This window comes from Cnephaeus nilssonii (genome assembly GCF_951640355.1).
Source record: "Cnephaeus nilssonii genome assembly, chromosome: 23".
In the NCBI taxonomy this organism is placed as follows: domain Eukaryota; kingdom Metazoa; phylum Chordata; class Mammalia; order Chiroptera; family Vespertilionidae; genus Cnephaeus; species Cnephaeus nilssonii.
In genome coordinates this window covers 7,801,914-7,930,677 of record NC_137094.1, presented here as the reverse complement: position 1 = coordinate 7,930,677, position 128,764 = coordinate 7,801,914, and the positions used below count along the sequence as shown (strand labels likewise).

At 45.1% G+C, this 128,764-nt stretch overlaps 2 protein-coding genes across 4 annotated transcripts; both read left to right on the top strand.

Annotated features, from left to right (window-relative positions):
- Positions 1-11,134: 11,134 nt before the first annotated feature.
- Positions 11,135-67,992, top strand: WDR64 (WD repeat domain 64; the record flags this gene model as incomplete). Its single annotated transcript, XM_079763579.1, has 28 exons — positions 11,135-11,279; positions 16,183-16,313; positions 16,899-17,001; positions 17,475-17,578; positions 17,836-17,865; positions 19,876-19,986; positions 20,978-21,192; positions 23,370-23,504; positions 26,408-26,487; positions 28,393-28,532; positions 32,072-32,198; positions 34,901-35,049; positions 38,757-38,880; positions 41,562-41,737; positions 43,196-43,372; positions 43,812-43,942; positions 48,088-48,189; positions 49,543-49,612; positions 51,513-51,549; positions 52,168-52,307; positions 53,760-53,865; positions 55,742-55,800; positions 57,696-57,805; positions 61,334-61,522; positions 63,336-63,441; positions 63,944-64,024; positions 65,134-65,247; positions 67,263-67,992. The coding sequence occupies 28 exons, from the start codon at positions 11,135-11,137 to the stop codon at positions 67,344-67,346; spliced, it is 3,276 nt and encodes a 1,091-aa protein (XP_079619705.1). The 3' UTR covers positions 67,347-67,992.
- Positions 67,993-71,158: 3,166 nt separating this feature from the next.
- On the top strand, positions 71,159-106,400 carry EXO1 (exonuclease 1). 3 transcript variants are annotated; one of them, XM_079763546.1, is made up of 15 exons: positions 71,159-71,240; positions 71,698-72,133; positions 73,275-73,448; positions 75,283-75,402; positions 78,872-78,995; positions 81,049-81,186; positions 82,046-82,258; positions 83,935-84,122; positions 85,058-85,154; positions 87,267-87,492; positions 91,907-92,153; positions 92,750-93,767; positions 97,117-97,218; positions 100,301-100,494; positions 104,689-106,400. In XM_079763546.1, the coding sequence occupies exons 3-15, from the start codon at positions 73,288-73,290 to the stop codon at positions 104,828-104,830; spliced, it is 2,970 nt and encodes a 989-aa protein (XP_079619672.1). In that variant the 5' UTR covers positions 71,159-71,240; positions 71,698-72,133; positions 73,275-73,287; the 3' UTR covers positions 104,831-106,400. The 3 variants fall into 3 exon arrangements, with proteins under 3 accessions (XP_079619672.1, XP_079619674.1, XP_079619673.1); XM_079763547.1 differs by lacking the exon at positions 71,159-71,240 and adding an exon at positions 71,369-71,574; XM_079763548.1 differs by lacking the exon at positions 97,117-97,218.
- Positions 106,401-128,764: the final 22,364 nt, after the last annotated feature.

Sequence of the window (128,764 nt, the reverse complement as noted above, 5' to 3'; positions counted from 1 at the left end):
AGCTGGAAGTTAGGCAGAGGATGAAATCAAGTTACATCAGAGTATACCCACCAAAACTTTGAACATTGGGCTGCTTCTATAGTTCTCTATTTAAAGATGATAGCAGTTGTATGAAGAAAGGAAGATCAAAAACCATAACGTTTCTCCATAGATGAAGAAAACGACTTAAAAAAATTTAATATCAAACCTTATGAAGAACACTTGACTTTAAAAATATTATTTATATGGTGTCTTTTATATACTAGAGGCCCAGTGCACGAATTCATGCACCTGTGGGGTCCCTTGGCCTGGCCTGTGGGATCAGGACAAAACCAGCTCTCCAACATCCCCCTAAGGGTCCTGGATTGCAAGAGGGCGCAGGCCAGGCTGAGAGACCCCACTGGTGCACGATCGGGGCCGGGGAGAGATGCGGGAGGTTGGCCAGCCAGAGAGGGAGTGTGGGAGGGCTTCAGGGTGTGTCCAGCCCCCCTAGCTCAGTCCCAATCTGCCGGACCCCTGCAGCAAGCTAACCTACAGGTCAGAGTGTCTGCCCCCCTGGTGGTCAGTGTGTGTCATAGCGAGCAGTTGAGTGGCCTTAGCATATCATTAGCATATTATGCTTTGATTGGTTAAGCAAATGACCAGACACTTAACATATTAGGCTTTTATTATATAGAACACAATAAAATCCAGATACATTTAAACCAAAGACACCTTTTGTCCTCAACGAATTTCAAGCTTCCCAATTAGATAATTGGGAGTTTAAGTGTAAACTGATTTGTGATAAAATGAGAAAACAAATGGCCTATTTTTAAAAATATTAGTGGGCCTCAGTAAACAATTTATCTTTCAGATCTTAACATTAAACATAAGAGGGCTGAGAAAAAAAGTTAACACTTTTTTGCCCTAGCCGGTTTGGCTCAGTGGATAAGCCACGGCCTGCGGACTGAAGGGTCCCAGGTTCAATTCCAGCCAAGGGCACAGGTCTGAGTCGTGGGCTCAATCCCCAGTAGGGGGCGTGCAGGAGGCAGCCGATCAATGATTCTCTCTCATCATTGATGTTTCTCTCTATCCCTCTCTCTTCCTCTCTAAAATCAATAAAAATATATTTTTTAAAAAGTTAACACTTTTCTTAAACTGGTCATTCTTTCTAACCTATGGTTCTGAGGGGAAAAAAAAAGGTTCATACCCAGTTTTTTCTTACATACTATACTTTTATCAGGCTGGAAGGTGTTACAGACTGAATGTGTCTCCCCCAAATTTGTATGTTGAAACCCTCACCCCCAATGCGATGGTGTTTGAAGAGAACGGCTTTGGGAAGTCACTGGGTCTTAGCCCTGGTGATGGGTGGCTTGAGAGCTTGTGTTCTCTCTGCCACGAAGACAGCAAGACCTTGGCAAAGCAGGAAGAGGGCCCTCGGCAAGAACCGAACCAGCCGGCACCGTGATCTCCGACTTCCCAGCCTCCAGAAGAGCGGGAAATAAACGTCTGTTGTCTACCCCATCCCGTTTAGCAATGACCACAGCGGCCGTGCAACGGCATAGGAAGGGAGAAGAAATGGGAGTCGCCCCTACAACGGGAGCTGGGACCTGGGAAAACCCCCTGCTGGGTCCACAATCGGACCCTGCGACAGCCCCCACCCGAACCTGCAGCTTCACTTACCTGCGGTCACCGGGCATCCGGAAATATTCAATGGAAAATCACGGCAAGAACCCATGTGCCCGGCCAACTGCGCGCTGGTCCGGGGCCGTGATGAAGTCTCGCGAGATGAAATCTCGCGTGGTGAAGTCTCGCGTGGTGAAGTCTCGCGAGGTCCTCCCCTGCACACGCTCCTGCCCGTGAGTCACGTCGTGGCCGCACCGTGGGCAGGTGGACCGTGGCGGGGGCTCAGCGCTGTGGCCGGTCACCCTTGTTCCAGGCCCTGGTGGCCCCACGGGCAGGAGCCGGGATGCCGCGAATTGGGGTGCGCCCGAGAGAAGCCGGGAAATGCCGCTGGTGTGTGACCAGGTGAGTGAGGGCGGTCAGACACTGTGAGACCGAGAGCGGGCCCAGCCCCGTGTCAATCCAGTGCTTTGTCATATTGTTCTGTACGTTATTGTTCATCCCTCACTGCGCCCGATCCAGAAGCCAGCACGGTGCGCACGTGCAGGGGAAAGCCTGGTGCCTTCCGGTGTTCACCAGCCCGGGAGCTCGCCACACCGTGCTTTTGGGTTTTTGTAGGGGAGTCACCCCATAGGCGTGATTAAGTCATCCACTGAAGTCACTCTTCCAGCCCTTATCTCCCCTGAAGGTTGGGGATGGGGCTCAAAGGTCCAGCCCTCTCTCCCTTGCTGGGTTCCCCTGGCCACCTGCCCCCATCCTTCCTGGCTCTTTGCAAAAGTCACCCCCTTCACACCGCAAAAGGAACAGAGACATCCAAGTTTAATACCTGCATGTGGGGAATTCACGGAGGCATGAAAACTACCCCCACACACACAGGCACCGTTCGCTGTGCATGTCGGACATTTGGACAAAGAAGAACGGGGCCTTAGATTTCAGAGGTGAGAATGGGGGGTTTCCACGATTGAGGAAGAGCTGCACGCACGTGGCGGGAACATCCCCGCTGGGCAACTGGGAAGCAGAGGGACCTGGGGTGTCTGGCTAACAGGCACCCGCCTGAACCCTGCTCTACTTCCTCAGCTTAGGCGAGAGTGACATCCTCAGTCTCCCTGAAGCAGGTCTTTCTTGGGCAGGAAAGGGGGGAAGAGTCCAAAGTTCTGAGTCTTTTGTTTCTTAACAAGCAGCTGAAAATCAGTATCCCCAAAAGCAGCTCCAAGGTGGCCAAACTTTGGTTCCCTTCCGTTGCATTCCAGTGTTATAACTTAATCACGTGAGAATGAAACAGTCCCAATTCTTGCTTCATCAGGGTCCCCCAATGGCAATTAATAAATCCACGTAGGGAGCCCAAACCGCCGCCAGCTGTCTCCTGCAGGACTGTCCCAAGGTCCCTTGGTCCACGTTGACCCCTAGGCATAAGCATCCCACTTCTCCTAAAATCCATTTTCCTCTCTCTGGGTAGCTTCTCTCTTCCCAGTATCTGCTCATCGGTCCCTACCACTGGGGGATCGTCTAGGACCGTGGTCGGCAAACTGCGGCTCGCGAGCCACATGCGGCTCTTTGGCCCTTTGAGTGTGGCTCTTCCACAAAATACCACGGCCTGGGCGAGTCTATTTTGAAGAAGTGGCGTTAGAAGAAGTTTAAGTTTAAAAAATTGGCTCTCAAAAGAAATTTCAATCGTTGTGCTGTTGATATTGGGCTCTGGTGACTGATGCGTTTGCTGACACTGGTCTGGGTCCTAGACTCTAGGAAAATGCTTCTTAGGCACGAATAGTAACTCCAGTACGTTTCTGAATTGTTTCACTCGAGGCTGACATTTTCCTCCTCCTCATTTCTGTTGAAGAGCTGCACAAAATGAAAGGCTTTGATGGGCAGAAGCAGTGAGAAAGGAAGCTTACGGCGGAGAGTTGGGGGAGCAGGGGTCTCTAGGGGGGACCTCCCCATGTGCGGACGAGGAGATTCCAGGCTGACCACCTACCTTTGCATTCCTGGGAGGGACCGCAGCTGCAGTTAGTTCAGGTCGTAGGTGTTCGGTCTCAGTTGGTGACATGTGCTTAGCATATGCGACTCCATGTGTGGCCTGCTTTCTCTTTTTTCACCCTGCCCATAGGTACAGTTCTGTTCTTTGGAACCACTAAGTCCTTAAATGAGTGATTTTGTTTTTCTGGAATAAGTTTCATTCCATCCTACCAATCCTCCTATATAATAAAAGGCTAATATGCAAATTGTCCCCTTTGACCTGAGGTTCGTCCAGGGGGCGGGGCCAGCCAACCTCCTGCAGCCCCTACCCCCAGCCTGCCCTTATATTTTAAAGAGAAATTACACATCAACCCTCATCACTAAACCCTGTAAAAGGCAAGGAGTGAACTCCTTCTGAACAGTATACATAATAAAACCAAATTTGTCAAATTCATATATAAATTCCCAATAAAACACATTCTTTCCTTTTTGTTAAACACCACTCCCATCCTCCAGTTTTAAATACTACCTCTTTTGCTCAAAAAATGGCAAGCAGGAAGATGAGGTTTCCACAGCGATTTATTGTTAATCATTTTAACATTTTAACGTTTTCATGAGGACTGTTCATATATTGAGACATCCTCAAACACTGTCGCCAGAATGCCTGTTGCTTTTCTTTAAATAACACTGATGGACCAGGGGGAGCAATTTCCCTTCCTGATGAAGCCTGTGCGTGTCGGTGGCACCTCCGATGAAAGCCCGTTGACAAATATTCTTGGCACCTGTCGGGTAAACAGAAGACCACGTGTCACCCAGTGTCAGCAGCAGACAGCACTGCCCGTAATAATGATGGATGCTCACATCTGGGCACTGTTATGGACCGGGCACGACACTAAGGAAGCTCTTTCCCAAATGACCTATTTCAATCTTTCCACGCCGAGTTATAGTTGTTAGCCTTAGTTTGGAAGGAAATGAGACACAGGTACTTGTCCAAGATCATAATCAGTAAATGACAGGGCTGGGATTTAAATTTAGGACCATCTGACTCTCCAAGCCCTTCCTCCTAATCACTGTGCCACATAAAAGTCTCTATTACTAATGTTTAACTTCCTTTTTTAAAAAAATATATTCTTATTGATTTCAGAAAGAGGAAGGGAGAAGAGAGAGATAGAAACATCAATAATGAGAGAGAATCACCAATCGGCTGCCTCCTGCATGCCCCCCACTAGGGATCAAGCCCGCAACCCAGGCATGTGCCCTTGACTGGAATTGAACCTGGGACCCTTCAGTCTGCAGGCCAATGCTCTTATCCACTGAGCCAAACGAGCCAGGGCCTAATGTTTAACTTTCACACAGTTGTTTACTAAAGGGGAAGAGTATGAAAATTTCTTCCATGCACATAAGAAGGAAAGTGGCAACATTGGATATTTTTTTGATAAAGCATATTATGAAAAAAATCCACAAATTTCAAGAATCTGCCTAACTGGTATTGCTCAGTGGCTGAGCGTTGACCTATGAACGAGGAGGTCACGGTTCGATTCCCAGTCAGGGCACATGTCGGGGTTGTAGGCTCAATCCCCAGTGTGGGGTGTGCAGGAGGCAGCCCAGCAATGATTCTCTCTCGTCATTGATGTTTCTATCTCCCTCTCTCTCTCCCTGTCTCTCTGAAATAAATTTTTAAAAATATTTTTTAAAAAAGAATCTAAGCACATGGAGCACTAAAGCACACCTGTTGAAACAGTCTGTACTGTCCAGTCAAACACACACACACACACACACACACATAAATACACGATCTTGAAAGATAAAAATAAAATGAATTAACTCCCCTCTTTCCTATTCTATAAATCTGGTTCCCAGATCTGCCATTTCATATATATATATATATATATATATATATATATATATATATATATATATATATATTTTATTGATTTTTTACAGAGAGGAAGGGAGAGGGACAGAGAGTTAGAAACATCGAAGAGAGAGAAACATCGATCAGCTGCCTCCTGCACACCCCCTACTGGGGATGTGCCCGCCACCAAGGTACATGCCCTTGACCAGAATCGAACCTGGGACCCTTCAGTCCGCAGGCCGACGCTCTATCCACTGAACCACACCGGCTAGGGCTGCCATTTCTTTATCAATGTAGATTTTCAGAGAATGTCCGGGTCCTGTTTCCTAACACAAGGGTAAACCTCCCCCCACTCCAGGTCAGCACCCACTTTTTTGGGGGGGGGCGGGGGGGACCACAGAGGACAGACTCACGTTCTCTTGCCAGTCAGCTTGGCAAGCGCGTCCTGAAACTGGCCAGGAGGCGGCGGGTGGGCGTGCCGCTGCCGCACTGGCAGTAGAGGGCGAGCGCCAGGAGCTCCGGCTGAACTGCCCAGCCCAGCCCAGCCGGGTGGCTCAGTGGTTGAACATTGACCTATGAGCCAGGAGGCCACGTTGGATTCCCAGTCAGGGCACATGCCTGGGTTGCAGCTCCATCCCCAGGGTGGGGCGTGCAGGAGGCAGCCGATCAATGGTTCTCATCATTGACGTTTCTCTCTCTCTCCCTTCCGCTCTGAAATCAATAAAAATATATTTTTGGAAAAAAAGAGCAGGGGGCCCCAGAACTCCAGGGGCACCAGCTCCTCGGTGCCCGAGGCCGAGCTGGCCTCCCCGAAATTCTCCCGCCACTGTGGTTCCCCGAGAACATGGCTCTGCGAGCAGAGAGCTCAGCAGAGGCAGGCGCTCCGCGTTCAGGGTCCCAACAGCTCCCGCCGCCCGCCAGGCCATTGTGTCCGCCGTACCACCTCTTCCGCCCGGCGCGCCCTGAGGCCACGCCCCCTGGTCCTCGTAGCCACGCCCCTTCCTGACGGGGGGGTTCCCGCTTCCCAGCGCACCCTCTAGGCCGCGCCCCCCAGTGCGTCCTCTTGGCTCCGCGGTGACTGCCCAGGCGTTGCCCTCCAGCAGCGATGGAGCGGTAGGTGCTATAGCTAGAGCAGCACGCGTTTTCCACTCCGCCTTTTCCCCAGCAGCAATGGAAATACAGTGCCAGTCAATATAGGTGTGGGCGTGATCACCCCGCAAGGGAAGCACCTGGGTCTCCCCATCGTCAGTCCCCAAGGAGGCCCGACAGGAGGACCACAGTCCTGGGCCCTGGTGGCTAGCAGGTGTTTGTGGCAGGGCAATGGCAGCGCCCTCCAGGAGGGCATTCAATGACTGGCTTCAGTGAACCCCTGTTCCAAATTCCCTGGAAAGAGAATCTAATCTTCAAGCAACACTGAGCTCTGCACGCTGGTGCGTGGAGCGATAGGTGAGCAGTGAGCTCTGCCCTCAAAACCTTGATTTTAATCTTTCCAACTTGGGTTTGTCATCTATGAGAATATCGAACACACCCACCTCTTTTAAAAACTCATTTAATTTTATGTTTTAGATGTAGGCAACCATTAAACAAGTTCTGTACATGTAAAGTCCACTGTGTTTTCAACATAGTGTCTAGTCTACAATAAATTCTCAATAAATATTAATTGAATGAATGAATAAAGGACTATATTTTTTCCTAAAATATTCATTCATTCATTCTTTGGTGCTGAGTTCCTGCCCTCATAATGCTAAGTTCTGATGATGTTGGGAGAGCAGATGAAATCATTAATTTGTTCATGGTGTCACGAATAATGGCACAGGGTACCTGTACTGGGGTGGGCCTGCACTTGGCATGTTGGAGGAAAAACAAAGAAACCAATGTGGCTGGAGTGGAATGAGAATTAAAAAGTGAGGGCGGAGAGGTGGATGACTAGTGATTGGCCGCACATGCAGGGCCTTGGCCATTTTAATGAAAGGACTTGGGCCCGTCTGGCGTGGCTCAGTAGTTGAGCATCAACCTATGAACCAGGAGGTCACGGTTCATTTCAGGCCAGGGCTTTGGCTTTTACTCTATGAGAGTAAAGACCAGGCAACCGCCATGCAAGAGTAATAGTAGCAGTGAACAAAAAGGGGAATAAGATGTTTGGGGCAAATGTGTAAGAATTTGATATTATCATTTTCACAAGACTGTTAAGGATATATATTATACTTGACCGAAATAAGCAATCCTATATAATTAAAGGCTAATATGTAAATCTACTGAATGGCAGAACCATCGGTCACTATGACACACACTGACCACCAGGGGCCAGACACTCAATGCAGGGGGAGCACCGCTCAGCCAGAAGCCCTGAGCGGCCACGGCCATGGATAGCTGCCAGCGCAGCAGTGGTGGTGGTGGGAGCCTCTCCTGCCTCCATCGCAGCACTAAGGATGTCCGACTGCTGGACTGTGAGAGGGCACAGGGTGGGCTGAAGGCCCCCGCCCTCCCCCCGAGTGTATGAGTTTTGTGCACCGGGCCTCTAGAGTTAATATAAATATTATTGCAATAATGATATGTTTTATTATCAGAATTACATAATGATAGGACGATGGCAAAATTACAACCTAAAAAGCAAGTGCAGACATACAGACCAATGGAATAGAATAAGAACAGACATATAGACCAAAGGAATAGAATAAAGATAGAATTCCTCAGACCTAGCCAGTTTGGCTCAGTGGATAGAATGTCATTTAGTGGACTGAAGAGTCCTGGGTTCGATTCTGGTCAAGGGCATGTACCTCTGTTCCAGGCTTTATTCTGTGTCCCAGACAGGGTGCATTCGGGAGGTAACCTATCGATGTATCTCTCTCACATTGATGTTTCTCTCTCTCTGTCTCTCTCCCTTCCTTCCACTCTCTCTAAAAAAATCAACGGAAAAATATCCTCAGATGAGGATTAACAACAACAAAAGATAGAAGCCTTCACATATATGGTCAGTTGGTTTTCAATAGGATGTCAAGACCATTCAATGGGGAGAGGACAATCTTTTCAACAAATAGTGCCAGGAGGTCACCGGTTCAAATCCTAGTCAGGGCACACACCCAGGTTGCAGGCTTGATCCCTGGCAGGGGGCGTGCAGGAGGCAGCCAATCGATGTTTCTATCTCTTTCCCCCTCCTTTCCTCTCTCTCTAAAAATCAATAAAAACATTAAGAAAATAAAAAGATGCCTTCTGCTCTTGTGTCATGTTTTTAATCCTGAAAATGCCTGCATGAGTATTATCCCAGATTCCTCCCAGAACCGGGTCAGTTAGCATCCTGCGCATGGAAAGTCCTGCCCCCGCTCTGTGCCCCGTCACATGCATCACCTAAGAACCCTCATTTCAACCCAAAGAAGTTCTTCCTTGACCTCTTTATCCCAAGAACTGGAGTTGGCCGTGGTGCACTCAGAAGCAGAAAATGCAGAGCTACCTATTCTAAGAGGATTTCTACCAGACGGTCGGTCCCTGGGCCATGTCACCGACCAGCTGAGACCTAACCACAGGCTTACATCACGGCCTTTCCCGCCGACTTCCACACACGGCTCGCTCAAGACCCGTAGAAGCTGAGGCCATCGTAGCTCAGGGAAACTACTGCACCGGTTTTTTTTCCTAGCAGGGTTAATACTACTTCCTTCCCTTACACAGCTAGGCATGTGTTTGCTTCAGAATTTTTATACCAGTCACCTTCCATAATCATGTATATGTAAAAAGTAATTAATAAAATATTTGACTGAAAAAAAAAAATAGAAGCAAAGCTGTGTCAAATAGTGCTAATAAGGCACATAAAATGAAAAGGAAAAATTATATTTGTAAAGGATACTAGAATCATGGGGACAGCTTTATGAACTAATACATTAATGTTTACATAATGTGCATAATTCTATTGAGACTGCGTACAGTCATGAGAATATGTGACCTGGGCCTAGAAGGCGGTATTCAGAAGAATGGTAGAAATATTGGTGATCACTTTTACTGTTCTGTAAGTTTGTGGTTATATTTTTGCAAATGAGAAAATAGTACAAATACATCCTGTTGTTCTGGAAGTAGCCTAATAGCTATGAATTGTGCCAACATCCACTTTCAAGATGTTCCCAAAAGCCAGTGCCATAATATACATGCATGCCTACCCTCTCCACATCCCTTCCTCCCACTCTCTCTTTAATCCATTGTACCACTCAGATTGCTTTTGTCAAGGTCAACATAATCCACATCCCAGTGCTTAACTTTCGATCCTCATTTTATGTACCTTATTAGCATTATTTCGCACAGCTTACCACTCCTTTGTATTTGAATGCTTATCTGTAAATATGGCAGTGTGTAGCTCTAATATAGACTATCACATAAATAGCAACATAACAAATTATAATACATCTGAAATAATAAACAGTAATTTCTTAATATCATCAAACATCTAGTTGGTGTTCCAATTTGCAATTGTCTCAAACGTGTTGCAATTATTTTTCAGTTTGGTTGAGTCAGGATCTAAATAAAGTTTACACACAATGATTGGTTAGTGCGTCTTGGAAGTTCTTTTAAATCTGTCCCAACTCCTCCTTTTTTCTTCTTATGCACTTTCTTTCTTTGTTTTTTAAATATATTTTTATTGATTTCAGAGAGAATGAGAGAGGGAGAGAGAGAGAGAAACATCAACAATGAAAGAGAATCATTGATCGGCTGCCTCCTGCATGCCCCCTACTGGGGATCGAGCCCACAACCCAGGCATGTGCCCTGACCGGGAATTGAACCATGACCTCCTGGTTCATAGGTCAACACTTAACCACTGAGTCACGCTGGCCGGGCACCTTGCAGATGTTTTTAAAGATGGACTCCATCTATGTCACCTAGACCATAGGATTTTAACTAATTGTTGATAAAAATATTAGATAACTTCTCCTTCCCATAAAGGGTTGAAGATTGAAAAATTTGATTCAACAGCAACTGGAGTAAACAATATTGGAGTATTGGAGATTGTGAAGAGAGGAAAGAAGATACGAAGAAAATCCTCTTCTCATTCAATGAATAATCCCTTGAAGAACTTACTTCTCATTCAGAAGCTCACCCTTCCCCATTCCTGGCTCACTTTGCTATTTTCACTAAAGGACAATGCCTAAAGGAGGCATATTTCTTCTTTCTGACCGCTAAACATATCTCCATTTGTGATAGAAATGGCAGGTGCTGAAATACATTTTCATTTTTAGAAGTTCATGCTTTCCTATCCAGGGCAACCGCAAGAATGAAAGTGAATGTTACTCTCCAAGGTGCCCTGAGGAAGAAGGCAAAGGATTGAGAGCGGATACAGGAGGGAGAAAGTCATGCCAGTTTCCTTTTTTGGTCTTGACCTATTCTTCCCTCTCTGGAACTGTAGACACACACGCGCGCGCACACAGTCAATTTGTGGGAAAATAAATCTCAGCCTCCTCCTTATACAGAGAGATTATGATGCAGTGGGTGCCCTAGGAAGGACCCTGGTCACATTGTGAGGTCAGATCTCCCTGAAATGTTGGCCCACGTGCCGTGCATTAGGCCTCAGTCAGGTTCCTCCCTGCCAACACCCTGGTGAAGGCTCAGATTCCTCCTACCCACAGAATGGGATTGTAAGATCAAAGGAATGAGTCCTAGAGCAACTGAGACAGCAGGAAGGCAACGTAACAACGGGGAGGTTATCCAACTTGGCAAATTTGCATTCTTTTTTTTTCTGTACAGAAATAAAAGCTTCCCTGAGTCCCAATGGATCCTGGGAAGGAAAAGCGTCTCAGCACTGCACTTCAGGTGGTCAGTTTCAAGGTAGCCCTACGGGGGTTCGAAAACCTGGTTGAACGTACAGCGGCCCAGAAAAAAGATGAAAGAGCGGGCATGTTTACCCAAAAAGAAGGTAAGATCGGTGATTCCAGGGCGGTCCAGTTGAGCCTGTTGATTGGAACTGGGAAATGTTTTAAGCCACCGGAGAGAAGCAACACAGCTTAATAGCAAAGACACCAAACCGGGGGCCTGACTCCTTGTTCTGTCTCAGTCCTGAGAGCTAAGTGATCTTGGGGAAGTTTTGTTTTGTGTTTTGGTGTGTGTGTGTTTTTTTTTTCACTTGTCTGAACCTGAATTTTCTCAAGAATAAAATTAGGGGGGTGGATTAAATGACATCTAAGGGTTCTTCTACTGGATCTACCATGGATGGCTCACTGGTTGATCTGGGACTCAGTAGTACATGTGAGCTATCCTGCTGTCTCTTTTTAAAGTTTTTAACTTTATTTACTGAAAGAGAGAGAGAGAGAGAGAGAGAGAGAGAGAGAGAGAGAGAGATCAATTTGTTGTTCCACTGATTGGTGCATTCATTGGTTGCTTCTTATATGTGCCCTAACCAGAGATTCTTGGCATAGTGGGACAACATTCTAACCAACTGAGTGACCTGGCCAGGGCCTGCCCTGCCATCTCTTTACTTAAGGGAGTCATGACACCATACAGAGTTTCTGTCTGGGCCTCCCTGAGTCTCTAGGCTGGAATGATTTTGAGCATGCCAAGTCAGGGAATATGGTGGGCAGCCATCTGCCAGGACTATTCGCAGCAGAAATAAAAGAACTGAAAGTGTGCCCTCATGGTCAGGGGTCCAGGGCAGTGGTGTGGTGTGCAGCCTCAGGCACAGAGGAACCAGAGGAGGGTAAGGCTTGGCGGCAGAGTACAAGAGTAGCAGGAGAAATCCATCTACTGCAAGCAGAGGGGCAGGGTCCACAAAACGGCTGAGGGCTCTCAGCATGGCCAGCCTCTTAATGTGCCAGGCTGTTCAGTCACACATGAGTGAAGAGCCCAGCCAGCCTGGCTCAGTGTTTGAGCATCAACCTATGAACCTGGAGGTCATGGTTCGATTCCCAGTCAAGGGCACATGCCTGGGTTGTGGGCTCGATCCCCAGTGTGGGGCGTGCAGGAGGCAGCCGATCAATGATTCTCTCTCATCATTGATGTTTCCATCTCTCTCTTTCTCTCCCTTCCTCTCTGAAATAAATAAAAATGTATTTTTAAAAAACATATTAAAAATATAAATGAGTGAAGATGGTAATTTCAAGTGTTCAAATCCAAATTGATATTATTTGAATAGTTTTCAAAAATGTATGTCACTTTAATAAATATAATTTAATTGATTCTGGTGAAAATTCTAATAGGCAAATCTTACTATCAGTGCTATTATCCCAATGTTATTTATTTGAAAATGAGAGGTACAGAAATTCATCTGCCCAAGTCAATCAACTTCCAAGTGTTAGAGCTAAGACTCAGAGTTAGATGATGGTGAGCTTGGCTAGGCTTTCTAAACAAAGCTTTCCTTTTCCATTTACCTCTCTCTGGAATTGATTTTTCAAACCCTTACCACTTTTCCAGAATCCTCTACGGGATATCAGTTCCTCTCAGCCAAGGTTCCAGCATCATAAGAGAAAACAAGACCAAAAGACAAGAATTCTCACAAACACTCTTTCCTCCCAAAGCACCCCTGGTCCTTTCTGCCATCCCCGCTCCCCTCCAAGGCTGTCACTTTGCTGCAACATCAAAATCTCCCTTTTCACGGGCTTTGTCCTCTCAGACCAAGCATATACCCAGCCAGCCCGACCTTGACTTTCTCTTCCCTGTAAACTACCACTGTATGTCTTCGCTTCTCCACCACATTTCTCCACAGCATCGCCACCTAATTTTCAATCTACCCAAGTCCGGCTTTCCTCCAGAGTTTGCTGAAATTGAAAATGCTCTTACCGAGGTACTTGATCACCTGCTGTGGCTGCCAAGTTCAAGACACTGTTTTCATTTTCCAGCTTCCTGGCCATTTCACTGCATTAACAGTTAGCTGCTCCCATAAATGTTCTCCTGTGTCTCTCATCATACCACTCTCTTATTTTTCCTCTCCCTCGTTCCTCCTTTGCCTCTCTTTTCTTGAATTTTGCCTGTCTTCTCTCTTGGTCTTAAGCACAGACACCATCTACCTAGTCTCCTAAGCCAGGTATCTTGGTAAAATCTTGGATTATTTCATGGTACCTCACTTGGGGTTATTACAACAGCCTCTTAATATAATAGTCTCCTTTCCAAGAGTTATTTTCTTCCTAAATATTTCTTTTTTTAAATATATTTGTATTGATTTCAGAGAGGAGAGAGAGATAGAAACATCAATGATAAGAGAGAATCATGGATTGGCTGCCTCCTGCACACCCCACACTGGGGATCAAGCCTGCAACCTGGGCATGTGTCCAGACCAGGAATCAAACCATGACCTCCTGGTTCATAGGTCGATGCTCAACCACTGAGTCACGCCATCTGGGCACCTTCCTCTATATTTCTGTTGAGAAAAAAAAAATAGAATGGCCACAATTTTGGCTTATTAGCTCACCTCTAGAATCCATATACATTAAGTTGGCATCCAGGGTTACTCAGTGATGCCTCAACCTACCGTTCCAGCCTCAGTTCCTGGAACTTCCCTTCATGCACCTTCTGTCCTAACATAAACTTCTCAGCATCTCCAAGCATGTTCTTCTCTCACCGACTATGACTTGGCGCCTGCCATTGCCCCCAGTGTCATTCTTCCCTTTTCGTACCAGTAAACTCTTACTCCTCTTTCAAGACCTAAATCAAATGTCCTCTCCTTTTAAAACTTACGAACTTTCCCCAAGCAAAGCCATCTTTAGTGCTCAGTGCACTGGATTGCCATCTAGAGGAATCTGCCTGATGCACTTGAACTACTGAGGTTGCCCTCTGTGTGTGGGTCCCGCCCCGTCCCCCTCATCATTGAACCTGGAGTGCATTGAAGACTTTGTAACCCAGGGCTAGGCCAGAGCAAGCTAACCTTGTTTTCATGTAAAAGCTTGCAATCACAAAGCCGTATTGAAAAATCTCTTTCCTTTGTAGTATCAGTGTGTGTGTGTGTGTGTGTGTGTGTGTGTGTGTGTACTACTGAGGTTGCCCTCTGTGTGTGGGTCCCGCCCCGTCCCCCTCATCATTGAACCTGGAGTGCATTGAAGACTTTGTAACCCAGGGCTAGGCCAGAGCAAGCTAACCTTGTTTTCATGTAAAAGCTTGCAATCACAAAGCCGTATTGAAAAATCTCTTTCCTTTGTAGTATCAGTGTGTGTGTGTGTGTGTGTGTGTGTGTGTGTGTGTACTACTGAGGTTGCCCTCTGTGTGTGGGTCCCGCCCCGTCCCCCTCATCATTGAACCTGGAGTGCATTGAAGACTTTGTAACCCAGGGCTAGGCCAGAGCAAGCTAACCTTGTTTTCATGTAAAAGCTTGCAATCACAAAGCCGTATTGAAAAATCTCTTTCCTTTGTAGTATCAGTGTGTGTGTGTGTGTGTGTGTGTGTGTGTGTGTGTGTGTGTGTGTACATATACCCATATATTCCTTTATAGCAGGCGTCCTCAAACTACGGCCCGCGGGCCACATGCGGGTGTTTTTGCCATTTTGTTTTTTTTACTTTAAAATAAGATATGTGCAGTGTGCATAGGAATTTGTTCATAGTTTTTTTTTAAACTATAGTCCAGCCCTCCAACGGTCTGAGGGACAGTGAACTGACCCCCTGTTTAAAAAGTTTGAGGACCCCTGCTTTATAGTTTATGTATACATAGTATATGTATATACACCTAAGAGAGAGAATATTATATATATATATGTTTTATACAGATATTATAGTAGATCGTATATATTTTATAAAGTATAAATTTGATAAAGACTAAGTACTACTAGACAAACTAATACTAGACAAACTACCTTCTATGACAGAGGTACTGACCTGCAGATTGAGAAGGGAGAAATGTAATCTTGACTTTCATCAGACTGCTAATTCTGCCATACATTCACTTTTTGTTGGTTTGTTTGTTAATCCTAGCCCAAGGATTTTTTCCATTGACTTTTTAGATAGAGTGGAAGGGAGGGAGAGAGACAGAGAGAAACATCAATGTGAGAGAGATACATCAATTGGTTGCCTTCTGCATGCACCTGGACCAGGGCCGGGGATTGAGCCTGCAACCGAGGTACGTGCCTTTGACCCTTGACTGGAATCGAACCCAGGACCCTTCAGTCCATGGGCCAATGCTCTATCCACTGAGCCAAACCAACTTGGGCCACATTTTTGGTTATTTCTTTGTTTAAATACATTTTTATTGATTTCAGAGAGGAAAGGAGAGGGAAAGAGAGATAGAAGCATCAGTGATGGGAGAGAATCATTGATCGGCTGCCTCCTGCAGGCCCCATACTGGAGATCAAGCCCACAACCCAGGCATGTGCCCTGACCAGGAATGAACTGTGACAATAAGAAAACTGTGACTCATTTCTGATCTTTGTATTCATGAACCAAACTCCTAAAATAGTTGCAACATAAGCTACGGAGGAGGTACTAGACACCAAAGTAATACTTTCTTCTGACTACGTCATCTTTTGCCACGTCCCTAGTTCTATTTCCAATGGAAAGAAAACCTTTAAAGTGCAGAAGAGCCCTAGCTGGTTTGGCTCAGTAAACAGAGCGTTGGCCTGAGAAGTCCCGGGTTCGGTTCTGGTCAAGGGCACATGCCCGGATTTCGGGCTTGATCAATGATACTCTCTCATCAATGATATTTCTATCTCTCTCTCTCCCTTTCCCTTCCTCTCTGAAGTCAATAAAAAATTTTTTTTAATTTAAAAAAATACATAAAGTGCAAAAGAATCGAGCTTTTGTAGGGTGGAATAACGGAGCAGATTAGCACGTAGAAGAGGCCGCCGCCACAGGCAGTGCAGCTCTTGGAATCTGATGCCGTGTGTTTGCCCCTTGTCCCCACGCAGAGGTGATTAACTATGAGAAGTTCTTTGCGGCGGTCCAGGACCTCTTCGGTCTGGAGGTGAAGAATCAAGACGTGAAATGCTTCTACAGGAAACTCTGCAACAACCCCGATGCGCCCACGGACTGGTGTGAGGTAGCCACTCTTCCTGTTTCCAGTATGAAATGCATGTAGTATTTTTCTTTCTTCTTTACAAGAAATAATTAAATCCAAGTGCCAGCTCCCAATAGAACTACCAGTCTGAGCAGGGACACCAGCCTGGTCCACCCATCAGTAATCAGTAAGGGAAATCAGGGATTGCTTAAGGATCATGCACCATCACCCACGGTGTGTAGAACGTATTAAACTGCCTTCTCTTCCTTTGGGACCTTCTAACAATTTACAAAGCAAGGTGTTGACCTTTTTTAGAAAATATATTTTTATTGATTTCAGAGAGGAAGGGAGAGAGAGAAACATCAATGATGAGACAGAATCATTGATCAGCTGCCTCCTGCACGCCCTACACTGGGGATCGAGCCCACAACACGGGCATGTGCCCTGACCGGGAATCGAACTGTGACCTCCTGGTTCCTAGGTCGATTCTCAACCACTGAGCCACAGCGGCTGGGCAAGCTGTTGAGCATTAAACCAAGACTTTAAATCTGACCAGCGTCCAATCTGTTACTTCGCAGTGAGTTCTGAAATAGTGTTCATGTTGACATGTGTCGTTTGGGATTTTAGATCTTTGGATATTACTCCTCTGAAGAAGATCCTCTGACTTCCCATATGGATGAAGAAAATTTGGTTTTCCTTGTGTCTAGAAAACAGCGAGTCGTAATTACAGGTGACAGTATGACTTTCCCTTCCAAATGAATATGGGTGTTACTACTTCCTCAAAAACAAACATTAGAATATGACATTTCCATAGAACCCCTTTTCATTTTATTTTCTTTATAAGTGACAGTTCCACGTGCAATATCAGAAGAAACTATACCTGCAGTTGAGTTTGAAATTTTGTCATTGCTCTAAAGGACCCAATGGTGGGCCCTCTCACCCTAAACCCCTCCCAGCATCCTTCCCGCACCCCACAGCACTGTGTGTGCAGCTGTTCTTGTGCCGCACGTACATGTGTGTGTTAGACACAGAAAGAGGGAGACTCATTCACATACCCAAGCACCCGTGTTCACCTTCTTGGGGGCAGTACTTCCTCTGCTGAGAATGAGTTGGTTGCTTCCTTTTCTTTTTTTAACAAACCTAACAAGTGACTTTTAGGGTCTTGACTGCTGGGAGTTGAACTGAATATTGTGCTGTTGACAGGGAGTCGGAGACGGGATGTGATTAAGTGCATGGTCAAGATCCCCCAGTTGGATTTACTAATAGCAGCTTCTCAGAGAGGATTGATAACAGTCTTTAACAACCAGGTAATTTAAATCTTGGACTCCCCCCACCCTAGGAACGTGTAAGACCCTGAGAGCAGTCCCCGGGCTTAAAGACAACACACAGAACAGAGCGATTCCACAGAGCTGGACCCTTCGGAGGGAGGAGAGGCAGGGAGGACAGTGGTGGGGAGGAAGTGGCAAGCAGGTTGAACCGAGGGGCGAGCGGGCTGTTTCAGTCGGCATTCTCGCCTTAACTGTAGCGCCAACTGGGCTTCCGTGTTCTCTCCCTTTGTTGACAGATGCGAGTGCAGAACAGCACCACGGTCACAGTAAGTGCGTTTTACAAATTCCTGATACGTCACAGGTGGGCCTGGGAGGATGGTGCCTCCATCATAATCATGAGCTGAGTAACATGCTCGGAGAAAGAGATGTTTTCATAGACTGTGCGTTCAGGTGTGTGGACGACAGCTGAACCTTGGGCAACAGCAAAGGGCACCCAGGTCCCGCTCTGTGGAGTTAAATGGATCGCAGAGAATTGATTGGAAACTGATCACTCCTGGAAGCTTCCATTTAAAGCTTCACCCACTACTCCGGAATGTAAACAATGGACACAACCCACACTGTGAGAAACAGCCAATAGAAGTCATGTTAAAACATTGTTTTTAAAACTTGAAAACAGCATAAACATTCGAGTGCAGTGTTGGAATTTCTTTAATCCGTATTGCTAATTGGAAAGCAACCCAGCGGCCGGTGTAAAGCTAGAGCAGTTTGCTCCCGGCATCCCAGCATGACTTATGGGAGATGGGGGATGCTTGGCTCACCCCCTGCTTGCTGGCACCCAGTGCACTGAACTACAAAGGAGGTGCCAGGCCATGGGAGAGGGGGAGAGTCTAGTTTCTCTCCAGACCTCTACGCCTTTGTTTTTCTCTCTCTCTCTCTTTTTTAAAATATATTTTTACTAGTGACCTAGTGCATGAAATTCGTGCACATTAAAAGGGGATTAATTAGAGGAAATAATTTAATGTTGCTATTTGCCCTTTCTCTATAATAGAAGTGTCAGAGATGAAAGAAAATTAGTAAAATGTATATGAAAACCTTCCTCCTGTCAGAGTCTGGGTCTCACCACAGGACCAAGAGAGTCAAGTCCCCACCCACCCACATGTACCTCAAAATCACGTGAGACCCAGACCTGCCCCCCCCCCCGCCACCCGATTGGGCTAGATCCAGACCCGGCCAGTCCCACCCTTGTCAAGTCCTGCCAGGCAGGGGGCGTAGCCTCAGGTCCCCTGGCTGGGTGCCAGGATGGGGGGCGTGGCCTGAGGTCCCCCAGTCCAGACTGGGGCGGGGGGCATGCCTTGAGGTCCTCCATCAAGCCCTGCCAGGTGGGTGACACAGCCTGAGATCCCCTGTCAAGCCCCACTGGGTGGGAGGCATGGCCTGAGGTCCCCCATCAAGCCCCGCCAGGCGGGGAGGCACAGCCTCAGGTCCCCTGGCCCAGCACCAGGAGGGGGGCGCAGCCTCAGGTCCCCCATCAAGCCCCGCTAGGTGGGGGCGTGGCCTAAGTTCCCCTGTCAAGCCCAGCCAGGCAGGGGGGTGCAGCCTCAGGTCCCCTGGCCCGGTGCTGGGGCGGGGTGTATGGCCTGAGGTCCCCTGTCAAGCCCCATGGGGGCAGGGGAGGGCGTAGCCTCAGGTCCCTGCTGATTGCTTGTTAAGGCTCCTTATGGGAACTTGGCCTCAGATGTGGGTACAACCATCTTTGTGACAGAGTGATGGTCAATTAGCGTATTCCCTCTTTATTAGATAGGATTGAATTCAGAGAGGAAGGAAGAGGAGAGAAAGAGAGAGATAGAAACATCAATGATGAGAGAGAATCATTGATCGGCTCTCTACTGCACGCTCCACAGTGACCTCCTAGTTCATAGTTGATGCTCAACCACTGAGCCACACTGATTGGGCAATAAGCATATATTTTTTAAAAAATTTTAAGCATGGCTGCAGGGCCAGAGGCCTGGATTAAGCGGGTCTCGATGTGTGTCCCTGTTCTTGCCTACATGGCCAGGGCACACAGATGACTGCTCTGCCAGCCGCTATGTGCTTCCAGAGCTGTGCGGGCCCTAGCTCCACTGTTCCCCACGGCTGCTGCTCAGAAACTCTAGAAGGTGAGAGAGGAGGAGATGACACCCCTCCTCACGACATCCCAGAGGAGACATTGGGAGGCTCCTCTGCAAATAAGGGGGCAAAACAGGGCTTTTCATGTAACTAACCTATTTGTCAGTAACCATCACATTGACAGGACGAAACACAGCATACACCCCCTCCAATGCCGTGCTTTCCATCAGGATACCTCCTGGATCACAGGCTGTGACTACCTCTCTCAGCTGAAGCGAATTGTTGCCACCACGGAAAGGACCATCATTGTCTGGGATTATAAAGCTCAAGGGAGCAGCCAGGTACCGAATCAAGAGAAATACTCAAAGAAATGAGATTGTCTTTTTCATGCTGGGAGGATATGGGCACCACCTTTGTCTATGGAAGATCAGTTTCCTTATATGTAAAATGAGGGGATTTAACTCAATAATCGATTTCAGCATTAACATTACTATTAATATTTTCCACTTAGTGTGTATTTAAGGTTGGGGGTATTGAGTTTTGTTATTAATTATGTTTGTTGTTTTTAAAATATTTTTTATAGATTTTAGAGGGAGGAAGGGAGAGGGAGAGATAGCAACATCAATGATGAGAGAGAAGCATTGATCGGCTGCCTCCTGCACACCCCCCAATTGGGGATGGAGCCCGCAACCCAGGCATGTGCCCTTGACCAGAATCGAATCTGGGATCCTTGAGTCCACAGACTGAGGCTCTATCCACTGAGCAAAACTGGCTAGGGCCAGAAGTAAAACTTTTATCAAACAATACAAACAGCCCTAACTGGTTTGGCTCAGTGGATAGAGCGTCAGCCTGTGGACTGGAGGGTCCCAGGTTCAATTCCAGTCAAGGGCATGTACCTTGGTTTCGGGCATATCACCAGTAGGGGATGTGCGGGAGACAGCTGATTGATGTTTCTCTCTCATCGATGTTTCTAACTCTCTATCCCTCTCCCTTCCTCTCTGTAAAAAATCAATAAAATATATATTTTTAAAAAACAATACAGACAGCCGAGCTGGTGTGGCTCAGTGGTTGAGCATTGACCTATGAACCAGGAGTTCACGGTTCGATTCCTGGTCAGGGCACATGCCTGGGCTGTGGGCTTGATTCCCAGTAGGGGGCGTGCAGGACGCAGCTGATCAATGACTCTCATCATTGATGTTTCTCTCACCCTCTCCCTTCCTCTCTGAAATCAATAAAAATAAATATTTAAAACAAGAGGGACAGTATTTAAATTCAATATTTAGATATTTGGAGTGATGTAATAACTTAGGAAAAGTGCTCTTGTGTTCCCAGGAAAACTACTTCGTCATAAAGCCGATGGACCACTGCCTCCTGTGCGTGTGTGTGGTGCCCCTGTCCGACCAGCTCTGCCGAGATGACATCCTGCTGGGGGACGATGGCGGCTTTGTGAACAAATTCACCGTGAATACGGAAGACTTTGGGTTAAAGCAGACAAAGACCAAAAAAAAATTACAAAATCAGGTCTTAGACTCCAAGGACTTCAAAAGGTCAGTGTATCACACGGGTGGTCCAATTGTTTCAATATAGACATTGTTCAAGTACTTATGTAGTTAAGCCCTAACTCGCTTGGCTCAATGGATAGAGCATCCGCCTTCGGACCAAAGGGTCCTAGGTTCAATTCTGACCAAGGGCACGTACCTTGGTTGCAGGCTCCTCCCTGACCCTGGCACTGGCTGGGACTTGTGTAGGAGGCAACCAATCAATGTGTTTCTCTCACATTGACGTTTCTCTCTGTCTTTCCCTCTCTCTTCCACTCTCCCTAAATAAATAAATAAATAAATGGAAAAATATCCTCGGATGAGGGTTAACAAACAAAAACAATAAGAACAAAAGTATTTACGTAGTCAAAAGGATGTGTCAGACCACAGGGTAAAGATCTGAAACATCAAACTGAACAAGGAATGCCTCGTACCTCGAGGGACTTCCTGTACTAAGGGAAGACAGACAGAAAAGTAGCCACTGAAATTCCTGTGTGTTATTGGCAATTAAAATCTATAGGCATCTAAATAAATTAAAGAGCTAAATAAAAAGTAGCCACTGAAATTCCTGAGTGTTATTGGCAATTAAAATCTATAGGCATCTAAATAAATTAAAGAGCTAAATAAAAATTAAATTATGGAATGCTATAAAAGATCTGTGTAACTATTTACTAGCATTTGAATATGGAAGAAGGTTCTAAACAAGAGCAATGGTTATAAAATTCAAAGAAAAAGTTTGATAGATTTGACTTTACACAGAATAAAACCTGTGGGCCTCAAGAGATAACCTATGTAAAGTAAATAAACTGGAATAAATATGTATAACAAATATGACAGACAATAGGTTAATACTCTTTCTTAGGTCTTAGAATTCAATTTAAAAAATAATTCTCCCAGAGAAAAAATGGGCAAAGGTCATGAACAGGTAATTCACACACATGCACACACGGTACAAATAGTCAAGACACATTTCCCAGTGCTCAGCAGGCAAAAATGCTACCGACAATTATCTCCAACTGATGAGGTCCTGAGTGACTTTCATTGTCTTCTTCAGAACTGTAGTGTCTCTGAAGATTTCACAATAAGGCATATATTTCTCTTATTAGCAGAAAAACACATTTTGTACTAAATGTGTCCTCTCTCTTCATCAAAGAAATCCCACTTCAAATTAGATATAATTTCTCTCTTATAAAATTGGAAAAGGTTACACATGAGGAAGATTCTGTGAGATGGGCACACTCCCCCACTACTGGTGCTAGTGGCTCTGAGCTGGATCCCTTTGTGGAAAACACTTGGGCAGAGGCATCAAGCGCCTTCTTTCATAAACATTTATGCATTGGGACCTGGGGTCCCCATGTGTTAAAATATCTACCTATCACAGTGTTACTTCTTTTAAATATATTTATGTTTTTATTGATTTCAAAGAGAGAAAGGGAGAGGGAGAGAGAAACATCAGTGATGAGAGAGAATCAGCAATCAGCTGCCTCCTGCATGCCTTCTACTGGGGATCAATGCACAACCTGGGCATGTCCCCTGACCTGGAATTTAACCGTGACCTCCTGGTTCACTGCTGAGCCATGCTGGCTGGGCACAATGTTCTTTCGTTTTGTTTTGTTTTTAATATGGAACGCTTCACAAATTTGCATGTCATCCTTGCGCAGGGACCATGCTAATCTCTTTATCGTTCCAATTTTAGTATATGTGCTGCTGAAGCGAGCACCACAGTGTCATTTCTAATAGTAAAAAAATCCAGTATCTAACAATAGGGGTAATATTGATTTAAACATCAATAGCCATTGGAAAATATGAAAATGAATAGACTCATATAAGATATAAAACAATATGAAACACAGCTCTTCATTTAGATGACCAGAATTTTTTCAGTAAAGAATATAGTATCAATATTGGACTGAAATTCTTCTATATTATTTTTTAAATTCTGAATTTATAGCTCAAATGTGATGATAATCTTTTATTTCCCATTGTAAATGATTTAGGTTATGAAATTTTAATTAAATAATTGAAAGTGGTATAATGCATAGGGCCGTATTATATATGCAGGCTTTACTCCAGTTCAGAATTGCAATTTGATTAAAGTCAAGTTGAAATGACAAATAGACACTCAACATGATGTGTTTGTGTGTCTAACATAATCCCTCCCTTTTTTTTCTCCTTTCAATTCCCAGTGTTAAAAGGAAGCTACATAATGACTGGGTTATGAAAATTAGATTTATTACAACCCTAAATTGCTTTGGATCCTGCTCCTTAGACAGTGTTCATTCGTTAGTTTTGGAATCCTTGAAGCGACTTGAGGATAATGCGTAAGTACAATAGTTTATGTACATGAATATTCTGTAACTTTCAGGCTTTTTTTTTTTTTCAAATGATAAGAGGAAGTTTATTTAGAGACTTACAGAGATAGAAAGAAGTGAGCCAGTTGGGCTGCGTGGGCTCAGGAAACAAGCAACAGAGGCAGAAGAAGGGCCCTGGAGCTTAGGAGGGAGGAAGGTAAAGGTAATGCCCTGGAGGGAAAAAGAGGGTGAAGGGAAGGGCTTGAGTGTGCTCACCTCAGGCTTTTTATAATTGACTAGAGGCCCAATGCATGAAGATTCATGCACCAGTGGGGTCCCTTGGCCGACCTGCGGGGATCGGCTGAAACCAGGGGGATGTAGTAGTGCGCGAAGCAGCAGGTGGCCAGAGAGGAGCCCAAGCCAGGGCCGGGCGCCACGCCGCTCTTGCTCATCCTGGCCCTGCTGCGCCTGCCACTGCCGCCGCTCGGTAGGCTCACTGTCACTCCACTGTGGTCTCCATGCACCTGACGTAGGGCAATACCCTCGCACCCATGACTGAGAAGTGGCTGCAGGCTCGTCCAGATGTCCAGATGCTGGTCCCAATCCTGGATGGGAGAAGGGCGCACAAGGAGAGTGTCCACGGGAGAGGCTTGCACCCCCGCAGCTGCGCTCGCCAACCTTGAGCCTGGCATCTGGCACCTGCTGGTCAGCTGAGTGGTGCCCCACTGTGGAAGCGCACTGACCACCAGGGGGCAGCTCCTGCGTTGAGTGTCTGCCCCCGGTTGGTCAATGCACATCATAGCTACTGGTTGAACAGTTGAACTATCAAAAGGTCACTTAGGCTTTTATATATACAGATAAGCCCATGGCAGCCTTGGAGCTATCAAATTGGTTGTTAGAAAAATCAACATTAATTATTCCATTTGTTTGACAAGATTCGATTTTCAGGAGGAAATTGAAATTATTTGTGCCAATGATGGCTCCTCCTGGCAACAGTTTGGCTCATTTGTTGTTTGTTGCTATAATCGATTGGAATAAATCAAGACAGGTATATCTATAACTGTATTTTCCTTGTGATTCCTTTTTTTAATATTTGCTCTTAAAGTTCTGTACGTAGCCAATGTTAATTCTCACTTTCCATGCAGTTCTTGGAAATTCATGTACACACACATTCTAATGTTATATATATTTTTAATTTATGTAATAGTACTGAGGAGAATTTAAATGCCTACTGTCCATAGTTTTCCATAGATTTGGTGCTTGGTGGTTGTAAACACTGAGATTTTCTAGAAGGTGCGTTGTTGTTTTCCCCAACTAGCCAGCACTTTCCGTTTTGCTCTGAAAAGCACCCATTTTGCAATGGTCAGGGCGTCAGTCAACTGGCTGGGCTTTTCATTGGCTTCCCTGGGCCCCTCTCCTTCTAAATCTGGAAGCAAAGGAGCGTTCTCAAGTGCTACAGTGTCATCATGCTTTCCGGAAGCTCACTGCCACTGGAGTGTCCGGCACCCCAGTAGGAGGAGAGTGGGGTCCACTCCATCCCCAGGTGCAACATATTCCCGCTCCTGTAACTTCCTGTAATGAGTCTTGAGCTGAGCCAGATGCAACCACGTTTATCCCAGTCCGTAATGGGCCAGCTGTTAAATGGGAGTTAGCACGGCTCCCAGAAAAGCTGAAAACAAATTCCTCTCAAAAAAATTTCCATTTCAAAAATGAGTATTGATTCTGTTTATCATTTTGTGTGATGATTTCACGAAGTTTTGTATCAGCAAAATGAGCAGTTACTATTAATTATGTCACGGAAAGCATGTTGGCCTGTTGTAAGACATATGCTGAAACTTTCACCCTTCCATAGCTTGACAACTTCCCAAAATTGTGCAAATAACTACCAGGCAGTTATTTTTTTAAAATATATTTTTATTGATTTCAGAGAGGAAGGGAGAGGGAGAGAGAGAGATAGAAATATCAATGATGAGAGAGAATCATTAAACAGCTGCCTCCTGCACGCCCTCCACTGGATATCGAGCCCGCAACCTGAGCATGTGCCCTTGGCTGGATTTGAACCCAGGACCCTGCATTCTGCAGGCCGATGCTCCATCCACTGAGCCAAACTGGCTAAGGCTAGGCGGTTATTTTTTTTTATCAATTACCCAATTCAGAGGCAGATTATTAATTGGAAAGTATGCAATGCCCTTCGGTAGGGTTGCTGTGAAGCCAGACAGAGCTGGCTTCGGTCCTAGTGCTCGTTAGCTGTGTGTGACCTTTACTATTAGCTCTTCTTCAATCTTTCCATCTTTAAGTGGAATACCTACCTTACAATCTAATAAAAGTTACCTAAGTTACCCGGCTGCAGTGGCTCAGTGATTGAGCATCGACCTATGAACCAGGAGATCACGGTTGGATTCCCGGTCAGGGCATATGCCCAGTTTCGATCTCAATCCCCAGTGTGGGGCGTGCAGGAGGCAGCTGGTCAATGATTCTTTCTCATCATTGATGTTTCTATCACTCTCTATTTCTCTCTGAAGTAAATTAATATGTGTGTGTGTGTGTGTGTGTGTGTGTGTGTGTGTGTGTGTGTTGCCTAACGTCTGGCACAATGGACATGCCCCACACTGGGGATTGAACCCAAAACCCAGGCATGTGCCCTGACTGGGAATCAAACCGTGACCTCCTGGTTCATAGGTTGATACTTAACCACTGAGCCATGCCCGCTGGGATGGAAATTTTTTTTTCAGTAGAAACAATACAAAGTGTTGTGTGAATTATGGAGTAAATAAATCTCTGTGTCAGTGAGGATTTAATAATTACAGTATTTTCTATGGGTAAATGGATCTATAACCAACTGAGAAATAAGCCCTATCGAACATAATCTTCTTAAATTAGAATTAGCTTCATTCAGGAAAACCCAAGTTTGACATCAGATTTGTGTTTCCCAGGCCTGTCAGAGAGTTTTCCATGCCAAGAGGAGCGAACACTTTCTGCTACTGTATAAAAGCCAATGTCATCGTCACCGGAGGTGAGAGAACGGTCCGGGTTGCACAGAGATTTTCTATGTTGCAAACTGTGCTCTCCTTCATGAACAGTCATAGAATTTTCATAAAGCTGTATCATTTCACTGTTGGAAAACCTTTAGAGAATTTAAACATGTACATAAAGTCAAAACTGTCTGCCTTTTGTTGGTTTGTTTTTGTTAATCCTCACCCAAGGATATTTTCCCATTGATTTTTTTAGAGAGAATGGAAAAGAGGGGGAGAGACAGAGAGAGAGAAACATGGATGTGAGAGATACACATGAACTGGTTGCCTCCCATACTCATCCTGACCAGGGCCAGGGATCGAGCCTCCAACCGAGGTACAGGCTGGATCGAACCCAGGACCCTTCAATCCATGGGCCAACACTCTAGCCACTGAGACATACTGGCCAGGGCTCTTTTTTTTGTTGTTGTTTTTTGGTGGCTTCTGGGTTCTTAGTTAACTCAGACCTTCCTTAGCCCAACAATATGTGAAACAAATTCCTCTGTCTTTCAATATTATTTTTTATTGTTTCATTTTACATTTTAACTTTAGTTCTTTAATGTATCTAGAACTTATTTCAATGTGTGAGAGCATGTGTTTTTAGCCTGGGACCCAGGTGTGGGTTTTCGGGAGTCCTGTAGCCCCTGAAGCTGAGTACACTTGTGTGTCTAGGTACATTTTTCCGGAGAGAAAGTTCAGAATTTTATCAAATCGTCAAAAGGGGTCCATGACCAAAAAGTCAAGAGTGGTGGTTCAGAGATAACAGAGAAGAAGGCCATGGTTATAGCCTTTAAAAATGCCAGCATCTAAGGGCTAAGTAGGAAGAAGATGGGAAACCAGGTTATCTGCTGAGAGTAAGGGCCAGGATGATGCTATACGAAGCTGGGAAAGGTGGAGGACGGATGGGACTATTCTTTGGGCCTCAGATTGCTCATCTGTGATGCTGGGGTCCTAATGTAATACAAAGGCTTTAAGCCTGGGCTCTGGAGTCCAATTGTTTAAGAATAAATCCTGGCTCCCTTACTAGCAAATTGTATGGCCTTAGTCAGGTTATTTAACTTCTTTAAGTTTCAATCTCATCTGTAAGGTGAAGTTGATAACAGTACCTACTCATAAGGTTTGGCTCAGTGGTTGAACATTGACCTATGAACCAGGAGGTCATGGTTCTTCGATTTCCAGTCAGGGTAGGGTACATGCCTGGGTTGCAGACTTGATCCCCAGTGTGGGGCATGCAGGAGGCAGCTGATCAATGATTCTCTCTCATCATTGATGTTTCTCTGTCTCTCTTCCTCTCCCTTCCTCTCTGAAATCGATACATTTTTTATTTTTATTTTTTTGTTAATCCTCAACTGAGGATTTTTTTCCCATTGATTTTTAGGGAGAGTAGAAGAGAGGGGGAAAGACAGAGAGAAATATCATTCGATGTGAGAGAAACACATTGATTGGTTGCCTCCTGCACATGCCCCGACCAGGGCTCCATCCAGGGAGGAGCCTGCAAGCAAGGTACATGCCCTTTACTGGAATTGAACCCAGGACCCTTTGGTCCACAGGCCGACGCTCTATCCACTGATCCAAACTGGCTAGGGCAAAAAAAAATTATATATATATATATATATATATATATATATACACACACACACACACACACACACACACACACACACATACATATATATATACATATATATAATTTTTTATATAAATTACATATATAAATTATATATATAAATTATATATATATGTATATATATATATATATATAATTTTTTTTTAACTGAACTCATAGAAACAGAGAGTCGGAAGGTGGTTACCAGGGGCTGGGGGTGGAGAAAATGGGGAGACACAGACTTTACACCGTGACCCCCTGTGCCCCTGAGAAAATGAGCAACCATTCCACATGTTTCCAGGAGATGACAAGGTGCTCCGGCTGTGGCACCCCAACATCAGCACCAAGCCCGTGGGGAAGCTCGTGGGGCACATGTTCAGTATCACCGAGATCGTCACCAACGAGAAGGACCAGCTCGTCATCAGCCTTTCCTCGGCCAAGGTAACAAACGGAAAACACCGACACGAAAGAAGCTTTTTTCCCCCACTTTAACATCAACTATTGGGCAATCTAGAATCCAGACAGTTTTTGCCTAAAATAGCTGACAGTCACTGTGGAGAAGGGACTGATGAGCCGCTCGCGGTTCTGTCTGGGCTGATGACAGCACCAGGAAGGGCGTGTTTACAGAGTAAAAGGATCCAGCTGTGGGGAGAGAGCCAGTGTTGTCCTCCACAGCGAGCACAAGACGCCCTCCCGTTACGGACATCATCTTCATTGGGTGCAGGAAAAGCTAGGATTTCTGTTGTTGCTGCTGTTCTCAAACAGTGTTTTGTTTTGTTTCTGTTTTATTAACCATCACCCAAGGACATTTTTCCACTGATTTTTAGGGAGAGTAGAAGAGAGAGAGAAACATTGATGTGAGAGAAACACATCGATTGGTCGCCTCCTGCACAAGCCCTGACCAGGGGCCAGGCCAGGGAGGAGCCTGCAACCAAAGTTCGTGCCCTTGACCGGAATCAAACCCAGGACCCTTTGGTCTGCAGACTGACGCTCTACCCACTGAGCCAAACCAGGTAGGGCTCAAACCGTGTTTTAAATGTTCTAACCAATGTGGTAAAATAAGAAAAACCAGCTATAAATATTCTAAATGAGGAGACTAAATTACTATATTTGTAAGTAATGGGATTGCTTGAAAATCTTAATAAAATCAGCTTAAAATTTTAAAATAAGCTTAATAAGGTGACTGGTTGTAATAGCAATTTCTAAAAATAAATTTATATGTAAGAGCAGTAACCAGTTGGAAAAAAATGTTCAAACGGATAGCATTTACAAGAGCAAAAAATTAGTAAATACCTAAAAACCTTAACAAGCAATATTCACCATGAGTAGAAGATAACTGTGAAATTTTTCTGAGGTACTTTTATTTAAGAACATCAACAGAGAGACATTCTATGTTACTGCATAAGAATATTGTACTCTAAGATAGTGTCCAGCAAATTAAGCTACATATTTAATGCCAATCAGGATTATTTAAGCATCAGTTTTCCAAGTTTAAAGTTAATGCAAAAATAATAGTAAGTAAAAATCCCAAAACTTTGGAGAATATCCTTATAAGATGACACTTTCCCTGTCAGATGCTCATTAAAACATATTGTAAAGCCACAATCAATCACACAGAGTAGTAGTCAGTATAGGAACTGTTAGTTAGACACACCTATGAGACAGATAGAAAATGCAAGAATTAGTTAATGTATGTATGGGAATTTTGTGTATGATAAAAGTAGCATTTCACATCTATGAGTAAAGGATGGTTTTGAAAGTTCATTAAATTTTGGGAAAACAGATTAGTCATATAAGGAAAATATGAATTAGGTCATCACTTCATACTAAACAGAAAAATACATTCCATGTGGATTAAAGATTTTAAATGTGGACTACAAAACCATAGAAATTCTAAAATTTTCCATAAGAAAATATAGGTGGCCCAGCTGGTGTGGCTCAGTGCTTGAGCATCGACCTATGAACCAGTAGGTTGAGGTTTGATTCCCAGTAAGGGCACATGCCCGGGTTGTGGGCTCAATCCCCAGTGTAGGGCATGTAGGAGGCAGCCAATCAAAGATTCTCTCTCATCATAGACTTCTCTCTCTCTCTCTCTCTCTCTCTCTCTCTCTCTCTCTCTCTCTCTCTCTCTCTTTCTCTCCTTCCCTCCCACTTCCTTCCTCTCTGAAATCAATGAAAAAAATATATTTTTTTAATATAATTATGCTATAGAAAAATCACAGGTTTCAAAGCATATTGACATCAACTCAATAAGGTGGAGAATGTTGGTGTTTTTGAATCCATTTCAGAAACAAGGAAACTGAGGCTCAGGGAAGTTCAGAGACAAGGAAACTGAGGCTAGAACTGAAATCCTAATCTTCTCTTGCCTCAACCTTTGCTGTTTCCACCAACCACAGTTCAGAAAGTGTACACCTAAAGTCAAAACACTGCCAACCGTGAATGTGTCTCAGCCAAGCAATAGGATTAGAAATAATTTGAATAGAGACCAATTTCTTCACACTCCTTGATTCCACTCTTAGATTCTTCCCCTACTTGCCTCTCATTCTGAACCTAAATTCATACATAGTCCATGATACCTGTTTACTCAATAATACAAACAGCTGATAAGATTCGATGTTCTAGCTATTCACTTAAAGTGTTTACTAGAACAAAGGAAGTACAAGCTCTGAGTAATACTGGCCTACAGGGAGTATAGTCCAAGCTCCTTCCCAAGTCACATGACTCAGTCACATGACTCAGACATCCTTATGTATTTACAAGGACCAGCTTATATCCATAATAGTGAAGCTTTTAACTCAATTAACTACATTATGTATCTCAAATAAGAAGTTAGTACCTTTGTGAACAGAGTGTTTATGAAAGCTTTTATAAGTAGTTTTATAAAATGATCACTTACTCAACAAAGATTCTAAATTTAATAGTTTAGTAATAACTATTATAATTTAAAAATATTTAAGGCTGATGCATGCTAGGAGATGTAATCCTTGATGAAATCACACTTATTTCTGAAATTCAACCACACTGTAAATTGCTAAAAGAAAAAATAGAAGATGGAGAAGACGAAAACTGTTATTCTGAAGGTTATAACTGAAGGCTGACTTAATTCTTTCTAGTCTCTTTTGTCAATCCAAGATGTATTTGAGAAGTTAGTTCTCTTTCCTTCCTCAAAGGAGAGCTCCAGTGACCTATTTCCCCATGTTTTTACTATATTTACACCATCCCTAAAAACTGCTTTCACCTTAGCTGGTTTGGCTCAGTGAATAGAGTGTTGGCCTGTGGACTGAAGGTCCTGGATTCGATTCTGGTCAAGGGCACATACCTTGGTTGCAGGCTCCCAACCCTGGTTGGGGCATGCAGAAGGCAGTTAATCCATGTGTCTCTCTCACATCAGTGTTTCTCTCTGCCTCTCCCTTTCCCTTCCACTCTCTCTAAAACTCAATGGAAAAAAATACCTTTTGGTGATGATTGGAAAAAAAAAAAAAAGAGGACTGCTTTCTGTAATTCTTACATGCCTGGGCAGGAGAAAGGGTAGGGTCTTAAAACCCTCATTTAGTACGATGTTCCCATCTTCTTAAGTAATGAAAGAGAAATTTGAAACACTCCACCTAAAATATGTCTTCCCTCTATTCTTTAATCCATGCTATAAAGAAAAACGTGGCTTCTATTGCACTGTAAGTCATACTCGGTATTTTATTATTTCTCCAAATTCTCACAGAATAATAGATACTATGTTTTCCCTCCTCTTCTGTAATGATGGAAAAATCCAGTTCCTTTAAGCAAACTATTTCCCCCGGATATGAATGAACACTAATTGAACCAACAGACAGATTAGAGTTGAGCAAATATGTACTCATCCAGTAAGTCAGACTGTGCAGCTAGTTCTTAGGAGCATCTTGCAGACTCTGAAAATGCTTCACGTGAACAGCTGTGCATGGGGAAGGCCAAGGGTCACAGTGGTGAGCTGTGGTTCTCCTCCCCAGGTGTTCAGGGTGTGGGACATACAGACTCTGTCACTGTTGCAAGTCTTCCACGACAGCCAGGGAGGACCCGGAGACATGCAGATCTATTCCATGATCTACGACGCCAACCACGGCATGCTCATTGCAGGTAAGTGTCCCGATTAATGCAAACAGAGCTCGTATTCTGACGTCTAACCTTCTTTAACTAGGGCCTGGGTACAAACTAGAAGAAAAACAAAACTAGAAGGGGAATTTATAAACCTTTATTCATCACAGTGGGTATTTAATTCAATTTTATTCCTTCCTGCATTTCCATGGCTGGGTGGATAAAATGTGTAACTGTCCTGCATGGCTGGTGTGGCTCAGTGGTTGAGCATTGACCCATGAACCAAGAGGTCACCGGTTCGATTCCCAGTCAGGGCACATGCCCAGGTTGTGAGCTCAATCCCCAGTAGGGGGTGTGCAAGAGGCAGCCAATCAGTGTTTCTTTCTCATGGATGTTTATATCTACCCCTTTCTCTTCCTCTCTCTAAAACTCAATAAAAAAATATTTTTAAAAAATGTGTAACTGACCCTAGCCGGTTTGGCTCCGAGGATAGAGCGTCAGCCTGCGGACTGAAGGGTCCCAGGTTCGATTCCGGTCAAGGGCATGTACCTTGGTTGCAGGTACATTCCCAGTAGGTGTGCAGGAGGCAGCTGATCGATGTTTCTCTCTCATTGATGTTTCTAACTCTATTCCTCTCCCTTCCTCTCTGTAAAATATATTTTAAAAAATGTGTAACTGTCCTGAAAATACCTAGAAAGATGTGACAGCATGGGTTAAGCAGAAAACGTGGGATGTATAACCTGTTGCTAAGACAAGGTCAGTTCAGCTCTGCTTTGACTCTTGGGAACAGGAATATGGTCCATTTTATTTATTTATGGATTTATAGTTAAAGGAAGCATTTTTATTTTTATTATTCCTTTTTTAAATCCTCAACCCGAGAAATTTTTTTTAATTGATTTTTAGAGAGTGTGGAAGGGAGAAGGAGAGACAGAGAGAGAAACATCGATGTGAGAGAGACAGATCGATTGGCTGCCTCCCAGATCAAGCCAGCAACCGAGGCACATGCCCTTGATCGGAATCGAACCTGGGACTCTTCAGTCTGAGGGCCAATGCTCTATCCACTGAGCCAAACCGGCTAGGGCAGGAATATGGTCCGTTTTAGAGCAGATGCACCACTTTCTTCCAGCATTTTGGCCCTGGGCATTCTGATAATGAGACAGTAGTTACACGGTAATAAGGGTGCTGTCCCTCCTTCCTACCTGCCTTTGCTTCTAGACAAAGAACAGTGGAGAGAGAGAAGAGGCCCAAGTGACAGGCCCAGAGCTGATGCCAACCGATTCGGTGCCTTCTTTTCTTGTTGCCTCTTCGAAACACATGCTTACTAAAGAGGCACTCACAGCTGAGCACTGTTCACGCGCATACCCTCAGGCTTTGGGAGAAACATGAACCATATTAACAATACAGCTTCCTTCTGGAACACCAACCCAGAATGCATTTCTAAGCAGTTTCCCAGTGACCACCTGCTCTGTCTTCCCCTGGGATTAATTAGGACGGAAGCTTCGAGTGTTGTTTGACTGGCTGGTTACCATATTCCTCCTAGTTCCATCTGGAGGTATTTGGATTGAAAAATACTCTTCACAGTCCTTCACCCATGAGTAGGTTTTATCTCAAAATTTGAACACCTGAGGAAAGGGTTTAGTAATTTGAAACTCCTGCTGGAACGTTTCGTAAAGTTGAGATTTCTTTGGAGAGACTTCAGAAACTCAATGCAAAGGGGGAAATCCACATTAAAAAAAAAAAAAAAACGGGAAAGAGGATTTATCTTTGTTTGAGCTATGTGATGCTTTGGAGTTCTTATTTATATTCCCAGACATTATACTCAACCAGGATGCATGGCTCATTGATTTTGAGAGTTGAATCAATACTTGCAGAGCAGCCCATTACAGTAAAACCAACCCAAACTCCCTTCGGAGAAGGAAAGTAAGAAGTACCTGCTCTCCACGTACTGCACTGTGGGGATTTGGGAAATAATCTTATTTAATAGTAATGTTGCAAGCGCTGGCTTGCGATCATTCTCATTGGTTCCATTTAATAAGTCCATGATTACAGTGGGTGGGGGTTTTTCTTTTTGTTTTTGTTTTTTATCATCCGTTGGTTGAAAAGGGCTCTCTAACAATCGATCCCAGTCACTAAACGGCAGCTCACCTGCCATTCCCGTCTCCAGTCTCCCTCCACACCAGGCGGAGAGGAGGAAAACAGAAACCACTGAAAAGAGGGTATCAGGAGACCCAATGGCCTGCACTTGAAAATCAGTGCGGCCCAAAATGGATGTTCCTCTCTGGCTCAATCACATTTGCTTTATTTGTCAACATTGTTTTAGAGTAAATGAATGCATTTCCCCCTCATTAAAGTTCCTAGGCATTGATATTATTAGTCTCACTGATTGGCTGTTTCCAAACACAACCGGTTGGATCAAATCCTTTGTGGTTCAAAACTTCTAATATTGCCCTAGCCGGTTTTGCTCAGTGGGTAGAGTATTGGCCTGCAGACCAAAGGATCCCAGGTTCTATTCCTTGGTTGCAGGCTCCACCCCGGCCCAGGCCCTGGTCAGGGCTCATGCAGGAGGCAACCAATCAATATGTTTCTCTCACATCGATGATTCTCTCTGTCTTTCCCCCTCTCTCTAAAAATCAATGGAAAAATATCCTCGGGTAAGGATTAATAATAACAAAAAAACTTCTAATAATGGTTCAAAAATAACCTTCTATTATTGAGTATTTATGAGACTCTTACTTTTTCCCCAGGATCTACTGTTATTGACATGTACCCTTTGACTAGGATGATACAAGATACAAAACAGGTTCCTCACACGCATGAGCGAGAAATCAATGTCATGCTTCACAACAAATACTTCCACCAAGTGCTTACCATCTGCTCCGAGTCCATCATTAAGGTGAGTGCGTGTTGCCTCTGCAGAAAGAAGAAGGCAAAGCAGGTAGAATTTTTCTTCTTCCTGGTAAGTCTTTGGCTGATTAAGTAAATGCAGTGGCACATCTGATGATGCCTTACATTTGATCTATTTTTAAGTTTTCACATGAAAAACAAGTATTTTAAGCCAGCTCAGACTGCTTGGTATTAAGTGACAGGCTCAATTAAATAAATAACGCTAGTTGTTACTATCAGAATAGGAATTTTGCCCGGCTGGCCTGTGTGGCTCAGTGGTTGAGCATTGACCTATGAACCACCTGGAGAGGGCACATGCCCAGGTTGCGGGCTCGATCCCCAGTGGGGGGCATGCAAGAGGCAGCCAATCAATGATTCTCTCTCATCGCTGATATTTCTATCTCTCTCTCCCTCTCCCTTCCTCTCTGAAATCAATCAATATATATTTTTTTAAATAGGAATTTTAAAGAAAATCTGTTTATCTATCTAGGGTGTACCCCCAAAATGTATACACAATGTCTGTAGGTTCTATTAAATTTTGAAAAGGAAGCGTGTTTTAATAAGCACTGCGTTTATAATTCTTCAATATGTGTATACATTTTTGGGAACACCCTGTATATATGTAATTTTTTTACATTGGACTCTGGAAGGAGGGTATGTTAAGAAAAAAGGGAAAGAACTGGGTAGATGTTTCCTATCACCCCTCCAGGTGTGGGCTATGGGCCAAGGGCTTACATCCATGCCCTTAGTTAATGCTCCAGTAGTTCCCTGCGGACAGATAGAGTTCCATTTGAACGGTGAGCAAACGAGCGCTCAGAGAGATCGGGCAGCAGGACTGGGATTTGAACCAGGTTCGTCTGATGTGCATGCCCACGTCCTTGCCTCTGCATTTCCCTGGCCCTGCCCTTGCTGTGCTCCCTGGAGGCCGGGGTGCGTGGCCACGCCGGCGTGTCTGTGACTGCAGCCACTGCAGCCACGTAGCAGTGGTGGCTGAGGTGTTTGCTTCAAGCGTTTCTCCGCTCATTCCGTGCCTGCCCTCCAAAGGGAGACGGACAGGACCAGGGCGCGCCCTCCCCGCCACCCCTTCCCCGCCCCTCTCAACCTTTGACCTTCTCCGCACACCTGCTGAGATTTTCTCAGGTCCACATCTCGTGAGGTTAGTCAGTGACCACTTATTCTGGTGATGCCGCCCTAGTTTGGCTCAGTGGATAGAGCGTCGGCCTGAAGACTGAAGGGTCCCAGGTTCGATTCCTCAGTTGCAAGCTCCTCCCTGGCCAGCCGGGGCCCTGGTCAGGGTGAGTGTGGGAGGCAACCACAGATGTGTCTCTCTCCCTCCCTTCCACTCTCTCCAAAAAGCAATGGAAAAATATCCTCAGGTGAGCATTAAATAAATAAATAAATAAGTTCTGCTAATGCGAACGGAGTAAGTGGAGGGAAATGAAAACTAAAACCTGTGCTGCTTCCGTGCAGTAAGACGCCCGGGGAAAGTGTCTCCCTGGGGACGCAGACATCAAGGCCAGCTTCCGTGCCTGCTGGTTGGAGAGGGATGTGCTTCGGGCCAGGAAATGGGTGGCCTCTGAAGCCCATTCATGCAGCGACCGCTTTCTCCATGAAGGGCCCTCCAGCCCCCGGGCACAGAGGTGAAGAGCGTGGCCTCAGGGGCAGACTGGCTCCGTTCAGAGACTGTTCCATCAGCTCCTCCCACCCCCACCCCACCCCCATCACCCCACCCCCATCACCCCCACCCCCATCACCCCCATCACCCCCATCACCCCACCCCCATCACCCCACCCCCATCACCCCCATCACCCCACCCCCATCACCCCCATCACCCCACCCCCATCACCCCCATCACCCCACCCCCATCACCCCCATCACCCCCCTCATCACCCCCCCATCACCCCCATCATCCCCATCACCCCCATCACCCCCATCACCCCCACCACCCCACCCACCCCACCCCCATCACCCCCATCACCCCACCCTCCATCACCCCCATCACCCCACCCCCATCACCCCACCCCCATCACTCCCATCACCCCCATCACCCCACCCCCACCACCCCCATCACCCCACCCCCACCACCCCCATCACCCCCATCACCCCACCCCCATCACCCCCATCACCCCACCCCCATCACCCCAACTGCTGCAGCTTCCCTTCAGGTCCCTAGAGGACCCATGCACCTTCCCAGCTCTGGCCCTTTGCCTATGCTACCCCCCCGCCCCCGCTCCCCCCTTGACCCCACCAGATAACTTGAGTGCAACCAAATTCATCTTGTGTTGCCACTTCACTTTTATTTTTCTAAATATATTTTTATTTACTTCAGAGAGGAAGGGAGAGGGAGAGAGAGATAGAAATGTCAGTGATGAGAGAGAATCATTGATCGGCTGTCTCCTGCACACCCCACACTGGGGATGGAGCCCACAACCCGGGCATGTACCCTGACTGGGAATTGAACCGTGACCTCCTGGTTCATAGGTCAACGCTCAACCACTGAGCCACACCGGCCGGGCTTGCCACTTCGCTTTTATTACATGTGAACATAGCAGATCCATGAAGAAGGGAGATTCAGACCCAAGGGCTACGGGACTAAAGTGCCTATTGTGTTTCCAAAGAGAGATAATGATGAGTCTTGTGTTCTTTTTCTTTTTCAATAGTAGTTTTTTTTTTTATTATTACTGATTTTAGAGAGAAAGGGAGAGGGAGATAGAAACATCGATGCTTCAACATCAATCAGCTGCCTCCTGCATGCCCCCTGCTGGGAATCAGGCCAGCAACCTGGGCATGTGCCCTGACTGGGAATCGATTCCATGACCTCTTGGTGCATGGGTCAATGCTCAACCACTGAGCCACACAGGCCAGACAATGATGAGTCTTGACATGTTCCTGCATTTCCTGATTACACCCACCCTGGTTACAGAGGCAGCCTTTTCTGAAGTCTTAGCCTTTCCCCCATCTCTCTCTCTCTCTCTCTCTCTCTCTCTCTCTCTCTCTCTCTCGCTCTCGCTCTTGATCTCGCTCTCGCTCTCTCTCTCTCTCTCTCTCTGAACCCCTCTCCCTAATCACTTCTTGGAAAGCTCCCTCCTCAGGGTTCTCTCAGATTACAGGTAATCCCTAGCTAATTTGGATGAGTGCCAACAGAGGGAAAGACATCCAGGGTGATCTTTTCTGCTGGACTCATCACTGTTACATGTCCATCTTGCTCCACACTTACAATAGCAAAGGACTACTTCCTGCACAGCCAGGGGCTTCCTGGACAGTCCCTGCCCCTCTCAGCCACAGACACCCCCCAGGGCAGCACAGTCACTACGAGGTGGCCTTGCATCTTTTAGAACTTCCTTCGAGCAAATCAACATTCATGGCAGAATGCTGGGAAAGGTGTTAGGTGGACATGGCACCATTTTTTTTTTTTTAATGCTCACCCGAGGATATTTTTTCCATTGGATTTTAGAGAGAGTGGAAAAAAGGCAGGGAGGAGAGTGAGAGTGGGGGAGAGAGAGAGGGATTTGAGAAACACATTCATTGGTTGCCTCCCACATGCACCTCAACCAGGACAGGGATTGAAACCTGAGACCCTTTGGTCCAAGGGGCCAACGCGCTAACCACTGACCCAAACAGGCCAGGGCCATAGCACCAATTTTGAGGCTGTCTTGAATATTGTAAATTTTTTGATAAGAGCTGAAAGGCATTTGATTTTCTTGTTCTTACCTACAGGTGTGGGAACTTGAGACTGGCCTCCAAATATACCAGATTCTAGACCCTCATGGCTTCAATATTGAACTGACTTCTGCGGCTATCGATGACAGTGGATTTCTTTTTGCCACAGGAGCGTATAACGGTCAGACTAAGATCAGAACATGGCCTCCCTGCGTTAGTGCTCTGAGAGTTTGCTCTAGAAACTCTTGAGTAGTTTGGGTCACAGGGAGGGCATGAACCAGGCTGGACCATGTAACCATGACAGCGAGAACACAGCGCCTGACCGGAGAGCGATAACTCTTCTTTGATGGGCATTCTTGTCCTGAGACTGATGGTCACCGTAATCATTACATTCAGACAGCTGCTTTACAGTCTGCAAAAGTCTTCCCCACATACACTCTTCCTCCATCTTTGGTCGACTTATCTGTGTTGTACTGACTCATTCGGTCCTACTTTGGGGGACCACCTGCTAAGATATACATATTAGGTTCAGTGGTTGTTGAGAATATTTTTATTGACGGTAGATTTGGGGGCCAGATAAAATATCCAGCCAGCTTTGTCATAGAACACCTAGAATTCTCCTTTGGACTTGTCTGTCTGTGTGAGCTCCTTGGGGGTAGGTGCCGTGTACACATTGGAGGCTCAGGCTGTGCTGTGTTGCTTTGTGTGTGTGTTTTAATATTTTTATTGATTCCAGAGAGGAAGGGAGAGGAAGAGAGAGACAGAAACATTAATGATGAGGGAGAATCACTAATCAGCTGCCTCCTGCACACCCCACACTGGGGATGGAGCCCACAACCCGGGCATGTGCCCTGACCGGGAATCGAACCATGACCTCCTGGTTCATAGGTCAATGCTCCACCACCGAGCCATGCTGGCTGAGTTGTGCTGTTTTGTTTGATGTCCCTCATGTTGGGGAGCAGGACATGGAACTTCCAGGAACTGGAGCTACAGCCTGCTTCCCTCTCACCTCATTGTGTTGTAAACTCCCAGGAAAGAACTGCTTTATTTAGACCAGTGGTCGGCAAACCGCGGCTCGTGAGCCACATGCGGCTCTTTGGCCCCTTGAGTGTGGATCTTCCACAAAATACCACGGCCTGGGAGAGTCTATTTTGAAGAAGTGGCGTTAGAAGAAGTTTAAGTTTAAAAAATGTGGCTCTCAAAAGGAATTTCAATCGCTGTACTGTTGATATTTGACTCTGTTGACTAATGAGTTTGCCGACCACTGATTTAGACTAACTGCATGCACTGCACACAGTACATTTATTCTAGGGACATATGTACTGGCATGAAAGCCCATTGATGGATTGAGTGGACATCCTGATGTAAAAGTCTGCTTTTTATTTTATTTTTTAAAAATATTTTTTTATTGCTGAAACCGGTTTGGCTCAGTGGATGGAGCGTCGGCCTGCGGACTCAAGGGTCCCGGGTTCGGTTCCGGTCAAGGGCATGTACCTTGGTTGCGGGCACATCCCCAGTGGGGGGTGTGCAGGAGGCAGCTGGTCGATGTTTCTCTCTCATCGATGTTTCTAGCTCACTATCCCTCTCTCTTCCTCTCTGTAAAAAGTCAATAAAATATTAAAATATATATATATATTTTATTGATTTCAGAGAGGAAGGGAGAGGGAGAGAGAGATAGAAACATCAATAATGAGAGAGAATCATCGATCGGCTGCCTCCTGCATGCTCCTTACTGGGGATCGAGCCTGAAACCCAGGCATGTGCCCCGACTGGGAATCAAACTGTGACTTCCTGGTTCATAGGTCAATGCTCAATCCCGAGCCGTGCCAGCTGGGCTAAGAGTCTGCTTTTTAAAAGTGTGAGCGGATAGCAATGCCCATGAAATAAAATCGCCCCTGCTGAGTGGATGCGGTGTGATTGAATGAATGCAGCTCCTCTCTCGTGGGACAATTCCTAAAGCAGTCCCCTGCTCTTAGCAACCCTGCACAATGTGAAAATTAGTCATAATAGAAATTCTGAGCAATGGACACAGCCATTATCAGACATAAGCATTAAGCAATTCAATGTGACTGAGATGGCACTATTTTCCTGCAAGCATAATATTTTATTTCATTAGTCATACTGTCTGGAGGTTTTTTTTTTAAGTATGGACAGTTAAGGGAGGGGAGGCAAAGTGCTGTGAGGGGCAGCCCACTATATCTAACCCTGAGGTGACCCTGCGATCTTTACTATTGCAATGATGATTTTTCTATTAATAACAATTGTGGCCTGCCTAGGAGGCGTGGCTCAGTGGTTGAGCGTGGACCTATGAACCAGGAGGCCACAATTCCATTCCCTGTCGGGGCACATGCTGGGTTTGCAGGCTCCATCCCCAGTAGGGGGCGTGCAGGAGGCAGCCAATCAATGATTCTCTCTCATCATTGATATTTCTCTCTCTCTCCCTCTCCCTTCCTCTCTGAAATCAATAAAAATATTTTTAAATAATAATAATAATAATAATAACTGTGGCATGATATTAGATATACAAATGGATAGATATCGGGGGTATTTAGCAAACTGGAAAGCCTTGGGAGAATAAAGGCAGAAAAAATCCACTTAAGACAGAAAGCTCAGCTAGGAGAGTTCAAAGAAAACGGTCGCAATTTCAAGACATTGCCTGGTCCTGATTCGTGTTGTGACCAGTCAAGGCCCACAGAAACGTATTTTGTGCACAGCAAGGCCGGGGAGACTCACATTCAGTAGGAAGTAGACAAAGAATAAATCGTGGGCAGAAAGCTTTCAAGGAGATCCATGTTCTCGAGATAAGAGCCACGCTTTCTTTCTATCAGTTCCTTTTCACCCACCACGTCTCCCTCTGCTCAGGAACCGTGAAGATCTGGGACTTCGGCAGCGGGCAGGAGATGAAGGTGCTGCCCGAAGGGAAGGACTGGAAGGAGGAGGAGCACTGGGTGAAGCGCCTGGCGTTCCTGAAGGTGCAGGAGAAGCACCAGCACCTGCTCCTCGCCTTGGAGCACAGTGGGAAGATCAAAATGATGCAGGTTTGCCATCCCCCGCTGACACCTGTACTCTCTCTGCTCCTCTGGGGAAAAGCAGCTGAGTCTGAGGACCATGCCCACTGAACTCCTCTCTGGGCAGCCAGCTGAGGGTGGCATTTCCCCACCCACCTTCCTAGGAGGCTGCTAAGTAAGCTTGCCCAAGTCCGAGCAAAGAGCCAGAAAGGCCCTGGCTGGATTGGCTCAGTGGATAGAGCATCAGCCTGCAGACACAAGGGTCCCGGGTTCGATTCCCGGTCAAGGGCACATACCTCAGTTGCAGGCTCCATCCCCAGTAGGGGCCATACAGGAGGCAGCTGGTCAATGATGTTCCTCTCGCATCATTGATGTTTCTATCTCCCTCTCCCTTCTTCTCTGAAATCAATAAAAACATATTACAAAAACAACAACAAAAAAACAATAACAAAGAGCCAAAAAGAAGAGCTGCTCAGTCCAGCCAGTATGGCTCAATGGTTGTCAACCTATGAACCAGGAGGTCACTGGTTCGATTCCCGGTCAGGGCACATGCCTGGGTTGCGGGCTAGTTCCCCAGTGGGGGGTATGCAGGAGGCAGCCAATCAATGATTCTCTCTCATCATTGATGTTTCTATCTCTCTCTCCATCTCCCTTACTCTCTGAAATTAATAAAAACGTTTTAAAACACACACACACACACACACACACACACACACACACCAAAATACAACTTATAAAGAAATCCAGCACTGATTAAGATGATTGATGGCCTGCTGCTGGAAAAACAGCGATTCAATATACTCTTTCCATAAAGAAACATAAGACACCTCATGTAAGGTGTACAACAGTAAATGAATGGGACAGGAATGTAGTTCATTCCTGGAGTTGGAGCTGGGAGTGGAGTGAAGGAAAGATGCACCAAACCTCTATCCTCCCAGACTCTCAGCTGCGTTAAACAAACTGCATTACACAAACAGCAAACGCTGCTTCCGTCGTCACAGCCGGCCACTCGGGCCATTGCTAATGCATTATGTGCTGAGGCAGACTCCCCATGAGTTTGAATGTCTTCGAACCAGTCCTTAAGGGCTTGGAATGTAATGTCTCTTTGGCACTCATATTCTTGATTTTATCTTCTCTACCTCAGAAAAGTGCTTGTGCAAACCGCCTGGTCTTTTCACAAACCATCACTGTGCTAGATTGTCTGGGTGTGGTCTTGGAGCCATGTAATGGGTTATATTTATGTATGTATATATTTACGTATAAATATAAAAACTTTCATAACTAATACCATATTCAGGTTACTAGTTACTTCTGGAAAGGAAGAAAAAAGAGGAGTTACATTAGGGAGGGGTAGATAGAACTTAAGACTTGACAAAACTGGGTGGCAGACACATCCTGGTTTGTTCTATTTTTCTCTATATCCTTATACCAGCTCCAAATAAAATAGCTAATTGAGTTTCTCATGTCCTCACTGGATTTCTATTAAAGGGTAAAGAAAACGACATTTGTCTCGTTGTGATCTGGGAGCTGCCTGATGTTATACCTGTCCTACGCGATGGTAATCATAGTGTGCGCCTGAAAACGTTCACTAAAGACAGGAGCGCGCCTCTTCCTTTCCCACATGTCGCGTTGATAGCTGAGAAAACCCAGTCTCAACATGTCCATGTAAGTTTCATTTCTTGGTTTTCTTCTCTTTTATTACGGAACATTACAAACACACACAAAAGTAGAGGAAATAATGCCATGAACTTCAAGGCACTATCACTTAATTTCAGCTCTAACATGAGTCCTGGAGATGTAATGTGTCATCTGTATTCCCATGAGTCAAGGGAATATAGTCAATTACATCATAAGAACTTTGCATGACAGATGGTTTTCAGACTTACTGGTGATCACATTGTAAGGCATATACATGTCGAATCACTATGTTGCACACCTAAAACAAATATAATATTGTATACCAATTCTACTCCAGTAAATTTTTTGAAAAATTATAATAAGACATTTTAAGTTAGTGATGAGATAATAGAGTGTACAATGAGCATGTGTATTGTGGTTAGATACTGTGTTCATGACAGTCAATGAGTTGGTTTCCTCCCTTTAGAATCCTGCGGTCAGTACAGAAGTGAACTGCATTGATATATTGCAAGTAGAAGGATTTAATTTGATAGCCGTGGGGACCTTAAATGGTATGATCATCTTGTGGAATTTTGTAACAGCCACTGTCAAAGAATTGTAAGTTGCATCGTTTTCTTAAACAATATAAGTTGTACTACAGAAGAGCCAAAGTAACATTCAATGCTAAAACAAATCAACAAAAGCAATAAATAAAAGTAGTAGTTACTATCAAGGGAGGCATTCCTGGAGTCATGATTATAAGGAAACTGTGTTCTAAGTGTCTAAATTCCAGAATCCTCCTATATAATAAAGAGGTAATATGCTAATTGACCATCATGCCTTCACAGGATGGCAGCACTCACAGCCACAAGATGGCAGTGCCCGGTCCCCCAGTCCTCTCAGCCCCGCCAGCAGTGAATTTTCATGCGACCGTTACCTTTTTAAAAATCCTTACCCGAGGATATGATTATTTATTTTAGATCATCTGTTCTCAGGTAGCAGGCCTAAGCCAGCAGGCGTGTATCCCCCAAGGGACCCAGATTGTGGGAGGACGCAGGCGGGGCTGATGGACCCCACGTGTGCATGAATTTTCATGCACCAGGCCTCTAGTATATAATAAAAGGCTAATATGCAAATCGACCAAACGACTAGTCACTATGATGTGCACTGACCACCTGGGGGCAGACACTCAATGCAGGAGCTGCCCCCTGGTGGTCAGTGCACTCCCATAGGGGGAGCTCTGCTCAGCTAGAAGCCGGGCTCACGGCTGGCGAGTGCAGCAGCAGTGGCAGCAGCACTAAGGATGTTTGACTGCAGTCAGTCGGAAATCCTCTGAGGGCTCCCCCGGACTGCGAGAGTGTGCAGGCAGGCTTAGGGGACCCCCCACCTCAGTGCACGAATCTCATGCACCATGCCTCTCGTAATATAAATAAGATGAGCCTTAAGTATTTGTGTTCTCAAGTGCTTTGCCTTTTACTCTTCTCACTCTAGTACATGCTTGCGTGTGTTATCTCGTCCAAATTCATAACCTCAACAAATACTTAAAATACACACTAAATTTAAACTCTAATCTCCCCAGAGCTTCAAACATACATATCTGGCAATTACCAAGCCCCAATTACCTTAAAGCCCCACATGCCCCGAACTTTGGCCCAACCTCCCCCTTCCCCAAACAACTCCTCTTCCTGTATACCCAGTGACACCATCAACTAAGTGACCAAAATCAAATGGTGAGAGGCATTCTGGATGGATTTTCCCTCTCATTCACCGCCCCCAACACATCGAATTCATTACAGGTCAGTGCTAACCAGGCCATGGCATTTGCAATTCTAAATCTCAGCCAATTAGATTTTCTTCATGCTATGGTCAAAAACTTTACCTTCTCCCTGCCAACCATTTCTAAATGTCCTTGCCATTGGCTGTAAAGGAAATAATATAACAGTCGTGTTATTTGCTCTGGATGGATTGCAAGTAATAAGCAACCCACAGTTGTGCAATTGGGCTAGAGAGCAAGGGCCACGTGTGAACACACGAGGTCAAAGGAGTCTGTAATATTGTTCTTGAGGTACAAGGTGGTCAAGAACCTTGATGAATGAATAATGGGAAAGTCAAGTTTAAGCATTTGGTGGGAGGGAAGAGGTATAAAGGAGGGGAGAAGAGAGTGAGAGAGAACAAGGGAAAAGAAGAAGAAAATGCAAAAGAAATCTCTGCCTCTCTATTTACAGTGCATTACATACTACTGGTCTACCTGGACTCCATGCCCCTTCCCAATCTAAGTCTGAGTCTTCACTTTTAACCAACTTTTTAAAAAACTGATTTCAGAGAGGAAGAGAGAGGGAGAGAGAGATAGAAACATCAACAATGAGAGAGAATCGTTGATCGGCTGCCTCCTGCTCGCCCTATACTGGGGATCGAGCCTGCAACCTGGGCATGTGCCCTTGACTGGAATCCGAACCTGGGACCCTCAGTCCGCAGTCTAATGCTCTATCCACTGAGTCAAACTGGCTAGGACGTAACCAACTTTTGAGAGGACATGCATCTTTCTTGTTTAGCCCTGGATTTATTCTCCTTTGAACCTTTAGTTGAAGTAGATGTTTCTGCAGAACGCTCCCCCTGTACCCCAGCTCATGTTCTCTTGGTCCCAGCCCCTAAAATTTCTGTCATCCTTGTGTTCCTTCTCTTCAATCCTCACCCTTAAGCTTTTCTCGCAGACTGTATACTTGTCACTTGAATATGCGCTGTACAATTTCTCACCCTTTTGTTAATGCCGTTCTCACACTGAGTGTGGGATTGTGCGTGACTCACCACCAAGGGAAATCAGCCAGACACAAAAGGCACAGAGTCCTGCCCTAATCAGTTTGGCTCAGTGGATAGAGCGTCGGCCTGCGGACTCAAGGGTCCCAGGTTCGATTCCAGTCAAGGGCATGTACCTTGGTTGCGGGCACAATCCCCGGTGGGGGGTGTGCAGGAGGTAGCTGATCGATGTTTCTCTTTCATCGATGTTTCTAACTCTCTATCCTTCTCCCTTCCTCTCTGTAAAAATCAATAAAATATATTTTTTTAAAAAGGCACGGAGTCTGATGCCACAGCCTAAGGAGGGGAAGCTGCCCTGAGAACATGTCCCGCTTAGAGGAGGAGGTCCTCCTTGTTGAAGTGCTAGGCATCGTGCCAAGGGATGCTCGCAAACACAACATCTAATCAGAGAATTATAGTGTCTCCTTAGGAGATGATGATGATGTAAAAACAATTGGTTTAGAATCAATGGAGTATTTTTGCAAGACATGTAATTTAGCACAGCAGTGTCTAATGTAATTTAGGCCCAGCCTTAAAGGCTCTGACATGAGATATGGTACCCATATTCATGGCGGAGGCCATCTCTGCCTCAAACTCTGCCTAAGATCCCTTCACCAGTCAGGAGAAACAGCTCTTCTCTTCCTGTTCAAAGCTCTTTGGGGACCAAACTAGAAATTGTCCTTGCTAATTAATAATCCGTTCCACCATTCAGCTAGTCGGCAGAGCAGAAATACATAAAAAGTTTGAGCTTAACAAGTCGTCAAGCCCACAAGCTCCTCTTCTGAGCTTGGTTCACCCTCCCCCGCCCCCTCAAGAGCTTCCTTCATCACTCAGCAGATCCAATTAGCAGAGGCAATTCCATTAAAGGAAAAGGAACATTTCGCTGTGGGGTCCATTTGCTATAAGAAATGTTAAGTGTGGCTTTAAGAGCGAGCATGGCCCGGCCAATGTGGCTCAGGGGTTGAGCGTCAACGTACGAACCAGGAAATATTGGTTCAATTCCCGGTCAGGGCACATGCCTGGGTTTCAGGCTTGATCCCCAGGGTCGGGGGAGTGGCATGCAGGAGGTAGCCAACCAGTGATTCTCTCTCATCATTGATGTTTCTCTCTCTCCCTCCCCTTCCTTTCTGAAATATATATATATATATATATATATATATATATATATATATATATATATATATATATATATATATTTTTTTTTTTTTTTAAAGAGCTGAACATGAAGTGCCAGGGCAGGTGGGAGTTCTTTGGAATCTGGGTCAATGGGAGACTCCAGTAACAAGAGTAGCATAATCACTGAATTACCTGCTTGTCTTCTCCACTCTGTTCTAAGTTCCTTCATGGCAATAACTATATTTCATTCAAATTCATCACTCTACTTGTTCAAAGAGTAGAATTCTAACCTTTTGTTTTTTTATCCTCACCCGAGGGTATTTTTCCATTGATTTTTTTTTTTAGAGAGAGTGGAAGAGAGAGGGAGAGACAGAGAGAAATATTGATGTGAGAAAAACACATTGATTGGTTTCCTCCTGCACGTGCCCTGACCAGGGCCCAGGCCAGGGAGGAGCCAGCAACCAAGGTACTTGCCCTTGACCGGATATGAACCGGGGACCCTTCAGTCTGCAAGCTGATGCTCTATCCACTGAGAAAAACCGACTAGGGCTAGAACTCTAACCTTTAAATTCTATGAAACTTCCAGGATGTTACAGAAGCCGACTCTCTGACCTACAAGTAGAAAGAATAGACCAGCCACTTGAATTAAAGGACTTTTACACACTGAATGTTCGTGTGGCTACACAGAGCCTTATTAAAAAAGATATGTTCAAACTCTATACCTCTGCATTTTCTCTTCATGTTCGATATCAACATTTTAGGAGTTGATTAGCTCTGTGTGGGATTTATAATGTAAGTCATGTAAGTTACCTAATTCTTAAATGTTTATCATGTACACGTATGTTTCTTTCCAGATTCAGACCTGAAGATTGCTTCATTGTGAATCCTGACTTGGATCCCAAACGCTATAGAATTAATGACATCATGTTCCTCTTTCGTACCCTTGAATGTGCAAGGTAACTTGGTACTGACTGATAGAGAATCGCTGTCTGAGTCTTACGTGGGTGACATAAAAAGAGTTCTCCCCATCCCAGCCTTCAGGAAGGTACACTTGAGGGAAGGCAAATTGGGTAGACTACCTGGTTTCAGCTTTCTTCCCCGTCACTGTCTTTTGTAGTGGATGTTCCCCGAGGATCCTATTTATTGTGTGGGAATGTAATTTCCTTCACTCGGTCAGACCCACAGCACCCTTTACAACAGTAGCAAAGCGGGGAAATGCTCACTTGACCACACTTGTAGCCAAAATCAAACTCTGTGAGCACGGATGTGACGCAGATAGGCCATGGTAAACATATCTCTGGAGAGAAGTCAAAAGTTTCTATGCTAGCCTGACCAGTGTGGCTCAGTGGTTGAGCATTGACCTATGAACCAGGAGGTCAGGGTTCGATTCCATGTCAGTGCTCAGGTTTTGGACTTGATCCCCAGTAGGGGGCGTGCAGGAAGCAGCCAATCAATGGTTCTCATCATTGATGTTTCTATCTCTCCCTTCCTCTCTGAAATCAATAAAAAATATATATTTTTAAAAAATGTTTCTAGCCCTAGCCGGCTTGGCTCAGTGGATAGAGCGTCAGCCTGCGGACTGAAGGGTCCCAGGTTCGATTCCGGCCAAGGGTACATGCCTGGGTTGCGGGCTTGATCCCCAGTGGGGGGTGTGCAGGAGGCAGCCGATCAATGATTCTCTCTCATCATTGATGTTTCTATCTCTCTCTCCTTCTCCCTTCCTCTCTGAAATCAATAAAGAAATATATATATTTTGAAAAAATGTTTCTATGTTAGTTTTGAGTCACCCAGAGGTGAGCCAGAATATATCCTGTGGGCTTGAAATTCCTTATTCTGAGAATATTTTGAGGACTTGTTGTGGATATGCTTGCACCAGACCCCAAGGCACTGTTCAGCTCATTCTAGCAGTGTCGCAGAGTGGACCAGGCCAGAACCGGACACTGTAGAGCCGAAGTTAGCCAGGCTACTCAGGGCCCCGCCCCTACCCCCACCCGCTCCCACCACTAGAGGCAGTGTCAGAACCTCTGGGAGTGCACCTAGCCTTAGGGTGGGACAGGGCAGATGTTTCCTTCCCAGACCACGCAGCAATGAACCTTAATTCCTGAGGCTCCCCAGCAGTCTCCACCAACACCAGGCAGATGAGCATTTGTGACACAAGATATGGGGTGTGCTTTGTTTTATACGTAAGCGGCTCAGTATCTTCAGAGGATGGAAGAAGGAATGAACTGAAATCAAAGCAGAGAAGAGCACCCTGTGAGTATGAAAGAATCTTAACGTTTCCTCTTTGGGCTTCCTCCCTGTTCTTACAGAATGTCAAGTCAGGATTCCGTATGCTCTTCTTCCCAATGTGACTCTAGTAAGGGTCCTCAGAGCAGCAAGGTAAGCAAGAAATAGGGAGAGTGTGTCTTACTTTTACATCCAATATTGGTTCAAAAATCAGGGTTGTTGCATTTGCGCCCTTCCTTCGATAGAAGGTAAAAGGGCCCTGGCTGGGGTAGCTCAGTTGGTTGGGTGTCGTCCCGTGCACCAGAGGTTGCCAGTTTGATTCCCAGTTAGGGCACGTGCAGGCTCAGGATCATGAGGCAGTCAATGAATGTTGCGTTCTGTGTTTCTCTCTCTCCCTCTCCCCGCCCCTCTCTCTAAAATATATATATACTAGAGGCCCAGTGCATGATTGAATCATGCACGTGTAGGGTCCCCTACATGCTTTCGCTTTTTCGCTTTTCGCGGTGGAGCTGGGTGCCTGTCCACTGGTGCACCAGGCCTTTCAGAAGCCTCCGGCTCGGCGGAGGCTTCTGAAAGGCCTGGTGCCGGAGCAGACAGGCACCCAGCTCCCCCACTTTTGATGGTCCGCGGCCACTGAGGGGGGCTACCCTGCTGTTGAGAGGCGCAGGGGGCGGGACTCCCACCCCCTGCACCTCTCAACGGCTGCTGAGGGGGGCTGCCGCGGACACCTGGCTACCCTGCCATTGAGAGGCGCAGCTGGGTGTCGTGGCAGGCCCCCTCAGCGGCCGCGGATCTGGCCGTTGAGAGGCGCAGGGGGCAGGACTCCGCCCCCTGCACCTCTCAACAGCAGGGTACCCCCCCTCAGTGGCAGCGGATCCGTGCCTCTCAATGGCCGGATAGGCCACCCCGAGTCCCGTCCCCCAGCCTCCCGCCGCCCAATCGTGAGCGTAGCGGAGTGATGGTAATTTACATGTTACTCTATTATTAGATAGGATTCTTAAGAAAAGAAGTAAAGAGGAAAAAATGTTCTGTGTATCTGTATGTAAAACTTTTTTTTGTTTTTCTTAAAAGCAGTGTCTAAACTGATTTCATCCATTTTTCCCTATTTCTGAAGGCTTTCATTACTTCAAGTAATCTATAATAATAAAAGCATAATATGCTAATTAGACCAGACAGCCAAACGACCTTCCAGACAAAGCTGGGGCTGCGAGGGCCAAGCCCCTTGCACAAACTTTGTGCATCGGGCCTCTAGTCAATATATAATCATGAATAAAATAAATTACAGATGCTACTTTTATACTTGAAAAATAATTTTAGACTGTTTTGCTAAACACATTCATACATTTCACAGATAGAAGAGACAACACAATGTAATGTATGGTTTTCAAGTTGTGTTTTCAATTACGATTTTACATATGTTTACACATAACACTTCTAGTTAGGATTTTGTTTAAAGGGGAGTTTTCACTGCAAAAAAATAATTAAAAACCACTAGCATGGTGGAAAGAATCCTATATAATAAAGAGCTAATATGCCAATTAGACTGAACAGCAGAACGACCGTCCAGACAACCCTCCGGACGAAGCAGGGCTGCAAGGGGTTGCACGGTCCAAGCCCCTTGCACGAATTTCATGCATCGGGCCTCTAGTAAACTTGTAAGATTATTAGGAGTCAGATAGACTTGAACTTGAATCCAAGTGTTCTATTTATCTGATTAGCTTCAGAAACAGCCCTTAATCTCTGAGTTTCCATTTCTTCATCCGTGAAAAGTGAATAATAACACGCACCTGCATGTACACCACGAACGGGGCACACATTAGGCATTTAGTTACTCTCACTATTATGCTATCTCTGAGCCACTAGGGGAAAGTTGTGCCACAGATACCTAATTTAGGAACATGAAATTCTCTGCAATACGTATTTCAAAGAATTAGTCCAAAAATAACTTTACCACTTATAGCAATGTATTAGCTATCTGAAGAGTCTACTGATCCAATATATCTCATTTCCTTACAATGATTTAGAAATATCTTCTTTTTCTCCCCTAATCCAGGGAAGCAAGCAGAGCATACCTGACGGTGAGGGCAAAGGTCAGTATGAAGTCACCTTGCTCCCTTATTCTAAAATGATTGCTTTGTGCCCTAGCTGGTTTGGCTCAGTGAATAGAGCATTGGCCTGTGGACTGAAGGGTCCTGGGTTCGACTCCTGTCAAGGTCATATGCTGGGGTTGTGGTTTGATCCCCAGTGGGAGGTATGCAGGAGGCAGCCAATCAATGATTCTCTCTCATCATTGATGTTTCTATCTCTCTCTCCCCCTTTCTCTTCCTTTCTGAAATTGATAAAAATATATATATTTTTTAAGCCAAAATATTACGGCGCCTCTTAATCCTCTAAAACTGATACTAGATGCATAAGTCATTCTGTATGTGTAAGGCTTGAGCTGGATGTTTACGTGGTTTTAGCTGTTATGTACAGTGAAGAGGCTTTGCAACAGGACCAAAAGCAAGCTCTTCAGTTTTTCCAGCGATATGGGAGTCCATTTGTTAATGCCGTGTTGTTCTCTGCCCGGATTGAAACTCGCTTGGGTTAAAAAAAAAAAAAATCTCGGGAAAAGAATGTGTTGTTTTGGGTATTTTCTACCCACATTCTAGAAGACTTGGAACTCCAACTGTTGCCAGCACCTTGCAGCTCATTAATTTTCCAAGTAGGTGAGCAAGCGGACATCATTGAGGGAGAGCCACAGCCAGTGGACAAAAAACACGTTGGAGGCAGCGGTGTCGCCGAGACTCAGCCTCCCGTCCTGGTCACCGCTCACGAGGACGGCCACCTGCGCTTATGGAGTATAGAGGTGATTAGGCCCCCTATTTACCTGGCATAGAAAAGGATGAGACAGGGCCCTGGCCGGTGTGGCTCAGTGGATACAGCGTCGGCCTGCGGACTGAAGGGTGCCGGGTTCCAGTCCAGTCAAGAGCACGTACCTCGGTTGCAGGCTCCTCCCCAGCCCAGGCCCTGGTCAGGGCTCATGCAGGAGGCAACCAATCGATGTGTTTCTCTCACATGGATGTTTCTCTCTGTCTTTCCCTCTCTCTTCCACTCTCTCTAAAAAAAACAATGGAAAAATACAGGGTGAGAATTAAAAAATAGTCATAACAAAATAAAACAAGTGAGATGCACGTAGTAAACCTGTATCTAGTTAAAATAATATATAACTAGAAAAGAGATCTGAGGAATTGCATGAAAAGGGTCAGGAGAAGTACAAAAATCAACCCCCAAATGTATAAATCAGCGGTCTGCAAACTGCGGCTCGCGAGCCACATGGGCTCTTTGGCCCCTTGAGTGTGGCTCTTCCACAAAATACCACGGCCTGGGCAAGTCTATTTTGAAGAAGTGGCATTAGAAGTTTAAGTTTAAAAAATTTGGCTCTCAAAAGAAATTTCAGCCAAAACCAGTTTGGCTCAGTGGATAGAGCGTCGGCCTGCGGACTGAAGGGTCCCAGGTTCGATTCCGGTCAAGGGCATGTACATTGGTTGTGGGCACATCCCCAGTAGAGGGTGTGCAGGAGGTAGCTGGTCGACGTTTCTCTCTCATCGATGTTTCTAGCTCTCTATCCCTCTTCCTTCCTCTCTGTAAAAAATCAATAAAATATAAAACAAACAAACAAACAAAAAAGAAATTTCAAACGTTGTACTGTTGATATTTGGCTCTGTTGACTAATGAGTTTGCCAACCACTGGTATAAATGATCTATAATAATCAGAGTCCAGATGCCAATCATGAATAGTTGTCTACACCTTTATGAATATTTAATTTCAAGAAAATGAGTTCCTGCCCTAACCAGTTTGGCTCAATGGATAGAGCGTCAGCCTGCGGACTGAAGGGTCCCAGGTTCAATTCTGGTCAAGGGCATGTACCTTGGTTGCGGACACATCCCCAGTAGGGGATGTGCAGGAGGCAGCTGATCGATGTTTCTCTCTCATCGATGTTTCTAACTCTCTATCCTTCTCCCTTCCTCTCTGATAAAATATATCTTAAAAAAAAGAAAATGAGTTCCTGGGGGTTTTGGGGGGGCAATGTGGGGATAAGGACACATATGTAATACCTTAATCAATAAAGAAAAAAATTCTGTAAAATTAAAAAAAAGAAAAGAAAATGTGTTAGTTCCCTATGGATAGTTTCAAATTACTTTTACTACACATAGAATCGTGTTTCAGTAGTAAAGATAGTTTTTTAGATAGATTACTTAGAGAGAAACTCAACTCCCATATGAATGTTTGTAGAATTTGTGATTATACTTTATGCAGGGACGACTGCTGAAAGATATGCTTCCTTTTACAAAGCATTCTGCCATTTCTCTGACATCGCTGCATACTGATTCCTGTTCCAGGATACTACTGACCAGCAATGTAGGTAAGTCAGTGTCTTCATGTGGTTGGCCACAGCTATCTTAACCTACAAGATATAAAAAAGGAAAATATGTGGCATGTGTTCATACAAAAAAATAGGAGCGATGCTCAAAAATGAGAGGAGGTGTTGAGAGTGCTAAGGATAGCTTGCTGAATGAACAGAACAATCAATGGATGTGAACACCTATTTCATTCCTTTTTCCTTACAGCAAGACATTCTATTTCTTCCATCTTTAAGTTGGGTATAGGACTACCCTTACCTTACATTTTGGGGCGAATATAAAGTTTTCATTTTTAATCTTAAAATGGTTGTGTTGCATTAGTCTTCATTATTAAAGGGAGAAGTGGCATAAACAGAGAGGAAAGGAAGTATTTGTTCTCAATAGGAGGCTTTATTTTATACTTGCTGTTAATAACTAATATAGTTGATCTTAATTCTTTAATGTAATGATACTCTTTTGGTGTTTTTCTGTTTGTTTTATTTTTTATTGAATTTATTAGGGTGGCATTGGTTAATAAATTATATAGGTTTCATGTGTACAATTCTATAATACATCAACCGTACATTGTATTGTGTGTTCACCACCCCAAGTCTCCTTCCATCACCATTTATCCCCACCTCCCCCATACCCTCTTTACCATCTCCCCCCACCCCCTTCCCCTCTGGTAACCACTATACTATTATCTGTATATGAGGTTTTTCTTTCTTGCTTGCTTAGTGTCTTCACCTTTTTCACCCAGCCTTGCAACCCCCCTCCCCTCTGACAGTTGTTAGTCTGCTCTTTATCTCTGTGTCTATTTCCATTTTGTTTAGTTGTTTATTTTATTAGAGTCCACATACGAATGAAACCATATGGTACTTGTCCTTCTCTAACTGGCTTATTTCACTTAGCATAATGCTCTCCAGGTCCATCCATGCTCAACCCCTGAGCCACACCGACCGGGCTCTCCTTCACTTTTGAAGAATAATTTCTAAGGACACAGAATTCTAGGTTGGTGGGGTTTTTTCCTCAACACTTAAATATTTCACTCCATTCTCTTCTTGCTTACATGACTTCCAGGTGTCAGATGTAATTCTTATCTTTACTTCTCTAGAAGCAAGGTGAATTTTTCCCCTGTGGCTTCTTTCAAGCTTTTTCCTTTATGTTTGAGTTTCTGCAGTTTGAATATGATGTGCCTGGGTATAGTCATTGTTGCTTTTTAAAATCTAGTTGTTGTAGCTATCATTTGGATTGGAGGACGATTATCTTCATAACAATTTGGGCTTCATTTGGTCGTTGTGTACTCACCTCTCTTTCATCTACCCTGATGTCTGGAAGTACTTTGACTTTGAGTGTATAAGGCAACCTCATTTTGACGTATTAAGCCAGAAACAGAAAAGAATTGCCACATATAAAAATTGATATGAAATTTCTTCTTTCATTTCTGGTTCCTCAGATTCTACTTTATTTACTACTAGATGCCCAGTGCACAAAATTCATGCACTGGGAGGGGGGTGTCCCCCCTTAGCCTGGCCTGTGCTCTCTCACAGTCCAGGATGCCCTCAGGGGATGTCTGACTGCCATGGAGGCAAGAGAGGCTCCCACCACCACCCACCACGTTGGGCTCACCAGTCATGAGCCTGGCTTCTGGCTGAGCAGCGCTCCCCCTGTGGGAGCTCACTGACCACCAGGGGGCAGCTCCTACATTGAGCGTATGCCCCCTGGTGGTCAGTGCGTATCATAGCGACCTGTCATTCCGCCATTTGGTCAATTTGTATATTAGCCTTTTATTATATAGGATTATAAATGCCTGAGTCAAAATACCTTGGCAGTCTAGGTAGTACTGACTTGGACAACAGAATACTGAATGACATATTGCGATGTTTACATTTTATACAGAAGGACACGTTATCCTTTGCAGTATTAGTTCCTTCCTGGATCCACCTCATGATGAAAAGGTAAGAACTTAATCTACTTCTAACTTGTGAATAGGCGCATATGGATTGAGCATCTCTCTGTGGTTGACATCACAAAAGACCTACAAGCCAAGACTTCCTACTCTCACGTCATATATACACTAGGAAATAAGCCACATGACAAATAACACTGGTCTGTTGGGGAAAAGCGGGGGTGAGTGAGTGAGTGAGTGAGTGAGTGAGTTGAGTAAGCCAGCCAGCCAGCCAGCCACTGGTCACTTTGCACCTACTTCATGTTTTGTTTTTGTTTTTTTTTTAAAATATATTTTTATTGATTTCAGAGAGGAAGGAAGAGGGGAAGAGAGATGGAAACATCAATGATGAGAGAGAATCATGGATCAGCTGCCTCCTGCACAGTCCGAGCCGTCAACCCAGGCATGTGCCCTTGACCAGAGTCGAACCTGGGATCCTTCAGTCCACAGGCTGACGCTCAGTCCACTGAGGCAAACCAGCCAGGGCTCTACTTCCTTTTGTTTACTTATTTGTGAGAATCTATGGAGAAACCCAGAGCTTAAAAGAGTTTACACATCACTTAGCCCTCCTCAGTCGGTTTTTATATCTTCATAGACACTGTACGGGAATGTGACTGCGGAGCAGTCTCTGCAGTTGACACTCTAGTTCACACGATTAAGCAATGTCTTCTGTGGCCTGTGTAGGAGCTCCTAGAGTTGAGAATAAGCCACCTCCTGAAGGAACTTACCCGTAAAGCATCAGGATGTCTTTGAAAGAGAATGAGCTGGGCCCGTTTCTTTTGTTAATTCCTGTGGTATAGGGTTATTATATATAGCCACACATACACACACACACACACACACACCACCACCACCACCACCACCAACAACAACAACAACAACAACAACAAAAAGAACAAAATAAACTTGGATAAAATTTTAAAATAGGAAAAGTCTATTTGTCACTCTCTCCTTTAGTCTCCATCTTTCAACTCTGCTTGCTCCTGCTTCTAATCATATTGGCTCTGAGTTCCACCACAGCCTTTATTCTAAGGCTATTCTATTCTTCCATCAAGTCATTTAGTAACTTTCAACTAAATGAATTGCTAATCCTCAATTAAATGATAAATTGCTAAAGACGTAAGGTACTTTCTGTTCCAGGGATCTGTATAGATTAGCAAACATCTAAAAATTGAATTTTTTAAATATATATATTTTTTTATTTCTGAGAGGAAGGAAGAGAGAGAGAGAGAGAGAGAGAGAGAGAGAGAGAGAGAGAGAGAGAGAAACATCAATGAGAGAGATACAGCAAATGGCTGCCTCCTGCATGCCCCGCAGTGGCAATCAAGCCCACAACCTGGGCATGTGCCCTGACCGGGAATCGAACCGTGACCTCCTGGTTCATAGGTCGATTCTTAACCACTGAGCCACACCGGCCAGGCTAAAAATGGAATTTTTGAGACCTTAACAAGCAAAAGACGAGCTCATTGGGGCAGGAGCGCCATCACCTTCCATATATGCCCGCACCATTCACGCCTAAGCGGGCTCTTTAATGATTAATAGTTTGCTCAATGCCCTAACCGGTTTGGCTCAGTGGATAGAACGTCGGCCTGCAGACTCAAGGGTCCCAAGTTCGATTCCGGTCAGGGTCATGTACCTTGGTTGCGGGCACATCCCCAGTAGTGGGTGTGCAGGAAGCAGCTGATTGATGTTTCTCATTGATGTTTGTAACTCTCTCTCCCCTCTCCCTTCCTCTCTGTAAAAAATCAATGAAAAAAAAAATATATATACATATATATATATATATATATATATATATATATATATATATGTATATATATTTTTTTTTTTAAATAGTTTGCTCAAGATTGAATTTTAATCAGCACATACTTATTCCAAGGTATATGCTTTATCCTTGCCATCTAGAAATTCAAGCAGCTGCTTGCCTGGCGTGCTCATTCTTTAGAAATTGTTCAAGCGATCTACGTAGAAGACAAGCAAGTGGTGCTGACTGCCTCTGTGGATGGCTCAGTAAGGTATGGACTGCTATGCTGTTTGTTGTTATTGTTGTTTTTAATCCTCACCCAAAGGATAGTTTTCCATTGATTTTTAGGGAGTGGAAGGGAGGGGCAGAGACAGAGAGAGAGAGAAACATCGATGTGAGAGAGACACATGGATGGGTTACCTCCCACACACATCCTGACCAGGGCCAGGGATCTAGCCTGCAACTAAGGTGCATGCCCTTGACTGGAATCGAACCCGGGACCCTTCAGTCCACAGGCCAGTGCTCTATCCACTGAGCCAAACTGGGTAGGGCTGGACTTTCGAGCTGTGAATTTAGGGTTTTGAGTATGAAAGGAAAAGGATATTAAGCTACGGTCAAAGTACATACCCTAAACGCAATCATGCTTAACTGACTGAAATAAATAAAAAAATAACTAAAGGTGGCAAAAAACGGCATTAGGAAGAGGGCCATTGATTTGGAATTCTTTTCCATGCCTACGGAAACGAGATGCCTTGCTCATCTGTGTTCGAATGTATAATAAATACTTTCAATAAGTGGGTTTTTTGTAGACTTATTTCAAAGAATTAAGCAAGATGGAGAGCTCAGAGAGGTAAGCCCAAGCCCAGGGAAGACCACAGGAAGAGACACAGAAGCAGAAGTCAGTAAGAAGTCACAGAACCTGGCCGGCGTGGCTCAGTGGTTGAGCATCGACCTATGAACCAGGAGGCCATGGTTTGATTCCCAGTCAGGACAATTGCCAGGGTTGTGGGCTCGATCCCCAGTGGGGGGCATGCAGGAGGCAACCAAACAATGATTCTCTCTCATTATTGATGTTTCATTTTCCTTTTTCTTTCTTAAAAATATATTTTTATTGATTTCAGAGAGCAAGAGAGAGGGAGAGGGAGATAGAAACATCAATGATGAGAGAGAATCATGGATCAGCTGCCTCCTGCACGCCCCCTACTGGGGACCGAGCTCACAACCCGGGCATGTGCCCTTGACCAAAATAGAACCTGGGACCCTTCACTCTGCAGGCTGGCTCTCTATCCATTGAGCCAAACTGGCTAGAGCTCATCATTGATGTTTCTATCTCTCTCTCTCTCTCTCTCCCCCTTCCTCTCTGAAATCAAAAATATATTTTGGAAAAAATATATATATATGGGGGGGGTCATAGAATAGAAAAAGTAATATTGAGAAGAGTGAAAGGGAGCTAATTGTTTCAGTGGCAATGTGATGGATTTTGCAAACCCAGCCTTTGTTTTCCTGCATGGCTCTCTCACTGCTTCAGCAGGGTTAGCGCAGTGCTGCAAAGGGAGCAAACGAGGGGCCTTCCACTAGGACTGTGGCCAGTTACATTCTTTAGAGAGCCTCCCTTCAGGGTCAGCTTTCCTAACTCATCGTGCAAGGCCCCCCTCCCAAAAATAGAATACACACACACACACACACACACACACACACACACATATATATATATATAAAATTTCAGAGAGGAAGGAAGAGGGAGAGAGATATAGAAACATCAATGATGAGAGAGAATCATTGATCGGCTGCCTCCTGCACGCCCCACACTGGGGATCAAGCCTGCAACCCGGGCATGTGCCCTGACCGGGAATCGAACCGTGACCTCCTGGTTCGTAGGGCAATGCTCAACCACTGAGCCATGCCAGTTGGGCCTTTTTTCATTACGGTATAATTTACATATAGCATTAGTAAATGATTCAATATTTGCATATATTGTAAAATAATGTACGACATAATGATTCAGTATTTGTTTATATATTGTAAAATGATCACCTCAATAAGTGTAGTTAACATCAAGTCTCCCTAACATTCATTACCACAAATAGTTATTAAAATGTTTTTCTTGTGATGAAGATTTTGAAGATCTATTCTCTTAGCAACTTTCAAATATATAATATAGTATTATTAACTATAGTCACAATGATATACAAGGCCTACTTGTTTTTAATTGCCTAGGTAATGCTATATATGCATACATAAAATGCTAAAAACACAAATATATATATCAATAGCAATGTCATGACATTTATTGAGACAAATTGTCACATATTAAAATGTCTTAAAAGTATGTGATAAATTGTCCTCTTAAGAGAATAAATTTAGGTCAGATCGAGAGGTAGGGAGGCTCCAAAGTATATTAGCGAGTTTAAAAATAAATAAAAGATTTTACAGCTGTTACCACAGAAACCCAAAGGATTATAAAAGAGCATTACGAATGGCTATATGCCACCAAATCAGACAACCTAGAAGTGGACAAAAGTTTAGAATAATAAAACTTTCTTCGATTAAATCATGAAGAATTAGGAAACCTGAATAGACTGACAGTGAAGAAATTAAAACAGTAATCAAAACCTCCCAAAAAACAAAACACTAGGACCAGATGGCTTCCCCGGTAAATTCTACCAGACATTCCAAGTAGATTTAATACCTACCCCTTTAAAACTCTTCCAGAAGGTGCAGGCTTCTTAACTCATTGTGCAAGGCCAATATGACCCCGGCACCAAAACCAGGTAAGGATAGCATCAGCAAATAAAATGACAGGCTGATATCGCTGGTGAATATAGATGTAAAAATTTCAAAAAAATGAGCAAATCAAATACAGCAATACATTGTAAGGATCTTACACCACAGTCAAGGGGGACCCGTCCCAGGGATGCAAGGATGGTTCAACATGAGGAAATTAATCCATGTGAAACCCCACATTAACTAAATGAAGTAAAACAGTCAGTGTTTGCATATCACATATTAGTTATATGGAGAATAGACTAAAGACTCCAGCAAAAACACACACACAAAAAAAAACTGTTAGAAATAAATGATAAGTGAATATAATGAAGTTGTAGGATACAAAATCAATACACAAAAGTTGTTGTATTTCTAAATACTAACAATGCACTATCTGAAAGAAAAAATAAAAAAAAGGCAATCCCACTTACGATCACAATGAAAAGAATAAAATGCCTAGAAATAAACTTACAAAGGAGTGGGAAGGCCTATACACTGAAAACTATAAGACATTGTTGAAATTGAAGACACAAAGAAATGGAAAGACATTCGTGTTCATGGATTGGAACAATTCACATTATTAAAATGTCCGTATTGCCTAAAGCAATGTACAGATTTGAGGCAATCCCTATCAAAATACCAAAGGCATTTTTAGGACAAAACATCCTAAATATCTAGTATGATACCATAAAAGACCCCAATTAGCCAAAACAATCCTGAGAAAGAAGAACAAAGTCAGTATGAGCTCTGATTAGCTTAATCGAGCAGTGTTACTTGGAGAAAAACCTGTTCCTTATTTTCTGGTTTCAATGAATGGATATCATAAGTACAAATTCAAATTGACATTTTCTGAAGTTGTTGTAGATTAGAACTCTAGCTAACAAAAATGTTTATGTTATGATCAGATCCATATATTTCATGAGAAGGGTTTTGGACTCAAGTTTAAAATCCATAATGAAAACCTTGTCATCAACAAAATAACTTCCACTGAATTCCAGTAACTTTTTTCTCCCTATCTTTTGCCTTTCCTTAGGCTCTGGCATGCCCTCAATGGCCATTACTGTGGGTATTTTGGACAGCGAAGGCCCTTTGACCTAGCACAGACAACCGATTTCATTTTGCCTTGTGATGTTAGTGAGTACCCCATAGAAATAAAAGAAGAGAGCAAGTTCACAGAAAATAAACAAAAATATGACTATCCTCTGGTATTTGACCGGCAAAGGTAAGGCCATTGTGTTTCCTTTAGAGAGCAGACAGGAATTAAGCTATTATCAGCTTTGTGTAGTGGCAGTATCATAGCCAATGAGGTTTATCCAAGGCGTGATTATTGCTAATTTAGAAATAATAATAATAATAGTTATTATTATTATTAAACTATTATGATACCGTAACACTGTGCTGGACATGAAAAATTCAAAGGTGAAAAACTCAAAACTTTTCAATAATTTCGCAATCCAGTGGGAGAGTGCACAAAGATTTATAATTCAGTATAATAGAACTGCTAAGAATATCAGTTCCTAAGATAATCACAGAGGGACAAAGAGGATTTATCCAAATAAAAAAGACCAAAGAGGCAATGGCCTAAGCAAAGGCACAAAATGATAACACACTATTATATCTAGCCATTCAAGTGCAGGGAGCAAGTAGAGAAGACATGGTAGAAGATAAAGCAAGAAAAGTCTATAGATTTCAGAGAGGAAGGGAGAGTGAGAGAGAGAGATAGAATCATCAAAGATGGGGGTTGATCGGCCACCTCCTGCAGGCCCCACACTGGGGACAGAGCCCACAACCCAGGCATGTGGCCTGACCAGGAATCGTAGGACCTTCTGATTCATAGGTCGAAGCTCAACCACATGGGCTATATAAAGACTAAAGCAAAAAGAGCTTTTGTTATGGGCCAACATAAAGATTTTCAGCCCTGACCGGTGTGGCTCAGTGGATAGAGCGTCAGCCTGCGGACTGAAGGGTCCCAGGTTCGATTCCGGTCAAGGGCATGTACCTTGGTTGCGGGCACGTCCCCAGTGGGGGGCGTGCAGGAAACAGCTGATCGATGTTTCTCTCTCATCGATGTTTCTAGCTCTCTCTCCCTCTCCCTTCCTCTCTGTAAAAAATCAATAAAATATATTTTAAACATTTTCAACTTTACTGACATCACTTTGACAGAATATACAAGAGGAAAAGCCGGTCTGGAGAAAAAGATAGTATATATGATTGTCTAACCACTAAGCTGTACGTCTGAAACCAACACAAAATAAAACTGGGAAAAAAGATACTGAGTTTGGTTTTGGACAGGTTGAAGTCTAAGATGCCTGGGGGATATTATTTTTTAAACTAGAGGCCCGGTGCATGACATTCATGCACTGGCGGAGGGTCCCTCAGCCCAGCCTGTGCCCTCTCACAGTCCAGGACCCTCTCACAGTCCAGGACCCGTCAGGGGATGTCTGCCGAGGAGTCCTTAGCACTGCCGCAGAGGCTGGAGAGGCTCCCACCACCGCCACTGCGCTCGCCAGCCATGAGCCCGGCTTCTGGCTGAGCGGTGCTCCCCCTGTGGGAGCTCACTGACCACCAGGGGGCAGCTCCTGTGTTGAGTGTCTGTACCCTGGTGGTCAGTGCGCATCATAGCGACCGGTCATTCCACCGTTCGGTCTATTTGCATATTAGCCTTTTATTATATAGGATGTTTCAATGCTTAGTTATGGCTTTTTAAACATATGCAAAAGTAAGTTTTAACTAAATAGAAGCTTCCCGGAGTCACCCAAATATCAAGCATCAGTTTGGTACCCAAGGTTTCCTCATCCCTACTATGCAGTATTTTTCCCAGTGGCTATGTAATGAATTTAACAGCACGGAGTGCTCAGGTCTAGTAGAAACCTCTTCCGTTTGCCTGGAGAGAAATCTGGGAAGCCAAAGGGAATAAGACTTACATACAGAGGTGGCATCGTTAGAGCTGGTGCCAGGGAGCAGGAGGGTGTGGGACCCAGAGGGAAAAGGTGTGGGCAGGTGGGTAACAGCTTTTCTTATTTCCTCATGTGCAGATGGCAGAAATTGAGCTCCATGGCTTTGCTTTTCAAACGGACACCTTCCAAGCCCTTTAAAGTGGAGCATGATTTTAAGTTTTTCAAGTCTCTTTCTTCTCCCAAGGTAATTCTTAAACATCCAACAAGAATACTGTAGTTTTCCTGAATTGACATAGGTACAGTGTATCAATTTGCTATTGCTGCTATGACAGATTACTACAAACTAAATGGTCTAAACAACACACATTAATCACTTGACTGTTCTGTAAGTCAGAAGTCAGACCTGGGCCCGGCCAGTGTGACTCAGTGGTTGAGCATCAATCTGTGAACCAGGAGGTCATGGTGTGATTCCTGGTCAGGGCACATGCCCAAGTTGCGGGCTTGATCCCCAGTAGGGGGCATGCAGGAGGCAGCCAATCAATGATTCTCTCATCACTGATGTTTCTCTCTCTCTCTCCCTCTCCCTTCCTCTCTGAAATCAATAAAAAGTAAATTTTTAGGAAAACGGCAAAAACTTGCCTAAGGTCCTGCAGCTAAGAAGTGGCGGAGTCAGAATTTGAACCCGGGAATGTTGCCGCTTACGGAACGTGCCCTTTTCGTTAAACATCCGCTCCTCTGTTTTGCAGATTCGAAAACATGCCTTGGAAGGCTTCTTTACTGAAAACAGGGAGGCGGGGATTGTTTTTGGGTCTCTGCCCATATACAGGGTGAGTTGACTGTTCCCAGGACTGGAGTGGTGACGGGACGATAGGGAATCTCACATCTCATTCCCGACCCTGGGCTCCCGAGCCAGGCTGGAGGAAATCCACATCACCGGCTGACTGATGTCCCATTACCAGGCTGGGTCCGACCCCGAGAGGCCTTCGGTCTGTGCGTCAGCAGCCTTGACCACTTGCCTCTGCCTTCCCCGTGGAACAACACCACAGGGAACTCTTTGAACTTGATCCTAGCTCTTCATTACCTTTCAGCCTGGCATACGCACCTTTCACGCTCTGGCCCTGCCTGACGTGTGTGCCCTCATTTCCACCACCTTCTCCCCTGACCCCTGTCCTCCAGCTGAACCAGACTACTTGCTGCTCCTTACGCATCAGCATTCCTTCCTCCTCGGTGACTTTGCCTGTGCTGCCCCTGCCCAGAATTCACCCGCCCCTTGTTTCCCTCCAAATCCCCCCTCATCCTTCAGTCTCCATTCCAGATCACCTCTGTCAAATTAAAGAACCAATTCATTAGCCAAGAGTCATAACCTGAAGATAAAATATTTCAACTTAATTCTAACTTACTATTTCTTAAAATGTTACCCCTCCTTGCCCAAAACGCCTTCATGGTGATGAGTATCAAACTCTTAAGCTGCAGGTTGATGCTGAGGGTGAACTATTAAGAATTAATAGTGGGGCCCTCGCCGGTTTGTCTCAGTGGATAGAGCATCAGCCCTCGGACTGAAGGGTCCTGAGTTTTATTTCAGTCAAGAGCATGTACCTCCATTGCAGGCTTGATCCCTGACCCTGGTCAGGACACATGTGGAAGGCAACCAATCAATGTGTCTCTCTCACATCAATGTTCTCTCTCTCTCTCTCTCTCTCTCTCTCTCTCTCTCTCTCTCTCTCTCCCCCCCCCCCCTTTCTACTCTCTCTAAAAATCAATGGGAAAATACCCTCGGGTGAGGATTAATTAAAAAAAAAGAATTAATAGTGGGCAACTGTGACAGGGAGTATATTTTAAAGCAGTTGGAACTTCTCACTCCCTATCCCCCACCCCTGAATTCACATTATGGAAGTAATCACTTGAGTATGTCTTACTCTTTATTTGTGGCTCGCAGGTACCAAGCCCCACTAGTCTGAAATTCCTTCCACTCATTGGCTCAGAGGTCATAAAGGAGTCTTCTGACGGCTTTCCAGGAAAGAAGAAGGCAGGTCATGTTCAACATGAAAAAGTAAGTTAGCACTTGGAATTCCATGGTTCATCCCATTTCTGCTTAGATTGGTATCGCCTGCACCTAAATGAACAACAGGTAACAAACACAACTAAACAACAAAAAGCTGCTTTATCTATATATATAAAAGCCTAAGCTACTGGCCGACTGGCTGGTAGCTATGACGAGCACTGACCACCCTGGGGCAGACACTCAATGCAGGAGTGGAAACCACAGGCAGGGAAACATGGAACAGACTGATGAATCTCAGAGGGAAGAAATTAACCAAAGATCTTATATGCATACTAGAAGCCCTGTGCATGGATTCATGCACTGGTGGGATCCCTTGGCCTGGACTGCAGGGATCAGGCCGAAACTGGCTTTCCAACATCCCCCGAGGGGTCACAGATTGCGAGAGGTTGCAGGCCAGGCTGAAGGACCCCACCAGTGCACAAATCCGTGCACTGGGCCTCTAGTTTAATATAGAAAACTTGACCATAATTTTGTTAGCTTGTGCCCTTAATGAAGAACATATGAATGATTCTTGTTATCAACAATTCTACCAATTATTTGAGTAAGAATTTTTGGCAATAGGTGAGTTTTTGTTATAAAAATTATTTACTTTTATTTTTTTTAACAAAGGTTAAAAAATACATATATTTTTAAAATATATTTTTATTGATTTCAGAGAGGAAGGGAGAGGGAGAGAGAGATAGAAGCATCAATGATGAGAGAGAATCATTGATTGGCTGCCTTCAGCATGCCCCCTACTGGGGATCGAGCATGCAACCTGGGCATGTGCACTTGACCAGAATACAACCTGAGTCTCTTCTGTCTGCAGGCCCACGCTCTATCCACTGAGCCAAACTGGCTAGGGCTATATCAGTTCCTTTTAATTTGTTAAGTAATGGATAAAACACAGTGGTATAAATAACCCAAAACTAACAGATAAAAGTGTTTAGAGTTTTATAATTGGTATATTTTATGCCCCATATTTGCATTGCTTTGCCTCACCTGGTATTAAATACGTAGAAAACTAAAGAAAGAAAGATCAGTGAAGTGTAGGAAGTTGCCTCAGATGTTTAGCAGATTGATCTGGGGAACAAAGTCTTAGGGGTAAGAAGGAGCAGTCATGTGACCCATGAGTATCCAAGCCCAGGCTGTAGGTAGTTAAATTTTGACCTTGGGACTCTGTCTTTTTCTTTACCTTGGAACTCTCTACATCTTCTCTTCCCTCTATCTTCTCTCTCTCTTCCTCCCCATTATAGACCATACAATCAAGTTGATGTTTGCTTTAAATATTGGCTGAACATAATTGATAATATCAGACACTTCTTGATGTGATTTTTTAAACTAAATGAGTTCAACATTTTATATGTATGTATAACTTCCAAACATATCCAATTCCAACCAAAACGAACTTTCCTTTCTCATTTGTGGGATCATCACTTGATTTTATTTTCCTGTAAGTCACTGGATTATTAAACAGTGTCTCTATGCTGTATCTCAACCTTAGCAAGCTTCTCTGCTCTGTTCCGTTTTAACCAATCCTTTACAGTTTGGGCAGTTGAGTGACAGAATGAATAACTGCCCAGTCAAGTCTTTCTAAAGCATCTGCTCTTCCACCCATGCCCTTCACCCTTCGGTAGCACCCCTGCTGTTTTTAAACATTTTACCCTGGAGGCACCCAGGATAGTTAAGTAAATAAATAGACTTTCTTTCTAGGATGAAAATTTCTGCAAAAATTAGTGGTGCAGCCAGGCCACGTAGCTCGATAGTTGAGCAATGACCTATGAACCAGGAGGTCACAGTTCAATTACCGGTCAGGGCACATGGCTGCCCCAGTAGGGGGTGTGCAGGAGGCATTCGATCAATGATTCTCTCATCATTGATGTTTCTCTCTCTCTCACTCTCCTTTCCCCTCTGAAATCAATAAAAATAGATTTTTTTTAAAAATCAGTGGTGCGACTTGACTCTAGGAAATTATGTTTGTCTTGCAAGGCTAGTTATTAACTGGCATGTCCTTTATTTCACAGACACAGCGGAGGAAAAGTCTGAAGAGGAATTTAGTCCCACAGATCAACCTGTCGCCTTTCTTCTTCCCAGTCATCCCCAAATAAGAGAAAAACGAGAGCTGGCTGCCGTGGCCGAGCTGCACGGAAATGGTGAGGTCTGAACCAGAGGCCGGGCTTTATTTCAGGATGAAAGCCAGGGCCCAGCAGACACTCTCACCCTCTCTGTATCCTCAGACCAGCTGACTCCTGGTGAAGCTCGCTCACTCGCTCACTCGTGGAGCTCAGGCGGCCTCAGCTCTGAATGCCAAGCAAGCCGCCAGCAGCCAGGCGGCCAGCTTCTTTCACCCATTGAAATGCCCTTAAGAAACTGACAGTGTTTCTTGTGTGCTGTCGGCAAAATGACAAAGGAAACAAAGAAAATCAATAGCATAAGTTAAATAATATGGCCCTAGTTATTAGCTTTCCACCTTCCCCATTGTTCAACCTAACTCGTAGCCAGAATTATTATCCAACAGTACACGTTAAGAGACAAAAAAGATCAGAAATACAAACAATAAAATGGCAATAAATACATATCTATCAACAATCAAATCTAAACATCAACATAAATGAACAGCAAATGGAATGAACAAAATAAACTGATGAATAACATAGAACCAGGGGCATGGAACCATAGAATAGACTGAGGAATCTCAAGGAGGAGGGCATAGGAGGAAGCTGGAAAGATTAACCAAAGAATTTATTTGCATCTCAGCATTGCAGACTATGAGGCGGGGAAGGCCTAGGGCGGGGTGGGATCCGGGTGGAGGAGGGCAGTGGGGGGGACATCTGTAATACTCTCAACAATAGAAATAAAAACTAAAAGGAGATAAGTTACTTTTGTGTCATGCTGTGGCATACAAAACAATGGTTATTAAAAGGAAAAATGTTCCAGTCAACCTTTTTTTGTAAGAACATTTATTGGGTAAATTACAGAGCGAGATTCCTAGAAGAAATGGGCTTAGGAAACAGGTCATAGAGGTAAAGGAAGAGCCCTTGGAGCTTGGGAGAGAGGAAGCTAATGGTAAAGTGACCAGGGCAGGGAGGGGACGGGAAAGGGAAGGGAACTGGCTCCTGGGAGGGAGAGGCACTGGGTCCTCCCTCCTGAGGGCTTTAAGGGGGAGAGTGTAGGGGGGCCCAGGGAGAGGTCTCAATAGAACATTCTGCAGCTTTCCAGGTGTGTCCTTTCAGGGCTGTGGTCTCCACCGATTGATTGGGGGGACCATCACTGTTTTTATTGTAAAACTAAAACAGTCAAATAAAATAAATTTACCTGGTTTGTCTTTTTCTTTCATTTTTTTCACTTAAAAAAAAAACACCTCGAGTCCTTATTATATAACTTGTTATATTTAAAAAGTAGTTTTTCATTCTGTCCAAACTCCTCTATGTAATTTCCAGTTATTTAATTTGTTAAGGCTCATTTCAGCCAGTTTCCTCTTTTTCAGAGAGAAAAGGGCATGAGTTATAGGAAGGGACAGGAGTTTCTTTCAAGCAAGTGTTGCCCTCTAGTGATTCAAAAGAGACGACACAGTTTTTGAACAACTGGCTGACATTCTGGGAATAATCTATTTGGGGAAAGCAGAGAGATTACTAATGCAGAAGAAAACAAAGAAAGACACCATTTATTTTGCCAAATATCATAATTGTTTTCAATGAAATCAGATAATAATATTAGGATAATTGGCTACCTAATAAATGTAAAATTTAAAAATGTATAAAACATCATAAGCAAAAGTAAAAGTAAATAAACTAGAGAAAACACTTCTCACAAACGGCATAAAAATAGAGCAAAGTGTACAAGAGATTTGAAAACATACAAGAAAAAAAAACAGGAAACAAAAAAATAGGTGGAAGTTATGATTAGGTTATATATACAAAAGGAAACCTACAAAGCAGTACTCGCAGTCGTTAGCAATCAGAAAAAGGCAAATGGAAACAATACTAACTTATCACTGTTACATGTTAGAGTGACCGGGACGTGTAGGAACTCTTCTCCACTGCCGGTAGGAGTTTATACTGGAATTCCTCTCTGAAGAGCAATTGGCAGGTTAGTCAAATTAGGTAGGACCCTGCCCGGTTGGCGTGGCTCAGTGGTTGATCTTTGACCTATGAACCAGGAGGTCACGGTTAGATTCCCAGTCAGGGATCGATCCCCAGTAGGGGGCGTGCAGGAGGCAGCCAATCAGTGATTCTCATCATTGATGTCTCTCTCTCCCTCTCCCTTCATCTCTGAAATTAATAAAAAATGTTTTTTTTTTAAATTAAGGTATGACCCAGCAATTCCACTCGTGTGTGTGTGTGTGTGTGTGTGTGTGTGTTCCAAAAAATTTTTCATAGGCTTGAATGGGGTAGCGTTGTTTACAGTGGCACAGGGGGGAGGAACTCTGGAGGCATCAGGGGGACCCTCACTGGAGAAGCACCTGGGGAAAACGTGGTGGGAGCACCTTCAGGGAGTACTGTGCAGCAGTTAGAAGTAAAGTCCTAGGTACATAGAGAACAACAGAAGTGGATTTTTTAAAATATATTTTTATTGATGTCAGAGAGGAATGGAGAGGGAGAGAGAGTTAGAAACATCAACGATGAGAATCATTGGTTGGCTGCCTCCTGCAGGTCCCCTACTGGGGATCAAGCCTGCAACCTGGGCATGTGCCCTTGATCAGAATCGAACCCAGGACCCTTCAATCCGCAGGCTGATGCTCTATCCACTGAGCAGACCAGCTAGGGCGAGGTGGATTTTTTTAAGTTATGTTCAGAGGCAGCATTAAATGTAATATGCAATATTATTTGATTTATGTAAATTTAAAATACATGCTTACAATAATATGCATTTTACAACAACTCACAAAGATGAAAGGATATTCACTGAACACACAGGAAGCTTGCCTACGTGTGTGTGTGGGGAGGAGGGAGGCAGAAAAAGTGGGATTACGACTCAGGATAAAAGGGAGCAATGCTGATCATGTCCATGAGGAGTATCATTAACTCAACGCTCTACAGCTGAGGTCCAACATAAAAAAAAAACCACAAAAACACACACAGAGGAAGGGAAACTTTCAAAACTTAGGAGAAAAAAATGGGCAAAAGACTTAAAGAGTGACTGTACAAAATAAATGCAAATAAGGCAAAAACATACAAGAAATTGTTCACTTCTTCGTATCCAAAGCTCCATCCCCATTGTGGAGCGTGCAGGAGGCAGCTGATCAATGATTCTCTCTCCTCAATGATGTTTCCCCCTTTCCCTTCCTTTCTGCAATCAATAAAAAAATATATTTAAAGAAACAAAACTATGTTTGTGGGTTTTCAGATCTATGTAGTCCAAGGTTGCAGCCTAGTTGAGAATGAAGAGTGCTTAGAATAGCCTGGCTAGTAAGGAGAGAACCTTTGTCCCTTCTTAGTTAAATTGTTCCTAAAGTCTATTAGAACTCAAGCTGCACCTCCTGTTTCCCTGGAGCCCTTTTTTAGGCTTTAAAAACCACAAAGACACGCACGCGGAGGCGCTTTGAACTTCAGCAGCTCCGAACTAGGCTGCAGTCGGGAGAGAACTACAACTCCCAGCAGCCCCCGCGAGAGAGAGAGGAAAAAAATTCTCCACTCCCTGGCGCCATTCCATGTTGGCCAATCAGCTCAGCTCTTCCCGCCCTTCAACAGGCTTCACGGGCTTCCGGCGGGCAGCGGCCCCGGGAGTCGCGGGGCCGCGGACCACGGTCGCTTCCGGGAAGGACGCTCTTTCCGGCGTCGCGGAGATGCGGGACGTCACTTCCGCTGGGCGGGCCGCGGGCCCTCCCGCGCAAATTGAAAGGTTCGGCCGTGCAGCGAGGCGGCGTCCCGGCGCTGTGTGTTTCGCGGCGCCCCCCCCTCTAGTGCCGGGACCCACGGGAGTCAGCGGCGCCGGGGCCGGGTGTCGGAGCCCTTACCCGGCCGCCCGAGAAGTGAACGGAGCGGGCTGTGCAGAGGCTTTGGGTGGGTTCCCGCTGGTCCCCGCGGCGGGGTGGGCTGCGCGTCCCCACGTTCCGGGCTCGGGGTTCGGGGTCTGCGTGGTTCCCCGACCCTGCAGCTAGGCCCCGGGGAGCGCGGGGGGTCGCTGTCTGATGCGGTTCGTGGCCCGAGAGGGTGTTGGGTCCCGGGGGAACGTGCTTGGCTTGGCGGGGGCTGCAGTTCGTGAACCGAGGGACCGTCCGCGTGGCCTGCAGGCCATTCCCTTGGCGGCCCGGCACCGGTGGTCGGACCCCAGTCCCCCCAGTCTTTCTGCAAAAGCTCGCAGACCCGTTTTCGCATGAGATCTCCCATTGATAAGGTATTACATGTGTCCTTATTCCTCCATTGCCCCCCTGTACCCCCCCCCACTCTTACCCTCACCCCCCTGGTGTCTGTGTCCATTGGTTAAATGTTGACAAGTACATTTTTTTCCTTTTCGCAGGCCAAGGAAAACGTGTCTTCTGGAATGGGCGTGCGGGCCACGCCCGAACACCTCTGGGCGACCTAGGAGCCAAGAGGCGCTGGTGCTGCTGTTACCCCGGGCGCCCCAGCGGGTCCCCGTGAGGTGACTGGTGGCCTATGGCGCGCAGCCCCTGCCCCCGGGCTCAGGAGGAAATCTGCATTCGAGGGTATTTACTTAGTTTAGAAGAAACTACGGTTCGCGAAATGTCTACGGTGCCAGCTTCCCTCCGGCTGCAAGGAAGCTCTTTGTGAGGACCTCATCGGAGAGGAAGATTGATTGTGATTCTGGAACTGTGGCTTGAGGACCACCAGCATCCAGATGACCTGCCCTGATTACAACTGAGCATCTGGGAGCTGCTGGAATTTGGGGGCTGGCTGGACTAAGCGCATCAGAGCTTCAGTACAGGGTCTGCAGGGTAAGGCTGCCTTCTGGTCCTGTGCCCGCTGTCCACCCTTCCTCCCGAACGCAGTGTTTGCTGGGAGAGATTCACGTTATGAAACGCCAGGCACCTGCTCAGTGCCCATAGCTGCCTCCAATCATCGTGGGGAGCTGGGAGGGTGGCTGTTTCTGGAAGGAACCGGGGCGGTTCCGCGGTTTCTGTATAGAAAGGGCTCCGGGGTTGCAGCCTGGGTGGGTGGAAGGGGTGGGAAGTTAAAGCGTTTGTCCTGACGCATTTGTTACACTTCTCAGTTGAAATGCCTACCTTCCTACAAGCGTTTGGAGTTTCCACTCCTATGCTCATTTGCACGTTGCCTCTTAGGGTATAATGCCTGCGTAGAGGGAATGTGATGCCATAGCAGGAACAATTTTACAGGTTTTAGCAATGCCTTTTTTTTCTTTTTTCTTAAATGTTTGTATTGGTTTCTGAGAGGAAGGGCGAGGGAGAGAGAGAAACATCAATGATGAGAGAGAATCATTAATCAACTGCTTCAGCTGCTCACCAAATGGACAGGTGGAGGTGGACACTTAACTCTAATCAAGGGGTCAAGGACAGATCCTGGAACTGTGGCTGCCTCCACAACTCCTTGTTGTTGTTTTTTAAAAATATATTTTTATTGATTTGGGAGAGGGAGAGAGAGAGAGCAAAGCATCAATGATGAGAAAGAATCATTGATTGGCTGCCTCCTGCACACCCTCTCCCCACTAAAGATCGAGCCTGCAACCCCAGGAATCGAACCGTGACCACCTGGTTCATAGGTCCACGCTCAACCACTGAGCCACGCCGGCCGGGCAGCAATGCATTTTTTAGAGAGGAGAGACTCATACCTCTTGAACACCTCCATGTGTCTGGTACTGTGTGAAGGGCTTGGAGCACACATCATGATTCCAAGTGGGAAAGCACTTTGGAAAGAAAATTCCAGACTATGGAAGGAAATTGTTTGACAGGGAGGAGCCCCGTTAAAATATTTGAAAACAATGATTCTCAAGTATCTGAATAGTAACAGGTCCTTATTAGTTTCCAGACTCCTTTTTTTTTTTTTTCCTTGAACTTTTGGGTAAATGTATATTTGCTTTTAAATGTTGCTGTTTTCCCCTTCTCCTTTCGCATCATGTAGCTAACTTGGCGCGATGGGGATACAAGGATTACTGCAGTTTATCAAAGACGCTTCGGAGCCCGTCCACGTGAGGAAGTATAAGGGGCAGGTGGTAGCCGTGGATACGTATTGCTGGCTTCACAAAGGTGCTATTGCTTGTGCTGAGAAACTAGCCAAAGGGGAACCTACCGATAAGTAAGTCTGGATCTCATGTTAGCTTGTTGTCCAAGAGTGAGACGTATAATGCCTTATTTTCCATTTTGAGTTATAAGAGCCCCCTTTTTAATGAAATGATGGGAGATGTAAATTAATGTTCATTTCCTATGAAAACATTTTCTTTAAAAAAAAAAAAGAAAGAAAATGCCTTATTTTTCATTCAGTGCCAGGTTTATCCAGAAGTGTGTTTTAGAACATTGCCAAATTGGGAATGACTTCCTTCTGGGATAGAAAGGAAGGATAAACTGTTTTAAAGCAGTTTCTTCTCCACCATTACATTTAAGCAGTTGCAACTGTACTTGAAGAATACAGGTTTTTCATTGCTTCTTAAGACCAACGAAGGTCCGTTGTCAGCAGTTTACAGTCAAAAGAAAAAGGACAACGCAGTGAGCCTTTCATTAAGATGAATATATTTGATTTAAATGATTGCTTTTTAAGATTATGCCTTTATTCCTACTTTTTATTTGGATTAAGCCAGACCATCAGCACACTGATGGACAAAACCCCCAAATCGTCTCCTGTTACCTTTTGTCTGAAGTAAACCGTGTTCTGAAAATCCCAGCACTGGTGGGCCATGTTTACGTCCAGTGATAAACTCCGCGACCTCCTTTGAGGCAGGACTGATGGCCTCTTTATTTTTTAAATAGAAACATTAGAAAAACGAGCACAATTTTTGGACAGGTTTTCCGCAGGGATCTGGGCACTAATTATTTGTTTTCTTTTTTGCAATATATAACTTATCTCCAGGCAAGGCTCACAGATCTTACTAGTACTTAAGCACCCTAGACAACAGGTGAAATGTGTTAATCCTGTTTGTTTCTCAGAAGGAAGGGGGAAGTCATTATTGCATGGTGAATGTTTGGGGCTCTTAGGACCCCAAACAAGCAGCTTGTGACAGTGTGTGTGTGGGATCTGGAGGAGCCTAGCACACCTGCCACTCCTGCGCTGTGATCGTGTTTGTTTTTTTTGTTTGTTTTTTATTTAATATTTTTTATTGATTTTTTACAGAGAGGAAGAGAGAGGGATAGAGAGTTAGAAACATCGATGAGAGGATCAGCTGCCTCTTGCACACCCCCTACTGGGGATGTGCCCGCAACCAAGGTACATGCCCTCGACCGGAATCGAACCTGGGGACCCTTGAGTCCGCAGGCCGATGCTCTATCCACTGAGCCAAACCGGTTTCAGCTGTGATCGTGTTTTAAAGCAGTTTCTTTTCCACCATTACATTTAAGCAGTTGCAACTGTACTTGAAGAATACAGGTTTTTCGTTGCTTCTTAAGACCAACGAAGGTTCGTTGTCAGTAGTTTACAGTCAAAAGAAAAAGGACAACGTAGTGAGCCTTTCATTAAGATGAATATAGTTGATTTAAATGACTGCTTTTTAAGATTATGCCTTTATTTCCATTTTGAGTTAAAAGATCCCCTTTTCTAGTGAAATGATGGGCGATGTAAATTAATGTTCATTTCCTATGAAAACATTTTCTTTAAAAAAATACAAACCTCTTTTCCTAATTCATTTTTTTTTTTAATATATTTTATTGATTTTTACAGAGAGGAAGAGAGAGGGATAGAGAGTTAGAAACATCGATGAGAGAGAAACATCGATCAGCTGCCTCCTGCACACCCCCCACTGGGGATGTGCCCGCAACCAAGGTACATGCCCTTGACCGGAATCGAACCTGGGACCCTTGAGTCCGCAGGCCGACGCTCTATCCACTGAGCCAAACCGGTTTCGGCCCTAATTCATTTTATCAGGTTTTAAAAAGTATTACTTACAAGATGCAAAACACTTAAGTGCCTTTTATTTTTGTAGGTATGTAGGATTTTGCATGAAATTTGTAAATATGTTACTGTCTCATGGGATCAAGCCTATTCTTGTATTTGATGGATGTACTTTGCCTTCTAAAAAGGAAGTGGAGAAGTCCAGAAGAGAGTAAGTTGAGCCTCTATTTCATCTCTGACTTGATTGTATTGAGGTCTGATGCTATGGTTTGTAGAATACTAGTTGTTTGGTTTTTTTAATATACTTTTATTGATTTCAGAGAGGGAGGGAGGGAGAAACACCAATGATGAGAGAGAATCATCCATCGCCTGCCTCCTGCACGCCCCAACACGGGATCTGCAACCTGGGCACGTGCCCTGACTGGGAATCAGACTGTGACCTCCTGGTTCATAGATCAACGCTCATCCACTGAGCCACTTTGGCCAGGCTAATCCTAGTTTGTTTGTTTTTTTTTTTTTTTTCTCAGCAGCACAGAGAGCTTATTTCTTTTCAGGTGATGTCAATAAATAACCCTTCCGATTCCCACCTGACGCAAGCCCCACGCAGGGGCCCGGGGAGAGGCGGCCGCGTGCTGCTGGGCAGGCGTTCGGGGCGCCCCGAGGGGTGAGCGTGTGGGCCAGGCCCGCTCAGCCTCTGCTCCTCGTGCGGAGCTGGATCTCCATCCCAGGGAAGGCCTGAGGTTCTCGTCTGCCACGCGCTCCTGCAGGGGCCAGGGCCCGCTCCCGCCGGCCTGGCAGTGCTGCAGGAGCGTCTGCCTGTCCGCCCGCACGCAGTTGGGGCTGCCGCTCATGCAGCAGCTTCTGGGGGCTGCAGCTCAGATTGAGGGGGCGGCGGGGTACGGGGCCTCGGAGGTGCCCCCGCCGCGCAGGGAGGACTTAGGGTGTCTGGTGCCCTCAGCACCTGCTTAGGAGCCCTCCCCCCCCATGGTTCTTCCCGAACCCTCTCCGGCCTTCCCGGTCCGGGGTCCGGGTGGTACCTGTGCAGAGTGCTGGCCCCTAAGAATGCAGATTAGCCTGTGAGTCTCCAGGAAGCTGGAAGGCTTGGCCCGCCCAGCTCCATGGGAATCTCCGCCTCGGGCAGTGGGAAGAGGCACCCCAGTCTTCTGGGCTTCCTCCCAGGTGACCTTAGGCAAGCCTCTTCACCTGTAGACTCGGTTTCATGGAGACAGGGCAGCCCAGGCCGCCCCAGCTATGCTCCGTGGCAGCATCATCCATCCCCAGACCCAATACTAGTGTTTTGTGAAATATTTAATTTATTGAGGCTCTTTTATAGTCTAGTGCAGTGGTCGGCAAACTCATTAGTCAACAGAGCCAAATATCAACAGTACAACGACTGAAATTTCTTTTGAGAGCCAAGTTTTTTAAACTTAAATTCTTCTAACGCCACTTCTTCAAAATAGACTCGCCCAGGCCGTGGTATTTTGTGGAAGAGCCACACTCAAGGGGCCAAAGAGCCGCATGTGGCTCGTGAGCCACGGTTTGCCGACCACTGGTCTAGTACATGAACAAATTTCCTTAAGTTTTCTGTGTGCTAGAAAGGAATGTGCATTCTCTAATTATTGAGTGGAAGGCTTTTCTGTCCAGTAAATCAAGCTTATTGATTGTAGGATTCCAGTCTTCCATATCTTTACTGGTTCTTTTGTTTTTTATGTGTGTCTTCTTAATCCATCAGTTACTGAGAAAAGAATGTTAAAATTTCACCGTGATAGTGAATTTCTTCATTATTAGTTGTGTCCATTTTTTAAAATGAAATTTATTGGGGTGACATTGGTTAATACAATTATTTGGAGTTTCAGGGGGTACAGTTCTATAATATATCATCTGTATATTGTGTTGTGTATTCACCACCCCAAGTCAAGCCTCCTACCATCTATCCATTTTTTAAAATTTTTTTACTGATTTTGAGAGAGAGAAACATTGAGTGAGAGCGAAGCATCAATAGGTTGCCTCCTGCACACCCACTACTGGGGATCGAGCCCACAACCCTGAGCATGTATGTGTGCATTTACTTGATGAAAAAAACCTCATTAGTTCAGACTGATAACTTCCAATTCAAATTCAATTTATTTTCAGGTGATGTCAATAAATAACCCTTCCAATTCCCACCTGACGCAAGCCCCACGCAGGGGCCCGGAGAGAGGCGGCTGTGTTTTTACTTAACTTCTGTACTTCATCAGTATCTCCTTCCTTCCAGACTGAGAAACCTTGTTTTAAGGGTACAGGGGATGATAAAGTTAGAGCGTCTTCTAATTACAGTCGTCCCCCCTTATTCAGTGGGTACATATGCCAAGACCCCCAGTGGATGCCTGAAACCGCAATAGAACCAAGCCCTGTTACACAGACATCTGACAAAGTTTAATTTGTAAGTTAGGCACAGGAAGTGATTAACAACAATAACTGTTAATAAAATACAACAAGCATAATAACCTATAATAAAAGTTATGTAAATGTGATCTGTCTCTACTCCCTCGAAATATCTTATATTCTACTCACCCTTATTCTTTTTTTTTTTTTTAATATATATTGATTTCAGAGATGAGGGAGAGGGAGAGAGAGATAGAAACATCAATGTTGAGAGAGAAAATCATGGATCAGCTGCCTCCTGCACGCTCCCCACTGGGGACTAAGCCAGCAACCCAGGCATGTGTCCTGACTGGGAATCGAACGCGGGACCCCTCAGGCCGCAGGCCGATGCTCTGTCCTCTGAGCCACACCGGCCAGGCCCACCCTTCTCGTGATGATGTAGATACAATGCCTATGGGATGAGATGAAGTGAAGTAGATGCACTGGGCAAAGGGATGATTTACATCCCAGGCTGGATAGAGCCGGATGGCACAAGATTTCACCCTGCTTCTGAGAACGGCACACAATTTAAAACTTACCAATTTTGCTTATTTCTGGAATTTTCCATTTAATATTTTCAGTCTTCACTTGACTCTGGGTAACAAACTCTGGAAAGCAAAACGGGGGATAACTGGGGACAACAGTAATCATTTATTTTCTCCCACTGTTATACTCAACAGTACCAACACTTCCACTGCCGATGTGATTATTGAAAACAGTTGAAGTTTATTTTCTTTCCCGGGTACTCTCTCTCCAATGTAGTGCTGCTCCTTGTCAGAGCGGCAGCTATGGCTCTCTTGGTTTGACCCTTCCTTAGTTTTGATTCCTACAATTTACTATGTGGTTATCACTAGTCCTTATATCAGTGTCTCCCATGTTTTGTTTTTTTTCTGAAATTTGTTCTCTAATAGATTTCACAGAAAAGCTCACAGAAACAGCGTTCCTCAAGTTCCTTGTATGTTGATAAAGTTCCATCCTTTACACGTGGAAGTGGTTTTAATGGTGGAAAAGCCTTGATTCACGTTTTCTTAAGTGTCTTAGTTCATTTTCTTCTGACAAAGCTTTGCTGTGCTGAGCCCGCTGAGCTGACCTGTGTGTGTGCACTAGAAAGCACTTGTGCTTTTGCTTAGCAGCCCAGGGCCTGTGGGTTAATATTCTCAAGGACCAGGTGTGCACTTTCAAATGAGCCAGACTTTTTTTTATTCGAGGGAAATTTCTTGCATTCGAGTTTTATCATAGTTTCTTGATCCAGCTCTGAATTTTCTTGTTCCTTGCAGACGACGACAAGCCAACCTCCTTAAGGGAAAGCAGCTTCTTCGCGAGGGGAAGGTCTCAGAGGCCAGAGACTGTTTCACCCGCTGCGTCAACATCACACATGCGATGGCCCACAAAGTCATTAAAGTAAGCCAAACAAGCTCTGACCGGTTTGGCTCAGTGGATAGAAGTCGGCCTGCGGACTGAAGGGTCCCAGGTTCGATTCCAGTCAAGGGCATGTACCTTGGTTGTGGGCACATCCCCAGTGCAGGGTGTGCAGGAGGCAGCTGATCAATGTTTCTCTCTCATCGATGTTTCTAGCTCTCTATCCTCCCTTCCTCTGTATAAAAAATCAATAAGATATATTAAAAAAAAAAAAAAAAAAGTAAGCCAAACAAGAAATAATGCCGCCCTCGCCGGTTTGGCTCAGTGGATAGAGCCTGCGGACCGAAGGATCCCGGGTTTGATTCCTTTCAAGGGCACATACCTAGGTTGCAGGCTCCTCCCCAGCCCGGGCCCTGGTTGGGACTCGTGCAGGAGGCAGCCACTCAGTGTGTTTCTCCCACACCAATGTTTCTGTCTTTCCCTCTCTTCGGCTCTCCCTAAAAAATCAATGGGAAAATATCCTCGGGTGAGGATTTAAAGAAAGAAATGATGCCTAACTAACAAATGGCGACGTTCATGGAAGCTGGTTGTCAGTTGTTTATTGCTGGGAGAGCAAGGAGGTGAAGGGAGGGAATTATTGTAGGCCTGACCTCCTGGAGAGGGCTGTTGTCAGCAAGAAGGGAACCGTTTGCTTAGGTAGAATCCAGCATTTCCAGGGGAGAAAGCCCGAGGAATAAGCTGAGCTCTCCCCTTTCAAATAAGACCCCAGATGAACTCCATCAGCATGTCCCGGAGGTGGAGGGGCGCATTGCTGGGGCCTCAGTCCCACCCCCACTGGCATCGAGTCTTCAACACTTACTGACCCTTCGCTCCTGGCCGCCTGGCCGAGATCCTGAACCAGCCTCGCTGACTCGGGAACTCTGTAGACTTCAGGCTGCTTCATCTGCTCTGCTTTCTCACCAACTATTAGTGTCCACCTGCCCACAACCCCAGCCCTCCCTGCCCCCTTTTCAGGCCTGTGTTCAAACTGCTCGAAAAACAACTGGGAAGATAAATATAGTGATTAGATTCTATAGTTCATCAATGTCAGGTAGACTCTCTGACAAGAGAGCCTGTTATTTTCATGGGGAAAATATATTTAGAGATCTAAACATGCCAGATACTTTTGGAGCATAGTCTTTTTAAAAATATATATTTTTATTGATTTCGGAAAGGAAGAAAGAGGGAGAGAGAGAAACATCAGTGATGAGAGAGAATCATTTATCAGCTGCTTCCTGCATGCCCCCTACTGGGGATCGAGCCCGCAAACCTAGGCATGTGCCTTTGACGGGAATCGAACCCAGACCCTTCAGTCTGCATAGCCATTCTTAAGATGGAAACTTGTCTTTTGTGACTTACAGTTACTGGCCCCCTCCCCATGTAAAGCAGTGTTTCTTTTCTCCAAATTTATAAGTTGATTTAAAAAAAAGACTTAGTGGCTATCTGATCAGTTCATTATATACTAGGACTAAAAGTAGAAAGAGCATACTTGAAAGGATATGATTTATATATATATACTAGAGGCCCAATGCACAAAATTCGTGAAAGAGTAGGCCTTCCTTCCCCTGGCTGCCAGCACCAGCTTCCCTCCGGCACCCAGGGCTTCCCTGCGGCTGCTGGCAGGCACCCGGGACCCAGGCCTCCCTTGCAGCCCTGGCTTCATCCGGAAGGACGTCCAAAAGGACGTCTGGTCTAATTAGCATATTACGCTTTTATTATTATAGATATTTTTATTGATTTCAGAGGGAGAGGAAGAGGGAGACAGACACATCAAAGATGAGAGAGAATCACTGATCGGATGCTTCCTGCACTCCCCCTACTGGGGGTTGAGCTTGCAACCCGGGCATGTGCCCTTGACCGGAATCGAACCTGGGACCCTTCAGTCCACAGGCCTACGCTCTATCCACTGAGCCAAACTGGCTAGGGCAAGGATATGATTTTTGAAAATAGTATTAGCACGTGCACGTTGAAGCTGGTGATGGAATGGATTTGAAACAGGGAGTTGTTTAGTTCTTTCCAGACGCTGTTCTGCACATTAACTGCTCCTCTCCCCCAGGCGGCTCGGGCTCAGGGTGTCGACTGTCTCGTGGCGCCATACGAAGCAGATGCGCAGCTGGCCTATCTGAACAAAGCTGGTATTGTGCAGGCTATCATCACGGAGGACTCGGATCTCCTCGCTTTCGGCTGTAAAAAGGTGCTAAAATAGTGTAAACCAAGGAATTACGGTTTTTCCTCTCCAGTAATATTTTACTTAATACCTGAAATTAATATCTACTTACAGTGTTAATAGTTATTTAAAATGAAAAGATGGGTTTTGCTGCTTGACATTTGTATAATCTGGGTGCTTTTTCAGAGTAAACTTACGGCTAGAGCATTTTGTTGTTTTGTACAAATTCTTTAGTAGAATATAGACTTAGTCTTATTTTTTATTAATAATTATTTGCTTCATATTTTTCTATTAGATTAGGTACATTTTTTAATAATGGGATTGGGTATAAACTGTTAAATGGAAATTTTTATGATATATTAAGTAGGAAAGTTAAAATACAGAAATATAGGATGATCTCATTTTGTTATTCATCTATACATAGATGACTAGAAAGATCTACGTCAAAAGTATAATGCTGGGTAACAGCGATAGATGAGAGATTTAGGGCAACTTCTATTTCATTCCTCCTGAATTTCTGTTTTCCAAGCTTTCTATAATGAACATGTATTACTTTAAAAATAAGAAAACGGTTTACTTTTTAAAAAGTAACAGTGGCAGGTAAGGGGGAAGTGCTTCCTGGATGAATTGCTATTTGATCACCATGGCAACCTGTGACGTCAGTAGGAAGTAAAGGTGTAGAAAGGGTATTCCTTGCGTCAGTGTAGCCCGTGCTTCACCTTGATTTGTTTACAGATGTGACAGCAGGTAACTGGCCGACCTATCTCTCTCTCTCGTTGCTATGATGAAGAACAAGAAAGATTTCTTAGAAATATTGCAGTGAATTCTATAATAAAAAATAAAAATGGCCCTTATAGGTATTAACAATTTCCTTTCCTCTTAAAAGGTGATTTTAAAAATGGACCAGTTTGGAAATGGACTAGAAATTGACCAGGCCCGGCTGGGCATGTGCAGACAGCTTGGGGATGTGTTCACGGAGGAGAAGTTTCGGTATATGTGCATTCTTTCCGGCTGTGACTATCTCTCATCACTGCGTGGGATTGGATTAGCAAAGGCCTGCAAAGTGCTGAGGCTAGCCAATAACCCAGATATTGTAAAGGTAAGAGTGACTTACCAATTGTCATATTCGACTTTTGAAGCATTTCTTAAATAATAGATAAAACACTATGAATATGGATTTTAAATATGTTAATAGCCAATAATGTGTCATTGAAATAAAATGACTACCACACTAGAAATTTGCTTTTGGCAACCATAATGAACCATATTTTCAGCAATTGACAAACTAGTAGTGGTTTTTAAAATGAGGAGTAATATAAAGAGACTTAAGGGCTATTTAAAGTATTCTAGGGTAGGAATAATGTTAAGACGTACCATCTTTTTATCTCTGTCCTATTACTCAATAGTAGTGGTTCTCAGTCTTTTGGTCTCAGGATCCCTTTATACTCTCCTTTTAAAAATTTTATTTGAGAGGAAAGGAGGGAGAGGGAGAAAGAGACAGAAACATCAATGATGAGAGAGAACCATTGATTGGCTGCCTCCTGCACGCCCCCTACTGGGGATCGAGCCCACAACCTGGGCTTGTGCCCTTGACCAGAATCGAACCTGGGACCCTTCAGTCCCCAGGCCGACACTATATCCACTGAGCCAAACCAGCTTGGGCCCCTTTATACTCTCAAAAGCTTTTTGTGGTGGTAGTTTTGTTTATATAGGTTATAGCTATTGATACTTACCAAATCAGAAATTAAAACAAAAGTTGAAATTATTTATTAATTCACTTAAAATTTATATAAATTCATTACATATTAACATAGCCTAGTACATTTTTATGAAAAATAGCCATGTCTTCTAAAACAAGTGAAAATTATGAGCAGAATTGCACATTTATGTAAATCTCTCTGATGTGGCTTAATGGGAGGCAGCGGGTTCTCATCTCTTCCTCCTGCAATCTGATGTGCTCTCACGGAGCCTCTGGGAAATCTGCCTGTGATTCCTCACATCACATCTCTGCTCTGTGATTCCTCTGCTGTCTTGACCTTGAAAAAAGCAGTGTACATTAAAGAGCTTGTTTCCTCCCCGCTGGGTAGTTCTCCAAAGCCCTAGGGTTGCAAAGCAGAGTCCCCTTTGTTTCCAAGGGTCAGTGCGCGTCCTCAGGGCTCGGGCTGGTGCAGCAGCATGATGTCTGTGGTGGGAGACGGTGGGAGAGCGGGGAATGCAGGGTCAGGCCCCGCTCCTCCTGTGACTCCGGGATCCCTTCAGTTCTCTGGGTCTTCCCTTCTCCATCTGTGATTTGATAGAAAATATTTAAAACCACTTCAGTCTTTAATCATCCAAACTGTTAGTAGGATTTAGAATGCCAATTTCTCTTTAAAAATATGATCTAAGAATGCTTGGGGGTTTTTAATTCTTGAGTTGTGTATGTTTTGGTTTTTTGGCTTCTGAATAAAAGGGACTTTGAGTGTGAAGAATATGTACTTAGGAATGCAAACTTGAGGTGTAACTGAATTTCTCATTACTTGGATTAATAATAGAAAATGCAAAGGAAATACTGTTATAGAAACTCAGCATTTTAAGTGATCTGACATGGTTGTGTTTGCTGGGAGAGGTTTTTTTTTTGTTTTTTGTTTTGGGAGAGGTTTTTAATGTAGATAAAAACTATTGGTTTTTCTATTTCTCCTCATCCTCCTCTCATGTAAGCAGATTGGTCTTGGAGCTAATACATTCTGTATTCTTTACTTGCAGATAACCCATAAATATTTTTGCATCCATTGTTAGGTTATCAAGAAAATTGGGCATTACCTCAAGATGAATATAACAGTACCGGAAGACTACATCAAAGGGTTTATTCGGGCCAACAACACCTTCCTTTACCAGCTAGTGTTTGATCCCATCAGAAGGAAGCTCGTCCCTCTGAATGACTACGGAGACGACATTGACCCTGCGGCGCTGAGCTATGCTGGGCAGTATCCTTTCTGAACCACATGGTAGCGTTTTTCAGTCCCTCCATGTGTCCATGGTGGCATTTCTAGCGAGACATTCAGTAAAAAGCTTGCAAACTCTTTCTTGCTTGCTTTTCTGTAATGAAATCTGTGTTTTGTTCATTTTAATTAGCATGCTAGTGAAAATTTAGAGCAACTTCTTGTTTATAAATCTGAGGCTCATTCGCTGTAGCTTGTTAATTACTTAGTTTAACTTGATAGGAACATATTCTGAAGGTGACACTTAAAACTCCTTTCTACAGCATTAGGAATGCTGGCTGATCTGTGAATCCTCCAATGAAGCCAAATAGATCTTTAAAAAACAACAACAATGGAGACACTTAAGAGAAACACTTGTGACAAGCAGTTGGATGTATCAGGAGCGGCATGGTGGGTGTGCGCGGACTCCCGATGAGGGTGCCCATCCCACAGCCACTGGCCACTCACCGGGGCAGTGCCGAGCCTCAGCCACTCAGCTGGCGGCCAGGACTCCTCTCCATCTTCCTGAGAGGGAGTAAGCGAAGCCTTGGGCTTTGCTTCAGGAAACAGCCAGCTCCTGCAGTGACAAGCAGAGATGAGTAAATGTGCTTGTGGTGTCGGTAATGCTGAGTGTGGAAGTAGCATCCATTGACGTTATAAACCTGAGGATTTTCTATGACAATGGAATACACTTTTATTTATTTCTTTTAATTTATATTTTTATTGATTTCAGAGAGGAAGGGAGAGAGAATCATAGATTGGCTGCCTCCTGCACACCCCCCACTGGGACTCAGCCCCACAACCCGGGCATGTGCCCTGACCTGGTTCATAGCTCGACGCTCAACCACTAGGCCACGCTGGCCAGGCCCACTTTTCTTCTTAATACGTGGGTTTTGTTCCATTGTTAATAAAAACATTTTTCCTTAATCTTACCAACCTAGGTATATTGATGACTCGATAGCTCTTCAGATAGCACTTGGAAATAAAGATATAAATACTTTTGAACAGATTGATGACTACAGTCCAGACGCTGCCACGGTAACCTAATGGCTTCTTTCTAAACGCACATTCAGTTACGTCTCAGAACTGTGACTGAAGGCAGAGCTTCATGTAGTGAACACCTTTTAAGCGTTTTTATATCCAGGCACTGTGCAGAGTATAGATCAGAAGCAGCGTGGTGCTAAAGAAATTGTGTCTCTTAGAACATAGGTATAGCGGGTAATTTCCTTACATTAAAAACCTTTAGACTTGAACATTCCGTTTGAATATACCAAGGACTCGATGCCTTTTTTCTCCTCTCACCCTGTTCACCCTTTGTCATGTTGAAGACCCAAATCTAGAAACACTCCCCTTGCAAGTACAACTTGGTTCCCACTGATGCACAATTTAGCCAGTGTTTAATGAACACCCTCGCTGTGTTCTGTAGCCCTTCCCTGTTTTCTTCTACTTTTCCCCAATTCTGTCCCTCTTGGTCCACTCTCCCGCCATCCTCTCTTCTCTGTTCATATTTTCATTCAGACTCTATTCTCTTTTCATTCATCTTTATTCTAACCCAATCTCCAGTCTGTGTACTAGCACATAATCTCTACTTAAATGACTTCCTGTAACCTGAAATCTATCCACAGTCAAAAACTCTTCATCTTCATCAACTTTCCCTAGTAACATTTCTCTTTTTTTTTCTTTTCTTTTTAGTACTTACTGTATGTAATTTATTTCTGGTTTATTTTCTGATTCTTCCCAAAATAATGTGATCTTCATAAAGGCAGGGTTTTATGAGCTTTCATTGAGAAGTCCTTACAAGGAAGGATTTATTTTGTTTTCTTTGTACTCCAGACCATTAGCTAGCCTAACCATGTTTTATGTGCTTAATAAATACTTAGTAAAGGACTGATTAATTAATGAGAATGAGCAATGGTAAAAAGGTCTGGATTGGACTGGAAACTATGAGAAAGAAGACACTTCTGAACCAGCAAGACAAAGAAGCAAAAGGACTTAGCAGTGCAAGCAAGCCAGCTTGTTTCCAAGTGTTCAGGTCTGAGGATGAGAGATCCTGTAACTGACGTTCATTCACTCAACAAGTAACCGTGGGAAATACACCAGCACTGACTGCAGGAAGCCCTTTCTCAGAGACAGTGTTATGTGAGTCTCAGTGTAGACCACAGGAGCTGATCCTTCATATCGTCCATGAAAGACGGTTCTAAGTATGGGTGTCATAGAAACTGAGAGTTTTGGAAATGAGATCGTTTTGGTTTGGCTGGCCCAACCGATTTCTAGAGGTGGGATAGCTGATTACTTCGAATACATAATTTTATGGTTTTAACTTTCAGGTGGTTTGTAAAGAGTATGTGATTATTTAAAGGCTTAATTGCCAGGTGGTTATTAAACTAATTAATGTCAAATTTTAAGAGTGCTTTTGTCCACATTTCTTCCATTGCAGCCTTTATATCTTGTACCATTCATCTTAGGAAGTTTATTTTTTTCTTTTCTCTTTTTTTAAAAAAAATATATTTTATTGATTTTTTTACAGAGAGGAAGGGAGAGGAATAGAGAGTTAGAAATATTGATCAGCTGCCTCCTGCACATCTCCTACTGGGGATGTGCCTGCAACCAAGGTACATGCCCTTGACCGGAATCGAACCTGGAACCTTTCAGTCCACAGGCCGATGCTCTCTCCACTGAGCCAAACCGGTTAGGGCCTTTTCTTTTTTTAAATATATTTTTTATTGATTTCAGAGAGGAAAGGAGAGGGAGATAGATAGAAACATCAATAATGAGAGAGAATCATCAATCAGCTGCCTCCTGCACACCCCCTACTGGGGATTGAGCCTGACCCGGGCATGTGCCCTTGACCAGAATTGAACCTGGGACCCTCAGTCCACAGGCCGAAGCTCTATCCACTCAGCCAAACCAGCTAGGGCTATTTTTTCTTAGGATGAGCTAATAAGGTCACTTGTCTCTCGTTAGAAGAGGAACAAACCTAAGAATACAAGGTACACGTAACAGAAAGTGTAGGGAATGTCATTAGAGGACAGATAATTCATTAAAAAGCTGCTCTTTTTAAGGATAATTATTTGCTGATAATTTGTGTTGATGCAGAGGGAAATAATTTACTATGTTCTTCAAGTAACCTTTTTGCTTTTACTATTTTAGCCTGCCCAGTCAAGAAGTCGTAGTTGGGATGACAAAATATCTCAAAAACCATCTAGTGTTAATAGCATTTGGCATAGGAATTACTGCCCTAGACTTGAGCTGGACGCTGTTCCAGGTGCTACGAGATTGAAGGAGAATCCAAGCACTGTGGGCATGGAACAAGTGATTAGCACTAGAGCGCTGAATCTCCCAAGGAAGCTGTCCATTGTGAAACGGCCAAGAAGTGGTATGTATTTCGTCTTTGTGAAATGCTAGTTAGCATTGGTCATGTTTAAGAAATCTATTTTTGTTAAACCCAAGGTCACTAAGATTTCTCCTGTTTCTTTTAGAAGTTTTATAGTTTTAACTCATATTTAGGCCTATGATCCATTTTTAATTGATTTTCTTATGTGATATGAGGTAAGGATCAAGATTACGTTTTTGCCAGTTCAGTCGTCCCAGGGCCATTTGTTAAAAAGATGACCCTTTCCTATTGAATTCTTGGGCACATTTGGTGGCAATCAGTTGGGGTGTGTGTGTGTGTCTCTCTGAAGTGTTATGAAGCATTGGTCTCACTCCCTATCTTCATTCGGGACACACTGTCTTGATCACTGTAACTTTACAGTCAATTTCAAAGTCAAGTAGTACAGTCCCTTAGTTCTTCTTTTGAAAGGTTGTTTTGGCTAACTCTGTGTTGTGCATATTTTCATTTAAATCTTAGAATCAACTGTCAGTTTGTTGTTGTATTTTTGTTTTTTAATATATTTTATTGATTTTTTACAGAGAGGAAGAGAGAGGGATAGAGAGTTAGAAACATCGATGAGAGAGAAACATCGATCAGCTGCCTCCTGCACACCTCCTACTGGGGATGTGCCCGCAACCAAGGTACATGCCCTTGAACGGAATCGAACCTGGGACCTTTCAGTCCGAAGGCCAACACTCTATCCACTGAGCCAAACCGGTTAGGGCTGTTTTTGTTTTTATATTGATCTCAGAGGAAGGGAAAAGGAGAGAGAGATGGAAACATCAATGATGAGAAAGGATCATCGATTGGCTGCCTCCTGCAAGCCCCCTACTGGGGATCGAGCTCACAACCCTGGCATGTGCCCTTGACTGGAATTGAACCCGCAGGCTGATGCTTTATCCACTGAGCCAAACCAGCTAAGACTTGTTTTTTAAGAAGCTTGTTGTGATGTCGATTGGGAATTAGTTTAATCTATAGATCAATTTGGGGGAGAATTGACATCTGAATATTGAATTTTCTGATCCATTTATTTAATTTTTAGCAGTGCTTTATAGTTTTCGCTACCCAGGGTTTGTATATTCATTATAAAATTGATCCCTATCTTTCAGATTTGTTATGCTAAAGATAATGTGGTTTTTGTAATTTGCAACCTTGCTGAATTCACTTTGATAGACTCTAGGATTTTCCATAGAAACAATCATATTACCTATAAGGAGAGACAGTCTTGCTTCTCCTTTCCCAGTCTGGATGCCTTCTATTTCTTTTTCTTGCCTGCTGGAACCCCCAGTACAGTGTTGAACAGAAGTGCTGAGAATGGAAAACTAGGTATTGGAAAAAGTTTGTTTTTTGTCTTTTACCATAGAACGTTAAGAAGTAGAAAGAATAACTATAGCCCTAACCAGTTTGGCTCAGTGGATGGAGCGTCGGCCTGCAGACTGAAGGGACCCAGGTTCGATTCTGGTCAAGGGCATGTACCTTGGTTGCGGGAGGCAGCTGATTGATGTTTCTCTCTCATCAATGTTTCTAACTCTCTATCCCTCTCCCTTCCACTCTGTGAAAAATCAATAAAATATATATTTTTTAAAAAAAGAATAACTAGAATCTATTCTTTCCCTTTATTCCCCGAATGAATAAAGACTAGCAACAAAAACAAACACCTTTGCAAACTTATAGTTCATGCTTTTACTTTTTATTATTTTTTAAAATATATTTTTATTGATTTCAGAGGAAGGGAGAGGCAGAAAGAGAGAGAAACATCAATGATGAGAGAGAATCATTGATCGGCTGCCTCCTGCACTCCCCCTACTGGGGATCAAGCCTGCAACCCGGGCATGTGCCCTTGACTGGAATCGAACCCAGGATCCTTCAGTCTTCAGGCCGACACTCTATATCCATTGAGCCAAACCAGCAATGGCTAATTTTTAAATTTAGGTATAGATTATACATGTTTGGTCAAAATGTCCTAATTCCTTATGAACCTAAATATTTTTCATGATAATGTCTCTCAACCTTTGTTTCCTCTTCTATTATGGGAGTGAAATTGACTATTCCACAAACCTTTATGTACTAGTATGTTATGTAAGATAACGTATAAAAGCACCTGGTACGTAAGCAAGTACACTACACGTGTTCGTTCCTTCCTGTCCTTCTGCCGCCCGCAACATAGACGATCCTTTTTGTGTAGCGGCTCATTGTTAGTAAGCTCTGTGTCAGACTAAGTCTGCTCTGTTAAACTGTATCTTATCAATGGATCCTGTCCCCTGGGCCTACACACGGACACAAAGAAAAACAACCCAAAACAAAATTGGATAAGTCGAATCCCTCTTTCATGTGACAGCCCTTCATGTAGTTAGAGGCAGCTGCTGTGACCCTCCTGAATTTCTGCCCAAACTGAACGTTCCGCATCTATTGCCCGGTGAGCATCATGTGTAACTCGCAGGGAGTGATTGTCAGCATGTGGTCCCTTACCACAGCACAGGGGAGGTTTCGAGTGGGGCAGCGTTTCAGTCCTTCATCCAGAGACGGGGATTTTGTTTTTGCAAACGAAGATAGTGTTAGCTTTTATTTGCATTCTTGTCATGGTGCTGGCATTTACTGAGTTTATCATCAAAATCCACCAGTTCCTGTTAAACCAGGTACAGTTACACGTTTACACTTAACTGCAGGTGAAGTTATTCTTACTGAGGTGTTCTGAATTCATTTTAATCCATTGTTCTGCCCACTAATCTTTTTATTATGTTCTTTTAATTTTTGAATCTCTGTATTATCTTCTAATATATAGGTATTATTTTTGTCAGCTAGAAATTTGAGAAGTATGGCTTCCTGTGTCTTCAAGTTTTGGTTAAAATGTGTTTGCTTATAATCAGTGGTTCTCAACCTTTCTAATGCCGTGACCCTTTAATACAGTTCCTCTTAGGTTCTACAGCAGCGGTTCTCAACCTGTGGGTCGCCTAAGACCATCAGAAAACACAGATATTTACATTACGATTCATTAACAGTAGCAACATTACAGTTATGAAGTAGCAACGAAAATAATGTTATGGTTGGGGGTCACCACAACACGAGGAACTGTATTAAAGGGTCGCGGCATTAGGAAGGTTGAGAACCACTGGCTTATGTAATGTTCACCTGCATCAGAGAAAGTGCAGAAATCTAAAGCACTATAGACACCCTCCTTTCAGACTAATAATCACAGCAGTCTTTCAGGGCTGACCAGCCTGCTGCTAACCCCAATACCCCGCGTAACTAATACACAGTAGATTCTGGCTGCTGTCTACTAGGATAATGGGAGCGACACTGAGTGTCTTCCTCGGGATATGCTAAGTCTATGGAATTGCCCTGAGTAGCTCGTCTAAAGCTTATTCCAAAAAGAAAACGAGGTTAGTCTGGCGTGGCTTCTTGAGGAAGCCTTGTTGGGGCTCCTACAATATTTGTTTTCTGTAAGGGCTCATAATTCCCTTCATAATAAATAGATTTAGGCTCATGCCAGGAGTCACAGTCAAACTTACTGATCTACAGCTTTTTAACAATCTGTACCTTTAAAAATGGAGGTATCATCTTGTCTCTGGTATTTTGGGGCCCTCAACTATTTTACTGACACTTTTTTGAGTAATGGGCATTAAATCCTATGAGAGTGGAAGCTGTTCAGACTGTGATTTCATTGAACTTATTTAAGACTCCTTACTGCTATCGCTGTGTCTCAGCCACTGAGATTTCATTGAACTTAAGACTCCTTACTGCTATCGCTGTGTCTCAGCCACTGAGATTTCATTGAACTTAAGACTCCTTACTGCTATTGCTGTGTCTCAGCCACTGAGATTTCATTGAACTTAAGACTCCTTACTGCTATCGCTGTGTCTCAGCCTATCGGGCTGCAGCCTTGGTATTGCTTTGTCTTTGATCTAAAACCACAGGATACGTTTGCCATGCAGCAAATTAGGGCCCCTTAGCAAATGACTTCTGACTCCTGACAATCACATAGATGGTGTGTATAAGTAGCTGCTGATTTTACTGGGACATTTTTTAAATTAAACATTAGATTAATTACATATTTACATGTAAATTCCCTTAAAACAGTTTTTTGATTTGTTTTTTACATTCAAAATTAAGTCCTTAGTATAATGAGTAGATAGCTTTACAAAATTGTGTCCTGAAATTTTGGTTTGGGTAATTTCACATAAAATTGTACAAATAATTGACATTAAAGCATTCTAACTTGTGAAATTGTAAAACACAGCCTAGAAAAAAAAAATTTAAGTTATCCTTGGATTTTCTTCTCTGGTGCATAGTTGTTGTTTTTTTTTTTTTAAAAAAAGACTATCCTTTAGGACAAAGGGACATGGACTGTGAAGCTAAAGCCGAATCTTGAACTGCATGCGGACAAACATGTATTCACGGTCACTCTGTTTTTATTTAGAGGGGCTGTCAGAGGATGATCTGCTGAGTCAGTATTCTCTCTCATTTGCAAAGAAGACCAAGGGAGATGGCTGTGAAGGTAGGACATCATCGGACTCTTCCAAAATGCCGCTGCCTGCCCTGGTGGATGGCACTACCATTAAAAATACCCTAAGCACGCCACCTACGACAAGAAATAAATTTGCAGCATTTTTGCAGAGAAAAAATCAGGAAAGTGGTGCTGTTGTGGTTCCTGGGACCAGAAGCAGGTACGGCTCCATCTCTAGGATGCTGTTTGTCTATGGTGTTCTCTACTGCATTGACGTGTGCTTTAATGCTCTCAGGTGAACATCGAGTCTAGTTGGAGAAGGTGGAGAACCTGACTTAACAATGACAGTTTTTATGGCCTGAATTCAGACCTGAATGCACAGCTTTTCCCTTGAACTTCTGCTGCTTTTTGTATTAGAAAAATTCTGGTTTTTGAGGAACAAACTTCTTTGTTTCTACTTTCTTAGTTTCTTTAAAAACTAAGTACATTTTGCAAAGTATTACTAGAAGTATATTTAAATACTGATGAATATAAGGCTCTAATATTAATTGAGAACTTGATACGATACTAGGTGTTGGGTTACAAAAGTGAGAGACGTAGATTTTATTCTTGAGAAGCTTGTAGTATAGTTGGAAAAATAGGTCCATAAACAAAATCCTTTCAGCCCATGTGGTAAGTGCAGTGATAGAGGCGTGCATAAAATTATTTATTTATGAGATTTTATTTCAAAAAGAAACTGAGCCATATTCTGAATCTTATCACCTTTCGAGGAAACTAAAATACTTATGCATTCTTTCTGTTGTTTTTTTCTGTTAGGTTTTTTTGCAATTCTCTGGATTCTATGGACTTTGTATCAAAGAAGGCAAGCCCCCAACCTCTAGATGAAACTTCGGTCACAGATAAAAAGACCAATCTCAATGAATCAGACTGTCTAGATGATAAGAAAGTGGTTGATCTCAATGAATCAGATTGTCTAGATGATAAAGTGGTTGATCTAAATGAATCAAATTGTCTAGAGAGCAAGATGCTGGTTGAACTAAATCAATCAGATTGTCTGGAGGGCAAGAAGCTGGTTGATCTAAATGAATCAGATTGTCTAGAGAGCAAGAAGCTGGTTGATCTCAATGAATCAGATTGTCTAGAGAGCAAGAAGCTGGTTGATCTCAATGAATCAGATTGTCTAGAGAGCGAGAAGCTGGTTGATCTCAATGAATCAGATTGTCTAGAGAGCGAGAAGCTGGTTGATCTCAATGAATCAGATTGTCTAGAGAGCAAGAAGCTGGTTGATCTCAATGAATCAGACTGTCTAGAGAGCAAGAAGCTGGTTGACCTAAATCAATCAGATTGTCTGGAGGGCAAGAAGCTGGTTGACCTGAATCAATCAGATTGTCTGGAGGGCAAGAAGCTGGTTGAGAGGAATGTAGCACACAATCCAAGTGATCGGACTCCAGATGGTGGAGCTGTGGTTGCTGGTGAAGAGTCTCAGTCTTTTAAGACCATCGGATTCACAAAGACCATCTCACCACCCCCTTTGGGGACACTGAGAAGTTGTTTTAGCTGGTCTGGAAGCCTTGGAGATTTTTCCAGAACTCCGAGCCCCTCTCCGAGTGCAGCATTGCATCAGTTCCGGAGAAAGGGGGACTCCCCCAGCTCTCTGCCTGAGAGTAAGGTGTCCGATGTGTCTCAGGCCAAGAGTGATGAGTCGGGTGATGAAGCGCATCCTGTACGTGAACTGAGTTGGTGCTCACAGTCTCAGGGGAGTGCGGAATTCTCCCCACACAGCTTAAGTGCATCAAAACTTCCTCGGCCTTCCAGTAAGGGTTTCAGCCCAGAGGTAAGTCCCACGAAACCTTTGTTTTCAAATTTATATATAAAGCAAAATAGGGTGATTATCCCACAGTTGAGAAGAGTTTGCCTACATGATGGGAATAATGGGCTGTCTTAATTTTCATTCTAGATATTACTGTGTAGACAATTTACATTTCATTCACCTGAAGAACTTCTCCATGTCTTTCCTATTTTAAACTCGTACCCATTTAATCTAAATAGTACATTTTTTTAATCACTGTGTGTTCCACTGATAAATGCCTCAAGTTGTGGAGTAGTTAAGACCTAAGCAGAATGATAAGCTATGAAATGAAAAGTTGTTATAAATTTAATACTTATTCCTTAATATACTCCTGAATTCAGAGAACATTTTAAATCTTCTAAGGAGATGGCCCTATTAATGTGATGGTGTCCACCTTAAGTGTTAGTACTTCAGAAATATCTTTTCATTTACTCTTATTCTTTTTTTTTTTTTTTTTTTTGGCATATTTATTTTATTTGTTGTTTTTCGGGTGTTTTTTTTTTTTAATTTTTTTTATTAACATATTATATGTGTACATATCTTACCATTGCCTCCCACTATCCCACTCCCATACATGCCCTCATCCCCCAATGTTTTGCATCCGTTGGTTATTCTTCTATGCATGCATACAAGTCCTTTGGTTGATCTCTTATCTCCCCCTGCTCTTATTCTTGCTAAACTTCTCCTTTAAAACAAAACACAAACAAGTGATTTTATGTTATTTTGTTTTAAATTAATAAAAGCATTCTAGCCATTTTTTAATTTATAAAATACCTTTTAATTTGACTTAAAATCAAAACCCTAAATAAGTATTCATAAGACCCAGTGACATATTTTAAAATGACATATCATATAGCTTTTTTCAAATCTGAGTTATGTCATCATACTTCAAAATCTCCATTTGAGATACCGAAAATAGCATAGCAATATAAGATACTTCATTTTATATCTACTGACTATAATTACCACGTTGTGAGAACAATTGTAGACTCGGTGGTATTTGACAGAATTTCGATGTGTGATAATCCTGAATTTTGGACAGCATCTAACCCATCAGTATAGCTTGTATTTACCTTAAGTTCCTAAAGGAAATGTATTGGACTCAAAGAAAAGAACTAAGGTAAAATGTGGGGACAAGTTGTTTTGCCTGTGGTTTACGTGGGAGGGTGTGCCGCCCCAGATGCTGGGCTGTTTTATGGCTTCCTTCTCCCTTTGGTTCCTCCAGACTGGTCTGGACGACTGTTTCCTTGAACTTGCGCCTCCATTTCAATGTCATCTTTTTCATTTTTCAGTTCACGCTGCATTTTTTTCTTGGCACCATGGGAGTACAGCTACAGTTGCTAACTCTTGAACGTCATCCATAAAAACACCATCTACTGCCGGCTGGTGTTGCTTAGAGGATGAGTGTCGTCTGGGAGGTCACAGTTAGATTCCCGGTCAGGACACGTGCCAGGTTGTGGGCTCAGTCCCTAGTAGGAAGCAGCCAATCAATGCTTCTCTCTCATCATTGATGTTTCTATCTCTCCCTCTCTGAAATCAATACAAATATATTTTTTAAAAACACCATCTATTTGTGAGGATACTTTTAAGTCTGCTGAGCTCCTTGGGGACATTTTTTGCCCTTTTTCCAGTGGATGTCTGTGTAACTGACTTTGTAAGCTTTAGCCATGTTTTACTAAGAAGCCTTATTCCAGCTCACAGCCTGTGGGCCAGGCCGCCCTTGGGTCTTCTGGGCTAACCTTTGGTTGTACTGATTCATTACAGCAACGTGAATCCTCTTCCCGCCGCCAAAAGCCCAGCTGACCTGGAAATGATTCTTCTTCTTTTTTTTTTTAATATATATATTTTATTGATTTTTTACAGAGAGGGAGAGAGATAGAGAGTTAGAAACATCGATGAGAGAGAAACATCGATCAGCTGCCTCCTGCACACCCGCTACTGGGGATGTGTCCGCAACCAAGGTACATGCCCTTGACCGGAATCGAACCTGGGACCCTTCAGTCCGCAGGCCGACGCTCTATCCACTGAGCCAAACTGGTTTTGGCTGGAAATGATTCTTTAACATCTGCTTCAGATGCAGTAAATTCCTGTTAGGATAAATGAGTTGTTGATGAGAGCTGTGTAATCAGTGTTTGATTCAGAAACTGTTTCAGAGCCACAGTGCCCCGGGGCCTCGTTCGGATATGGGAGGGAGACTCCGTGTGGTTCCCTGAGGTCAGCAGCCAGCTGGTCTGCGGGTGTGAGCCCCGTGGCCCTGTCGGAGGTGAAGTAATCTTGGGATCTTACTCGTGATCTTTAAGAAATTGTTTAGCCCAGTGCCGCACTCCTGTTAGCGCTGAGTAGAGAATATTAGAGTTTCTGTAAGTTACAGTCCATATTAATGCAGTATTTGTCACTTTGTTTTTTTAAGTATATAATAATACTATGTAGAATCCCAAGATAAATATTAAAAGGAAACCCTCATGAAAAATGCAGAAATGTAAAGTCTTCTAAATTTCCCCTCATTGTCCTTTTTTTAATTTTTGAAAAAAAATATATCTGATTTCTTACAGAGAGGAAGGGAGGGAGATAGAAACATTGGTAAGAGAGAAACATTGATCAGCTGCCTCCTGCACACCCCCCACTGGGGATGAACTCGCAACCCAGGTACATGCCCTTGACCGGAATCGAACCCGGGACCCTTCAGTCCGCAGGCCGGCGCTCTATCCACTGAGCCAAACTGGTCAGGGCCTCATTGTCCTTTTTATTTGACAATTAGTGGGGATCCAGATTTTTCTGTCTGTAGGAAAGTCTTACGTGACGGGATTGGGAGCAGTGTGTAGGCCTTAGCGTCACCGCTAAAGCTAGCTGTGCATTCCAGATAGTATGACCCTACTTCTTGAAAGTAGATGGCTTTTGTCTCTTTAATGTTGAACACGTTACACAGTTAACAGATGTAGAACGACCCTGGTTCAGCGTGTTGTGGCTGGTAATCTAGGAAACTTAGCCAGGCTTGTGTTATCTGAACTTTAGTATTTGGGCCGGCTTCTGAAACGATGCAGAAACGCCTTCCGTTTCAAATGTGTTCTCTCCAGCTCACGCACCTTGCTCGTTTCTTTACTGCATCTTGAGGTGAAACTGGCAAACCTCATTCTTTCCACATTAGGTCCATTTTCTTTTACTCTACCTTGAGTTTCTTATACTTTCTTTTCTGGGGGGAAAAACCCCCAAAACATTATATTTATGCTGATTTTCTCATTTTGTTTTATGTTTTGTTGAATTTTGGTTAGTTGTCATATATAAATTCCATAGTAAAAATCTAATTTTATTTTATTTTTTGATCTGGGGGATCTAGGAATCTGATTGCAATTTTAAGTCACTTGGTAATCAAGGTAATCAGAAACCCAAGCTACATGTATCTCATTTTTCAAAAAAAGACACGCTTCTGAGAAACAAGGTAAAACATTTATTTATTTATTTATTTCATGTCACAAGCAGCGCATGATTGTTACCAGAAAATGAGACACATAAGCACAATTAAAAATGTAAATGCCTATATTTTTATTTGCACAAAAATGTCTACTTTCAAACAAACCTTCTGGGATCCCGTTTGTGCTTGATTGTAGGCGTTTCAGTTGTAAGACCTGCTGCTTCCTTGCGGCAGAAAGGTCTTTTTTCCATGTGCTCATTTAGCATTTGTCTGTAATGACTGCAGTCACCTGCCTTGTCACAGCGCAGGTACGCTCTGAGGAAGGCGTCATTTTTGTGAAAGTCTAGTGAGATGTATACTCAGATATTTAGGAGAGACTGAATTGCCCTGCCATTTCTGGAAAGCAATGGTAAGTGCATTCTAGAACTTGAACCTAAGGAAATAGAGTTTTACAAGAACATTTACTTGTGTATTGGTCGTAGTGGTGAAAATTGGAGATAAAAGACAAATTATTAAATACATTCTTGGTTTTAGGTCTTAGCTGGTAGGAGTAAGGTGGATTTCTTTGTTTCCATGTTTTTCTGTAGTGAACATATTTTTTATATTTTTAAAATATATTTTACTGATTTTTTACAGAGAGGAAGGGAGAGGAATAGAGAGTTAGAAGTACCAATGAGAGAGAAACATTGATCAGCTGCCTCTTGCACACCCCCTACTGGGTATGTGCCCACAACCAAGGTACATGCCCTTGACCGGAATCGAACCTGGGACTCTTCAGTCTGCAGGCTGACGCTCTATCCACTGAGCCAAACCAGTTAGGGCCATATTTACTTTTTAAAGCATAAAAACTTTAAATATTTCAACAGTCTTCATATCCATCTGAAAGGTTTCCATCTCACACTAAGCAAATATAAGACTTTTTAACATCATTGAATAAGAGAGTCTTTTCAATCATATCCTGCCTTTGAAAAGGAAAAAGTATGTTATTAACATGGTGTTTTTGTTTGCTTTATAATACTTAAAAATATTCATGCGCACGTGTATGTTTATATAATTATAGTAAAAAATCTGGAAATAAATACCAAAATTATTTGCAGTCACTGATAGGACTAGAAATGTAGACAGTACTTTCCCGAAGGAGTTATGTCCAGACATTAAACCATCATCTTTTGTTGTTATTCTTGCTGTCAGAGATTCTCTTTGTTGGGGTTTTAACTGTCACTCCTGGTTCAGTGAAAGCTCCAATGCACCTTCCCTCTCAGTCCAGTTTTCATCATCTTATCACTAAGCAGTGCATCTCAGAATAAAATCATATTATTTTTCTCGTTTAGTTTCAAAATCTTAGAGTTGTCCTTTTTCTTTATAATGCCAGCTCATTCCGTCTGCGGCAGGGGATGAAGTAAACAACCAAACTTTGTCCTTCACAAGTGGTGACGTTTCTTTGTCCTGCGTCTTGATCTCTCCGTCACCCCTCCCCCGGGATTTCCCCTCTCCTCTGTGAGTCTTTTCCTTCTTTATATGCCGTCCGCCGTCCGCCGGCTTCATCAGCTCTCTCCTCCTCACTTGTTCTATATGTCTCACTGTTGCTATCCTGAAAAACACCAACACTTCAGTGGCCTCGTATTTCATCCAATAAAAATCAACCCTTTGGTGTAAATAACCTGTCAATAGAGATCTGCTTAAGTAAATTATGGCACATTTATACAGTGGAGGACCAGGCATCCTATTCAAAACAAAAGTAAGTTTTATGTGTGAAGCGGGAAAATCTCCAAGATACATTATTAAGTAAAATCAAGATATATTAAGTGAGAAAAACAAAGTACGCAATAGTGTGTATTATGCTGCCGTGTGTGTGTGTGTGTGTGTGTGTGTACAGTAGTCCCCTTATCCACGATTTTGCTTTCTGCTGTTTTGGTTACTCATGATCAACTATAGTCTGAAAATATTAAATGGAAAATTACAGAAATGTATAATTCATAAATTTTAAGTTGCATGCCATGTTCTATTTCATGTCTCCATCCCGCCTGGAATGTTAATTCTCTCTTTGTCCAGTATATGCACGCTGTAACACTACCCACCCTTTAGGTGCTTAGTAGCCATCTCTGTTAGGAGACCAGCTGCCTGTTATTCAGTGATTGGGTTCAAGTCGCCCTTATTTTACTTAATAATGTCCCCAAAGCGCGGCAGTAGTGACGCTGCTACTGAATTGCTATACCGCCATTCAGATCGCTAAGAGAGAAGCTGTGAAGTGAAGCGGTGAATGTTCTCGGTTCAGATAGGAAGAAAACACTTGTGTGCTGAGGTTGCTCAGATCCATGATAAAAACGAATGTTCTGTTGTGAATTTGTGCGTGTTTTGCTGTCACTCCTCAAACTGCACACGTTATAGCTGCAGGCTGTGTCAGGGCTTAGTGTACGTGGGAAAGGTGTTGAGCTTTATCATGGGTGTGTGTGTGTGTGTGTGTGTGTGTGTGTGTGTGTGTGTAGGAAACAGCATAGCATTTATAGTTGGGTACTGTCCACAGTTGCAGGCATCCACTGGGGGTCTTTTTTTTTTTTTAATTATTGATTTTTTTACAGAGAGGAAGGGAGAGAGGGAGAGAGTCAGAAACATCGATGGGAGAGAAACATCGATCAGCTGCCTCCTGCACACCCCCTACTGGGGATGTGCCCGCAACCAAGGTACATGCCCTTGACCAGATTGAACCTGGGACCTTTCAGTCCGCAGGTCGATGCTCTATCCACTGAGCCACACCGGTCAGGGCCACTGGGGGTCTTGAAACAGATCCCCACAAATAAGGGGGGGAAATGACTGTAAATGGATTCAGACAGCAATTGCCTAGAGCAGTGGTGAGCCGCGGTTTGCCGACCACTGGCCTAGAGGCAATGAAGGGGTAAGGCAGAGGCTCACTTAATTCTTGAGTTTAAGTGCCAGGTGCTACGTGTATTAATGGTTAAAACGACAATTTCTGTAGTACATATTTACAAATGGCACATTTTTACAGATTGCCTATGTTATTTTTCTGTTCTGGAGTATAAAGGATAGCTTGAAATTAACTAAAGGTGGTTGCTTTAACAAAGGAGTATTAAAACAGGCATTTATTCTTCAGGTCCCTGGGCTGTATAAATCTAGTTCTCTGGACAGTCTCTCCACAACCAGGATCAAACCTCTAGTGCCTGCCAGAGTCAGTGGACTGAGCAGGAGGCCAGCAAGAGTCCAGAAGAGGAAACATCACAACGCCGAGAACAAGCCGGGAATGCAGATCAAGATCAATGAGCTCTGGAAAAACTTTGGATTTAAAAAGTGAGTTGTCTTGTTTCTTTAAAATAGGATAATTTTTTCCCCTGTAATTTCAATCCTTCTCCCAAGTCTTTCTGTTCCCATATGAGTCAATTTCTTTTTCTCTTACCTATTTCCTTTAGCTGACTCTCTATAACTATATTTAACTGCAATTTCTGTGCCTTCTTTTAGTGAGAAGATGGCAAACTGATAAAAACCTCAGTTCTCAGTCGGCTCTGGGGGGGTCTCTCTCTTGTTAAGCAAATCACACGACTTGTCCTGGCCTGAGTGTCTCAGCTTTCTTTCCTTCTCTCTCAGGATTGTAATGAGAACAAGGTTAAGACATGGGGTTTGGGCCCTAGCTGGTTTGGCTCAATGGATAGAGTGTCAGCCTGCAGACTGAAGGGTCCCAGGTTCGATTCCGGCCAAGGGCACATGCCTGGGTTGCGGGCTTGATCCCCAGTAGCGGGCATGCAGGAGGCAGCCAACCAATGATTCTCTCTCATCATTGATGTTTCTATCTCTCTCTCCCTCTCTAAAATTAAAATATATTAAAAAAAATAAAAAGACATGGGGTTTGGGAAGGTAATGGTGCTTCTGGGTTTAATGCACTTTATTTCCTTAAATTATCACATCTAAAATGGGAGGAGCTCTAGCCGGTGTGGCTCAGCGGATAGAGCATCAGCCTGTGGACTGAAGGGTCCCGGGTTCAGTTCTGGTCAGGGGCACATGCCTTGGTTGCAGGCTCCTCCCCAGCCTGGGCCCTGGTCAGTGCATGCGGGAGGCAACCAATTAATGTGTCTCTATCTCTCCCTCTCCCACTCTCTTAAAAAATAATTTGTAAAAGATGAATTGGCCAGATTTCTAATGTATGTGGCAAACATGGTTTTAAATGAGTTGACCCTGTATATATCTACAATACTTCTGTTAGATTACAAGATTAACTACACAGTGACATTGATTTATAACTCACTTATTTTCTTTTTAAATCTTTATTGAGAGTATTACAGATGTCCCCCTTTTTTCCCCAATTGCCCCCCTCCACCCAGTTCCTGCCCCACCCCAGGCCTTTATCACCCTACTGTCCGTGTTTAAAGGTAAGATCTTTGGTTATCTCTTCCTACCCACTCCCCCTTCCCTCTGAGATTCATCAGTCCCCTCCATGCTTCTATGCCTTTGATTATATTTTATTCACCAGTTTATTTTGCTCATTAGGTTTCTTATTCATTTTGGTGGTTCAAATAGGAAAGAAAACACTTGTGTGCTGAGGCGTGTTTCATGCACAGCAGCTCTCCACTGCAGCTGCAGCTGGTCCTCACAGCCTGGCCTGGGGTCAACTCCGGGGGGGCATCTGTAATACTCTCAGAAAATGAGTTATACTTGTAGATTAGATTGTTAAAATATATGAAAAATAGATATCTTTTTCTTCCTGCTTCCTCCCCCGGATTTTGGCTCTTCCCCGTGTTTGTTGCTATGTCTCCTAGAATCGGGAGAGTGACCTTGTGTAGAGGTCCTATGGCTCAGCCTCCCCAGTCACCTGAGCTGGGGGCACTCTAGGTGCGCCCCGTGTGTGCACAGTCTTGTAGTTGAGCCTTGATGGCTGTTGGTGTCACTGGGAGGAGCTGACCGCCAGGCTGTGAGGACCAGCTACAGTGGAGAGCTGCTGGGCAGGAAACACGCCTATGCGGCAGGACTTGCTCCAGTGGGGCTTTGGTGCTCACTGCTCTGAGTGTGGCGCATGTGCATGTGTAATCTACTACGGTCTGAAGCTGTCCACTGGCTCTAGGGCCTCCAGGGAGGTGCAAAGTCGGCCACTGCCTGGGCCACCCAGCAGGGACTACAGAGAGATCTGCTGTTTGCTGTTTGTATTGGGCTTAGAGATGCAAGGCCCAGCTGTGAAACAAGGCTGGCTGGTGCTGGGGCCTTTTTAAAAATATATATATTTTATTGATTTTTACAGAGAGCTAGAAGCATCGATCAGCTGCCTCCTGCACACTCCCCAGTGGGGATGTGCCCGCAACCAATGTACATGTCCTTGACCAGAATCAAACCTGGGACCCTTCAGTCCCCAGGCCGACCCTCTATCCAGTGAGCCAAACCAGCCAGGGTGGGTCTTGGGCCTTTTGTTAGGACACCAGCTGCTGCTTGTTTGCAAGATTTTAGCAAAGTCTGAAGGCTGAGCCAGGACAGGCCATGCATTTGGAAAAGCAGCTACAAACAGCTTGGGTGAGACTGCATATTGGATGGGTTGGGGTCTCAGGGTATCCCCAAGGCAGAGCAAACAGTGTGCTGATTGAGACTCAGATATGGCTGCCAGTCACCCTGTGACGGGAGGTCCCAGCACAGGAACAGTGGCCACTGGGAACACCCCTGTCTGGGAGAAAGCCGCCCCCGAGTTCCTGCCACGATGCCAGACAATCCAGTTCCTCCCCATGTGAGCCTGGTTCCCCAGCGCTGGAGCTTGGGAGAAGTAGGACCCTGTAAGTGTGCGCATGAGCCCTTTAAGGGGAACGGCTGGGATCCCAGCAGTCTCCTTGTCACTTAGCCACATCCCCCTGGTTTTTACAGCCTGTAGTTGTATGGACTTCTCTTCCCAGCTCTGGAACCCTAGGCTGGGACCCATTGCTCCTCACTGGCAGCCTCTGTAGAGACGTCTGCCTCCCAATTAAAAACACACAACGGCACACGTGGCTCTTGGGCCAGCCTGTTCCGCCCTCCTACCAGTCTCAGTGCGCTTTCTTCGTTTCTCTAGTTGCAGGGCTTCTGTTCAGGCAGCGTTCAGGCGGCTCTGCATGACGGTTCTGTATTGTAGTTGTCATTTTGATGTGGTTGTAGGAGGCTGCGAGGACAGGCATTTACCTATGCAGCCATCTTGGTTCTCTCTTCATTCATTTTCTTGTTCTTAAAGCAAATGTGCTAAAAATAAATGAAAAACAAAGATTACCTGGGTGCCATAGGATTAAGCCTTACCTAATAGAGATGCTGTCACCAGATGAAATGGTGTGGATGGGAACACTTGGTAAGTAAGTGCTGGGCAGTGTTGTTACTATTTACATCGTGTCAAGTCTAGGATTAAACCATATCGCATGAGTTCTCAAACACCTGTCTTCAGAAACCCTTTATACTTTTAAAAGTTGAGGGCCCCAAATTAAATTAAGTACTTAGATTTACATCTGTCAACATTTAACCTTTTAGAAATTAAAATAGACACTTTAAAGATAACTATAAACTTATTAAGTATTTAGAATCAATAGCATAGTTGTTCTACAAAAAAAAAGTGAGAATACATGTTTGCAAGTCTTTATTGCCTAGTTCCGTGGTTGGCAAACTGCGGCTCGTGAGCCATATGCGGCTTTTTGGCCCCTTGAGTGTGGCTCTTCCACAAAATACCACGGCCTGGGCGAGTCTATTTTGAAGAAGTGGCGTTAGAAGAAGTTTAAGTTTAAAAAATTTGGCTCTCAAAAGAAATTACAGTCGTTGTACTGTTGATATTTGGCTCTGTTGACTAATGAGCTTGCCGACCACTGGCCTAGTTGAATAGAATTAGCTGGATTCTTGTACCTGTCCTGTGTGTGATCTGTTGTGGCATGTTGTTTTGAAGTATATGAAGAAAACCTGGCCCCACCAGGGTTTTTTTTGTTGTTTTGTGTGTGTGTGTTTTCTGTTTGAAAATTTGTATTTTAGTAGCCTTTTTATTTCACTGTAAATCTTTTTTGACATCACATAAAGTCAACAAGCTGTAGTTATTGTGAGGTCGAGCATGAAACCCTGACAGTGAACTTCCCGCGCCCGGTGTCACGCATTCCACTGACCTGTGTTGCTCTTTGAGAGCATCTTACACTTGTTGCGAATTGATCATTTCTGAGATGTGCCTGGAGGTGGAGAACACAAAAAAATGGGTAAGAGTTAGGGCTAAAACATTTGTTCATGCCTTACTTACATTGGTTCTTAGCAAGACTTGAAGAGGTTGTCAAGTAGAAAAGAACTCGTTTCTCTATTGGAATCATTCTGCCTTAGCTCGTGTGTCTTCACTAGGGAGCCACGCCTACGGACATTGAAGCAGGTGCTATTGGAGGTCCTCGGAGAACTTGGATGGGCATAGCCACACTAAGGGGTCGTGTCCTCTCTACTGCCGTTATTCTATCCAGGGAGAGCATTCTCTGGGAATCTCTGCCCTTTAAAGGCACCAAATTCATGGCCTTCTTTTCTGTTTTGCAGAGATTCTGAGAAGCTCCCTTCTTGTAAGAAGCCAGAGCCCCTGTCTCCAGTCAAGGATAACATCCAACTCACTCCAGAAACGGAAGAGGACATCTTTCACAAGCCGGAATGTGCGCGTGCGCAGAGAGCGATATTCCACTGAGCGGCAGCGGGGGCCGCCCGGAGCCTTTCCGTCCGTGAAGTCCTCTCGGCGGGGAGGCGGTTACCGGTCTGAGATTTGTCCTTAGAGTTCCGCCACGTTTTTTTAATAAGAGTACATTTTGTATATGAACTCTGATTGCTTCCTTTGTTCCGCTTTTTATATTTGCATAAGAAGCTAAATGGGGAAATTATTTTTAACAGTTTTGGAAGTTTTAATGTTATTTGGGCAGGTCCGCTAGAATTTATAAAAATTTAAGGATTTCTGTTACATTGTTAGCATAAGGATGGCAAATGGAAAACCGCATTTCTGTAAATTATTTTATCCTAGAGGAAATCACTGTATCTCTCCAAGCTCTACAGTTTTCCATGTGCCTGTCTTTCGGGGTTGGATGGGAAATAAAGTTACTGGGAGGGGGGGCAGTTAGAAGGCATGCAGGTCGTTGCACAGCGGGACGGGCTTGACTACCCCTGAAGCGTTTGGTTGGGATACACATTTGACAGTGGAAGGAACTACATCATTAATATTGTTAAACTTCAAAATAGCTAGTTTTTAAATGTCTTTTTTGAACTACAGGCTAGAAACTCCTTAACATGTATTTAAAATTAGTGTCCTAGGTGTGATGTGAGATACTACCACTACAGAGTCTACCTGTGGTCCGTGGGGTCCAAAAGGTTGGCGCCCGCTGGTCTCTAATATACACGCTCCACAGAGAAATAGACAGATACCTGGAAAGAACCAGCTGTGCAAGTGAAGATCTGGCATGATGTAAAGGAATTTTTTTAAAATATATTTGTATTGACCTTAGAGAGAGGGAGGGAGGGATAGAAGCATCAATGATGAGAGAGAATTGTTGATGAGTTGCCTCCTGCACACCCCACACTGGGCATGGACCCTGCAACCCAGGCATGTGCCCTGACCAGGAATCAAACTGTGACCTAGCTCAGTGGTTGGCAAACCGCGGCTCGCGAGCCACATGCGGCTCTTTGGCCCCTTGAGTGTGGCTCTTCCACAAAATACCATGTGTGGGCATGCACGTACAGTGCTGGCCCCTTGAGTGTGGCTCTTCCACAAAATACCATGTGTGGGCATGCACGTACAGTGCGATTGAAACTTCGTGGCCCATGCGCAGAAGTCGGTTTTCGGCTCTCAAAAAGAAATTTCAATCGTTCCACTGTTGATATTTGGCTCTGTTGACTAATGAGTTTGCCGACCACTGTCCTAGTTCATAGGTCAGTGCTCAACCACTGAACCACACCAGCTGGGCTAAAGAAATTATAGAAATTACCTAAGCTATAGAAGCTAAAGGATAGGGACCCAGACTATTTTAATTTTTAAATGAGACTTAATAGAGGACTATTGGCTAAAAGAGGTCAGAATGGAGAAATGAACATAACATTGTAAGAAACAGCATACAATTTTTTTAAAAGAAACAAAAACCAAAAGTAAAACCCAATCTGAAAAGAAAAATCCAAAGAACAGAAGCAAATCTGAGTTTTCTGTGAATGTTTCCTGCTATAGAATGATTAAGAATGTGAATCAAATGTCTGCAAATGTGTATCTTACCCATTTAAAATACTTAAATGCTGGAACCGGTTTGGCTCAGTGGATAGAGCGTCGGCCTGCAGACTGAAAGGTCCCAGGTTCAATTCCGGTCAAGGGCATGTACCTTGGTTGCGGGCACATCCCCAGTAGGGGGTGTGCAGGAGGCAGCTGATCGATGTTTCTTTCTGTAAAAAATCAATAAAATATATTTTTAAAAAATACCACCTAAAGGACAAAAGGAATAAAACATACTATAGACTCACCAAGGTTAACAGAAGAGACAGGCAACGCGTTCGTGGCAAGTCGGTTATACTGTCACTCCTCCAGGGGCAGGAGCCACCAAGGTAATTTCAGATGAGCTCAAACAGTGGGGGCCGAAGTGAGGCTGAAACGGGACTGCCTGGGAGCATTTAACGTTCAGGCGGGAGAAGAGGAAATGGCAACAGCGCAGTAGTTTCTCAGTCTTCAAACCCCCCCCCCCCCCCCCCCCCTAGAGAGCAAGTCAAAACCTGTGAGCATGACAGCAAACTCGGGTAACTGATCTCAGTCCCAAGGCCACAGGAGGGCGCCGGCATCTCAGGAGCAGAGGCAGGGGACAGCCGCCTGGGGGGCCTGAGCAGAGCTCTGGAGTGGCCTCCGACAGGCACAGCAGCCAGGCTGACGGAGCATGTGAGACAGGCTCTGCCCTTCAGTGGCGGGAGTGCGAGGCCCGTGGCACTGGGGGAGACGGAAGCCACCTGGTCCAAATGGAGCAACGCACCGGCTTGCCAGGACTTCCTTCTAGGACAGGTGCCCACGGGAGCACTGCTGGAAGCTGAGCAAAACTGAGCAGGAGAGGGGCAACAGACGGGTTCAAGTAGAAGGGACAGTTGACCGAGAAGGCTCAGCAGAACACCCTGTTCCTGAGCACTTCGGCGGGGGGAGGGGGGGTGTTAAAGCTCCTGTAAACCATGTTTCTCAGCTTAAAAAATTGTACTTCAAAAATCACAGAATAGTTTTTAGATTAATCTCTTAGAAGTTAATATTTTTAAAAAGCATCTCTGGCAGAATAACATCTTTACAGATCATGGAAATCTATCAGAAAGGCCACAAGTAGATTAAGACTAGTTCCTTAAGATGAGGAAGTGACAAATGTTGAAGTTACAGACAGAAAGTCTAGTATACAGAGAATAGGAGGCTCTGAAGAAAACACTAAATTTCAGAAAATTTCTAATGTAACAAGATTTATAACTTTAAAGGGGACTCTTGTACCTAAGATGATTGATCCTAAACAGCCAACAGTAAGACAGCAAAGTTACTTTAAAGAAAAGTATATATATTTGATAAAAACAGCAAGTGACAGGTAAGAAAAAAAACCTAGATTATATCATTTTCACAATTCTGAAATCAAAAATACTTTTTTAAAAAAGCCACAGATAACACATAGATAAGTGGAACAACAAATCAATGTTTCTCCCTCTCAAATCATTAAGTAAAAAAGAAGCCCAAAGACAGCATTTGCCTCTGAGTATCCCCCCTCTGGGCGGGGAGGGGCTTTTGGTTGGGCAGTACTCCGTGCACCTGCTGCGACCACGGCGGGGGGGGGGGGGGGGGGCGCACTCAGCACAGAGGCAGGTAAAGCGAATGCAGCCGACTGAACTGAGAAGCTGAGAGGGTGACAGCGGTCACTGCCAGCTGCACGCCATAAAGGGACATGAAACTAAAAACTGCCGAGTGGGCGGTGCCTGAAACAACCTGGAGCTTCCCTCGATGCAGTTTCTCTAGAGCAGTTTTGATATTTGATGAGCTCCCCGGAACCTGCTGGGCTCCGACCTGCCGAGGGTTAGGTGAATCCGGTGGGAATGAAAGAAAAGCCTGTCAGGCTTGGATCCTCAGACTGCAGGGGACCTCAAACTTTTTAAACAGGGGCCAGTTCACTGTCCCTCAGACCGTTGGAGGGCCGGACTAAAGTAAAAAAACAAAACTGCAAAAACACTCATGTGGCCCGCGGGCTGTAGTTTGAAGATGCTGGGCCATCAGTGGCTTCCTCCAAAAGTGAGTTTGACACGCGTTCCCCCTTGTTTCCACATGGTGCACCTCTCATTTTCGTGCACTCTCCACTCTCCATCCAGGAATTTTGAATCTCTACTAGATGCATTTAAACATTGACATAGAACACACTCTACCAGGCGCTGTTCTGGGCTCCACACAAAGAACAATGAACAAAGCAGATGAAAAGTCCTGCTCTCAACATCTCCCAAACCTCAGAGTCCTCCCTCTTGGGGACTCCTCAACTTATTAACCTGAGAGCCAGGTGGCAGGAGAAAGGAGATCAGAGACAGTTTCTGGACACAAGAGCCCAGAGCAACAGCACCACCTTCAGCGCCACCATCTCCCATGTAGACACGCATTTGCTCACAGGGGAGAGCAGACGAGGGTCAGAGCTCAGTCTTCGGATTATCCACTGTTAGTTAACCATGTTCTGAAACTATTTTCCTTCCCACCCACCACACGAACTTAGCCACTCCTAGCTGCGACTGCCGATGGGTTGGACGAGTTTACCCATTACCAACAGCCTCAACTTGCTTTGTTATCAAAAACCATTCAAAAGATAGATACAGAGACAGTAAACCATCAGACAGACTGTCAAATTACAGCAGGAAGGTTACGGAGAGGTGGGGGAGATAAGAGATCAACTGGATTTGTATGCATGCATATAAGCCTAACCATTGGACGCAAAACGCTGGGGGGTGAGGGCATGTATGGGAGTGGGGTGGGGGGGGGGGGCAATGGTAAGATATGTACACATATAATACCTTAAAAAAATGAAAAAGAAAAAAACAAACCAGGCCTAAATAAAGAATGAACAAGTGAACGAATTTATCATCATAAATGAATGGATGATGAATAAGGGAATGGATGAATGAATGATGTATAATGAATAAATGAATGACTAAATAGATACATAAATAAACAAATAAATAGAATTTTTCTGCTCCTATTTCCCATTTTGGTCTGTTTCATGTAAATGAGATTTTCATATTGTGTGATTATGATTGGTCACTATAGATGCAAATGAGGATATAATTTGCATAGTTCTGATACCATGGGGCCAATGTCGGTCTGTTGGTAGAAAGATGAAGCCAATTCACAGGAGAGTTTTACCAAACATTCAAGGAAGAACTAAAACCTATCCTCCTCAGACTATTCCAAAAAATTCAAGAGGAAGGTACACTTCCAGGCTCCTTCTATGAAGCCAGCATCACCCTAATACCAAAACCAGATAAAGACAACACAATGAAAGAGAATTACAGACCAATATCCCTCATGAACATAGATGCCAAAATCCTCAACAAAATTCTAGCAAATCGGCTCCAGCAGTACATCAGAAAGATCATACACCATGACCAAGTAGGATTTATCCCAGGAATGCAAGGATGGTACAATATCCGCAAATCAATAAACGTGATACATCACATAAACAAACTGAGAGATAAAAATCACATAGTCATATCAATTGATGCAGAAAAAGCATTTGACAAAATCCAACACCCTTTCTTGATAAAAACTCTCAACAAGGTGGGAATAGAAGGATCATACCTCAACATAATAAAAGCTATATATGATAAACCCACAGCAAACATCATACTCAATGGGCAAAAACTAAAACCATTTCCTCTAAGAACAGGAACAAGACTGGGATGCCCACTCTTACCACTCCTGTTTGACATAGTACTGGAAGTATTAGCTATTGCAATTAGACAAGAAGAAGAAATAAGAGGCATCCAAATTGGAAAAGAAGAAGTGAAGCTGTCCTTATTTGCAGATGACATGATATTGTACATAAAAAACCCAAAAGATTCCATCAAAAAACTAATAGACTTAATAAATGAATTCGGCAATGTAGCAGGATACAAAATTAACGCCAAGAAATCTATGGCATTTCTATACACCAATAGTGAACTTACAGAAAGAGAGACTAAAAAAGCAATCCCATTTACCATCACACCAAAAAAATTAAGATACCTAGGAATAAACTTAACTAAGGAGGTAAAAGACCTATACGAGGAAAACTACAGGACACTGAAAAAAGAGATAGAGGAAGACGTAAACAGATGGAAGAACATACCATGTTCATGGATTGGTAGAATCAACATCATTAAAATGTCCATACGACCCGAAGCAATCTACAGATTCAATGCACTCCCCATCAAAATACCAACAGCATATTTCACAGACCTAGAAAGAACTCTCCAAAAATTCATCTGGAATAAAAAAAGACCCCGAATAGCCACAGCAATCCTGAGAAAGAAGAATAAAGTAGGAGGGATCTCAATACCAGACCTCAAGCTGTATTACAAAGCCACTGTTCTCAAAACAGCCTGGTACTGGCACAAGAACAGACATATAGATCAATGGAACAGAATAGAGAATCCAGAGATCGACCCAAACCACTATGCTCAATTAATATTTGACAAAGGAGGCATGAACATACAATGGAGTCAAGACAGTCTCTTCAATAAATGATGTTGGGAAAATTGGACAGATACATGCAAAAAAATGAAGCTTGATCACCAACTTACACCATACACAAAAATAAACTCAAAATGGATACAGGACTTAAACATAAGACGGGAAACCATAAAAATACTAGAGGAATCCACAGGCAACAAAATCTCAGACATATGCCGAAAGAACTTCTTCACTGACACTGTCCCTAGGGCAATGGAAGCTAAAGAGAAAATTAACAAATGGGACTACATCAAAATAAAATCTTTTTTACAGCAAAAGAAACCATCAACAAAACAACAAGAAAGCCCGCTCTATGGGAGAACATATTTGCAAATGCTAGCACTGATAAAGGTTTAATCTCCAACATCTACAGGCAGCTTATGCAACTTAATAAAAGGAAGATAAATGATCCAATAAAAAAATGGGCAACGGACCTAAACAGAATATTTTCAAAAGAAGACAGAAGGAAGGCCAAGAGACACATGAAAACATGCTCAAAGTCACTTATTATCCGAGAGATGCAAATCAAAACAACAATGCGGTACCATCTCACACCTGTCAGAATGGCTATCATCAACAAATCAACAAACGACAAGTGTTGGCGAGGATGCGGAGAAAAAGGAACCCTCGTGCACTGCTGGTGGGAATGCAGACTGGTGCAGCCACTGTGGAGAACAGTATGGAGTTTCCTCAAAAAAACTGAAAATGGAACTCCCATTTGACCCAGTAATCCCACTCCTGGGAATATATCCGAAGAAACTAGAAACACCAATCAGAAAGGATATATGCACCCCTGTGTTCATAGCAGCACAATTTACAATAGCTAAGATTTGGAAACAGCCTAGGTGCCCGTCAGCAGATGACTGGATCAGAAAACTGTGGTACATCTACACAATGGAATACTATGCTGCCATAAAAAGAAGGAATTCTCATCTTTTGCAGCAACCTGGATGGAATTGGAGAACATTATGCTAAGTGAAATAAGCCAGTCAATGAAAGAAAAATACCACATGATCTCATTCATTTGTGGATAATAAAGAACACTATAAACTGATGAACAAAAAGATAGCTACAGAGACAGTAAAGCATCAAACAGACTGTCAAATTACAGGGGGAAGGTTAGGGAGAGGTGGGGGAGATAAGAAATCAAACGAAGGACTTGTATGCATGCATATAAGCATAACCAATGGACGCAAAACTCTGGGGGGTGAGGGCATGTATGGATGTGGGGGGGGGCAATGGTAAGATATGTACACATATAATACCTCAATAAAAAAATAATAATAAATAGATACTTCAAAAAAAAAAAAAAGAAAGATGAAGCCAAGAAAAATGAATAAAAAACTATTTAACCCTACAACTTAAAGAATTAGTAGATAGAGCTCTAGCTGGTTTGGCTCAGTGGATAGAGCATGGGCTTGCAGACTGAAGGGTCTCAGGTTTGATTCCCGTCAGGGGCACATGCCTAGGTTGTGGGCTCAATCCCCAGAAGGGGGCGTGCAGAAGGCAGCTGATCAATGATTCTCATTATCTCTCCCTCTCCCTTCCTCTCTGAAATCAATATTTTAAAAAAGAATTTGAAAGAGAACAACAAAAAAGCCCAGAGTAAGTAGAGGGAGGGAAATAATAAAGATTAGAGCAGAAATAAATGACACACACACACACACACACACACACACACACACACACACACACAATACAAAATATCAATGAAACCAAAAACTGGTTCTTTGAAATGGTAAACAAGATTGATGAACTGTTAGACTCATCAAGAAACAAAGGGAGAGGACCCAAATACATAAAATCAGAAATGAAAGCAGAGAAGTAACCACTGACACTACAGAAATACAAAGGCTTGTAAGAAAATACTTTGAACAACCATACGCCAGCAAGCTGGATAATGTGGATGAAAGAGACAAATTCCTAGAAAAATACAGTCTCCCAAAACTGAATCAGGAAAAATCAATAAACCTGAATAGGGCAATAACAACTGAGGAAATAGAAGCAGTAATAATAATAAATAAATAAAACTCCCAGCAAACAAAAGCCCTGGTCTGGACAGCTTCACAGGGGAGTTTTACCAACATTCAAAGAAGAATTGACACCTATCCTCCTCAAATTATTCCCAAAAATCCAAGAGGAAGGAACACTTCCAAGCTCTTTATGAGGCCAGCATTATCCTAATTCCAAAACCAGATAAAGACACTAAAAAGGAAGAGAATTACAGGCCAATATCCCTGATGAACATAGATGCTAACATCCTCCCCAAAATATTAGAAAATCGGATCCAGCGATATATTAAAGAGCATACACCATGACCAAGTGGGATTTGTTCCAGGGATGCAAGGCTGGTACAATATTCGTGAATCAATGTGATCCATCACATAAGCAAATTGAAAGACAAAAATTATATCAATAGATGCAGAAAAAGCATTCGACAAAATCCAACGACCATCCTAATAAGAGAGTAATATTCAAATTGACTGTACCTTTGCTACACCCATAAGCCACGCCCACCATCCAATCAGGAGTGAGTATGCAAATTAGCCCAACCAAGATGGCTACAGCCACGGAGCGAGCGGGAGGCTTGGGTTTCCCCGGCAATGGAGGAAGCCAGGTTTCCTGCACACCCTGGCCAGCCCAGGCCGCCGCTCAAGGCTACAAAGTTTCAATTGTAGAAGATACATAAATCCCAGATCCCAGGGCCTCCCCTTGGGTCACTGGAGGGGCGTGGCCGGCCTGCAAAACACCACAGGCCTCTCGCCCAAGCCGCCCCACACCCCTGGGAAACCCCACCCTGTTCCAGGATACCCTTCAGGGCAAACCAGCTGGCCCCCACCTGTGCACCAGGAGGCCTCTATCCTATCTAATAAGTACTATGCAAATTCACCATCACTCCAACACACAAGATGGCTGCCCCTATGTGGTCAAAGATCCTGACCCCATGTGGACACAAGATGGCCACCACAAGATGGCCAGCAGGGGAGGGCAGTTGGGAGGGACCAGGTCGGCAAGGGAGGGAAGTTGTAGGTGATCAGGCCAGCAGGGGAGGGCAGTTAGGGGTGACCAGGCTGGCAGAGGAAGGAAGTTGGGGGTGACCAGGCCTGCAGGGAAGGGCAGTTGCAGGGGGAACCAGGCCTGCAGGGGAGGGCAGTTAAGGGGTGACCAGGCCAGCAGAGGAGGGAAGTTGGGGGCAAACCAGCTGGCAGGGGAGCAGTTAGACATCAATCAGGCTGGCATGGGAGTGGTTAGGGGGTGATCAGGCTGGCAGGCAGAAGCGGTTAGGGGCAATCAGGAAGGCAGGCAGGCAAGCAGTTGGGAGCCAGCAGTCCTGGATTGTGAGAGGGATGTCCAGCTGCCCGTTTAGGCCCGATCCTACAAGGATCAGGCCTAAAATTGTCTCCTTGCCAATCTCTCGACCCTTGGTCTTTCTGGCTACATTGGGACTATCAGGATCGGGCCTAAATGGGCAGTCGGACATCCCTCGAGGGGTCCCAGATTGGAGAGGGTGCAGGCTGGGCTGAGGAACACCCCCCCCCCCGTGCACAAATTTCGTGCACTGGGCCTTTAGTTTTTTATAAACTCTCAGCAGCGGGGGTGGGGGGTATTGGAGGGGAAATAAGGACACATATGTAATACTGATGGATTCTCCCTTCCCCCAACTGGTGGGCGGAGTATGACCTGCACTTGCGGCCTGAACATTCCTGAGCACCTAACCAGGCACCTTATAAGGACTATACATTAAACCGCCAATCAGCACCTGCCAAATACCTTAAACCCTTGATTCCTAAGTACCTAAGTGCCTAATCATGTGCCTTATATGAAGCCACCAATCAGCGTGTGCTGAGTACCCTAAGCCCCATCCCTTCCCATTCCTCCCCTCAAAAGGCGTGTTCACCTCTGCACGTGTGCTCTCTCCCCTTGCGAGACAGCCCGGCAGGGTCCTTCTCCTCTAATAAAGCCTGTAGTCCTGGTTTTTGCCCTCTGTCTGATCTTTCATTTGGTGCCAAAGTCTGGGAGAGGTGCACGGGAGCGTGGACGATCCTCGAACCTAGCCCCAAGCTTCTGACTCCTGCTCTGGCTCTGCTCGGTGGCATGGTTCTGAGTGGATTGGCCCGCTCCGGGCACCTCTCAAACCCTGCCGTGCCAGGACATGTGGAGATCTCGTCGCTTCCTTCTCACCGGTAGGCTTCAGGAACTTTCCCAACACCACCCCCACCCCCCACCCCACATCGTTCCCTTGACCTGGAAGGGCCTCAGAGTTTCCCATCTACTTGGCTACACATCCTACATCCTACAAAAGCCCAGGCGCCTGGCCGGGAAACTCTGCTCTACTCCACGGGAAAGGTCTCGGGTGACGACTTCGGAACCTTTTCTCGTCTCTCTCTCTCTACAGGTTGGCTGAGGAAAAAGGAGGACCCTCCTTCTTTCCTCCCCAACTTCCCAGTGGCCCTTCCCTCCGGTCACGGGGACCTCTCAGTCCAAACCCCCTCGAAACACACCCTTAGGGTGTCTCCTCGCCAATCTCTCAACCGTTGGCCTCTCTGGCTACATCAAACCAAAGAAGCTCTACCTGGCCACAATAATGTCTCTAAACGGCACTTTCAATTCCAATATCCTCCAAGACCGAGATAATTTTGCCACCGGACAGGGAGGCCTCAGAGATTCCTACAAACAGGCTTTCTCTTCCCCCGTTCCCCCCCCCACCACCACCTCGCCCCTTGCTTTACTCCTCATGTTCCACTCATCAGATCCTCCTCGCAAAGTCCTCTTCACCCCCTCAAACCCCTTTCTCTGTCTTCTGACTCTTTCGACCCAGATCATTCCTCTCCACCTTGCCCACCCCCGTCCCCCTTACAACCCTGCCGCAGAATGCGCTCCCCACGCTCTACCCTCTGCGAACTCTAACCTCCCGCCTTCCTGTGCTCTCCACCATTGAATCTCTGCTCCCAATTCACAGGTGGCTGGCATTCCTTTCTCACTCTCTGACCTTTCATCCCATTCCTTTCTCACTCTCTGACCTTTCATCCCATTCCTTTCTCACTCGCTGACCTTTCTCAAATTGAAAAACACCTCCGCTCTTTCTCTTCACACCCTCTTAACCAGAAGCTGCCTTCTCCCCAGCCCCTGAGCCCAAATCCTTAGAACGTGAGCTCCAAAACAGCCTTTCCCATCTAACACTCATTCTCAGGCCCAAAGACTGCCTTCCTCAACAGCCCCTTCTATTCCCACGTCCACTCTACCCCTGAGGGAGGCGGCAGGAACTAGGGCATATTCTGAATCCACGTCCCGTTCTCTACGTCCAGCCTCACAGATTGAGAGGCATCTCAGGTTTCTTTTCCCACTGACCTGACCACCTTTACTGCCCGACATACGCCGCAAACTTCAAAAAATAGATGCAGGTCCACAAACCCCTCAAAAGGACCTCGTTAACCTGACCTTTAAGGTCTTTAATAGAGACAAGGAGAACCAAATCCAAAACCAAAGGCGAGAATCAGGCCAAGGCTGAGGCCCAGTAGGAGGCCTTCCAGCTCCTAGCCACTGCTCTCACGAACCCCAAACGGAGTGCCGGTCCTCCAACTGCAGGTAAGTCAGGGGCTAAGCCTCCTCCGGGCCCATGCTTCAAATGCAACAAGGAAGGAACTGAGCCAAGTCCTGCTCAAACCCGAGACCCCCGCCTGGGCCCTGCCCCAGGTGCGGAAGGGAAGCCACTGGAAATCAGACTGTCGTCTGGCCCCTCCGGGTCTGGCCTCAGCCAGTCCAGCATGGCCGCCCTCTGGATCCGGTTTGGAGCTCCCAGACCTCCTGGGACTGGCCACCAAAGAAGCTGCCCAGGCCCCGACAGGGCCCCACAGACTTACATCACCAGGACAGAGCCTCGGGGAACGACTGTGGTGGCAGGTAAGCTGATCTCCTTTTAATCGACACTGGGGCCACTTATTCTGCCCTCTCCGAATTCGCTGGGACCCTTGTCCCCTCCTCAGTCTCTATTATGGGGGTTGACAGATCAGTCTCACAGCCATTAGCCACCTCACGTCTACACTGCATCTTACTAAATTCCCCCATTCACTCTTTTCTCATTCTACCTCGATGCCCGGCCAGGCCTACTATGCATCCCCTCATAAAGCCCAGTTGTCCCAAACCACAGTCACCCACCTCAGTTTCACTCTCTCACCCCAAAAGGCCGAGCCATTCCTTGGACTGTAAACGCCTTATCTCCTTATCTCCTCTAAGACGGTCCCTTCCTCTGAACAAGAAATTTTCTCCTTTCTCAGGCTCACTGGGTACTCTCGCTTCCAGGTTCACTCTAGTCTTCTTGCCAAGTTCCTCTATGACATGACATGGCGAAGGGACCCCCTCACGGAGCCTTTAGATCCCAAGGCCAACGCTCTCACCCCTTTAATGCTCTGAAGACTGCTCTCACCGCAGGGCCTTCTCACCCCACCCCTCCGCCACTCCACCCTTCCCAAAGGAACAACTTCCTGGACTGGCACAGGCTTACTTAACAGTCCGGCTATTATCAGAAACTGAGATCTTTATCTCTAGGAAAAATGTGGCAGTTTTAAACCCAAGCGGGTAGAGGCCTGAGAACAAGCTTTCAGGGCCTGCTCCCTCCTCCCCCTGCCTTTTCTCCAGCCTCATCTTCCACTGCTCCTTTCCTTCCCGTTCTCTTTTCCCTTAGAGAACAGCCCATTCTAACGTTCCCTCCCACTCTCACTGCAACGCAATCTCAGTCACTCATCTGTCACCCCTTATTGGTAGCGCCATGGCGACGACCCTCTCAGCTCGGAGCATGGAACTGGGAAAGGGAATCTCATACCAATTAGTCCACCTCTTCTCCTGACACCTATCAGCTTGTCTCCGTGATCAGGGATTTTTCTTCCTCTGTGGGGAACACACATACATCTGTCTCCCCATCAGCTGGACAGGAACCTGTACTCTCATCTACCTCTCACCCAATGTAGATGCAGCCCCCAATAACCAGTCTTTACCTGTCCCCGTAACCCAGTGGTCGGCAAACTGTGGCTGGCGAGCCACATGCGGCGCGCGAGCCGCGGTTTGCCGCTCTGTTGACTAATGAGTTTGCCGACCACTGACCTAGACTCTCGATTCCCATAATTACAGGCTGTTGTTGTTCCTTGTGATTAAGCCCCTATCCCAGTGGTCGGCAAACTCATTAGTCAACAGAGCGGCAAACCGCGGCTCGCGAGCCGCATGTGGCTCGCAAGCCGCGGTTTGCTGACCACTGCCGTCATATCTGACACAAAAGAGGAGTTTGCCGACCACTGCCATCATATCTGACACAAAAGGGGAGTCCAGATCATCCCTCTCCTCATAACCCTTGGCATCATAACAGGGGTTGGAACTGCCACAGGGAGCTTAACCACTGCTCTACCTGTTTTGAAACCCTGTCTCAGGACCTACAAGAAACATGTAGATGCCCAGCAAGGAGGAAAACTGGGAAAACAAGAACCTCACCCCCAGGGTAACCTATTCTCCCCTTTCGTATCACTAGTGAGGCAACTGAGACCCCTACTCTTTTCCCCCCTAAAAATAACATCTGGGTCTCAGTTGTCTTTCAGCTCCAGGCCCAGAAAAGCAGCAAAACCAGACAAGTGACACTGTGGCAGCCTCAGGCCCAGCTTTCACCTCCCAAGTGACTCAACAGGATCGCTCTCGAGACTTCACCAACCAGTCTCTTGGGGAAATCATGCTGCTGCACCCCTCGTCCAGCACGGAAAACACTACCTGTTTAACAAATACCTCTCAAACCGCTACCTCAACTACCCCTGCACCTTACTACTGTGCACAATATACAAATTTACCCCCTCCCTTAGCCTGCCCCCCACCGGGTATTTTTTCCTCTGGGACTACAGCCTCCACCTGTGTCCCCCAGGACCTCACACACGCTCTGCCTTTACGTCTTCCTAACCCCCAATCTTTCTATCAGAACAGAGGGAGAACTCGAATCCTCTCTTGGTCTTCCCAGGCCTCGCCACAAAAGGGCGGCCCTGTACCCCTCTTAGGGGGCACGGGAGTCCTCGCTGCAGTAGGGAAAGGAGTAGGACGCATTTCCTCCTCTGTTCATTTCTACCACAAACTGTCTGCGGAATTTTCAGAAGATATCTCCATCATTAGCAATTCCCTGGAATCCCTTCAAAGGCGGGTAGACTCCTTAGCAGCGCTAGCCCTACAGAACCGGCGCCCTTTAGATCTCTTGACAGCAGAAAAAGGGGGTACCTGTGTCTTTCTTGGGGAAGAATGCTGCTACTTTGTCAATGAATCCGGAACTGTCAAAGACCACATTAAATCCCTCCGGGGCAGGATTGACCAAAGACGACGTAACCAGCTAGAAGGGGGGGAATGCCATCTTTGGCTCACTTACCCCATGGCTCCTCCCACTATTAGGCCCACTGGTATTTATTCTTTTAATTTTGCTCTTTGGCCCCTGTCTCATGCGCTATTTCAATAGTTTTTTGCAGAACAGAGTGCAGGGGTTCGCCAACCAGAAGGTGGGAGAGATCTACCTGGCCTTGAATTCAGAACCTAGGGACACGTATGTCACCAGAATCCTTAAGACCCCGGGTAGATGCCCCTGACGACGTCCCCTCTCAGCAGGAAGTAGCTATGCCCCCTGACCTTACCCCGACTCTCAATTTTTTACTATTACCAAAAGCCTGGAATGATGGATCCTCCCTTCCCCCAACTGGTGGGCAGAGTATAACGTAACCTGCACCTGCGGCCTGGACACACCTGAGTACCTAACCAGGCACCTTATATGGACCATACATTAAGCCACCAATCAGCGCGTGCTGAGTACACTAAGCCCCCATTCCTTCCCATTCCTCCCCTCGAAAGGCGTGTTCACCTTTGCACATGTTGCTGTTCTCCCTTGCGAGACAGCTGAGCAGGTCCTTCTCCTCTAATAAACCCTGCAGTCCTGGTTTTCGGCCTCTGTCTGATCTTTCAGATATATGCCCCCCTATGTTCATAGCAGCACAATTTATCATAGCTAAGATTTGGAAACAGCCTAAATGCCCATCAGCAGGTGAATAGATTAGAAAACTGTGATACATCTACACAATGGACTACTACGCGCTGCTGTAAAAAAGAAGGAATTCTTACCATTTGCAACAGCATGGATAGAACTGAAGAGCATTATGCTAAGTGAAATAAGCCAGTCAATGAAAGAAAAATACCACATGATCTCACTCATTTATGGATAATAAAGAACATTATAACCTGATGAACAAAGATAGATACAGAGGCAGAGAAGCATTGAACAGACTGGTAAATTACAGTGGGAAGGCTGGGGAGGGTTGGGGGGAGGTAAGAGATCAATCAATCCCGGTAAGATAACCGGAGTCAAACAAGCCCCACTCCCCGCACAGCTGTGTCCCCTTGTATGCATGCATGTAAGCATAACCAATGGACACAAGATACTGGGGGGTAGGGGAGACAAGGGGAAGGTCAATGGGGAGAAAAAGGAAACATATGTACTACTCTCTGTAATTCTTTGAGCAATAAAATAAAATTTAAAAATAAATAAATAAAAGTGGGGGGGGGGAGGGAGAAAAGAACTAGAGGGGAACTCCCCAGAAAGAAGGGATTCATTGCCAACTGAGAGCAACACCCAGTTCCACCCACTCCTCCCTCACAGGAGGGCCCCCAGCTGGCTGCTGGCTGGTCCTGGAGGCACCGCTCAATTGCCAGGTAACCGGAGTCAAACAAGCCCCACTCCCCGCACAGCTGTGTCCCCTTGGTGCTCCAGACAGCTTTCCTCTGGGCTGGTTCACAGACAAAGGCAGGCATGGCGAGCAATTAGTGGAGGGGATTAACATGAGGCTAAGCCATGAGGAGAGCTTACTTTGCTGGTCTCCTCCCAGCCATGAATCAGGACTCGGAGCTGATGGTAACATTGAAAGCAGCTCCTGCCCGGCCGGTGTGGCTCAGTGGTTGGGCATCGACCTATGAACCAAGAGGTCAGGGTTCAATTCCCAGCCAGGGAGGGCATATCCCCCGGTTGTGGGCTCCAAACCTGGGAGGTACCTGCAGGAGGCAGTCAATCAATGCTGCTGTTTCAACATTGATGTTTCTCTCCCTCTCTCCCTCTCCCTTCCTCTCTGAAATCAATAAAAATATGGGAAAGAAAGCAGCTCCTTATGCTGCGGCTCCCCAAGCCCTCAGGGGGTGTCCAGGTGAGGAAACGAGGCACCCTGCCCACAGACCCCAGAGCTGTATCTCAGGGGTACCGCGTACCCCTGCAAGGCGCTGTGCCATCCTCATTGCTAAATTCTAGCCAACACCGGTGACTTTTAGCAGCTGACCCATCACCCAGTGACCAGTGGAGCTGACTCTCGGCGCACTAGACAGATCCTGGGACACTGATTGCCTGGGAGGGGGTAGTGGCTCTGCTGTCACCTTGTAGAGGAGGATCCCAGTATTTATCAATCTGGGGGTATCAGCGAGGTCACGGGCTAGAGGGACTCTTGACTAGTTGTCCCCCCTTCACCTTAACCTACTCCCTGTCTTCCCAAGTCCTAGTGACTGAGCGCTCAGACAGGACCCGGTAGGAGTCTGCAGGCGAAAATGGAACTCCCATTTGACCCAGTGATTCCACTTCTAGGACTATATCCCAAGAGAGCATTATGCTAAGTGAAATAAGCCAGGCAGAGAAAGATAAATATCACATGATCTCACTCATTGATGGATAATAAAGAACATTATAACCTGATGAACAATGATGTATGCATGCATATAAGCACAACCAATGGACACAGACACTGGGGGGTGAGGGCATGTATGGGAGTGGGGTAGGGGAGGCAATGGGGGATATGGACACATATGTAACACCTTAATCAATAAAAAAATTTGGGGAAAAAAAGAGCCTGCAGGGAAACTCAGTGAGATTAACAGGCATCACTGACCCGCTCACCCAGGGGAGACTCGGGTTGAACCCGCAGCAAAGGGCGGCCGGGGGGGCCAGTGTGCTGGGCGTCCCGGCTTCAGGGGTTTCAGGGACAGACCCAGGGACGCCCCTTCCCCAGCCCCGACCCCCTCCGGGTCTCCCCCAGTCTCCCCCTGCACACCCGCCTCCCACACCAGCCAGCACCCCGCTTTCTTCCACCCCAACTCCCCCTGCCGCCCCGCCACGAGCTCCCAGTCACCCCATTATTCCACCCGGTGGAGGCCCCGCCGCCCGCCGGGCCACCCCTCGGCGCCCCACACCCACCTCTCTCGGGGCTCCTGTTGGCACCCCCGGGGGGGGGCTCTGAGGTCGGGGCGCCTCCTCCGCGAGCTGGGGGAGCAGCCCAGGGCGCTGAGCATCTCAGAGACCGAACCCGGCGCCTGGCCGCCTCCTCCCAGGACAGGGGCCTCCCTGGCAGGAGGGGGACCCTCAGGGCGCCCTGGAGGCCGCGGGGCCCGGAGAGGGGCTGACCCAGGCCCTGGGGAGCCGCAGCCCCGGTTCTGCCCACAGACCTGCCCCGGGACTTCCTGCGGGGCCGCCTCCGGGCGAGGAGGGGAGGCTCATCGGGAAGATGGGCCCCACCTGCCCCCTCCGCAGGCCCCCAGGCTGGGCCGGGCCAGTTCCTCCCCCCAGGCCCCCCTCAGGCACAACCGGGAGCCTGTGGAGCCCAGAGGCCTTTGGGGACCCCCCTGCACCCCCTAGAGTCTGGCTTTGCAGGAGCCTCTCCCTGAAACTACTAGCTATTCCTTTTTTATTTTTTAAAAAATATATTTGTAATTATTTCAGAGAGGAAGAGAGAGGGAGAGATAGAAACATCAGTGATGAGACAGAATCATTGATGGGCTGCCTCCTGCACACCCCACACTGGGGATGGAGCCCTCAATGCAGGCACGTGCCCTGACTGGGAATCAAACCCAGAACCCTTCAGTCCACAGGCTGATGTTCCACCCACTGAGCCAAACCGGCCACGGGTTCCCATTCTTTTAATCACCTGGAGCCCTCTCCCGCGCATTAGACCAAATGGAAACAATAAAACTTTTTCCAGGGGAAAATGGGTGGCCAGCAGAAAGTTTGTTTCCGGCCCTGGCCGGTGTGGCTCAGTGGATAGAGTGTGGGCCCATACACTGAAGGGTCCCAGGGTTGATTCCATCAAGGGTACAAACCTCAGTTGCTGGATCCCTGGTGCTGGTTGGGGAGCATACAGGAGGCGACCAATCAATGTGTCTCTATCACATGGATGTTTCTCTCTCTTTCCCTCTCCTTCCGCTCTCTAAAAATAAATGCAAAACTATCCAGTGAGGATTAATCAAAAAACTAAGGTGTTGCCCAGCCCATGTGGCTCAGTGGTTGTGGCAACCTATGAATCAGGTTACTGCTAGATTCACGGTCAAGGCACAGGCTGAGGGGAGAGATCAGCCAAAGGACTTGTGTGCATGCATAGAAGCCTAACCACTGGACCCAGACAACAGGGGGGTGAGGACATGAGTAGGGGGCGGGGAGAGTAAGGACACATATGTAATGCATTAATCAATAAAGAAATGTTTTAAAAAAGGCACATGCTGGGATTGTGGGCTTGTGCCTTTTTAAAGGAAGGAAGGAAGGAAGGAAGGAAGGAAGGAAGGAAGGAAGGAAGGAAGGAAGGAAGGAAGGAAGGTGCTCCTTATTTTGCTGCTCCCCAAGCCCTCTGGGGTGTCAGGGTGAGGAAAGGCAGCATCCTGCCCACAGACCCCAGAGCTGGTATCTCAGGGCAGTGGTTCGCAAACTCATTAGTCAACAGAGCGAAATATCAACAGTACAATGATTGAAATTTCTTTTGAGAGCCAAGTTTTTTAAACTTAAATTCTTCTAACGCCACTTCTTCAAAATACACTCGCCAAGGCCGTGGTATTTTGTGGAAGAGCCACACTCAAGGGGCCAAAAAGCCGCGTGTGGCTCTCGAGCCGCAGTTTGCCGACCACTGTCTCAGGTGTATCGCATACCCTTGAAAGGCGCTGTGCCATCCTTATTGCTAATTCCTAGCAAACACCCATGACTTTTAGCAGCTGACCCATCACACAGTGACCAGTGGAATTGACTCTCTGGCGCACTAGACCCATGGTCTGCAAACCTGGGCTCGAGAGCCACATGCGGCTCTTTGGCCCATTGAGTGTGGCTCTTCCACAAAATACCACGGCCTGGGCGAGTGTATTTTGAAGAAGTGGCGTTAGAAGAATTTAAGTTTAAAAAATTTGGCTCTCAAAAGAAATTTCAATCGTTGTACTGTTGATATTTCGCTCTGTGGACTAATGAGTTTGCCGACCACTAGTCTAGACAGATCCTGGGGACACTGATTGCCTGTGAGGGGGTAGTGGCTCTGCTGTCACCCTGTAGAGGAGGATCCCCGTGTTTATCAATCTGGGGGGATATCAACCAGGTCACGGGGCTAGAGGGACTCTTGACTAGTTGTCAACCTCCCTTCACCACCTTAACCTACTCCCTGTCTTCCCACCTCCCAGTGACTGAGCGCTCAGACAGGACCCGGTAGGAGTCTGCAGGGGAAAATGGAACTCCCATTTGACCCAGTAATCCCACTTCTAGGACTATATCCCAAGAAACTAGAAAGACCAATCAGAAAGGACATATGCACCCCTATGTTCACAGAAGCACAATTTACAGCAGCTGAGATTTGGAAACAGCCTAAGTGCCCATCAGCAGATGAGTGGATTAGAAAACTGTGGTACATCTACACCATGGAATAATACGATGCAGTAAAAAAGGAATTCTTACCATTGGCAGCTGCATGGATGGACCTGGAGAGCATTATGCTAAGTGAAATAAGCCAGGCAATGAAAGAAAAATACCACATGATCTCACTCATTGATGGAAAATAAAGAACATTATAACCTGATGAACAAAGATAGATACAGAGGCAGAGCAGCATTGAACAGACTGTCAAATTACAGCGGGAAGGCTGGGGAGTGTTGGGGAGGGGAGAAAGAGATCAACCAAAGGACTTGTATGCATACATATAAGCACAACAATGGACACGAGACACCGGGGCGTAGGGAAGACCAGGAGAAGGTCAATGGAGAGAAAAAGGAGACATATGTACTACTCTCTGTAATTCTTTAAGCAATAAAATAAATAAATAAATAAACAAACAAATAAATAAATAAAAGTGGGAGAAAAAAGAACTAGAGGGGAACTCCCCAGAAAGAAGAAGGGATTCATTGCCAACTGAGAGCAACACCCAGTTCCACCCACTCCTTCCTCACAGGAGGGCCCCCAGCTGGCTGCTGGCTGGTCCTGGAGGCACCGCTCAATTGCCAGGTAACCAGAGTCAAACAAGCCCCACTCCCCGCACAGCTGTGTCCCCTTGGAGCTCCAGACAGCTTTCCTCTGGGCTGGTTCACAGACAAAGGCAGGCATGGCGAGGAATTAGTGGAGGGGATTACCATGAGGCTCAGCCGTCAGTAGAGCTTACTTTGCTGGTCTCCTCCCAGCGATGAATCAGGACTCGGAGCTGATGGCAACACTGAAAGCAGCTCCTGCCCGGCCGGTGTGGCTCCGTGGTTGGGCATCGACCTATGGACCAAGAGGTCAGGGTTCAATTCCCAGCCAGGGCATATCCCCGGGTTGGGCTCAAACCCCAGGATGGGACTTGCAGGAGGCAGTCAATCAATGATTCTGTTTCAACATTGATGTTTCTACCTCTCCCTTCCTCTTTGAAATCAATAAAAATATATTACGAAAGGAAGAAAGAAAGAAGGAAGGAAAGGAAGGAAGGAAGGAAGGAAGGAAGGAAGGAAGGAAGGAAGGAAGGAAGGAAGGAAAGAACAAGCTCCTTATTCTGCTGCTCCCCAAGCCCTCTGGGGGTGTCCAGGTGAGGAAACCCAGCACCCTGCCCACAGACCCCAGAGCTGTATCTCAGGGGTACCGCGTACCCCTGTAAGGCGCTGTGCCATCCTCATTGCTAAATCCTAGCAAACACCAATGACGTTTAGCAGCTGACCCATCACCCAGTGACCAGGGGAGCTGACTCTCGGGCGCACTAGACAGATCCTGGGACACTGATTGCCTGGGAGGGGGGAGGGGCTCTGCTGTCACTTTGTAGAGGAGGATCCCCGTGTTTATCAATCTGGGGGTATCAGCGAGGTCACGGGCTAGAGGGACTCTTGACTAGTTGTCCCCCCTTCACCTTAACCTACTCCCTGTCTTCCCACCTCCCAGTGACTGAGCGCTCAGACAGGACCCGGTGGGAGTCTGCAGGGGAAAATGGAACTCCCATTTGACCCAGTGATCCCACTTCTAGGAATATATCCCAAGAAACTAGAAAGACCAATCAGAAAGGACATATGCACCCCTATGTTCACAGCAGCACAATTTACAACAGCTGAGATTTGGAAACAGCCTAAGTGCCCATCAGCAGATGAGTGGATTAGAAAACTGTGGTACATCTACACAATGGAATACTACGCTGCAGTAAAAAAGAAGGAATTCTTACCATTTGCAGCAGCATGGATGGACCTGGAGAGCATTATGCTAAGTGAAATAAGCTAGTCAGAGAAAGACAAATATCACATGATCTCACTCATTGATGGAAAATAAAGAACATTATAACCTGATGAAGAAAGATAGGTAGAGAAGCAGAGCAGCATTGAACAGACTGTCAAATTACAGCGGGAAGGCTGGGGAGGGTTGGGGGAGATAAGAGATCAACCAAAGGACTTGTATGCAGAATATAAGCAAAACCAAAGGATGCAAAACACTGTGGTGGGCCGGGGGGGGGGGGGAGGGAAGGTGGGGGTGTGAGGGCATGTATGGGAGTGGGGTGGGGGAGGCAATGGGGGATATGGACACATGTGTAATACCTTAATCAATAAAAAAAAATTGGAAAAAAGCGCCTGCAGGGAAGCTCAGTGAGATTAACAGGCATCACTGACCCGCTCACCCAGGGGAGACTCGGGTTGAACCCGCAGTAAAGGGCGGCCGGGGGGGCCAGTGCGCTGGGCGGTCCCGGGCTCAGGGGTTTCTTGGACAGACCCAGGGACGCCCCTTCCCCAGCCCCGACCCCCTCCGGGTCTCCCCAGTCTCCCCCTGCACACCCGCCTCCCACACCAGCCAGCACCCCGCTTTCTTCCACCCCAACTCCCTCCTGCCGCACCGCCACGAGCCCCCCCATAGGACTTGTATGCATGCATATAAGGACATCAATGGACACGAGACACCGGGGCGTAGGGAAGACCAGGAGAAGGTCAATGGGGAGAAAAAGGAGACATATGTACTACTCTCTGTAATTCTTAAAGCAATAAAATAAATAAATAGAAGTGGGGGGAAAAAAAGAAGAACTAGAGGGGAACTCCCCAGAAAGAAGGGATTCATTTCCAACTGAGAGCAACACCCCAGTTCCACCCACTCCTTCATCACAGGAGGGCTCCCAGCTGGCTGCTGGCTGGTCCTGGAGGCACCGCTCAATTGCCAGGTAACTGGAGTCAAACAAGCCCCACTCCCTGCACAGCTGTGTCCCCTTGGTGTCCTCTGGGCTGGTTCACAGACAAAGGCAGGCATGGCGAGCAATTAGTGGAGGGGATTAACATGAGGCTCAGCCGTCAGTAGAGCTTACTTTGCTGGTCTCCTCCCAGCCATGAATCAGGACTCGGAGCTGATGGTAACATTGAAAGCAGCTCCTGCCCGGCCAGTGTGGTTCAGTGGTTGGGCATCGACCTATGGACCAAGAGGTCAGGGTTTAATTCCCAGCCAGGGAGGGCATATCCCCCGGTTGTGGGCTCCAAACCTGGGAGGTACCTGCAGGAGGCAGTCAATCAATGATGCTGTTTCAACATTGATGTTTCTCTCCCTCTCTCCCTCTGCCTTCCTCTCTGAAATCAATAAAAATATGGGAAAGAAAGCAGCTCCTTATGCTGCTGCTCCACAAGCCCTCTGGGGGTGTCCAGGTGAGGAAACGCAGCACCCTGCCCACAGACCCCAGAGCTGTATCTCAGGGGTACCGCGTACCCCTGCAAAGCGCTGTGCCATCCTTATTGCTAAATCCTAGCAAACACTGGTGACTTTCAGCAGCTGAACCATCACCCAGTGACCAGGGGAGCTGACTCTCTGGCCCACTAGACAGATCCTGGGCACACTGATTGCCTGCGAGGGGGTAGGGGCTCTGCGGTCACCTTGTAGAGGAGGATCCCAGTGTTTATCAATCTGGGGGTATCAGCGAGGTCACGGGCTAGAGGGACTCTTGACTAGTTGTCACCTTAACCTACTCCCTGTCTTCCCACGTCCTAGTGACTGAGCGCTCAGACAGGACCTGGAAGGAGTCTGCAGGCGAAAATGGAACTCCCATTTGACCCAATAATCGCACTTCTAGGAATATATCCCAAGAGAGCATTATGCTAAGTGAAATAAGCCAGGCAGAGAAAGATAAATATCACATGATCTCACTCATTGATGGATAATAAAGAACATTATAACCTGATGAACAATGATGTATGCATGCATATAAGCACAACCAATGGACACAGACACTGGGGGGTGAGGGCATGTATGGGATTGGGGTGAGGGGCCAATGGGGGGGGGTATGGACACATATGTAATACCTTTATCAATAAAAAAATTTGGGAAAAAAGAGCCTGCAGGCAAGCTCAGTGAGATTAACAGGCATCACTGACCCGCTCACCCGGGGGGAGACTGGGGTTGAACCCGCAGCAAAGGGCGGCCGGTGGGGCCAGTGCGCTGGGCGGTCCGGCTTCAGGGGTTTCAGGGACAGACCCAGGGACGCCCCTTCCCCAGCCCCGACCCCCTCCGGGTCTCCCCAGTCTCCCCCTGCACACCCGCCTCCCACACCAGCAGGCACCCCGCTTTCTTCCACCCCAACTCCCCCTGCCGCCCCGCCACAGCCCCCAGTCACCCCATTATTCCACCCGGTGGAGGCCCTGCCGCCCGCC

Bases quoted from the DNA above. Each gene is read 5' to 3' on its own strand.
- EXO1 (XM_079763546.1), top strand. From the start codon at position 73,288: ATGGGGATACAAGGATTACTGCAGTTTATCAAAGACGCTTCGGAGCCC. The intron at 73,449-75,282 runs GTAAGTCTGGAT...TTATTTTTGTAG, and splicing joins AAAGGGGAACCTACCGATAA to GTATGTAGGATTTTGCATGA. The intron at 82,259-83,934 runs GTAAGAGTGACT...ATCCATTGTTAG, and splicing joins ATAACCCAGATATTGTAAAG to GTTATCAAGAAAATTGGGCA.